The sequence below is a fragment of the Malaclemys terrapin genome, chromosome 11, assembly GCF_027887155.1.
Source record: "Malaclemys terrapin pileata isolate rMalTer1 chromosome 11, rMalTer1.hap1, whole genome shotgun sequence".
Lineage (NCBI taxonomy): Eukaryota > Metazoa > Chordata > Testudines > Emydidae > Malaclemys > Malaclemys terrapin.
In genome coordinates this window covers 66,423,932-66,568,110 of record NC_071515.1, presented here as the reverse complement: position 1 = coordinate 66,568,110, position 144,179 = coordinate 66,423,932, and the positions used below count along the sequence as shown (strand labels likewise).

The following is a 144,179-nucleotide window of genomic DNA, read 5'->3' as shown; positions in this document are numbered from 1 at the left end:
GAGCAGTGTGAAGACTCCAGCTTCACAGCTGATTGATTGGTCTAGGAAGCTCATTTAATCTGATATCACTTATCTTCAGGACTAAACAAGTGGGATGAAAAAAAAAATAAGCACACTATTAGGTGTAGGCTGGTAGCTGACAGCTACTTGCCTAAAGAAAGACCATCATGGTGAGAACAGGTTTTAATGAAGAGACGTCATTCTACTGGAAGCAAGGAGGGAGTCTGACACACCATCGTGCGGTAACAGGGGCTGGGGTGATGGTGGGAAGTGGTTCCAGCAAGCAAGTTCCATTGTCAGCATGGGCTGGATTTTCAAAGACGCTCAGCACCCACAGTTGAGGCCGGAAGAAGTCAGCCCATTGGGTGCTCTGACTGCTGGATCCTGCAGGCTTTTGAAAATCAGTCCCCAGGGTCCTTATTTAGGGTCCTAAATGTGAGCTGCGCACATTTGAAAGTCTGGCCCCAGTTCTGGGTATCGATTCCTTGAAAAACTGGCCCTGAGCTCTTCTGAAGATCTGACTCCACGGGTGAGCATGACACCTAGCACAATATGGCCTGGTTCGTGGCTGGAGCCCTTATGTTCTACTAATAAAGGAAGGAAGGAAGTCAGCAGTGTGAGTCATCATTCCCTCCCACATTCCTAGAGGGGCCAGTGAAGACTGTTTCTGCACTAGATGTCCAATCAGAGGTCTTGCTGTCTGTATTTTCCATTATCCCATTTCAAGCTGAATGGAGCAGAAACAGCCAGGGAAAAGAACGAGATTGCTCACTCAGCGCTTGATTAGCACTCCGCTTCTTGCAAACACTCAGTGCTGAGCCATTTTTTCCTTTCTGGCTAGGAAAAGGTCGCTCTGCACACATTTGCAGAAAGTGTCCTTGTCGGAGGCAGCCATGGACTTCAGTCCCTGCATGCCTAAGAGTACTCACTAGAAGGCTGATTCTGGTTGGTTTCTTGACTCTGAGGTTGTTTTCTTTAAGAGGCTCTTCGTTGCAGATCTGGGTCTCAGTTGCAGTGTGGTAAATCCAGAGTATTTCCCCTGACTCAGTGCAATTATTGTGGATTTACATCAGTGTCAGTGACATCAGGATTTGGGATCTCAGGGCTGCTGTTTGGAGACTCCGCCTCTCATTTGGAGAGTTCTGATGCCATCAGCAGGGGGCAGCCCTGATTTTTCACTTAGCCCAGTTTGTGTGTCATCTAGCGTTTACAAACCATAACTATGTGATCCAGAGTTCAGGAATATGTCGAAAGAATCCTACCTACTCCCTGGACTGTTTGAATGAGTCTGTCGGGGGGAAATCACCAGGGGAAATATGCAATCCTTTCCATAAGAGCCAATCTGCCCCCTTCTGCAGCACCTAATCTCAAATCCCATGGGTCCTAGGGGATCTGCAGGAGGCCAGAGACCAGCTGGGTCTTCGCACTAGCTCTCTGCCCCTGCTTACTAGCAGCTTGATGCCACTGGGGCTTCATAACCAGGGACTCCCTTTGAACACAGTTCCTTCCTTGCAGTAGGAGGACATTGGAAAGATAATAGAGCTCTTGGCTGTATTGCTTGCTTGGGGAATCTTTGCTGGGGCAGTGAAGGGCCAAAGTGTGTTTGCCCAGCCTGCTCCTGTGGGACCCCTCCCCTCCAGATTCCAGCCTCACAAAGCATCCTCTGTGGAACCTTAGGAAGCAGAGGACACTGCCACAGAGGCAGCCGACTCCTTGGTTTCCAGAGGGAAGAGATCCTGGGCGGTGAGGACTTATCTGCATGCAGATTCTAAGTGCAGGACCTGGCTTCGTGCTACTTTCTAGGAAAAATGTGTGCTGTTTCTTTGGTGCACTTAGCATTACAGGAGAGAGGGGTCTTTCCAATGCATCACTTAATTTACAAGGGACTTGATGCTAGATAACAGATCCAAGGCCATCTCCAGGCTATTTAAAAGACAGAATTAAATTCTCTCTGTCTAAGACACACCAGAATTCCCTTCCCTCCTTCATGCTACAGGCAACGCTTGCTGCTCACTAATTAGTGGGAACCCCACAGGTCTGCTGCTTGGAGTGGACAGTAGAACATTTTGCATATTGTGAACAGTGTCTCTAAACAAAAAACTACATGAAGAGGGCAGGTTGGCAGAAAGCAACTGAAGTGGAGAATCCAACCGTACCCAAACCCCTTTGGTTCTGCAATCTCTGTCACTAGCAATGTTTTAGCTTTTTTCATTTTAGACGGCTCTTGCTGGGAGCTCCGTTGTATATGATTATTGATGCATCGTGCGCAGGAAAATCAAGACTGTTGCCAGCATCACAGATTCAAAAATCATCAGTCAGGTTGCTGAAAAAAGTCATCAGAGTGACTTAAAAAAAAATCATGAAATTAAAAAAAAAAGGAGAAATGTTGGATTCTTTTTGTTTGCTTTCTTGGTTAGGAGAGCCTTGTAGAGTCACATTTTCAAGCTATCTTTGCACTGTGGAGGACTAGTCACTTAAAAAAAAAAAGAAAGCTGAGATTCTCATATAGTCACTTGACTCCAGGTGCTGGGGCTTTATTAAAACATCAAGTAGTGTGAGACTTGCAGAAAAAATAATCATAAGAGTTGGCATCACTAATGACCAGCTCCTCAAAGATACTTAGGTTTCAATGGGAGTTGGGTGCCTAAATCCCTTTGAGGCTCTGGGCCTGAGACACTCACCCTGCCTACATTTTCCCACTTTGGGTTTTTTTGGTCCCCATAATTTGACTGACTAGCTCAGCCATCTTGCTTGCAACATCTCTGCATGCCTATTGTACAGGTCTGATCCAAAGGCTATTGAAACTACTGGAAGTCTTTCTACTGACCTCAACGGTCAGATCAGGGTCATAGCGACATCCCAATCTCCTTCCATACGCTCCCACCGGTCATGAGCACCCCAGTTCCATGTGAACGCGTGTTACCTCCCATTCCCCTCTTTTATAATCCTGCACCAGCCTTATTGCGACATCGAAACTTGCTGACTCCCATTTGAAATACTCCACGTAAACAGTTGCGTTTAGTGGGGAAATCTATATAGACAGGACATCTCCATAATGAACAGCAAAGACTGCTGCTTAATCACGATAACATTGGCAAAAAGTCTGCTGCCTTGTGACAGATGTGGCCTGTGGCCAGCCATTGAGTGGTGTTTAATCAGATGCTGGCAATATTGCTAGCATCAATTATTCATATTACTGTAGCACCTAAGAGCTCTTAGTCAAGGCCAGGCCTCCATTGTGTTAGGTGCTGTATACTCCTCACAGAACAAAAAAGATTTTTCCTGCCTCAGAGAGTTTATAATCTAAGTCAATAGGTGTGACGCTCGAATTTTTGATCCCCTAATACAGAAGCTGCCAATATATATATCATGTGCAGTAGACAAAGCCTCAAAAATAAAGGTTAGAAGAGAAATAAAGATGAAATGCAGTTGATCTCACCTTTATTCTTGTACTTTTACTCAGTATGATAATTTATATTAAATCTTTTCAGACTTTTTTTTAATTTGAAAAATAGCCTCTTAATTGGGACAGTCAATTAATTGGGATGATGGGCCATCTGCCAGGGTGCCCCAATTAAAAGGAAATGACTGTCCTGGCTAGACAAATGGTAAACGTGTGAGCAAAGCAGTGAAAATGCAGGAGCTAAAGAGATGAGCCACACCTGGGGAGAAGCCAAATGAATTGCATGGGGGCCGCCAAGGTACTTCATGGTTTTGAAAAAAAGAGGATTGTCTCAAAGCATGAGCTAGCGTGAGTTCCACAGCTAAAGATTAAAATATAACCCAAATCAACTCCTCTGTGAAATGAACACTGGCTTGTAATATTCCTACGCACAAGCAGAAGAGATTTTGGAAGGATTTTCCACAGCTGACTGCAGAGATCAATTGTGTATTTGTATTTCAGTGGTGTTGAAAAGTTCCCACTGTTAGCAGAGCCCCATTGTGCTAGGCATTATACACACGCATAATATGAGAAAGTCTCTGCCCTGAAGACCATACAGTCTTAATAGACAAGACAGACATAGGACATGTTATGGCCATCTTCCTACAAATGGGGAACAGAGGCATAGCGAGATAAGTGACTTGCCCAAGGTCACACAGGAAGGCTGAAGTAGGGCCAGGCACTGAATCCAGATCACCTGAGTCCAAGTATATGAAACACTAGGCTGTCCTTCCTTTCTCGTGCTCCTCTACAACAGGTTTGATGCCCTTTCCTTCACCTGCACCAGCAAGAGGAGATTATGGGCCTGCACCTGTATTATGCTGTATGCCCGGATTAGCCATAGAGTTCAATGGGAGTTGAAGGTTCTCAGCACCTGGCAGGGTGGGGTCCTTAGTCACTATAATCTCTCTGCTATGGAGGAGTGAACCAACCAATTCATATATAACCACCACACCCGGAACTACTTATTGCTTTGTAAAGCATGAAAAAAATTGAATTAACATTTTTCTTGGACATGTTTTTGTGCGGTGAGGTTTTATCCAGAAATGGAAAAATGTGAAAGCCCTTTCTAGTAAACCTTCCAGCTCTGTGTGCTGAGGAAGGTTGAGTCGGTTCAAAACCACTCAGATTCTGGGGTGTTTAACTGAACATTGACTCTGGGACCTCTCCCCAGAACAGTGCAGGAGGTGGTTTTGCACAGAGACAGGCAGTATTGACGTGATACCTGAATGCTCAATATCTCCTTGTAAAACACCTGCTATGGTCAGTTCATTTTCTAGATAGTTTTCACATTACTGTTCAAGATTCTAATCTGGTAAACACATCTGCACATGCTTAACTTTACACACCTGAATAGCTCTGTGTTGCTGGCCGGCCAGGTGCCAGCTCATGCCAAGGTCCCCATGTCCCAGCTGGACACGGACTGATACCTAGCTGGAATCTGTCTGGCTCATTTGTGGGTTAATATTGATAGAACAGGCATTAGCATTATAAGAAAGCATTTAGTGTTTGGACTCTATCGAATGCCTGCATTAATCTTACTTGTAATATTTGTGTTCCATATTGCAAAGCAATATTTGAGCAGTTGTATTGTGAGCCGCTGTGACTGTATGAATCACCATACAAGAGAGGGACATTAATTAGTGTGAAGAGCTGCTCTTCTACAGAAATTTGATGCCTTTCCCAAAAGAGGAGACCCATCGATCCCAGACAAGCTAGGAGTAGATCTCACAACTGGAGAGTCCCTACATCTGGGCTGAGGAATTGTCAACAACAGGACTAAAGACTCTTCTTGTTGTTTTGCTCTCCATCCCCGAAGCTGAGTCATGCGAGTGTTTCCCTCCCATCAGCTGAGTCTGCAGCTCAGAGCCCATGGCAGGAGGGGGATAAAAACCCCAAAGCAAAAGAACTAAGGATCTCTATGCAGCTTGGACTCTGGGAGACAGATTGTTTCTAGGCATAAGCAAGAGACCCCAGCGGCTTAGCCTGGGTTAGCCCTAGGGACAAATAGGGCTCGCTAATTATAGATGCCTATGTTACCTGTTGAAACCCAAGACTAACTCATTCACGTGTCTATGTTTGCTTGATTTAACCTTGCAAATAACTCCAATTTCCTTTTTCTCTTTAATAAATCTTTGTACCGTTTACTATTGGATTGGCTGCAAGCATTGTCTTTGGTGTGAGACCTAAAATGCGATCAAGCTGGGGTAAGCCTGGTCCTTGGTTGCTGTGATTCTTGGTGTAAGGGGCCATCTATTGCAGAGATACACTCACTTGTGTGGCAAGACAGACTGGAGTACCCAAGGGGACTGTCTGTAACTCTGTTTTAAGGCTGGTAAAATGCCTGAGGAGCTTGCACTTGGCGCTGTTGATTGGTGAAACCTAAGTTCAGAATTTATAACAAATTTGGGGTTTGTGCCCTGATTTTTAACAGCCTGTCTTGACGCGTTTGCATCACAGTTGGGAACACCACAAGCACCCTCATATAAAGGAGAAAGGGCAGATGGCAGGGCATTGCTTCAGCTCTGGAACTCATTTCTCCCCCTGGTTGGGAATAATTCCCATTTAGCGCTGTACTTATATGTCCCTGCTCTCCGAGCATCTCATCATCATTAATGGATTTCATCCTCCCCACACTCCTGTGATGTAGGCAATTATTATCCATGCCGCATAGATGGAGACTTGCCCATTGTGACTTGCCCACTGTCACACAGGAATTCTGGGGCTGAGCTGGGAATTGAACCTGCAATTCCTGCAGCCCAGTCTAGTGCTCGATCTACTAGACAATTCTTTCCCCCCGTGAAGACTGCAAGGCCCGTTTTCTCACCAGCATTTTGAGGAACTGGGGAAACTCCGGTGGGCGATGGTAAAGCTCTTCCATCTGTTTTCAGAGGCTGGGTTCTGATGGATGTTAATGATTGGGGAAAGGGGGCTTCCCAGAGGAGTCTGTCTGTATAATTGTATTTTATAAATATATGAAGTAGCACCCTGAGCAATGGATAGAGGCTCCATTTGATGGAGTGTATAAATCTAAGTATTTGTGTAATTGTTTGCAGGATTGACTCCAAAATTTGTATCCCCTGTATATATTTCTACAATGAATGAAGTACTCAAGATGCTTGTCCTTTAACTCGTGTCCTAATTTCTTAATTGCATTTTCCTCTCCAATTGCTGTTTAATTTGCCCCTTTCCTTATGAAGATGACTGAAATTTTTTCATGTGCCAGAATAAAGAAGAGCATTTAGTTGGGAGGGGCGGGGGAGGAGAGGAAGAGAGGAAAAGACTGCAGTTTAAGAACTAAGAAAAGCACTGGATTAATTCTCTGCCGGCAGCTAAACTGAGAGTTCATCCCCTAATAGACCATTTCAAAGCAGTTAGATTTACTCCGTTAGACTAACCATACTGTCTGAACAATATTTTATGCATGTACTAAAATATAATAGGCTATAGAGACAACTCAGATGTCAAGAGTAGATAGTGCTGTCAAAGTAATTTGTCTTGAATAATAGACAGACTGGCATGACTTTGAAGAACTCATTCCACATTTGAATGGGTTTTTTCTTCCATTTTAAAAGCACAGACTCTTATATTTAAATCCTGTGGCACTGTATATCTCAGCACAGTGGGTACTTCGTGCATGCTATAGAAAAATTAGTTAGCATCATCAAGGTGTTTGGGAAATGTTTTGACTGCTCTCCAGTCCAGGAGCGCTCAGAACAACTGCCTTGACATTTCTGCAACAGCTGGTGCTTCAAACCCAGGTGCTGTCAGGATTGGAGATGAACAAAGTGGGTTGGCTTAAGTAACCCAGTGCCTGGAGCTCACCTTTGCCGAAGTTGGATAAAGTTCAGTGAACTTTAAAATAAATACGGTTCAGCTGCGATTTTTCAAAGTCGCCTCTGGGATTTAATGCCCAGTCCCCATTGGGCATCCAAATGGCTCAGGCAGTTTTTAAACCTTCAGATTTCATTTCCACAGGACTCTGCCCTTTGTGCTGCCAGCTGAAACTGGAAACAGAAGCGACCAAACACCCTGAGGAGGGCTATTCTCAAGGCCTAGGCCCCATTACATATTTTTAGAGGAAATAGGAGAACTGCCCAGGGGGCACCAATTTATTTAATCTTTCCTTCGACTGGAGGGTCCCACCATTCTCATAATTTCTATTTATCTCCTTCCTGTTTCCCTCTCCTTTTACCACAGCGCCTGCTAAAGTTATGTGGCTTATTCATCACTACTCCCGGCTATGCCTGAGAAGGGCACAACCAGGCCCTTTGTGATATATTTACAGCCAACCATGCATTAAACGGGTGAAGTTTTTGATCAAACTATTGAATTCACAAAGAAGCAATTAACAGAGGTACCTTACCTGCAGGATCTGACTCCACTGAACACAAAGAAACGCAATATTATTAAAATACATTGGAAAGCCACAGGAAAACGAGAAGTAACTTCCTAAATACGTCGTTTGTCACACGCCATTCTAAAAATGTTATTGTAACGGTGTTTTAAAGCTTTTATCAGCCTCCTCTTACATGGAGTTAACAAATACAAGAATACCTAAGGGATATGGGAATTCATTCTGTGAACATTATGTTATCCAGTCCTATCATTTGGCCAAATATTCTTCTGGCGTAGAAAGGCTTAACTGAGGTCCTTGTTAAGAAAGTAAATATGGGAACTTCGGAAAGGCCAGAAAAGTCGTAAGAGAATTCACTGTCTTGTATTAAAAAGGATTTTTTAAAAATCTGGCAAAATTGTATTTTGCAGAACACAGATTGGGCCGAATTCCCATTTACACGAAGGTGCCTTTACCCTACTCTGGCAGAATAAATGGACAGTGGAGTGAGGGCCCAGTACATTTACACCCACTTCAGGTCCCACTGCCAGTTTGGTGGAAAGGGGCCGTAGTGTAATTGAGAATCTGCCCCATTTTGTTGTACCAGTTCTTGCATAGGGCCCGATCCTGCAGTTGACTCTGCACTGGTAGACTCCTGTGCCCGTGCTGACCCCCCACCCCCCTTGTAGGTATATGCTGTGGTATATTGGCAACTGGTTAAAAATGACCGGCTATGTATTTAGGTGTGAGGGGTTTCCTGGTCCTGCTTGTAGGCTAGTGGCTCGGGGGAAGGCAGGTGATCTGGGTCATCTGAGTGAGTCAACAGATAGTCAGCCTGAGAAGAGCCAATTTAAAAATATGGTGGGGTGAGTTGAGTGCCTTGGGGGTCAGCCAGCTTTCGGGTTCTTGTTTGTTATCATCCTTAATATTAAGACATAAAGTAGCTTTATGTAGCAATCATCCAGCAAGAATATTTATGTTTTTATCTAACATATGTTTACAGCATATACACATAACAAATGGGACTCTGTGTGGGCTATGCATGGAGTCAATTGTAGGATCAGGGCTATAGTAATTATCAATCCTTCGTTATAAATGGACTTGGAGATAGGGATTGTTACATGGTAAATTCTATGGAGAATAAACAGATTCTTGTCCACTCCTCTGCACCATGCTCTCATTTAAGGGGCAGACAGAAGCTGGCTATGTGAATTGTGTTATGTTCACAGCATACACACACAGAGAACTTAGATAAAAATATCAAATACTCTTGCTGGAAGGTTGCAGTGTAGTACTACTTTTATTCTTAGGATTCAGAACGATAATACACAAGACTCCCAAATCAGAGTGAGACAAAGCAGGCTGCTCCCTAAAACAGAGAGGCACAACTCACCCCCACCTTAATTTAGAGACTGATGGTCCGCTAACTGACTGCTGCTAGGTTTAGCTCTCATGCTTCCCTACAGAGCCCTCTAGCCTGCAAGCAGGACCAGGAAAACCCTCTGAAATTTAGAGTGATAGTTTACAATTTTGAACACAGTTTCAATAGACCACAAATTGTAGGTATGTCTAGAGTGTAGCAAAAGGGAAAATTTATACTTCAAAATAAAGTAAATGAATTAGATAATATGTCTAACTACCTGGTTTGTGGGTGAAAATGCTGTCTTCAAGGTGGGTTTTTGCGCATGAAGATAAGTGTGTGCAAAATCATATCAATTTAGAGACTACTACTGAAATGCGACCAAATGTTTTTAAATTCATATGACAGTGGTATAGTATTTAATTAAGGGCCAGCCCCTGCAGTCCTGAACTCAGTACGTATTGCGCTTGCTCACTGCCTTAGAGGTTTAGGGATTATGGGGCTGATTTACTGTTGCCCTGTACTAGATTAGTGCAAAGTGAGTGCAAAACTCTTCTGAATCAAAATGGTAGCACCTCTGAGGATAGGACAAGAAGCAATGGGCTTAAATTGCAGCAAGGATGGTTTAGGTTGGACATTCGGAAACACTTCTTAACTGTCAGTGGTTAAGGGTAGTTAAGCCCTGGAATAAATTGCCTAGGGAGGTTGTGGAATCGCCATTATTGGAGGTTTTTAAGAACAGGTTGTTAGACAAACACCTGTCAGGATTGGTCGAGTTATTACATAGTCCTGCCTCAGCGCAGGGGACTGGACTAGCTGACCTATTGAGTTCCCTTCCAGTCCTACATTTCTATGATTTTACACCGGAGTGAGTGACTACAAAAGGTGAGGGCAATAGTGAATCAAACCCCATGCCTGGAGATCTCCAGGCACTTTATGGAAGAATGCAAGTAATAAGCATTAATATCCCTATTTCATGGATGAGTCAATTGAAGGGCAGAGTGACTTGTCCTACTGGGAGTTGGTGACAAAGCTGGGCAAAGCACCTAGGCGTCCTGATGCCCAGTCTCATGCATGAGCCACTGAGCCATTGCTTGCTGGTAAAGCACCCCTTTTCCATTGCTATTACTACCACTGACATCTGCAGCCATTTCTATGCAAGGCATGTTATTCTTATCGAATCTTGTAAGAACCCTCTCAAGACTTTGCAGTTGATAACTAAAAGAAACTCCTTTATGTTCATAATGATAAAACAAAGCATCAAGTCATTTGAGTTGATTTTACCCAAGACACTTACGGAGTTATTGCCCTCTCACAGCTGTCATGGGCTTGAAGCTTTCAAAAGCCCATTTTGTTTCTGCTCAGAGCTCTTTCATTGTCAAAGGCTCATGCTTTACTCATGGGTTTGCCTGTGGAGCTCAAAGAGGGTAAGTTACCCAGCTCTGCAAAGTTAAACAGAAAATGCTGATGGTTAATGAACGTGTCTGATTTTATGCAGCAAACGTTGCAATTTCCTTTTCCAAACCCATTCCAAATTACACTTCGCTGCTACTAACGGGGGAGTTTTAAAGGGCCTAAGGGCTTTAGGAGTGCAAATCCCATTGACTTTCAGCAGGACTAGTGCTCCTAAATACCTGGAGGAGAGATTGTCAATGATGCCAAGTCATTTAAAATGCATTGCAAAACCCACTAGATTCAGGTCCTCAGCTAGTATAAATTACTGTAGTGCCTTCAACTGAGCTACACCTACGTACAGCTCCTGAAGATCTGGCCCTGTGAATTACTACTGGAAGAAGATATGGGCCATGCTCTGTCTTTCAGGAAGGGTCTCCAAAGTTGCTTTTGAACTTTTTTCACAAAATACCTTTTGCATATTCTTTCCTGCTCTTTTTGGAGTCTTGTGTACTGAGCATGAAAAGAAAAAAACATGCACACAAAGAGATCCTAAATGCTGATTGATTTCTTGTCAACATCAGTGTGTAGCGACAGTGTTGTCTACTTCCAAATCGAGACAAAACTCCTCTCTGATTACTTAGTACAGATTACTGAGGTCAGAGCAATAATGCCTGCACAAGATTCAGGTAGGATACTAAATCTGTTTTCTGATGCAAAATTTAGGTCATTTGGATTGATTCCTAACAGAGATACAATGAGTAAAGATCTCTCAAATGGTTTTATTCTGCATGGAGATGTCAAAAAGCTGTACTTCTCTATTCAAGCACCTGGCATGTAACGATTCTCTCACAAAATCATAATCCATCAAGTTCTTCTTTCAAGAATATCAATCAATGCTAAGAACATAACTATTTTATCCTAGGAGTTCTCAATCATTTTACTTTCCACTTCATGTACATATATGGCATGGTGACATTTTAAAATTTCAGTTTGACAGGTAATCATTAGACATTTTAAAATGTCTCATTCAGTTTTTGTTGTGTCCTGTGATGACATTTGCTTACAATACTTCATATTTCATGATTATGCCAGTTCTTTTTAGCATGTAATGTACATAATGTTGAGTTATAACTCGGATCAGAATTATCTCAATTTCCTGACAATAAACTTGTCTATGGTATTGGGAAATTGAAACTAAAACTAACTTGATATCTGTTCTGGCCTTAATGAGAGGGTTTCAAAACAAAACAAAACAAAAACCCTCTCAATAGATTTTTCCTGAAATAACAAGCCAACTTCATGATGGTCCTCATAAAACTTGTGAGATGTCACCCCTTTAGATTCTTCTGAACTGCAGGAACCCCTGTCTCCTAATAATTGATGTCTCTGGTGTTTCTCCATTTTTAATCACTTTCCTCCTCAGGACAGAGGTAAGATTAAATGATACATCCACACTGCAAACTGTCTTTGGTTTTCCCAGCCTTATCACTACATGTCTCCTGCTGAGCAACTACCCCAGCTAATTGTGATGAAAGCAAAATGGAGAACTTTGTTTGAAACCTAACAATTTCCTGTTCATAAACTTATCAAGCTCCATCTTAAAGCTAGTTTGGCTGTTTGCCCCCACTGCTCCTGTTGGAAGGCTATTCCAGAACCGTATATTTCTGATTATCACCATTGCAGCAATGTTCAAAAATCAGGATAGGAGCCCCACTGAAGACAGCCTCTTCTCCAAAGAGCTTACTAGCTAAGGCCCCGATCCTGCAAACACTTATACACATGCTTAACTTGACTACTGAGAGCAGGTCCATTGAAATCAATGGGACTATTCCTGGTCAAGTTAAGGACGTGCATAAGTATTTGGAGGATCAGGGCCTAATTTAGGACAAGATGCAACCACTGAGTGTGGAAATGGTAAGGTGGAAGAAGAGCGTAATAGTAAAACATGCAGCTTCACAGGCTAGCTACATGCCTGCTGTTTATATTTGTGCACCTGTTTCCTAGTGCAATCAAGAACACATACAGCCTCTGAATTATTACATCAGGGTGGTACAAACATTTCCCCTTATCCTTGTTTAAGCCATGAAAATGTTTGCAGCAAAAGCACCTTGCCCTGTGAGCGCCTCTTACCAGCTCAGCAGGGTTGGTCTGGGCCAGTACTTGGGTTGGAGATCTCCACAGAGCACATGGACGCATTGCTTTAGCACAGTGTTTCGGATCACTGTGTTGCTAAGCTCTGGACCATTTGCTGTCATAAAAATGGCACCTCTGGTACAAAGAGGGGTGTTAACCCCTGAGGCGCAGCCAAATTCCAGCTCAGGTTAATTACACTGTGTTTACTAACGTCCTCCTCTAGTTTCAATTGGATGCTGTATTCTTCACTTCCTTTCCTAAACGGGTTGATATTATAAACAGCGGCTATGATCCTACACAGAGGAGGGCAAAGGTGACCTTTACATATCCCTTACCTACCACAGGCATATTGTGAGCTTTAAGTAAAGTGCTTGGAGACCCTGGGATACGGGATAGTGCAGAAGTGAAAAGCCTTGTTAGTCTTATTTAGAAGCTGGTTCTACAATACAGGAAATTGACTGGCTACATCTCTAGTACCCACGAGCATGCAGCTTTTTTCCCACCCACCCATCTTTTTAGCCTTCCTATAGAGCTAATAGCTACTGCCTCTTTCAGAGGGGTTGAAAATAATGCAGCTGCAGCACAAAATGATAACAGGCTAGAGGCAGGCAGCACTGAAGGGGTTAAAAAAGGAGCCCAGATCTATTACTAAAATTAGCTCTGCAATGTAGGCAAATTAAACCGTTCAGTCTTGCAAATGTATTTAGCTCAATCAATAGCCAGTACACCTTTACAGCCCAGACAAGATACTGCATGTCTGTCACCTGCCTGCACAATACACTGTAATGTAGGTGCATTGTGCTAGTCCACCTTGGGGCAAAAAAAATACAGGGCCAAATTATCTGCTGGTGTAAATTGGTGTAACTCCATTGAAATCAGAGGAGCTGTGTCAGTTTACACCAGCACCGAATTTGGCCCACAGGCACTATTTGGTCCACACTTACTAAACATTGCATAGGACACCACCCTTCACTGCACCCGTTTGTCTATGAAAGTCCATCAGTGCTGCGGATATAACTCTGTTCCATACACACTATTTCAATAGAGAATCCAGTTAAGCATCTGGCATTCCCATCTGCTCACCTGAAGTGTGCTACCCACTGTCCAATCAGTTAGAAACATGCGTGCCCCTCACCACAATGAGCAGGTGAGAAATTGTCTTTTTGCAAAGTGTCAGCATTTGTTACTGGCAAAGGCAATGAGGAACGCTTAGGGAAACTCAGCCTGCAAGGCAACTCTCGGAATGGGCTCAACGAAAGTTGTGTGCTGCATTTCATGGATTTGCTCAGACACCTGAGAGGCAGAACGTGTCCATCCACTCAACTAGCAATGATAAGTGTAAAAGGGGCAGAGGGGAGAAATTCATGGCTTGTCCACAAGGTCGCCTTGCTACATTAATTGGAAGCTAAAGGTGGCAGAGCAGCACTTGTTCACGCAAAGGTCGGAGCCAGGTGCCAAAGGTATTTTTTTCTCCTCCTGCCAGCTAGCATAATAAACATTTTGAGAGATTCAGTGTTTTATTTTTCTGATGAGCAGGGGAGCTGGATGCTTGGTGAGCGGCATCTGGCAGAGCAACACAAATGATCAGCAATTATGACATGAAACGGAGAGAGATCCTGGGAAAGAAAAACACGTGTTTGAAAAATCCATGGAAAAAGCAAAACACAGTTTGACCTGGATGTTGTATAAATGGGAATCGGCCGCACCAAGAGGAATCTGCCAATGCTGGCAGTGGGAAATTATTTTCCTGGAGATTATGCTAATCAGTTTGGTTTAGTGTCGCATAGTCTGGTTTGAGGACAAGGCACGTGTCAGAATGGAGCTTTGCTAACTGATAAGTGAAGTGGGTTTCAGTCAATGATGGATTCTACCAGCCTCAGGGAACAATAAACTGTAGCGGCATTGCATTCCCTGTAAAATGTATTTATTACAAAAACTCATCTTTTGGCACTAGTGGCTTCATCTGATTTTACTTCTGCAGTCCAGCTAGACACTTGGAGATTATGCAATGTCTATGTGAGGGGACTTGTGATGGAGGGAGACAGGTGGGATTTAGACTCCTAAGTCTTAATGCCAACTCTGACACCAGCTCCTGGGCAGGTCACGTGCAGCCACACTAGCAGATGTGGCCTCTAATTTTAGCTACCTCCATTGTTGGGTGCCCAGGTTTGGTCACTGAGCAGCAATGGGAGCTGCTCAGTGATTGCAGCTGGGGTTTTAGGTGCTTAGTGTAACCCACACCCCTCCTGGGTGTGGTGTTCTGTCCCCTCTAGTGGCAGGGAGACCACTTAGAGATTAATGGGTCTGCTACAGCCTTAGCTAAGGGCCATGTGGCTTTTAGCTCATGCATTTAGCTCCAGAGGTCCCTGGTTCGATCCCACCCACCGACAACCAGAGTTTGTCAGTGTTCCACTTAGCACTTCTCAAAGTCAGACCCGAGGTATCTCAAATCGGGGTCCCAAAATTAAAGGCCATTTTTGAAAATCTGACCCTAACCTCTTCCTCAGTTCCTGCAAACTAGAGATGATAATAACAGGGCCAGCTGTGGGGATTAACGAGTCAGGAACAGGGTTCTCTGCTGACATAATTCCATTGACTTCAGTAGATATGCATCAGGAGAGAATTTGACCCTTTGTGTTTATAAAGACTTTGAAGGTGGACACTGTTCTGTAAGCAACTAAGGAGTCCCACCATGAATTCAGTAACACATTTGCACAGACTGAAGTTTGGACTAGCCAAGCATTGCCTTGGTTAGTGACTCACCCTTTTTGTAACAGTGAGCAATGCGGAGATGGTGTATGGTTATAAATTGCCATTTGTTTTAGAGATATCTCCAAGGAGAAGATTAAATCATATGAACAGGAGAACAGTAAAAAAGCAAGTAGTTCTAATCAAAAGTGTAGATGCAGGTATAGTCCTCTTCCCAGGTCTAACCTTTTAAGAAAATCAAGAGACTGTCATGGAAAACACCTCTGATGAAAGCTATTCAAGCACAGTGCCCTGCCAGCAAAGTTTCTCTCAGAGCAGTAGCTACCAGGATTAGACTGAGGGCAGAGTTGATCTTCAGGACAGGTTAGAAATGACCCTTCATTCTTCTTGTTCCTCCGTTCCTCTGACTACATGTTCCTTGTTTAAGCTCCACTCCCCTTTGACGTGAGGACAGTTTCTGGGCTGGATCCAGCTCTCAGTGAAATGTGGCATTTTTTGGCAGTGATTTTAATGACGGCAGTTTCAGGTTCTACATGAGTGAAGCTGAGGCCTCAACTGATGGATCTCCAGTAAAGTCAATTGAGCAGATTTACAGCAGCTGAGTACCCATCCCATTACATTTTATTCTCAGTTCTTCTTGGGCTCAATCCTGGGAGTCGGGTTAATCATGTTGACACTATCAACCAATGAGATGCCTAGTTAATATCTTTCGCCATATGACACACACTCAAATCTCTTTATTTCTTACAGTAATATTTACTATAGATTGGATGAAGAGACGCAGGTCCTATTAATGATAATTATTAACAACCACCACCAACAATGAATGGTTCAACATTAATTTTACCATTGACTTCAATGGGAGCAGAAGCCACCTCAGACAGTCTTTTCATCCTTTAACGTTGACTGGTCTAAGTTTATCTATCAACTTTTCCCAATTTCTCACACCAAGTGTGAAAAAGACTAATTTCCTAAAATACGGATGAATTCGATAATCCTGCTGTTCATACAGGGGTCATAAAACTCAGTGTCCATTTTGATTTTGATAATTCACATTAAAACTGTAAAGCATGTTATAACAGTGCTGATTGTCAAAGACGCCAGCTTTCTCTACATTTCTAAAACTATCATCTAGCCAGATCAAGAGAGCACTGTATTTTCCCCAAACACAAGGGCCAGACATATGCTCTCAGTCAAGATGACCGTTAGTTTAGATTAAGAGGAGAAACAAACAAGAAAGAGCCAAAATTAAGTCTGCAGTGGAGAGTACATGGTGTATGTCGACTCTGAGTTGAGCACAGAATGGCCGCCTGCCTCTGTGGATAGCTGAGACCTGAGTGATTTATCAGCAAAATTTTAAAAAGCAAATATAGGAGATCAGCACCTAAGTCCCATAGGCGCCTTTGAAAATCTCAACCTGAAAGTTTAAAAGTGCAGATTTAAAAAGGCGAAGAAAGCAAACACCTGCTGTGCTGAAATGGTGAAGGATCCTCACAAAATAAGAGCAGAAATGCACAATTTTCCCTTCAATGGCAAAGAGAAATTCTTGAGTTCCCATTATTACCTTTACTGGATACAAGTGTTTGCCTAGTGGGCCCACATTTTGCCCTCAAGTATGTTCTTGAAACTGTCATTGAAGCCAACAGGAGCTGGATTCACATACCTGAGAGCAGAATCTGGCCAGTAGGTTGCACAGTTTTTTCATGGCAAGGGTGTCATTTCACAGGAAGCCAGCTGCAGGCATCTCAACTAAGAGCATGACTGGCCCAAGTGTCACCTAGAGTTGTCAAGTGATTAAAAAAATTAATCGCAATTAATCGCACTGTTAAGCAATAATAGAATACCATGTATTTAAATATTTTTGGATGTTTTCTATATTTTCAAATATATTGATTTCAATTACAACCCAGAATACAAAGTCTACAGTGCTCACTTTATATTTATTTTGATTACAAGAATTTGCACTGTAGAAAAACAAAAGAAATAGTATTTTTCAATTCACCGAATACAAGTACTGTAGTGCAAGCTCTTTATCATGAAACTTGAACTTACAAATGTAGAATTATGTAAAAAAACCCAAACTGCATTCAAAAATAAAACAATATAAAACTTTAGCTACAAGTCCAATCAGTCCTACTTGTTGTTCAGCCAATTGCTCAGACAAACAAGTTTGTTTATATTTGCAGGAGATAATGCTGATGAAACGCATAACAAAATCTTGAGAGTTGGCACCACTGAGATGGCAGCTGAGTCAGTTGAGGAGCACCCAGGAGGAATCAGGACCCTTTTACACCCAGCCAGCAGCTTTTGAGTTTTGGATGCATTGATGAAGGCTGATTTTGCAGACTCAGGGGCTGGGGAGAACTCTCTCTCAGCCCTGATGACTACAGCCATGAGTATTAATGCCTCCAAGCACCCACGCTTTGCAGTGATCTGATGAGCTGTGCACAGCATGTCAGAAATCAAAAGGAGAGCCTGGAAGTTTGGGCTCCTTTTGCCCAGTACCCAAGAAGGAAGTGTTCCTAGTTCAGCCCAAAGGTGCCCTGACACACAAGTATAATGGAGTAAGTCCTGCAGTTCTTACTCAGACACGATTCCCATTCACATCTGAAGTCAGAACAAGGAAAGAGCTGCATGTCTGATTTTCCACAGTCCCTCTACTACTCCGCATCCTCAAGTTTCCACTCAGAAAAAGGGAAACGGAAGGTGCAAGGTTGTAGCCTACGAGGCAGTCTTAAAGCAGTTAATTCTTTCGCTGCAGCAAAACACACACACAACCTTCTTAGCAAGCTAGCGTTCTGGGGAATTCTCCACGGAGAGAAAGTGTGCAAAATATTAATTACCTTGTCGGGTTAAAAAAAATAGATAAATCACGGCAGTCACCAGTTGAGTGTCTATGAACGTAGCAGTTCGACATACATACAAATACGGTTGGAGATGCCTGTTTATTGCCAGTCTTTAGGAAGAGAGGAACAGACTTTAAGAACCGTGATGTTCTACTCTATCATGCAGGATGTTTAATTTGCTTGAAAGTAGCCACCATGTCCAGCCTTTTCTGTTTCTGATCACTCAGCGAAATCATTTCTTCCCTCAATCCATATTATTAAGGTGTCAAAAATCAACTTTTGATTTAAAGGAGCCTGAGCCAAAGTCTATTGAAGCCAATAGGACATTTCCCACCTGACTTCAGTGAGCGTTGGATCAGGCCCAAGGGCCCCAATTAAAAAAGCAATGCTGGGCACTTGACCTCCCAAACTCCAACTGAAGTCAGTGGGAGCTGCAGGGTCTCATCAGCTCTGAAAATCCGGCCCCAGGCATCTAAAACTTCCTTATGGGTTTTTAAGGAAGGGATTTTAATTCGTGCCTTTGATGTGTTAAGAACGGGTGAAGAGAGCTGCACAACAGACACCATTTGCCGTACACAAATTTTAATCGGTCCTACAAAACCAAGGGACTCTGCTATGTATTCCTTAGCACCGCCCACTGGCACCTTATTCACGCTTTACATGTATACAGACAAAGCACTCTCACCACATCAGCCATCTACTTTCCATTGGAAGTCGGCCAGTGAGCATTGCATGCCTAACCCCTGTTGTGCCTTTGGCAATTTCCTCCGGATAACTGATGTGCTGGGTAGTTTGGCCATAGAGTATTTTTAATGCATGTAAGTTGGCTAAATAATCTTTCAGCCTTGGAAACAGTCATTCTTAAAACTAGCTCCAAGGCGAGTCATGTGGGAAGAGGGAAGTGTTTCTCCCGAAGCTATTCAACAATTTCTTCTGGTACAGCAACAGTGGCTGGGGGCATCCCTGGTGGCATTTCCACTGTCGTTGGTTAATGAGATACTGTCCCTCCATCAAGATCAGCTCTAAAATAAGGAGGAACACCACTGACAGGACTAATAAGCATCAGCTGATATTTGTCCCTTAACTGTCTAATTTTAGAGCTTTTAAAATAGAGGCAACATAGTCCAGTGCACTGGACTGGACTTTGGGAGTCCTGGGTCCTATTCCCAGACTAGCCGCTGACTCTGTGTGACTTTAGTAGAGTCACTGCTCTTCTCTGAGCCTGGATCCCATCCCACCTTTGTATGCCTTGTCTATTCAGGCTGAAAGCTCCTTAGCACAGGGACCATGTCTTACCCAAATGAAAATACGGTGCCTAGCACAGTGGGGCCTTAAGTCAGTGAGTGCAACTGTAATGAAAAGAGTGTGCAAATCCTGCATCAAGTTCTCTTTATTATCGACATAGGACAAAAGCACAACAGCTTGTTTGTTCCTGATTACAAGTTTGTCTGAATTAGACAAACATTTGACAATTCCAAATAATCACCTGTTGGGGTTCTTGTCCATGACATGTGCTTGTTACTACCTGTATCTACTATAAGATCAGACCCTATACCGGCTGGCTCTGTGGCTCGGTCAGAGATAATACATTAAAGATAAACCTCAAGAATTTGAATATTCCAAGGTTTAAGATTATTGAGAATGGACCAACGCAAAACCTCCATCTCTAATGAGGGGACATTTGCTAGATTCAGGTCCAGATCTGGGACTGGATGTCAAAATTCACCCTCAAAATTCAGTGGTTTTTGAGATGCAGAGTTATAATTTGGGGCTAAACTGTTATATACATCCAAACTGCAGAGAGATTTAAGGTTTACCTCCATTAAGAAAGTTTACACAGAGGTTATTTTATTGATGCAGATGCACAAGTGAAAACCCTTAATGTAGATGTGCTACCCTACCACAAAATGGAGTTTACACCAGCATGGCTTAAATCAGTGATTTACTAGACTGTAGATACATTGGTGCAACCATTTCTAATGTAAACAAGTCCATAGAAAGACTTGGGCTTTTTGCATAAATGAAGGAACTATATTAAGTTGTATCTGTTTCTTTTGAGGACATGGAGAAGATCTCCATCCATTTCTCCAAGCCAGGATTAGAGGATTGCCTCAGACATACAGGGTCACTTTAAGATGGATTGTAAAACATCATGTTCAGTTAATGATTTTAGAAGCCTGGCCTACTGGCTAAATGCATCACTCGTGCAACAAGCTGTCCGAGAGTCTTTCATTAGACCTTAAATAACTGCTCCTTATAGACCTTTCTTCATACATGTGATCCTCACTGGTAAGGGAGGGGAGGAGGAGACCCCTTTGAAAATTTGGACCCATAACTCAGCATTTACTTTATTATTCAGGCAGCAAGATTGGAGGAGGGAGCGGGGCAGGAGCTGGAAAGAAACAAGTCTGCTTCAAACATTTCAAAGTGAAAACAAACTTGGAAGTTTTTCACAAACCTGGGATTTCATTGTGTTTGCTATAATTGCCTTTTTGGTCATTTATTACCCTTTGCACATAACAGCGCTGTCTGAGTTGCATTTAACAACTCTTCTCCTTGGATGGCCTTGTGAATGTCTAGTTTCATGTTCTCACAGAGATGATAAATGCTGAGCAGACAAAACCTCCTGTAGTTCAGGAACGTTTACTATCAAGCTTTCATACAGCACATTTCAGCAGTAGATCTCGAATCACTCTGCAAAAGGAGATCAATATCCTCACCTCACTTCAGCCAGGCTCAGAGAGGGGAAAGTGATTTGCCCAAGGGCACTCACCAGATGAGCCAGGATCAGCACCCAGGTCTGTGCATTGGGCCAATAAGACTCTCCTCTCCACTGCATCCCAATCTCTCTCTCAATCTCTAGTGAAGAGAAGCTCTATCACAAGTTATCATCAAGCTGGAATATGACCTCTGAGAGCCATATTACCATACATGACTTTGACCACGGTTTTGAAGTCAGCACAGGCTGGGACAAATCAGGGACCAAGGCCCACCCACAGCCAGCTGACACTACCTTCAACACAAACTTGGCCCTACCTACTCTGTTTGCAGAGCCATAGTCAGCAGTGTATTAGCTAACATGAGTCCTCAAAGTCCTGTTCTTGCTGGATGTAGTTTCAAGTAAAGACAACACCTCCAGACCAGGCTAGAATGTTCTCTACCCCCCTTCCCCACTACAGCCTGCTGAGGGAGAAGGGGAATGGGCAGTGACAGATGAAGTAATGTGCCCAAATCACACAGCTGTCCATTTGACAGAGCTGGGACAAAACTCAGGGTACGGGGCTGGGCAGCAGCAGAGCAATTTTTTTTTTAAACCTTTGCCAGTTGTTTTAGAGATTGTGTTTGAGTTTGGAAGTGGGCCCAGGTGTGGGAGTGGTGGTGGCAGAGAGTTAAGCATTCATTTCCGGAACTAGTTTATCCATCCCTACTCGTCAATGCGGTATTAAGGGTAAGTGAGTGTGCGCACCTTTTCTGCGGTTCAGACTCATCATTCCCACCAGCACGAGAGAGTCACGAGTGTATTGGCGGCTGGACGGAATCTGTAATTTAGATCCTGTTGAATCAAAGATTTTAACCGACCTGTGGTCACCCAGTGCTTCATGGTTGTCTCTATGCTGAACAGCAGGGTCATTTGGAACCTCACAGGCCTCATTTCCACTTGGAAGGGGTGGGGGAGGCTGTTTAGTTAACTTGAGTTAACTCAGCTCAGTAAAATCTTCCCAAAAGTCAGGCTGTTTGTATTTTTGCAGCTCGAGCAAGAGACTAGAGCCATAGCCAGAGGGTCAGAACTCCAATCTTTCTGTTGAGGCCCCAGTTACAAGGCACTGAGGCACATGCTTAACTTAAATTTGTATATAATGGGATTTTGTGAAGCATTTTAATTTCGATGGAACTGCATCACTGGTGGAAACTGGTTTCAGCAAAGCTTTTCTGACCAGCTCTACTCAATCTCTCTTCTCTGAACCCCCTCCCGCTTGATAACATCCTGCTTGCAACGTCAACGTGGTGGCCAGATGTGATAGTATCCGATAATTACTCTCCTAGCCACTCCATGCCCATTGCTCTATTGAGCCCAGCTCCTTTACAGGCTCAAGATGTGGCACTCCAAAGACAATACCCAGGATGAGAATGTATCTGCTATTAAGTGGATACTGCATTTAAGCTTATTATAGTGCGGGGTGACTGTGGCAGTTTTTACATGAACATCACTGACCCAACCCACTGGCCAAATGGCTGTGACAAAGCCATATCGTGTGCCCTCGCTTTTTTCACAACATTAAAAATACGAGGAAACATTTTGACAGGTTTCAGAGTAGCAGCCGTGTTAGTCTGTATCCGCAAAAAGAACAGGAGTACTCGTGGCACCTTAGAGACTAACAAATTTATTAGAGCATAAGCTTTCGTGGACTACTGCCCACTTCTTCGGATGTATACAGAGTGGAATAAATATTGAGGAGATATAGATACATACATACAGAGAGCATAAACAGGTGGGAGTTGTCTTACCAACTCTGAGAGGCCAATTAAGTAAGAGAAAAAAAACTTTTGAAGTGATAATCAAGATAGCCCAGTACAGACAGTTTGATAAGAAGTGTGAGAATACTTACAAGGGGAGATAGAGTCAATGTTTGTAATGGCTCAGCCATTCCCAGTCCTTATTCAATCCTGAGTTGATTGTGTCTAGTTTGCATATCAATTCCAGCTCAGCAGTCTTGGAACCCAACTGTGTTTCTGTAAGCCATGCTTACTAGCTATGTATAAAAATTCAACAGCCTGGCTGTATACCTATCGTGTAAACCTCTGCTAGGTTCTGGTGGCTTCTGTATAGAAGACAGGGAGGTGAAATAGAGGGCTCCCAAACTATTTAAAGGGATACTACTCAATTCCTATACATTACACACAGCTTGGGACAGGAGAGAAACTGGCAGTGTTTCAGGTTTCTCATCACTAGCCCCTTGGGTTGACTATGGAGCTGTGTAGACAGGCAGAGGATTTTCATCCAGTCCTTCTGAGTCTGGAGGACAGTTGCTGCAATGGGCGGGTCTTGAGGGTGGCATGTATTGATAGGGAGCTATGCTTAGAACTTGGCCATGAGCGTGGAAGAAATACAAGTGCAAGATTTGGTCATACGAATATGTTTTTTCTGGAATTCTCTTCTGCAACCTTTACTCACAGGGTAGCGGCACTCAAGTCAGACAGTGCACACACTGCTGGTAAGCTGTTTTGGGGCTGGAAAGTGCTACATACAATTACCTCCTACAGCATTAGAGAAGAATTTAGCTTTGCTAGTACTTGAGATCCCCAATCAGCTCAAATCGCGACATTCATGATATCTCATGAGCAGACACTGACGCTCAAGAATTATAGATGGTTGGTCTGATATTATCAGCTATTCACATAAGAACTCCTATTGATTTCATTGGGAATTCTTCTCTTGGAGTGGATATAAGATCCAGAAGCCAGCTGCTATGGAGAAGGACTGGCATGGGGGGAAGAAGTATAGTGGAAATGTGTTATGCTTTGAAACCCAATCATTTTTCAATAAAAATGGTTTCAAAGAGCTGTTAAACTAATTCGTACTCTAGCACTTCACTATAGATGTGAATGGATTTGTGTGTCTTACTTTTAAAGGACCAATCTTGTTGCCACTGAAGTCAATGACAAAACTCTCAATGCCTTCAGTTGGGCAAGATCAGACCCACAATGTTCACTTAAAAAATATGAATAGATGTGTTGTCCTCCTATGTGGCTCCATGATGCTTTTGCATCTTGACCGGCTGATCAAGTCTTTAATTTAATTTAAATTCCAGCTAGTGGAATTTTTCACCATAGCATTAACCTTAGGGGTATTCTCAGTCTACAAAAATATCTTGACCCAACATAAAATCCATATTCTCTTCCAGAAGGAAATGTTGAACAGTTTGACAATATTCTTAATCTCTCAAGATATAGCCTTCCCCTCATGCCATAGGCCAGTTTGTAATAAGAACAAAGATCTGTGTGGATGTATTCTACCTTTGTTTCTTTATGATGTACTGCGACGCCTGGTACCTTTTGTGCCATCACTTGCCATTCTGGAGCAATCAGTCAACTACTTAACACTTAACAGGCAAAACATTTTAAATCCTTTATCCTATTTTTCTTTGTTAGTACTAAGAGGAGACACCAACTCATCCCTAACTGGGACTATGTTGGACTGTACTGTTTTATGAATGCAGAGAAACACCTGCTACCTGCCATTCAAGCCATGGGGAGTAATCAGTCAGCTACTCAACAATTACCAGGCAAAATGAAGCTTTTGAACTGGCAATTAGAGCATATCATTTTGGTGAATGGCTGCAATTGTCTGACAAAGCATCTAGATGACCTAAAAATAGCTTGTGTGTTTCATATACATAATCTATAAATAATCTACAGTTGATTTCTTTCATGGATTTCTAAGAAGCTCTGGCAAGTTTTATAATTAATGATCATTAGGATTTAGAAGACAAATGAGTCATTCATTAGCTCAGTATGCAGGCTAATGAGCAATAAATGTTTATGAAAGACATGATTTATTTGGTCTTTAATGTCCGTGTTACAATGGCAAGACACAAATGACCTATTTACTTGCAGCAGGCAGGGGGTGGCAAGACATTCTACAAGACCTCATGGGGCCTGATCCTGAAAACATTACAAGACACAATGTTTGTTATTGTTGAGTCACTGGCTTTGTTTTGGCTAGGAAGAGTAACCTTAGCCAACACCTGCTAGCTAAGCCTGACATTTTTCCTACTGGTTCGGTCCAAGATTTTTGTTAACATTCCATGATGTATAAGGCTAGCTATGTGCGGCATTTAGGCATACAGGACATTGCCCCCAGTTTTATTTCCTTGTCACAGCGCTGAAGACAAAAACGTTTATCTAATTGAAGGAAATACAGAACAGTACCTTTAGGTATGGAGTTCCTTTTGATACAGTCCAAACAAGTGAACCCAACCACTACAGTACGAGCTAAAAGAAATGTAAAGCTACCTCAGTGCTTCTATTACAATTGAATTTTGCATGTGCTGTCTTTCAGAGAAGCTCCCCACGCCGCTACTCTACTGCCTTATATTTAATAGTTCAGAACAAAGCTCAGAAATAATGAAAAAAGACTAGAGGGGTAAAAAAGCAGCACAGGATGTCACAACTGATCCTGAAAGGAAAGCCAAAAACCAGATCAGCTATACTGTTTTAAAAAGCCAAGAATAGGCATGGATGCTGCTACATCCTCCTCTATGGTAGTGTCAGAGCGTAGATGCTTCCTATATTGATGGAAGGGGTTTTTCCGTTGATGTAGTTAATCCACTTCTCCAAGAAGCGGTAGGTAGCTTGACAGAAGAATTCTTCCATCAACCCAGGGCCGGCTCCAGGCACCAGCTTACCAAGCAGGTGCTTGGGGCGGCCACTTCCGAGAGGGGCGGCACGTCCAGCTGTTCGGCGGCAATTCGGCGGACGGTCCCTCACTCCTGCTCGGAGCGAAGGACCTCCCGCCGAATTGCCACCGCAGATCGCGATTTTGTTTGTTTGTTTGTTTGGCTGCTTGGGGCGGCCAAAACCCTGGAGCCAGCCCTGCATCAACCTAGCTGTGTCTACAGTGGGGGTTAGGTCTACCTAATTATGTTGCACAGGGCACACATTTTTTTTCATCGCCCTGAGCAATGTAGCTAGGTTGATCTAACTTTTTAGCGCACACCAGGCCCTAGTGTCACCAGCACTTAAGTAGCTGATACTGTACTATCTTTTCAACTTAAACTACCTACCATACAATTGAGCCAGCATTTGAAAACTCTAATGGGAATAGGAGAGTTTAGTGATTCTGACTCCAGCACTGGGAGAATTTGTGGGGGAAGATTATTAATAATTTGTGTTTATTTTTTTAAGAAGTGCACCTCTTCAGTGCTTTGGGCACATGCACACTTGTTAAAACACCATTACTTAGAACCACTGTCTTCGAGACTGAGCCCTATTTGATCCTCTCCTAACCCAAAGCCATTCTCACCTGATTTCTCTTCATTTTCCAAGCCCTACCCCTTCCACCAGAAAGGAGCCTGGGAGTGCATGACCAGAAATGTAACAGATCTTGGACTTGTTGAAATGGAACACCAAGGATAGGGACCCCAGTCAAGGGCCACTTACTGAGAATGCCTTGGCTCTAGCCCCATCACTTTTATCTTGAGCATCTTGGATGATGTCAACTGCTAATATCAGTGGAGCAAAGAGGTGGCTCGTAGCTAACTAGGACCCAACCAATTCAGTTGGTCCCGAAAGGCTGTAGAGCAAAGCTATTTATTTTTTGTGGAATTGTGTGTGACTGATGCTTAATGATGGGATTGCTAGAAAGACAGACAACTCCTCCAGGATTCTAGTGGCCAGCTGATTAGATAGTAAAAATAAAGTTCACGCAGGGCTGCACCCTATCTTTCTGAATATCTGATAGACTGAGTGCATAGACTAGAGCGGAATGGGAACCTACACATGCTAGTACCTATTACTTGGTGCTGGGAGGGAAATCTATTAAAAAAGGGGGCAAGTCCATATCCTCATTGGAAGATAGACATTTTCTTCTCTCTCTTTATACAGTATTCACCTTAAAAGTACTTGCAGTAGGCCAACTCTTTCATATAGTAAGTATACGTGATGAACAAAGTCAGTATTTGCATTAAAGACGAAGTAGCAGATTTTTTTAAATCCTGACTGCTGTGCTTATGTTGTTTCTACATCAAGCTACAGTTGTGTTGCTGAATTTGAGAGAGCAAGAATTTTTGAGAAATTGGTACAGACACACACATTTGGGCCCGACAACTGACTTCCTCCATTTTAGAGTACCAGCTATGGTTCGTGTCAGGAATGTTAAGAATCCATATATCTGTCCCCAGAATATTTCCACATCTTTCTTTCAGGGCTGTCAAACTTTGATAGCTTCAATTAGCAAAAACGTAAGTGAGACTAAATATTTGTGAAATACACTGAGGGAGACAGCCTAAAACTGCCTTAAAATTAATCTAAAACAAGAGAGCGTCCCTGCAGGTGAGTGATACTTGGCATTCCTGGCCTTTGGACTAGATGGCCACTATTTTTTGTGGAGACTAGAGACAAGACTTAGGTGAGTTAGTCTCCAAACAAACCTTACCACTCTTCCACAGAGTTTCAAAAACCCATCAACATACACTCAGCATAGCAGGCAGTGCCTGAGGTTCAAGAGAATGAAGAAAGGAGTCATGAAAGCATGTCGCCTTGGTTTTTCAATACTCAAATGCCCGCAGCTTAGCATTCAGGATGTTTGAAGCCACTGCTGGCAGAAAGATTCTGGCGGGTTCACATACATTGTTCAAATCTCCTTAGGGCTGCCTACAGTTCTGGACCAATATTGGGCTTAGAGAGGGCAAAATGGGTTTTCACTCACGCCATTTCCTGCTTTGTCATAGTACAAGTAAAAAAAGACTGTACAGATTTGGGATCTTGCGTGAAAACTCCTCACCTCTGAACTTAGGGACCGGGGGGGGACGGGGGGGGGGGAAGGAATTGAGTCAAATCGGCCCTAGTTTTTGTTTTGGCAAGAGATCAAAACTAACCTTCAGACTCATCCTGCAACCCATGTGGCAGTACTTTCAGTAAGACACATATTGGCCCCCCTATCAAAGTACTCAGGCTTGTGCCTAACTTTAAGCATACGAGTAGTCTCACTGAAATCCCAAAGTCTCTCAGACCTCATTCGACAACTTTGGTCCAGCAAAGGACTTAAATATGCACAACTGAGCACGAGTAATCCCATGCCTCCAAGAAGACTGCTGACAGGGTTCAAAATATGCACCTGCTTAAGTGTGCTTTGCCAATTTGGGGCTGTAGGTCGTAAAACCTGAGAATTTATTGTTAATATAACCTGCACCGTCCTCAGACCTGGTCAATTTGGCCAGGCAAACAGATTCTCAAAAATAGTTGCTGATGTTTTAGTTAATCTTTCATCTTCAAGGAATCATACAACTCTCATCCAGAAGCAGAAAATCTGGTACATGAATAAGATAAGCAATTCGTGGCTTCATAAGAGGTCAGCGCATTCCATTTATACCATATAAGCAGCACACTCCTTACATTTAGTGTTTCCTGGCCTAACCAGTAGCAGCAAAGGCATTGCATTTTCCCTGGCTGTTTTAGAAGGAGGATGTAGCCCCTTTAATTCTAGCCTACAAGCTCTACAGAAAACGTACATATGAAAAACTCTTGCAAATAATCACATTTGTAGTCAATATGGTATCTTTCTGCAGACATGTTCTAAATCTCCTACCCAAAATAGCAGAGGATAAAGCAAGATTCTATTTTTTAATAAATGGATTGTTTGGCATTCAGAAATCTTCTTGATTCCCGTGCCCAGAATTACACTATTGTGCAGAAACGCTTTATGTGAGCTTGAAAGATTGTCTGATAAAAGATATTACCTCACCCACCCTGTCATTCTGAAAAAACTAGTGTTCTGATCACACAGTCCTCTGTTCACCACTGGACTTTCATATTTATGCCAGTGTAACTATTTGAGCAGTAGCATCACACGGGCACAGAAGTTCAGTGGTGAAACAGGTCCATAGTCTCTTTCATGCTACAAACACTTGATTTGTTCAGTCTTGGATGCCAAAAATAGGGGTAATTTTTTTTGCTTTGCTAGCAGATGCAACAGTCCCATGTAAACAGTGATGCTTTCTCAGTTCAGCTAGCAGCTCCTAGAAGATTACTGTGAATTCCCAAGTGTTAGCAGGAGTTTGTGCAGAATCATGATCTGAGTCAGGGGTCGGCAACGTTCGGCACGCGGCTCGCCAGGGTAAGCACCCTAGCGGGCCGGGCCAGTTTATTTACCTGCTGACGCGGCAGGTTCGGCCGATTGCAGCCCCCACTGGCCGCGGTTCACCGTCCCGGGCCAATGGGGGCGGTGGGAAGCGGCGCGGGCCGAGGGATGTGCTGGCCGCGGCTTCCCGACGCCCCCATTGGCTCGGGACGGCGAACCACGGCCAGTGGGGGCTGCAATCGGCCGAACCTGCCGCGTCAGCAGGTAAATAAACTGGCCCGGCCCGTCAGGGTGCTTACCCTGGCGAGCCGCGTGCCGAACGTTCCCGACCCCTGATCTAAGTATTTAGACTAAGTAGAATCCACTGTAGTTCTAAAAGATACATTTTGAAGATTATTACCATGTGACCAGAATCTAACCAGTCTGGTGCATCTGTGAAGTGTCACTGACTTCCTCTTGCCCTTTTGTACTGTTTTACAGGGACGGGCCAGAATCCCATAAAGGGATTATTTGATGTGTGTAGACCCTGCTAATGTGCTTTAATGTAGGGCTGGCACGACCTTAAAATGCACTAGAGAACTTTTATTGTGCAGCAGAAGGGTCTGCAAAGGACCAATTAATATGCCACATCTTAGTGCGCTTTAGAAATCACACCCCGGAAAGCACATCACCCTCATACCTCAGTTTATGAAGTTGGGCCTTTCAGGCTAACGTTTTCAAGGTTTGGCCTCTATCCAAATAGAAGGGGGTTTATTTCTTTTATTTGGGGATTGAGAGATTGAGCCGGAAATGAATGGGCCATTTTGAATGAGGATACCGGGGGAAAAAAACACAACCCTCATACTTTCCCTATTCTAAAAAAATGCTTTGCAACAGCTGCACAGAGAAAACAGCTGGAGGTAGACAAATGCCAGCTGGCAGCGAAATAGATCCCATTGATAGGTATAGTTGAGTGTTCCAGTGAAAATTGGTTTTGATTTGACTGAGTTATGAGCCTTTGAGAGTTGCACTTTGTTCATGCAATTAGTATGATTTGCATCATTTTCCAGCAGCCATCAGAGGTAAGCTAGCCTGCCCTGCACAGGGAGCGAGGAAAGACTCCTGCAGGGATGTGGCTCATTCTTTGTAAGTGTACATGTCAATCCAGTGAATGAAAGTGTGCACAGCCTGTTACACGCTTTAGAAAATGTACCCTAAGGGCCTGATCCAGAGTCCATCCAAGTCAATGAGAGTCTAGCAACAGGTCCTTAATGCAGAGCCCTGCCTCTTTCATTGCACGTACTTCAGGTGCACATGTTAAGCTTTGCATATTTAAGATGCAAGATTCTCCAGAGGAGCCCTGCATCACATAAGGGGTCGTTAGCCCTGTGCAGGGAGCAAACACAAAGCCTATGCACCTTGTACTGGCCCAATGCCCAGGGGCCAGTTTCAATTTCTTTGAGCATTTTTGCCTCATTTGCTGGACATGAAGTAGGTGCATAAGATGTGGGAAAGGGTTCCGTTATATGAACCCTACCCTGTCTGGCTGTGTCCTGGAATACAGAGCAGAAACTGCACCACTCCTTAGTGTGCAGAAAAGTGGCTTGTTTGTATTGGCCCTCAAAGTGCAATGGACAGGACATGCCAGAGGTGTCTAGTGTTTGTTTGATCTTTTTCTTTAAAAAGTCTACACAATTAACTACATTTGAAGAACTTGAAGGCTGCATGATCAATCACTCAGCAGTCAGGAAATGCCAGAGACGGTTTCATGCACAAACACCTCTGCCGCCTGTGCATATGATTACATACAATGAGTTATTTCAGAAAGAGTATTTTTGCTACCACTAATTTGTACCATTATGGAAAGGCTTAACATCTTGTATTAGTATTTTGTATTACAGTAGCACATAGAAGCGTCAGCCAGACTGGGGCTCCATTGTGCTAGCTGCTGTACATATATTAGGGCATTCTTTGGCCAAAGGAATTTATCATCATCTTAAACCCCAAGTTAGCCAGGCAAATTTGAGCAGGTGAATAGTCCCATTAACTTCAAGCATACACACTTTGGAATGATTTTGTGGCTTCAAGCTGGGCACATGATTTAGTACATTGCTAAACTAGGGCCTGAAAGACTTGTACACATTTGAAATTTTAGCCACAAAATCCCCTCTTTCCCACAAGTAAGATGTTGCTGAAAATTGTCTACAATATAAAAGTTTTCCTTTTGGAAAAAAAAAATTGAAAGTTTTAACTTAAGTAGTTCAATCTATTGAATTTTTATTTATTGAAAACCTGATTCAGTAAGAAAATGCACCTTTCGGTAAACAAAAATGTAATGATTTGGAAGACAATTTTGATACAAATTGGTAACAATTAAAAAAATGATTAAAGATTTTTATTGAATTTTTTTTAAAACACTGCAACAGACAGCTTCAAAATATTATGTTTTTTTGCAGAATAGTTTCCTCCATTGTCCCACATGCTTTATTTGTATAAAAATAACCTTCAAGGACTGTGATTATCTAGCATATGGCGTAGTACACAGTAATACAAAATGATCAATTTGAGTTTGCAGAAAAATGTGGAGATATATATATATTTTATTTGAAAATTAGTTTGTGATCATATAACATTATCCATATGTGCAAGGGGCAGAGTTAAACTTGCTCTCTCTGGACTTCAGCATGTCTTGACTTTAATGATACTTTGAGTGCTTACGGTTTTTAGGGTGAAATTCATTCTGGGAAGTAGACTAGAATAAGGTATATGAGCTGCTTAGGGCTTGTCTATACTTACCGGGGATCAACGTGCAGCGATCAATGCATCGGTGGTTGATTTAGTGGGTCTAGTGAAGACCTGCTAAATTGACTGCAGATCGCTCTCCTGTTGACTTCTGTACTCCACCAGATTGAGATGAGTAAGGGGAGTCGACGGGAGACGCTCTCCCATTGAGATCGCGTAGTGTGGACCCCACGGTAAGTAGATCTAAGTTACATTGACTTGAGTTATGCTATTCACCTAACTCAAATTGCGTAGCTTAGATCAACTTTTCCCTGTCGTGTAGACAAGGCCTAAGGCTCCGTTTTTAGAGATTTCCCATCTTTTGTAAGATCTCAAAATGGGGCTTGGGTGCGGTGGACCTGTGCAGGGTGGTGAATTTCACCCCTAATGTGCATTTTCAGATGGGATTTAAAGTCACTGATTCCATTTACTGCATTCCATCATTTGCTTAGGAGACCTGGAATGGGCTCCTATTTTAAACATGCTCATATCTGATTTGAATTAAATTAGAGACACAACAAGTGTCTAAGTAGTGGTAAGAGGGGAATGTTTATATTATTAATTAATCTTGAGTTTTTATTTAGCTGGGTGACTCATCCAATACAAACATTTTGCTGAAAAGAATGAGTGATTCACAAAGTGATAGAGACAAAGACAACAGGAATTGGGGCTAGAACCTCAAATGGTGTAAGTCAGCATAGCTCCATTGACTTCAGTGGGAGCTCTACATACCAAATAAACATCATGGCCAGATTCTCAGCTAGTGTAACGTTTACTCTGCACATCAGTGGGAACAGGACGGGACTCTGTGTGCAGAGTAAACATGAACGCCAGCTGAGAATCTAGCCCTTGGTGTTTATTTTGTTCATTGAGCTTGCTCCTTTTCCCATTGAAGTCAAAGGGGTTATGCTGAATTATGCAGTTGAGGATTTGATCCTGTAGACTGGAATTTGGCAGCATGGTTTTCAGAGAGTAAGGCACCCAGCTCACAGGATTTGGGCACCTTCTTGGGGGAAAACTGCCTGTCTGAAGTGCAGTAGAATTTGGCTAGAAGAGCTCACTCAGGTCAATGACAAAACTCATTGATTAAGGTACAGGACCAGGGCCTAACAGAGCCAAACTCCCATTAAAGCCAAAAAAGAGTTTCTGTCAACCAAAGACCACAGAATTTGGCTCTTAATATTTATTCTGTACACAGAATAAATCCTACTCCCATTGCTGTCAAAAGGAGAAGGGTCAGGCTCGGACTGCGTTTGCCCAATTAACAAAAAACTTTTTTTTTTTTAAAGAGACAATTTACAAAAATTACACCTACTTAAAACTTTCAGAAAGCTGATGAATATTAATCCATGGTTGGGTATTAGTGTCTCATTTCTGAAGCCAAATACCATCAAACTGGTAAACCACTTTTAACCTCACTTCCCGGTAAATTATGTTTGGTTGCCCTTTTATTCAACATGCTTTGTATACAAATGAGCAGAAACTCCCGGTAGACTCCACTGAAAGGTTAGCAGTTGCACACAGCATCTTAGATGAATGTTAGAAATCTACTCAATACAAATGAGCATTTCAGCAAAGAGCACTTATATTTGATTAATAGGGACAAATTTCACTTTGATGGGAGTACAGAAGGTACAATGGCGAAAGTGGTTGTTAATCATGGTGCCAAGGTGTCAGCAGTTAAGTATTGTGTACTTCAGCATCGTAACTATTGTTATGACATCAAAATGGGACTCTGGGATGGATGGTTTGCAATCCACATTTAATCCACATTTAAAGACAAGCACATTAATGCAGGAAAGTAATGAGGGGCTAGTCCCTCGTTTACGATCTTTCCAGTCTACAGACTGTCAAAACATCTTCTGATGAGTTGGGCAGATTTGTCACATTTCCCTCCCCTGATACTCAGTCGTTATTTAACTATTAATGTGAGTGACTTAGGATTGTCTCAGTGGGACAAATGAAAAAAGAGAGTCTCCAATGAAAGCAACGGGCATATGTTTGAAGAGACCAATAGCATGAATGTTCTTGTGGATTTTTTGGTGGAGTGGTGCTAGTGGATAAAACAAATAAATCATGAAAACAGCTGAAAAATGCCTACTTCAAAGCCCACTGAAGTCAGTAAATATTTCCATGGACTTCAGTGGGGTTTGAATCAGTCCCAAAGAAAGCAGAGGAAACAAAATGGGGGAGGGGAGAGAGTGGCTTAGGTCCTACCTTCTGGTAAGTCTCTGGAGTCAGATCTAGACTCAAACTCTTCTTGCATTCATGTGTTCTTACTAATTGGGGTTTGACTCATTTCACAAGGACTCTCTCCCTGCTTAGTTTGGGTCAAATTCATCCCCTGTAAAGGGCTAACAATACCTCTCCATCACTTAAGTCCCTCCAGTCTTAGATTCAGAGAGGGATTGGATACTGCGCAGCTACAAGAATATTTAGAATTGTAACAGTCAATGCAAACTGTTTTGGAACTGATAGAAACTTCAGGCTTCAAGCTTGAAAACTAGTGTCTAGCTACTCTGGGTTAAAATGAGAGAGTGGATTATCCACATCCACCTTCTGTGGCATTCTTACACTGGTCTCTGAAGCAGCTGGTGCTGGCTACTATCAGAAACAGGAAACTGGACTAGATGGACCACAGCTCTTATCCAAGTCTGTGGCAATTCCTACGTTCTTGTGGTGGAAGTGTCTCACGATGGCTCTCTGCACTGGTGTGAATTCCATCTTTATGCAGATATACCAGCGGAAGGATTGCTGCCAGAAGAAGCTGCATTTATCGGTAGGAGTTTTGCCCATGTAGCTACTGGCATAGCGATAGCAACAAACCCTTCCTAGTGTAGCCAAAGGCTTAGAACCGGAGCGGGGCTCCCTTATTCGGAATTATATTTTTGGCAGTTTTTGAAGCATCTTCCCCCTGTGATGAAATGTGGCTCATTGGGACGTTTCACAGCACAGATTATTTTGAAATCTCGCTCATTCAGATTGTCACAGCGTGACAGCCCTAAATTTTCTCATCTGCGAAACATCTTTTGCATTAACTCGGTAAGCCAAATTATTACCACAGACTTCCATGAATAGCATTTTGAAGCTATTTCGGCATGCTTTCTTAGTTTAGTTTTGGCAGAAGAAACGTCAGATTCTAAGGAATAAGGTGGAATAGGTTCTTTATCAGTTGCCCAATTCAGAAATAAATTTAGTTAAACAACAAACAGTTTATGCTTCCAAGGCTAATGGTTAGGGAGGCATCCATGAAGTGCAGCAGAGACATGCGTCTCCCTCTTAACAATGATGGCAGTAGAACAACAACTGAGGAGATTCCGCAAGTTGGTAGATTTACATTCTACAAGTTAGCTCTTTCTTTCCCGCCTTTTTCCACTAACATGGGAAGGGAAAAACAAAACAAACAAACAAGGGAATGATGTGAGATTTCCTGATCTGCCCTTAATTTCAAAACATCCTGGTTTGTTCACATCTGTCATCAGTAAAGTGTACTTGTCTGTCTTCCACGATATAGCCAGCCTATCCGTTACTTATTCTCCTTATGTTCTTCTGTTCCCCTTCACAGGTTGCCTCAATGAGAGTTCTAAGGGGTAGCCCTGCCCAGATACTTAGACGCCATCATCGGAATCAAGAATTGTGGACATTAGTTTCTTTGCAACTCTCAGGCTTGTATTTGGCCGTATAGTGTGTTAGGGCATGTTTACATTACAGGTGCGACAGCAGCACACGTGCAGTACTGCTGCTATGCTACTGTAGCACCGGTAGTGTAAATATTTCCTACATTGATGGAAAAAAAAATCCTTCTGTCAACATAGGTAATTCACTTCCCCAAGCAGTGTAGCTAGGTCGATGGAAGAAATCTTCCATCAACCTAGCTGGGTACACACCAGGGCTAAGGTCATCTTAACTACATGCTCAGGGGCATGAATTTTTCCGATGGGGTACTAGAGTCAATGTCAGAGCAATCTGTGGTTGATTTAGTGGGGCTTCACTAGACCCCCTAAATCGACCCCCAGTACATCGATTGCCGCAGCATCAACCCTCCGGTAAGTGTAGACAAGCCCTCAGAGTGATGTAGTTAGGTCAATCTAAATTTTAAGTATAGACCAGGCTCAGAGAACTGAGCTCAGGTTTGGGATTTGTGAAATCCTTCATTTGCACCCCGGCTTTGATACTGGGCTCTCATTAAAGCCTTTTGTTTATTATTTTACACTTTATTCAGATTGGACAGTGATACTAAACCGGCTAGTTTTACTCCGGTGTCTAGTCAGTTTTATTTCTTCATTCTGGTGCACTAGTGTGAGGTTGTAATATCTGGATTGCAAAGGCTGCAGGCAAATAAACATAAAAAGTCACTGATTTTATATTTTTAAAATCAGTCATTAAAATTTTCTATTAATATTTGATTTTGTAAAAACCTTTTTTTTTTTAAAAGTACTTACATTTTGAACTGAGTCTACTTGGAAGTGTCCCTTTAATTTTACTATGGATATTTTTGATAGGATAGTGGGAGATTCCATTCATCCCTTCCCTTTCTTAACGATTCAATTCTATTTTCTCTTTCTGCATTCGTTTCAATAACAAGCAGTTCTTTTCATCTGGATGCATTTATCCCCACCATTGTGGTTTTTAACATTTTATCACCATCCCTGCTTATTTCAGTATGCAGGTTACGTCTGTCTATATAGACACGTTTACTTGACTTCCTCCAGTGTACTTAAAATGGTGCTGCTAAAAAAGTTCTTTTTCCTGCCACTTCAACTATGCTCGGTCTGCTTCCCGACTCCTGTAGAGTCACTTAGCTGACTACTCATTGCGCAATGCATCAACTTTGAACTTCTTGTCCTGCTTTCAAGGCTCTGCATCAGCCACTACATCTCTAATGTGGCCTACTTCCATACTCCATCCACCCTCAGTGAGGCCAGCATGAATGCCTGCCTACTTCTCTTTTTCTAACCAAGCTCTGTACCGTCTTCCATACTGCTCCTGATTCTTAGGTTGCCCTTCCAAATCCTATTTGCAAAGTTTCCACTCTTGACTCATTCAAATCATTCCTAACGATTCACTTCTGCAGCATTGCCTACAAGAATCACTGCATTTACCCTTACAAAATTATACCACCAAGATGTACAAGGATCTAAATGGAGTAATTATATAATCATATATCCGTAACCCAGGGCTTCCCTTCCTCTTCCTGGTGTATATTTTATCCTCACTTGTCTATCAAGTCCATTATTCCGGCTCCTATCCAGCCAAGCATATACATAGCTTTAAGCACTTGTGTCATATGTTGAAGTCATGCTTAAAGTTGCACATGAATGGGGCTGAGTTTGAATTAGCAACCTGGTATAGGAGATGGAATCTTCTAGTTCATTCTCTTCAGGCAGTCAGGCTCCTTGTACAAATAGAGCCCATTTCTACAGCTATTAGAACTAGAGATGTAATGAAGCATTGTATGATAATTCTAACTATGATCTCGAGGTGTTTGCTCATTTTGAGCAAAAGCAAATGAGCCACAGAGTTTGCTGTAATAGTAGAGATCAGCAGTTCCGTTCTCAAAAAGAGACAGAAAATGAGGAAAAACAGGAGATGGAGAAATATAGCTCTCAAGTATGTTAACAAAACTCCTAGCCCTTGAGGTCCTTTGTTGTAAGCATCTCTAACAAATTTGCATTTGGCACGTGGACACTGACCAGCGTGTTTGAAAAAGTACTTCATTTTTAGAAGAATGCATTAAAAGAGAAGGACAATACTGAATGAGTTTTCAACTATTCTTATGTAAGCTAGGATTTTAGTAAAAAACAAAACCCACTATCCATAGACTTCCACAAGACTCAGATTCATAGACTTTAAGGTCAGAAAGGGACCACCATGATCATCTAGTCTGATCTCCTGCACACTGCAGGCCACTGAACCTCACCCACCCACTCCTGTAATAGACCCCTAACCTCTGGCTAAGTTACTGAAGTCTGCAAATCATGGTTTAAAGACTTCAAGTTACAGAGAATCCACCATTTACACTAGTTTAAATCTGCAAGCGTCCTACCCCACACTGCAGGGAAGGTGAAAACCCCCCAGGGTCTCTGCCAATCTGACCCAGGGGAAAGTTCCTTTCTGACCCCAACTATGGCAATCAGTTAGACCCTGGGCACGTGGGCAAGACCCACCAGCCAGACACCTGGGAAAGAATTCTCTGTAGTAACTAGGAGCCCTCCCCTTCTAGTGTCCCATCTCCAACTGCTGGAGATATTTGCTGCTAGCAGTCACAGATTGGCTACATGCCATTGTAGGCAGCCCCATCACACCACCCCCTCCATAAACCTATCAAGCTCAGTCTTAAAGCCAGTTAGGTTTTTTGCCCCCACTGCTCTCCTGGGCAGGCTGTTACAGAACTTCACTCCTCTGATGGTTAAAAACCTTCATCTAATTTCAAACCAAACTTGTTGATGTCTAGTTTATACATAAGACTCATGAGGTTCATAGATCCAGCTTTAAAATAGTGTTTATGGTTAGACAAGTATAAATAATTGTGCTTCTAGACAAGATAGCCCCATAAAACTGAAGTCCTTGCTTGAAGAATTTACACCTAAGGCCCTGATTTAGCAAAGCAGTTAAGCACTTGCTTAAGACACACTGAAATCAGTGGGCCTTAAGTGCTTTGCTTAAGAGGGATGGGTTTACTTGCATGTTTAGTATTAAACATGTGCTTAAGCACTTTCTGAATTAGGGCTGTCAAGCTGGGAAGAGTCACTAAGCACTAAAAAGATGAGAACCAAGATATGTCAAAAATAAGTCTTAGTGGAGTTTGATTTCCTACTAATTTTCCATATTCAGACTACATTTGCAGGACAGCTCTACAGAAATAGGGGGATGCTAGTTTCTTGCAGCTTCCAATGTACAGATAAAACAGAGCCGAGCCATACCATACTCTTCCTCTTTATAAGAAGATTACCAAGTACTCCTCAGTGGGCTAGATGGACCAGACCACCACAGAAACTGGGGATGAGGGAAGGAGGCCACAGACATAGCAGTTCTTAAAGGGGAAAAAAAAAAAAAAAAAAGGTGCGGCTATATGTATTTTGCCAACATCGACACACATTTAGTTTTAGCCTCATTGCTCCATGCTTGTGCCCAAAGTGTGTGTAAAATCCCTGACCCCCTTCAGGGAAATTCAAGTACCGGGCGGCAGGCCAAAACCTGTACCCAAACTCAGTACCTTCTTTTCCAAGGTGCTATTTCTTCTCAGACCCTGATTTGGGGCTGGCTTTAGAGTGTCCTCTCCATGGAACTGTTTTGCATGCCTTCAGAACTCCACTTTTCTTTACTGTGACCTCTCTTCCTGCTACACATAGAATGAACTGGGCCTGAATTATATAGGGCTCCCATCTCCACTCACTCCCAGCAGACTTAGCAAAGGATTCGTTCACTGGAGTCAGCTGGACCATACTCTAGTTCTAATTCCTGCGGGAGTCAAACTTGCTAACAAGAAGCAGCGGTATAACCCTAACCGGTTTGGTTTGGGGTTTTTTGTTCTTTTTTTCCCCCACTCAGTGACAGTTTACTCTGTCACAATGAGGTTAATAAAGTATCTGTGCTTCAACAAGTTTTGTGGTTGGAAAAACCATGGATCCATCTGGCTAGTACACTCCAGCTGATTGGAGGCAAAGCAGCCAGAGTGGAACAATGACTGGCAGAGTTAGTGTGTGTATGGTGGGAAAAAACAAACAACAAAAAGTTAAAATGCTATGAAGTTATGAAGTTCTCCATTTTTTTTAAACACTTCCCCCCCCTCCCCCAACATTTTGAAATTGTTGCATTTTTTTTTCTATCAAGTATTATTGTCAATGGAAGGTTTCAGTGGAAAAAAAAAAATGAAACTTGGAAAATGTTGACCAGCTCTGGAATCTGGCTTCATATCTTTAAGGTTATCTACACATTTGACTGGGAATTATTTGTTTTCTTATCTAATATCAAGAAGCAAGAACTCACCTTGAAACCTAACAGAATTGCCAGAACTCCAGCGGTCATTTGTCAGATCTACAATTCCTATTGCCTCTAGTGAGAGCTGCACAGCTAGAATCCACTGGTGATTACTCCATAAGTGGTTGGAATTTTCAGCTCATTCAGAAAAAAAAAAAGAATGGCCCAGAATCCCAGCAGGTGTAAACCGGCATGACTTCAATGGAACTGTGCTTATCTACACCTGCTAAGGCTCTGACCCAGGATATACAAAATGATCTTTTCTGTTTTCGTTTGCAATTAAAATATTTTCTCTCGCGGCTTATCCTGAATGTTCATTACATTATTCTGGTGGTTGGGATTATCTTAACCTTGGTGTTTTGCCACATTAGATAAGATTTTTTTCCCCTCTGCTAGATTTTTGCTGCTAGCTATTTTAATACCCTCAGCTGTGAAGATCTCATTTTAAAGTGAGTGAGTGTTTAGAAAGCAGGGGTCAGAAATATCAATAGATCAGTACATAAAGCTATGAAAACAAAGATTAAAGAGTGAAGTGCTTAGAGGTAGTACATGATTCCCTGTGCTTGAAGGGAAAACCATACTTGTCATCTGGTTTATAAGATCCTGTCATGTGAGCATCTTGGAACAGATCACAGATAAAGACCAGAAGACCTACAAAAGAATAGAAAAAAAAGGATCAGCAGGTGCTATGTGAAAGAAAAGCTTTAGCTTGAAGTTTGGAAATGGATCTTTCTAAAAGAAATGGTGGCACCCATCCAAACGTGCCCGCTCTGTAGAGCTGGCCCCTCCCCTCCCTATTCCAGACTGGGATGCTAAAGGTTGTGGGTAGGGGCAACTACTTAGGATTTTCAGGGGACCCTAAATCAGGAAAAAAAAACCCTCAAAGTCTGTAAAAGGATTATAACTAGATGGAGTAAAGAGGTGGCCAAGAACTAACAAACGTCACACAGGCTCTAGGATGCCGCTAATGGGAATTATTCAGAGTGATGTACAAGGGACACCTGGCTCTGAACAGCCAGTGCATTTTCAAGGAGAGGAACTGAAATTGGATTTCTTTTGAGAGTGAATTAACTGCAGAGAGCTACTCAAAGGATCAGAAAAGCCTGGCTCATAGAAGTGCTTAGACTCTGTCATTATTGGGCCAAACCCCAGAAATACCCTCAAGTGGGAGCCCAGAATTTTGCAAAGTAAAGGCTGATTTCTTCACCAACCAACTGCATATTACAGAAAGTGGATAAATGAGTTTTTAAGGGAAACTAAACCACCCTGTGATTGATTCCCTCCTGCAAGGACAGCTGTGCCTGAGAGGAGATAATCTCTCTTCTGACATGTCCCCATCTCTGTAGGATCTGACCGCTCATGAGTGGGGAGGCTGAGAGTGGTCCCCGCACTGGCCTTCCTCAGGGGAAGGCAGCTTTAAATTCTGCCCAGAGCTTCCCATGTGCCCTGCTGGTAGAGGCTCTCCAGGAGGCGGGCAGGATGCATGCCTCTCCCCACTGCTCTATTCCTGCCGTCTCCGTGATTGGTCCTGCCCACTTGGTGGGCTCTGCTGGATGCCTCCAGGCCAGAGAGAGTTGCAGCAACTTGTGCTGCTGTGCTCCTGTAGCAGGTGACTTTCTCTCAGAAGGGACCCCAACCTGGCTTCAGCCAGCAGGGGTGGGCTAGAGCTGGGGCCAAGTTTTCTACCTGGCCTCTCTATGTGCAGCCACTGTGAGATAAGTTAGGTGCTTAAATATCTAGTTTATGGGTTCAGTCAATTACTTAAGGAACTGAGTTATATTGACTGCAGGCACAAATAAACGAGGAAGCAAGTATGGAAGCCACTTGAGAAAAAAAAAAAAAAATATATATATATATATATATATAGTTGCCAATGTAGGTTAGCCCATTGCACTCCAGAAGGCTCAGCTGTTCAAAGGGGAGCTTGTAACCTAGGGAAGACAGGAAGTCTTGGAGTCACCGGGGCCTACCCAAGTTTGCCTGCTGTGGCAGTCTGCCTGGCACCTGGAGGAAGGAGCACGAGTGGCAGGAGGGAAGAGTGTGCAGAAAGTACCAGTCTGCGGCAGATGGCTACGACATTCCACTACTATTGGAACTTACAGTTGGAAAAGATAATCGCTTTAATAAAGAGACAGTTCAAGAAGAATCCAGTCTTCATTTCATTACTCAGCACATGCTACATGAAGCACCTGCAGACTCCCAACTAGCCAGCTCCCGCAGCTTTCCATTTACAGTTGATCTTTCTTGGCCTAAAACTCTAATCAAACTCTTGACCTTTCACTTTTCCACATCTCTCCTGCCGACAAAGCAAACGCTGATTGTTGGGCATGGAAGTTTTTTGTCGGCAGGAGAGCTGTCTCTTGCCAACAAACAGCAGCTACACTAAAAGCGGTGTAGTGTAGACATAGCCTTAATTTCCTCACCTCTTTGGTATTCTCTCAAGGGATAGTAGTCATTCTGGAGCCTTCTCCTTGACATAACTACAAATCCAGTGAACTGTTCTCTTTATTTAGAATTTGTAGATGATGGGTTTTTCCCCAGTGTCACGTCTTGTTGTGGCTTAGGATGTTTTTTCCACTGGACTGCTGTAAACTCCAAGCACTGTGGGGAAGGAAGAAGTGCTTCACACACATTAGCATTATCATTGTAGATTGGCCATGAAAAATACTTTCGTCGATGTGGAAGATGCAGATCCAGGAGGTGTTGAAGCAAATGTGATTGTAAAGTTATTTGCTACAGTACGGCCAACCCCAAATGTTAAAAAATCATAAATCAGGCTCACCAAAAATCAGGAGATTACATAATCTCATAATTTTAAAGCCAAAGAGTAGATTTGGTGTTCTTTTTATTTGCTTTCTGCTTTTTGAGCCTTTAGGGCAGGGGTAGTCAAGAGGCAGACGGCAGGCCAAATCCAGACCATCAGATGCTTTTGAATGGACCCCAATTTTTTTTATTATTATTATTATTTTCTCTGGAGTCTGGACCTTGCCTATACCTTGACCAAAAATAATTAGCTTCCCCTGTTTTAGGGTGCATGGGGGTGGGGGGGGGGGGGAAAGAGGAGTGTCACATTTTGAAGCTTTCTCCACAGACAAGAGCTAAAAGAAAAAGTAAGTTTCAAGAATGAAGGCTGAAATCAGCACATATCCACTTGACTCCAGGAGCTGGGGCTTTAAGGAAAACAATCATGAGAGTCATGACAAGATCATGAGCATTGGCAACACCGCTGCCATGGCAATTTTCTTCCTGAAGGGTCCCAAACCAGTTTACAAACCACAGAGCTGCAAAGGGCTGAGTGCCACCACAAGGCGCTGAGCACCCTCCCCTTCCATGGACATCCAGCGGAGTTGCAGGAGCTTAACACTCGTAGTATCAAACCCTTGAACGTATAGGGCCAGATCCTCAGCTGGTGTCAAAGGGCATTGATTTCAGTGGATCACTAAACCCACCAAAGTGGTGTGTACCTACTCTAATTAAAGGTTTTTTTAAGCTTATTATAAAAGCTACGTAGGAAGGAAGGGTGGATTGGCAGTTTATAAAAATATGCCTGTAATTGAAGTGCACTTAGCATATAATTATGACTATTTAGTTAATGTAAGCCAAGCAGCTTTACAGAAAGGTGGGTTAGAGCCAAGTTAGAAATAGAGAGGGCCAGATCCTCAACTGGCCTTAATCAGTGCAGTGCCATTGATATCAATGGAGCAACGTCAGTTTACTCCGAGCTGCGTATGTGGCCTGGAATGTGTACTCTGCTAACCACAGTCCCATATTCTGCTCTAAATTATGCCCGTGGACCCTCCATCGAAGTCAGTGGGTGCTGTACGTGCATATCTGAGCCCCACATGTTTACCAACGATTGTACTTTTTATTTTTAAATCCTCAGCGCATTCTGTCTGGTTACATCGAGTCATGTCATGCCATGCAGTGGCAGGTCACAAATGACACAAAGGAACGTAACCGCATGTGGCACTGAGTGTCTGGGAGCAACAAAAAGAAAACGTTGAAAAAGTGTTTTTTCCATATTCTAATCCAAGAGGTGGAAAGTCAGTGCCTCAAAGCACTACCAAAATAGTAGCCATCAGAACAAAAATGTCCTGTTTCCCCCCCGGCCCCCCCAGTCCTCATGCCAGGCTGCAGAATCAGAGTCTAAAGCAAAGAAACCAGCTGTCGATTTTTCTAATATTGGTGGTCTTCCCCCTGAGGAGCCTAAACAAAAGAAAACAGAAGGGCGTTTTTCCCCCATCCATCTAATAACTGCAGCAGGGGCCACGTATAGTGTAGAATCTATTTTAAAAGTCGATTAAAATAAATTGATTCTTGGAGGCCACATATTCCCCAGTCCCCTAGGCCTCGCTGCAGGAGTCTGTCTCTGTTAGATGTTATAGCTCTGTAAATTGGATCAACAATTTCTTTTATCACTATGAGCCTAACCCCGCCACTCTTAGGTATAAGAGTAATCCTCACTCATGCAAATATAGCCATTGAGACATCCACTGATCTCCTTTCCACTTGTGTGAAGACCTGCTCTTACGAGGAACTGAGTGCCTCCAGCAGAGTGCTGAGCTGTCACTGAGCTCAGCCAGAGAACCTGAGCACCTTGTAGGAGCACACCCTAAATTCAGAGCAATGACATTATAATCAAGTGAATCACAGTCTAAATAGAACCGGTGCGAGACCAGAATCAGGCCAAGTGATCACTATCAGGAATACCCAGGTGAGCAGAAGTTGCAGTAACATTATCTTCAGATAATTCACTTTTAGATCATGAACACTGGAGGAACCCAATAGCACAATTGGAGTTGTGCTGACCATTTCTCACTCCTTTTGGGCAGATCTCCACTACAAACAGCAGTGCAGCTGTAGTGCTCCTGATGAAGCCACTCTAAGCATACAGAAGAGAGCTCACCCATCTGCTTAACTCCATGTCTGCGAGAGGCCGTAGCTATGTCAGCAGGAGAGTGGATTATTCACACCCCCTGAACAACGTAATTATGCCAAAGTAATTCTGTAGTGTAGACAAGGGCTTTGATTCCAGTGGTGGCTTAAGCATCTCTCCAAGTGAGGTCCATTGTTACAAGTTCTGTCGCTCTTCTAAAATTTTAAGATGGGGTTGTCATTTCCAAGTAGTATTAGCACAAGTTAAAGAAAGTCTTGATTATTTTTGGACTTTGCTTGCAACACTAGACATTGAAAGACACCCAATGAGTTGCAGAGAGAGAGCGAGAGCGCAAGAGAGAAAAGCCCGATTCATTCAGAACCTGTTTGCACTGGCATATTGTATATGCGAGAGGCTAGTTCCATGCTCAGTGTTTGTCATATAAAACACTCTGTGCAGGGAATCGATAAAGCAGCATTGACAGTCAAGGTGCTCACCTGGGCAATGTTATGCAGACTACAATTTAATGACAGCAGTGGAGTAGTAATGAATACTACTTTACCAAGGGCTCAAATGGTGAGCCAGCCCTTGTGGTCCTTTACTCCAATACACAGACTACCTACATCTTAGATCACAGGGCAGGAGGTGGGTAGAGCAGCTACTGTAGGACTGGTACCCCCCTTCTGTGCAGCAGGGTTAGGAGTGGGCAAAACCTTGAATCCACTCCCCAATGGGGCATAGAGAGCTGGCACACATTATCCCTTCCCTGCCATAGATAGGGCAAGGAGAAGCAGGGACTAAACTGAGGCCGGGTCACAGTTCAGTCTGTGCTGTGCTCCTGGAGGAGCACAAATACTCATCGCCCTTCCTCAGGGTAGGTTACAAGGTTCCCACTGAGCCCCAAGTTCTGGTGTTTATCTTTCACAAAAGACGTTGAGACATTGAGAAGGGTTCAGCAAATAGCAGCAGGAATGATTCAAGGTCTGGAAAACGTGCTGCCCTATAGCGAGCAATTGAAGTTCCATCTATTGCATTCATCCAAGAGAAGGCTAAGAGGTGGCTGGATCGCATTCTACAAGTACCTCTGTAGGGAAGAGATTTCCGATAGTAGAAGGCTGTTTATCAGAAAAAGGCATAACAAGACCAAGGGCTAGAAGCTGACACTAGAGAAATTCAGACTAGAAAAAAGGTGTCCATGTTTAACACTGAGGGTAATTAGCAATTGGAACAACTTACCTAGGAACATGGTGGATTCTCCATTATTTGAAATCTTTAAATCAAGACTGGCTGTCTTTCTCAAAGATAAGCCATTGCTCAAACAGAAGATACAGGCTTGATACAGACCCTACTGAGTAAGGTTCTCATGTTGTACAGGAGGTCAGTCTAGGTGATCATAACATCCATTCTATTAAAGTCTGCTGCAATTTGTTTGACTAACTGTTCAGGAGATTGGGATATGATTTTTTTTTCATGTTAGCAGAAGAGACCAGACTCATTAACTTCAAATAGATGCACAGTTATGAAGCTGCTCTCAGGGGGAAGCATCTGAACCCAGTACTATCACCAGTGGCATGGGTCTGTGGGGCCAGCAGTAGAGGAACACAGGCCCTCCCTGCTCCACCAGGTTCCAACCCAGGGCCCTGTGATTGGCACATCAGATATGCAGCTTGGGGAAGACCCCACCACACATGCTTCCTGGCTTTACTGAGGCCTTTTGCCTCCAAAGTCACAGCCAAGTCTGTGTATGGACTCACCAGCTCAGGGGGTGCTTCTCAACCATGATCCAGAGGCTCCTCTCCATCAGTCACAGTCCACCATTCCCAGCCTCCAGAGGGGCCTTCAACAGCAAGGTCTGATCCAAGCAGTGGGGAACTCCCACAGCCTCTCTGCAGGAACTAACAGCACGGGGCTGCTCCCCTGCTCTGCCTATCCTGACTGAACTGGCAACTCCCTTTTGAGCTCTGCCTCCATGGTGAGCATGTCAAGCAGTACAACTGGGCAGGGATTTCTGGACCCTGAGCTGCTTATTAGCCTTGATTCCCCAGTGTGTGGCATTTACCTCCCCCCCCCCAATCACAGGGAGTAATTCAGATCTTGAATGATTTATGGCCCAATGCCTCTGCATGGAGCTTCCGTTGACTTCCATGGGATTTCCCAAGATGGAGGGCTTGCAGGGTCACTTCCTTAGTTTCACCTTATTGTATTACTGTTACCCTAACTGTAGGCCACAACTATTTAAACTGCAGCTAACCTGTTAGTATTTTATAAATTAGTAGAGATAGTCCCGGAATAGTTTAGATTTTCACCCAGCATTCCTAAAACACTGCTTAGAAGGAACACGTGTTCAGCACCTCAAAGAGTTACCCATGTGATAGGCTTGGATTTGTTTTTGTGGTTGTTGTTGAACCGTAATTAGTGTAAACCTTTATTTACATTGGAACTTAAAATTCATTTAACAGTACAAGTTCCAAACAACAAAGGAGTGGAATAGGCCTTTGTATTTCTTCTGAACTAGTTTTAACCTAGGACTCAAAAGACAGACAGCCTTTGAATAGCAATGATTATGTAGATGTATGAGTACTAAACAATCTTTGTGCATTTGGATGGATATTTCCTTTTGAACTGTAGGCACAAGTTCTTCTATTTGCCTACAAAACTCTTTCTTCATCTGGCCCTGAATCCCCCAGCAAATCCTCAAAATATCTTTGCAAATATCAAAGATATTAAGGCATTTAACTTTTTTCCTTCCTATTTAGACCTTTGGAGGCAGGTGTGACTGGAATGATTTTAAGGTTATAACTCACAGTCTGAATAAGAAATTAAAGGAAGACCATTGCAATACTGTAGCCAGTACAGTAACTAATTACTTATAGATTTTAAGTCACATTTGAAAAAAGAAATATGTATAAATCTTTTGGAGTCAGACTTTTTAAAATGCTTCTGGGGCTAAACTCAGCTGTGTCATAGCAGAATAACTGACTTCATTGGAGTTTACTACAGAGCGACACTGATGCAACTGAAAGCAGAATTTGGCTCACTGTCTAAAATGGAAAAACCTATTCAGTAGACAGTGCTGGAACTCCTTGGTCCTTTTAGTTGGTACGACCTTTTGTATGACATTATTTTCAAATATATATTGAAGCTGTAGTTTTTGGGAAAGGTTATTAAAACTAGGGGTCATAGGGACATCATAAAGGAGAAAGCTGAGACAACGTCTTGCCAAAAATCTTTCTATTGGTTAAAAAAAACTTCTGTAGAATATATGGAACACAACACATACATAATGCATATATATATATATATATATATATAGGCCTTGGTTATGCAAAGACTTATGCATGCAAGTAACTTTATGCATGAATAATTCTATTGAAACCAGAGGGGCTACTCCTATTCCTAAAGCTATTGTAACCCACACATCTCCTGGGTGTGGTACTCGGTTTCATCTAGTGGCACAGAGACCACTGAGAGATTAATGAGTCTGCAACAGACTTAGATGAGGGCCAAGTGGCTTTTAGCGCATGCAGTAGACACTCACGCATTTAGTTCCAGAGGTCCCAGGTTTGATCTTGCCAACCGAGGTCTATCAGTGTTACACTACGTCAGAGGAATCCGGGCCAAGAGATGTGGTACATCTGAAAGCCATTTTATAAGTTATAGATATGAAGCTTCTTCTTTCTCTCACGCGCCCTGTCATACCAGAGGCATAGAGCCAGCCTCACTGGGTCTACACCAACCAGGGATTGGCTGCTTAAGGGAACTAAGGCAGCTTTGCATGATCAGATCAATAAGAGGCAGCTTAATGGGGCCATTCCTTATCTACTCAGGTCATTTGGTTGACTAGTTAGATCTCACTTTTTTTTAAGCCAAGCAGTAATGGCCTGTGGATTCTTACTTCCTTCATGTGGACACAGACATCAGTATAGGATGAAAGCGGCCTTAGTGCTTTTAACTAACAGAGTGTCAAGCAATAAGCTGTTCCAGGCAATAAATGCGAACAAAGAACCGAGGTAGAGCTAACAAGGCCTATATTGCATACACCGTCAGCATCAGCGGTGGCTTCTGAAGAGGATTAGTATGAAGGAGAGTGAAAGAAACAAGATTTTGTGGACACATATTTGAGACAGATGCCTTCTTCCATTGTTACATTTATCTGAATGAGACTAGGAAAAAGTCTTTCACCCAGAACAAGTGCCTACAGAATGTAGCTGATGAGATTTTACTCAGGTTCACAATGGGAGAGTTTGGAGGAGATGGATGGAAATACAATTTGTGTATCGTACATTATCAGATGCTTTTTAACCTTTAGGCAGGCCTAGCAGGCATATTAAAATGATTACCACTCTTACTGTCTCTAGCAGGAGAAATCATAAGTACATTTGACATTTAATATTACAGTTTTAACCAACTTAAAAAAAAAAAGTTAAACAGATCACCTTTTAGCTGTGAGCCAAACGTAATTGCCCTCCTCCGCCTTTCAGAGCGGAATCATCCTGCCATAGCAAAGTTATTGATATCCCCGGATGCATTCAGCATACACCTGAGGTTGTATAAATCTGAGGGACTTGTTTTAAGGCAGTAAACATCATGCTTGTCAGAAGTGAAGATATCTTTTTTTGGGGGGGTGGGGCAGGATGAGGTCACATTTCTCAGCAATTTGGATTATATACAGATTTCATTGCTGGTACAAAAAGTGTATTATACCTGTTTAACCATAATTTAGGAACTACCTTTAATCTCCTATATATAATGTTTTAGACTTCAATGGTAATGCCAGTGCTGTGACAAATAAATACCAGTTATCAGAGGGGCCTTGTGATGCCAGAGTTTCACAAATATGGAATGCAGCCTTGCTGCAAATCCAAGCTTTCATTAGCAAGTGTTTCTAGATCATATTGGGGGGGGGAGGGGGAACCCTTGAAAATGAAAACTGAGCGCTGATGCAAGTGCTGCCTTCCTGAGCCTGCAGACTGCCTGAAACAATAGCTCAGCAACATGAAGAGTTCTATTCATGTCAACGGTTTGTTAAAACCTAGAGATGACAATTTACACGTCACCATGTTTAACATTAACTACACCTCTACCCTGAGGTAACACGACCCGATATAACACGAATTCGGATATAACACGGTAAAGCAGGGCTCCGGGGGGCAGAGGGGGTGCGGGGTGGGGCTGTGCACTCTGTCGGATCAAAGCAAGTTCGATATAACGTGGTTTCACCTATAATGCGGTAAGATTTTTTGGCTCCCGAGGACAGTGTTATATCGGGGTAGAGGTGTATTTCACTTGTGATTATATTTAGTAGTAACTCCCAGCCAGTGTGCTTAATCCACAATCTCAGACTGCCTCCCCCACTCCTTCACAACTGCAAAAAGCCCACTTGCTTTCTATTGAAGTCCCAACCCCTGCCCTGCTTCACCCCTGACAATACTCCAATGCTCAGTTTATTGAAAACTGAAAAAGTGCGGAGACAACATAAGATTGAGTGAATTTAACCTAAGCTAACATGGGGACCACTCTAGTGGCTGCATTCTTTAATTTTATATTTAATTCAATAAAACCCTATTGTGTCCTTCATTTAAATGAGGCTACCATGTCAGAGGGCTGCAGAATGCAGGTCTCTTGCTGCATAGCTTATATGTAGTACACAGAGGCTCTGTTATTAAACACTCATGATTAGAGTCAGGTGACATTTTTTCAGCATTGTAGTGATCCCTCACTCTCAAGTGGGGAGGGAGGCCACTCCGCCTCACTACAGGTGGATGGCAAGTTTCTATAGGGGAAACTCCAGCCCTCTGGGTGGGGCAGAGCCACAAACAGTCTTTAGCCTGCAGCCGCCTGGCTGGGGCAGACAGCAACAAACAGTCTAGGGGGGGAAAAAGAGCTCTGGCCATGGGCAGCAGGTGACCTGGCCATTGGGGGAGGCTAGCCCCCGGCCCCTCCCCTTATGCTCAAGGCCCAGCCCTTCACCATCTGCCCCTTCCTTCTCCCCCTCTCCCCTGCAGGAGCCCAGAGCACCCCCAAGCCCAGGCAGCCAGGAGGCAAGGCCCCAGTCCTGGTGCTCTGGGCGGTGTGGCCAGCCCCGTAGCTCCAGGCGGCAGCGTTCCTGGCCCCCATGCTCTGGGAAGCATGGCCAGCCCTGGTGCACCAGCGCTCCCGGCCCCGGGACTCCAGGCGGGGTGGCCAGCCCTGGGGCTCCAGGCGGCACAGCCCCAGCACCGGTCACCCTGACTCCCTGCGGGAGGCAGACTAGCTAGCCCCAGCTAGCTGGGGCCAACCAAGGCAGAGCACTCTGGGAAGGGAACCACAGGAGGAGGAGGCCTGGCCTGGGGCCAGAGCCACGCTAGGCTGTTTGGGAAGGCACAGCCTACCCTTGCTTACGATGCCCCACCCAGAAGGCCAGAGCCATGGGCAGGTGGTAAAGCCATAAACATTCTTTACCCCACAGCCACCTGGCTCAGGCAAACAGGAATTAACAGTCTATAGGGGAGTTCTGGCCCTCTGGGCAGGGCAGAGCACAAACAGTCTATGGCTTCATAGCCTTCTGACTTGGGGTGAGCCCACAACACAGCCCAGGCCTTCTGGCTAAAAAGGGGGGGGGGGGTTGGCCACCACCCCAGGGGTGGGGTCAATGACAAGGGGCGTAAGGAGACCCAGGGCTCTAACAGCGACACCTCTCGGTCAGCAGGGAACCCTCCCAAAACATGTTGACTCACTCTCCGGCAGCAGAACTAGACTAAAGTCTGGTTCCCCTGGTCTACTTCCTACCACAGGCTGGGTGTAGGGCTCCATAGTCTAAAGGTCTTCTGTCTCCTCAGGGTACTCAGCTGATGGCAGTCCCCACAGCTCCTTGGGGCATTCATCTGACAGCAATCCTGGCAGTACCTCAGGATATTTGTTGGGCTCCATTTCGGGACTAGTCTGGGAGCCTGCAAAGATCTCCACTCCCTGGAAGAAACACTTGCTCCCTCCTATGTCCAGTCCCCACTGGGCTCCAGGGCTCTGCTTTTATACTTCCTGTCCTGCTCTGGGACTTCTGTGCTGGGGGCGGGGCAGATTCAGCACCGCCCACCTGGGGGAGTGTAGTAGTCCCTCGCTTTCCAGTTCAGAGGGACGCCACTCCATCTCATTACAGGTGTATAATAAATTTGCTGAAAAATGCATTGTTCAGGGCACTGTTCACATTGTTCACAAATTTGCGTTGAATTCAGCAAATAGTTTCAGCCAAAAAAAACCCCCCAAAGACAAAAATTTCAAATTCATCAAATTGAGTCATTTCGAATCATTAAGTTGAATCAACAGTGAAACCATTTCGTTCAAACCAAATATTTTTTTTTCCATTTTGGTGAGAAAAACTGAAAAAAATGTCAGTTTTAGTTTGAAATTAACCAATTTTTTCCCGGTTCACCCACCAAACTGAAAAATCATTTATTCACTCAGCTGTCCTCTTCTCTAAAAGGGAAAAGGGGTGAGGGTGAAAAATATAAAGAAAAAACTTGTTGATTCACTTGCTCACCAAGCTCTCCAACAGCCCGGACTCCTTCAAGCCCACCCCCACCATCCGCTTGTTCCACCCTTGCTTCTGTGCTACTGAAGATCTCCGCAGACAGTCCCTCAAACATGCACACTTCCTTCAGCTCCAGCTGATTTTTTCCTCACTCAGTTCTGCCTGTTTCCTGGTCAAGCAGCACAACTTAGCCATCCTCATCAACTCCCCCTCTGACCTATATGGCATCATCTAATCCCCCTGTACATACCCCCTCTCTCACACTCACTTCCCTCTCTGCTCAGGATATTGCTGAAGAGAATCTCAACAAATTTCATCATGAACTACCATCTCCCAAAGCTTTCTCCTCATTCACTTTCTACCAAGTGCTGAGGTTTCTCACCTCACTTCCTCCTCTGGCCCTGCCAGCTGCCCCAGTGACCTCTGACTCCCTCCACACAAAATACTGTAGCATATAACAGAAGATGAAACACCGGTTCTAGGTAGCAGCTCTGGGAATGCCAGGCTTTTAACAGTATTCAGGTGTGCTATTTATTGGTCAGAAGTGTCATGTGAATAGCCTCATTGACTTCAGTAGGAGTACTTACTGGTCTATAGGCTGTGAGATCAGGCCCCACATCCCAGAGAAGTCAATGCAAATTAAAAAGGTCACTGTCTAGCCATGTGTTACTGACAAGCCTTAAAGATATGGAGAAGCTAGTCCGTTGGTCTTCCTCATAATACTGTGTGTGTGTGTGTGTGTGAGAGAGAGAGAAACGGGCTAGTATAGCAACTCTAACTCTAGATTTCTTTCTCGCCAAGCTCTTCTAAAATTCCAGAATAGCTTAGTTCCAGCTCATGAAACATGGTCAGGGAAGGAGATGGGGAACATCTGGAAAGATCAACACTCCGGAGGGAAAATATTCAGTTTTAATTAATTGTATCCCTTTTATCCATGACAATGTAATTGCATTCTCTTTAACTAAATCTTTTTAATTGGCACTGGGAGGAAATGATAAGCAGAGCTGTACAAGTCCTTATTAGCTATTACACAGCGGTCACACTCTCTGCTGCTTGGAGAGGCTGTGCTGCGCTACTTCAGCAGAGCTAGGGACATACAGATACAGAGTGGTGTGGTTATTTTTGGCTATGACCCTTCTGAGTGAGCAGGGGGAGCGAGGGAACGGCCTGTAGGAGACTTGAAACCTGGAACAGGTTTTCTAAATAAGCCAACCAGAAACACCTGGCCCAGGAAGGGAACTCAAGCAGCTGGGTCCTTATAATACAGCTGAAGCAGGCCTGGAAGGGAGTGCTGACTCTGGGAAGTCTGTAAGGGAGTCAGGGCCGAGCAGGGCCATGCAGCGGAACATTGACCACGCCGGTGGCCAACTTGTTTAGAATCGTGTTAAGTTATGCCAGCGAATGCTGAACTGGGTGTTTGGATAGAGAGGGGGATGTAGGTGCCAGCTAACATCTGAATCGGCCATGTGCCTTTGTTCTTACATAGAAAGCTTGTGCTGCTCCAGAACGCCTGAGAAGCCTATCTCTGATTGGTATAACAGAGGCCATAGAACTTCCCCAAAATAATTCTCAGAGCAGATCTTTTAGAAACAAAACATCCAATTTTCATTTAAAAATGATCAGTGTTGGAATTCATGATAACTCTTGGTAAATTGTTCCAAGGTTAATTATTCAAATTCTGAAAAATTATACCCTATTTCCAGTCTGAATTTGTTTAGCTTCAACTTCCAGACATTGGACCATGTTATACCTTTCCCTGCTAAACTGAAGAGCCCATTATCAAATATTTGTTCCCCAAGTAGGTACATATAGCCTGTAATCAAGTCACTTCTTAACTTTCTCTTTGTTAGACTAAAGGAGCTCAGGCTATTTGGTTTATCACTATAAGGCATGTTTTCTAATCCTGTAATCATTCTTGTGGCTCTTCGCTGAACCCTCTCCAATTTAGCAACACCCTTCTAGAATTGTGGACACCAGAAATGGACACAGTGTTCCAGCAGCAGTTGTACCAGTGCCATATAGATGTAAAAGAACCTCTTTACTGCTACTGGAGATTCCCCTGTTACTCATCCAAGGATCACATTAGCCCTTTGGGCTACATGCTCAGCTGATTATCGACCAAGATCCTCAAGTCTTTTTCGGAGTCACTGCTTCTCAGGATAGAATCTCCCATCCAGTAAGTAGGGCCTACAGTCTTTTTTTCCTAGATGTAAAAATTGACGTTTAACCATATTAAAATGCATATTGTGTCCTTGTGATCTGTTAACCACATTATCCAGATTGCGTTGAATCAGTGACCTCTTCATAACCTACCACTCCTCCAATTTTCACATTGCCGGCAAACTTTATCAGGGATGAGTTGATGTTTTCTTCCAGGTCATTGATAAAAATATTAAATAGGGGAGGGCCAAGAACTGAGCTCTGCAGAACTCCACTAGAATCACAGACTCGCTTGATGATGATTTCCTGAATGGGCTGTATTTCTAGTGAAGTCCTGCAGACCTATCAGTTAGCTATCTTTAATCCATTTAATGTGTGGGCATGTTAATTTTATGTTGTTCTAGTTTTGTTAAAATATCATGTGATGCCAAGTCAAATGCCTTACAGAAATCTAAGTATATTACATCAACACTATTACATTTATCAGCCAAACTTGTCATCTCATCCAAAAAAGATATCAGTTTGCCCAGATCTATTTTTCATAAACCCATGTTGATTGGCATTAATGGTATTGCTCTCCCTTAATTCTTTATTAATCAAATCTTGTATCAGCCACTCCATTACCTTGCTTGGGATCAATGTCAGACTAACAGGCCTATAATTATCTGGGTCTTCTCATTCACCCTTTAAAAAATACTGGCACAACATTAGCTTTCTTCGTGACTTCTGAGTGTTCCACAACTTTCTGAAAATCAGAATCAATGGTCCAGTGAGTTTCTCAGCCATCTCTTGTATGCAAGTTATCTGGACATCATGAGTTAAAAATGTCTAAGTTTTGTAGCTGCTGTTTAATATCCTTCTGGGATACTAATGGAAACAGTGTTATCATCACCATATGATATAACTACATCATCAGTTTTCCCCCAATACAGAACAGAAATATTTATGGATCACTACTGCCACTGAATTATTATTGATAATTCTACCATTCCCATCTAGTAATGGGCCAATACCATTGTTAGGAATCTTTTTGTTTCTAATATACATAACAAACCCTCCTTATTGTCCTTAACTCTGCTGGCCATAGATTTCTCCTTCTGTCCCTTTGCTTCCATCATCAATTTTCTACAGGTCCTAGTTTCTGATTTATATTTGATACTATTAACTTCCCCTTTCTTCCATTTGTTATATACTTATAGCTGCCTTCACTTCCATGCTCAACGAGGTAATATTTTTAATCAATGTGTCCCTTTTCCTTGATTATGGTTTTTTGGGCATCTAGTAAAGTGTTCTTAAACAATTCCCAATTGTCATTCACCTTTTTCTGATTAAGTTCTCCCCCCCACCTGTTTTAGTTCATCATTGTTTTCAGCTTTGTGAAATTGGCCTACTTAAATCACCAAGTGCTTTACTTTTTGATGGTTCTAAATTGAAACTTTTCCGAACTTTCCATTGTGCAAAAAATTTTGCCGTTTCAAATTTTCTTCCCAACTTGGACCAATAACAACTGTCAAAATATCGGAATTTTCCAGTGATCAGAAATTCCAATTTTCAACCAACTCTGTTTAAAACAATTTTGAAAATATTCCCTTTAGTGAAGAAGTGGAGTGTGATGAAAAGTGAATAGTGTTTTTTTTTTTTTTCTTCTTTTCTTTCCAGGACCCATGTATTGTAGATTTTATCACCAACAATTCATTACCACTGTTCGACTTTATTTGCTTCCAAAGGAGGTTGGGAGAGATGATTCAGATCTGGGGAAATTTACACAAGTGAAAATAAAGGGTGTGTGTGTCTGGGGCGGGGGGTAACAGTTCTGTCAAAGTAAAGAAAACTGCTTTGATTTGAAATCTAAACATTCCAAAAATGATTGAAAATTGCTAAGTGACCTGCAGCAGAAAGTCATGTACATAAGCAGACACCCTAAGGAAGGCAGTTTATATATTAGCACAATGACATATACTCTTTGATTACTTTTGTCAGTGATTCATTTGTATTGGTATGCTAGAGCTGACGGAGAGTACATCTTTATTCTGAATGGGTGGTGGCCCTTGAGCTCCCCCTAATGGTGGGAAGGATTGTTTTTTAAATCTAAATCACTGGTCTGGTACATGTCACACAGCCTTTCGGTTAGTTGTGTGTGGCTGTAAACACCAATTTGTTTCAAATGCCATAATCCAAATGCCATTCAAAAAATCAAATCTTTAAAACAAGGTGCCCTGAATACTGGTATAGGAAAAGATGTTTAAAGAAAGTCTTTTAAACCTGCCAACTGTTTTTTATTTTTTAAATATTTTTTTCTGCTAGCCTTGTAAATCGACAAGAGTCAACATCACCTTTGTAAACATCACCGTTGAATGGAGTCTATGATAGTCCATAGCTGATTCTGCAAGGTCCAGTAGGTGTCTACTATAAGATTTTTGTTTTTGGAAGAAGATATAGTGGGCTGATCCTGCAACTCCCAGACTGCTGGTGTCATAAATGCTATTATATATTCAACAAATTGGCCACCCCAGACAGTAAATGTCAGAGCATTTATTTAAAACAAAACAAAGTTTTGTTTTATTTCAGAAACAATTATTGATTGATTTATTCTTCATTATTAATTTTCTGAACCTAGTGCTGAATCAGAGAAAACAAATTCTTGCACTTTGGAATTAAATCAATAATCCAGCAATTTAAACCACCTTTTAGAAAGCTAAAACACATTAATTGCCTTGTTTGTACTTAAATAGCAGAAGGTATGCGGCTTTCCATCAGCCAAGCATCTGCCTCCAGATCTTTGTGCTCTGAATCCAAAGGTTTAGAATTTAGCCAACCTTCCTGCTTTTACAAAACTGGGCTAGAAATCACTGAAAGAACTTTCTATTGTGCTATATTTCTGGCACTTCCAGTCCTTGCAGGAAATAGATGAGAATAGTTTCTCTCGTGGTATTTGTACATGTTAATGTCTGGTCCTGGCAGGAAATTAGAAATGGAGAAACACAGAAGATTTGGTTCTAAGACTAGTCAAAGGCTGTGAGCTGTTTTATCTGCACCAGTTCACCCACTCCTAGTTCAGATGGAGACTCTCAGTCTCCTTTCATGTTGTTTTATACTATACATGATACCCATGTCCAAACACCTCACAATCTTGAATGTATGTATCCGCACAGCATCCCTGTGACAGAGGGAAGTCCTATCATCTCCATTTCAAAGGTGGGGAACTGAGGCAGAGAGAGATTAAATGACTTGCCTATGGTCACACAGGCATTCTGTAGAGGAGAAGGCAGGAGTTGAATCCAGGTCTCTGAGGGTATGTCCACACTGCAGCTGGGAGGCATGATTCCCAGCATGGGTAGATGGACTCACGCTTGAACTAGTGTGCTATAAATAGCAGTGAGGACACTGGCAACTGCTCTGGCTAGCCACCTGAGCTCGGGCCCAGAGGGCCAGGCAGGCTTGGACTCAGGCAGGTAGCCCAAACTGCCATCGGTGCAACAATGTCTATGCTACTATTTTTAGCCTGCTAGCTTAGGGTGACCAGATGTCCCGATTTTATAGGGACAGTCCTGATTTTGGGTCTTTTCCTTATATAGGCTCTTATTACCCCCCACCCCCGTCCCGATTTTTCACACTTGCTGTCTGATCACCCTCTGCTAGCTTGAGCTGAGCTAGGAACAGTCTGTCGACTCATGCTGGGAATCATACCTCCCAGCTGCAGTGTAGCCACACCCTTAAGTTCCAGGCTAGTGCCCGAACCACTGGACCATCACTGGTACTGCTCATGTGCCTACATCAGGAAGTGATCTTACATGATCCTAGTACTACACAGCAAGCCAGAAAACCAAATAACTTCAGCCGTTCAACTCGTTTATTCTGGATGGTGGAGTCAATAATTTCCAGTTTGCTAAAGGGCCACACCCACTTCAAAAGTTACACTCGGCAGCTGTTCACCAAGATGCAGACAGCACATCTGCAAGCTCTTCACATCACTGGTGTGGCAGTGGGAGAGAAAGCTAAACCTTTCAACGAGCGCTGGAAATATCCCCGAAGACACACAGATCATTTGAAAGTCATACTCCCGTTTCACAGGCGTGAAAGCGATCACTGAACAATTAACTGCCGTTAAGATTTTCATCCTCACAACAGGAACATGTGAACGCTGGTCTGCAGTGCAAGAGGCCAAATTCACAGCAGGCTTAACTGGAATTAATTCAGTTATATTAATGAGAGTTGGACCTAGTGAGTTTAGCCCAGTGTCTCAGCCCGAGTTTGATAAAACAGCCCATGGTGCAGTTTCATAGGGTCAGATCCTCACCAGGCTAAAATCAGCATTTATTGATTTACATTAGCCGAGGCTCTTACCCACAGACTAGTACTAGAATAGACCTTGGAGATCATTTAGCCCAACTCCCCTCCACTGCAGGTGGCTTCCTTATTGTAGGATTACTAGTCTTTTATTTATTTTTCAGTCTAGTTTTAAATATCCCAAGTGAGCAGTCTTCTTTGGGAGGCCGTTCCTGGTGAAATAGAATTATAAAGCATTCTCCTCCAGAGCTGCATGTGCAAGAGGCCAAATTCACAGCAGGCTTAACTGGATTTAATTCATCACAATTCAAGCATGCTGAGAACCTGAGACAGATGTACAGGGGTTCAGGATTAGGATTTGTGAATCCAGCCATCAGGGAGATTATTTTAGTGGATCTGAATAACACAAGTAACCCTTCAGACTAGAAATGCTGCTCAGCTAAGCACATATTACCAGTGAGGGTGAAGGGTTTTTTTCTTCTTATCATTGCCCCTAAAGATTTCTCTCTGGTTTCACTTCGAACATAAACAACTGCTAGCAGAGCACCTCACCCTCCCTGATTGAACTAACCTCGTTATCTCCACACTGATATATACCTGCCTCTGGAGATTTCCATTACTTGCATCTGAAGAAGTGAGGTTCTTACCCACGAAAGCTTATGCTCCCAGTACTTCTGTTAGTCTCAAAGGTGCCACAGGACCCTCTGTTGCTATAAACTTCATAGTATTTCGGATGACGACTCAAATATTGTAAGTCTGATCCTGACAGCTTGAAAGCAGGGTCCGTGCCTTTATGTTAGGAAGGGTTACAAAGGACAGTTCACTTCCCCGGTCGCACGGTTAAGTAGTACTTACAAAATCCGATGACGACTGTGACTCATTCAGCGTGGTCCTTTCAGTTTTCATGTACTTTGCGGCTTAGAATTGGCCTGTCCCCTGTCTGGCACTGCAGAATGTCTTGGTCATTATTTATTTATTTATTTTGACCCAGTTCATCTCAAGTTGCGTGCACAAATAGAAAGCATTCAGACAATACATGCCACTTTATTTTAACAGACAGAAATGCCCCTTGGTTAGTGTTTATAATTCCTATATGTGAGCTGAAATGACACACACCTTAGAGGAAATGGGATTAAAAACAACTGAGCAACAAAAGCCCCAGATCAGAGTAACAAAAGAATAAACATATAGTGTAAAAAATCTCACTTGCCCTGCCCATGCTGTCCTCAGCTGCCTCGTTTCTTTGTGTATCATCTATTTGCCTGATTTTGATTGTAAGACCTGTGGGGCAGGGGACAGGGCCTGTATGTGTCTGTAAAGTATTACACTGCATGTATGCTCATTTTAACCCATTCAGAACAGCTAGCAGGGAACAGGACATATGGTGTTAGCCCATCAGATGAGGCTAATATATCAGGGAATCTCACATTCTGAGGGCTCTACAAGCAGGAGTTATGGGAGTGCAAACGGACCGTTACTGAAATCAATGCTTGACAAAGCACAATACAACACAAGAACAGTGAGTGGGTTGAATTATAAACGGGCACTGGCTGCCAGATCGAGCTTGTGGACAGTCTCCGGGGGTGGGGGGGGGAGACAAGGACTGAATGGACTGAGTTTTAGCACAATGGTTACTTTCATGACAACACACCAGAAAGTGCATTAGTCACTGTTCATTTTTCTCTTGTTTAAAATATTTCAGTCCATCCAATTAGGGAGCAGAAATAGTGCCATGTGACTTGAGTGACCAACCACACACCGGGAACGATAAATAGTGACCAGCCAAAGCAAAGAAGTCACAAAAAAATGATGGCCTGAAACGAACAAACACAGTAGGTAGAGTTACACTGATTTACACCTTCAATGGACCTGGCCTCCCAACACTTGTTCAGAATACCCAGTGAATATTTATGAATAATTAATACATTAAAAAAAAATCCGAGCTCAGTGTAAGAAAGTTTTGCTAACCAAGAAAAGGGGCTAAATTCACAATGGCTATTATTCCTAACAAACAATCCAACCAGCTGTAGATTCATAGCAAGAGTATTTAAGCACACAACTAGGTTGTAATCCTTGAGGGTTAGATTTTCAAGAACACCCAAATCCTAATGGGTACTTTAGAAAGTTTTACCCTGCACTCCTGCTGCCAATAATATATATGCTTCAAGATATAATTAGAGGACTTCTGCTTTAGGTGCTTCTAACTGGAAACCAACACAAAATTCACTGTAGGGGAAAAACAGAATGGTCCCTGGGCGTTCTAAGGTGTTGCATAAGCCTGGGGAAGATAAAGGTTCATTTCTGGTCAATGGAAACTGAAAGTCAGGGTAAAAAGTGCTTACTTTTAACACAGGGGTGGGCAAACTACAGCCCGCGGGTCGGATCTGGCCCATCAGGGCTTTGGATCTGGCCCGCGGGATCTGCATCCCCACACCCCCTCCCGCATCCCAACCCCCTGCCACACCCCTCCCGCACTCCCACCCCCTGCCCTGAGCCCCTTCCTGCACACTGCACCCCCACCCACATCCCGCACCACAATTCCCTGCCCTGAGCTCCCTCCTGCACTCCACACCCCCTCCTGCACCTGAGCCCCTTCCTGCACACCACACCCCCTCCACACCCTGCACTCCCTCCTGCACCCCAACCCTCTACCCTGAGCCTCCTCCCATACTCCACACCCCCTCCTGCACTCCAACCCGCTGCCCTGAGCCCCCTCGTACACCCTGCACCCCTCCTGCACCGCAACCCCTTGCCCCGAGCAACTTCCTGCACACCGCACCCCCTCCCACACTCCCTCCCACACCTCAATCTCCTGCCCCAGCCCTACATTCATGGCCCTGCATGCAATTTCCCCACCCAGATGTGGCCCTCGGGCCAAAACGTTTGCCCAACCCTGGGCTCAGAGGAGCAGTTTGTTTTTTCCCCTTCCAGGAGACATTCACCAGTTTAGAGGTCAGATGTGAATGGAACAATCAGGTCACCAAATGCAGGGATTTAGGACTGGTCTACACTCAAGCTTTACCAGTATAACTATGTTAGTAAGAGATATGATTTCCCCTCCCCGCAACATAGTTATACCACTAAAAGCCCTAGTGGGGATGCCGTTGTAGTAGTAGAAAGGTGCTTTATATCGGTATGGGATATTTCACTTCCCAAAGCAGAATGCGCAATACTAGTATAAGCACTTTTATACCGGTATACCTGAGTCCACGCTAGGGTGGTAGGGCTGCTGTAACTTTAACAGCCTACTTAAAGCAGCAAAACTTTCCAGTGCAGACAAGGGCTTAAACAAAGTTCATGTGTAATCAGCTGTGTCATATTAACCGAATGGCAGCTCTGGTCAGAAAAAGGCAGTGTGGGGCACGTCGGCTGCATTTCAGCCACGTGACCATGATGTTAATGCGCACGGAGCTCTCCCACAGTTACATTTTGGCTCTGTCTCCACTACAGCTTAGGTTGGCATAACTGATGTCGCTCAGGGGTATGAATGAGCCCCCTCCTCCCCCCGCGAGCGACGTGAATTACACCGAAGTAAGTGCTGGTGTGGAAAGCCACCGCTGCTCATTTGGGGTGGATTAATTAAGTTGATGGGAGAGCTCTCTAACATAGCCATAGCATAATTGTAATGTTCTCTTGTGAGTAAAATAGAAACAATTGCAAAAAGTTAACTTGGGATCAAAAAGAGCTTTCTTTGGCTGCACTGGGCCCATGCCAGGGTGGACTCCCACTTTAAGAAGTGTTAGGTTAATGAAGTTCCAAAACAAAGTTACAACTGATGTTATTTCCAAGGTTGATCTGTGTCCTGGCCAGCACTGGCTGTTGCTTCCCCTTTTCAAATAGTTAGCGTCTTATACACTTTAAGGTCAGAAGTGACCATCTAGTTCTCTCCTTTGAAGTTCCTGTATTAATCAGTTTCCTTCTCTCGGGTACTACTTATTTGCCAATTTGCCACACCTTTGCCTAATTCTTCTTGAAGCAACAGACCACCTTGACACAAGGACATTATAAGTAACTGTGATTGAATTTCAACACAGTGAGCCTAGTTTTCAAATGTGGGAGACTTAGTAGGAGGTCCATATTCTGCACTGGGAGGCTGAACTTATCACGGAGACACAGAGATGGCCACTTAACTCATCCAAATGCGGTGGTTGGACATCCTGAGAGGATGCCCACATTTGAATATGGGGTTCTTACTCAACTAGAGCTGGGTGACTAATATGATAATGGATTTGCAAATGTTTTGGGCAATGGAAGTCAAGAATTCAGTTTACAGTTAACTTATGGGGTCATAGACAGTGTTTGTGAGTATTTGGAAGGCTGTTGTATAGCTGTGAAAAAGTTTGAAAATCCTGAATGTTTTGCATATTTTAGCCTGGGGATGATTAATCTAGAGATTCAGACCAAAGTGAACTATTCACTGTCTGCTGTTATTAGTCACTTGTTATTTTCTTGTTTAAACGTTCAACTGGGGAGAAGAAATAATGCATTGTGACGCAGATCAAGAACCACGGCCAATAATAGAGGTTGATACCCATAGGCTGAAATTTGTTCCCATAAACGACTAGGTATTTACTTACAATTAAGTAAGACATTCATAGAAATAAGGGTTGGTTCATGAACAATCTGAGAGTAGAAAAAAGAACTACAGCTTCAACAAATGTTAGTCACAATGAGTAACGCAACCTGCCATATACCCAACCAAGTGGCAGGGTGTAGAAAGCAGGGTGAAGTCTTGAAAGTAGAGATGGTTATTTTCCAGTCTTGATAGACAAAGGCAGTAATTATATTATTCTAAACCTGGGTCCCACTACGTAACATGACCTTTTCCCCTTTAAAAGTTTATTTGCCACCTGGAATTTAGAGGCAAAAAGGCTTCCCAGCAAAACTTTAAGTGGGATATGAAACCGATCAGTGTCAGCTTTTCAAAAGGCTGAGGAGAGGGGCATCATGCATAAAGACGGGAACTTGGGTTGAAATCTGCATAAAATGTGTTATGAACGGGGAAGTCCAGATCTGAATATTTCCTTAACTTTTAAAGATTGAGTTCTGAGGGGGCGAAAACAAGAACTAACTGCAGGAGCAGAAACAAAAATTAGATGAGCACGTGGGAAAAGCAAGAACTAAATGTTTGATTAGAAATCACCTTCTCTTCTGGGGCAGGGGAGTTTTTGCCAGCTTGCCTTTGTTTGTTAAGCTCATGCTGGATACCATCATTCAATCACATATGCCCGTCAATAAATATCTGCTGCATTTTGACAAAGGCCGGGTTCATCATTTTATCATTTTGGTTTTGTTACGCCTCTCACCCCATCTCTGCTGAGCTCTTAGGGGCAGAGACCTTGTATCAATAGTTTTCCCTGAAGCATCCACTAGAACAATATTGGTACTATATAAACAGTCAGAACTACTAGTTGTGTGACCTTCTTTGAAGACCATGAGCTTATGCCTTGAAGATAAAGTTTTAACTCTATTTTTTGGCACAGCGTTTGACTGCTACCCCACGTACCCAACACAAAGCAGGTACGACACATGTAAATGTGTACTGAGGTCTGGGCATACATGGAAAGCTGTATGCCCTGCTAAGGGCAGAAACTGAAGAGATTTACAAACGTGTACACCTCTCAGATACAATGGTGATGAGTGCAGTCCCAAAGCCCAGATACCGACCTTAATACAGGAAATCTCCATGGCCTGTGTTCTACAGAAGGTCAGACTAGACAATCACAATGCTGCCTTCTGGCCTTGCTCTGTGGAATCTCCTGAATGTGAATTCAGCCTTTGGAGAAGGAACTTTAAACTCCAGCCAGGGCCCTATAAGAGCCATTCCTTCAGGAGGTGCACTGAGCCTGTGCCTTCAGTGGGAATTGGCCGGAGTAAAAATGGAGTGAGGGTCTAAGGATCTGGCCTGATCATTTTGATGAACCTCCTTCTCCCATGTCCCATTAACAAAATCAGAAAGCGCAAGGACAAGGAGGTATCTGCCAAGGCAGCAAGCCACCGATACTGTTTGTAAACCCCTTCATTGCAAAGAGTGAGGGAGGCTTGATCCATGTGGCTTGCTATTACAAAATGATGGATGAATTAATATCACACAATACAGATTCACTGATTGCCAACGGAAGTCCTATGAGGAGCTACTTTAGTCCAAGGAGCATTATTCACCACACTGTTGAGACAGGCCAACTCCCTTAATTTATGGGGGATGTGCCACATTTGGATGGTCCACTGCTTCTAGCGCAAGTTTTAAAAATGCTTGTTGCTGATGAGGTTTCAGCCTCCTGTTTTTGATGATGCATGTGCCTTGCCTCCACTAAATCTGATCCGAGAAAGGAAACTGGATCTATCAGTCAACACTAAAGAGAAAGGAACCAGAGTAGAGACTGGAAAACATTAGCAGATTTCCTTCTCTTCATAAGGCTCATCCCTCTCTCCAGTTATCTACTCTGAGTTTGAAATGAGTTGTGTATTCTGATCACTTACCGGTGATGCTTGAGCCTACTCAAGAATCAGGGTCCAAAGAATCTTATTACATGAGTTCAGGGGACCAACTCCCCCTTGCCTCAGAAACCGCTCCTCCTCTGTGATGTGATCTCTCTCAGGGGATGCCTACACTAGAAACGTAAGTCAACCTATATTAGGTCGACTTGCAGCCACTGCAGTAATTACTGAGGTGGTGCATGTCCACACTACTCTCCTTGGGTCAATGGTGCGCGTCCTCACTAGTAGCGCTTCTACCGACCTAAGAGGGGCAGTGTGGGGAGCTGAAAGCCTGGTCTCTAAGCTCTGCTGGGAGTCCGGCTACCCCACAGGCTCCTGGAGGGCTCCTCCCCAACCCATTCCCCATCGGGAGCTGGGAGGGGAGGCCACCTGGGCTTCTTGCCCGGCTCACAGCCGGGAGCAGGGTCCAGCCACCCAGCTCTCCAGGGGCATAGGGGCAGCTAGCCTCTAGCTGCCCAGATTTCTTGTCAATTTCACAACTCCACATCACCCTAACTACACTGATATAAGCCTTATGCCTCTTGTGGAGGGGGATTTATGTCGGTGTAGTAGGGCACTTCCACTGGTGAGAGGAATGCTGTAGTGTAGACACGGACATAACTGGGTCCATGTAAACTGCCTAACCATGTAGTGTGGCCCAGTCCTTAAACTTTGTGGCAGGGCCCAGACACATTTCACTTTGTATGTGACGCTGTATTATTGCAGAGAAGAAAATTCCACAGTCCACTAAGGAAAAAAATGTAGACAGGGTTGCACAATAATATCAAAGCATAGGAAAAGGGGTTTTGGTAAACTTATTTTTTATTTTAAAGTAACATTCCTGTAAGCAAGATATATTGTACACAGCTCTGTATGGGCTACTGTTCATCCACCACATTACAATATGTAAATGTATGGTGCAGGGGTGTGTTGTGGATCCTTAAAAAGAAAGAAAGTGCACAGTACAAATAAAAATCAATGCATCAGACATGGTTCTGTATAACAGACAGTAAAGGATGGAAGCCATTATGTATCTACATATAGGACAGTTAACTCTGCAAGCTGACTTCCTGTCAGAATATTACTGTGGCTAATGCATGCTCCTGCTTTATATTGGTATATATTTCTATACTTCCATAGAGCCTTATGTCTGAGGATCTAAAAGGACTTTTGAATATGAATCAGTCTTCAGAATACTCCTGAGAGGTCAGTATCATTACCTCCATTTAATAGATTGGGAGACTGTGAAACCGAGAAACAGAGAGGTTAAGGCCCAGATCCTCAAAGATTTTCATGTGCCTAACTCCTCACTTTAAGGATCTGGGCCTTAGTGACTTGTCCATGGTCATGAAGGAGGTCCAGGGAAGAGCTAGGAAGAGTGCAGGGCATAGTCTCTTATGTCTATGCTTTAACTTCCACTATCCTTCCACTCTGTGTAGAGTACATGATTGCTGGATACCAGACCGGCCAGGTTACCTGAAGATTTACGAGTGTTTGAATGACTTGGGTATTTCATTGTTTTGTGGCAACTGGATTTCCTGGTTTACTTTTGGCCTTACTGGTTATTAAAGATTTAAGGAAAAATGACTTGCCTCATTAATGCATATTTTTAAAATAGGTAAAGAAACCAACAGTTTTACAAACACAGAAACAAAGAAGCAAGTCCCAGTCATGGACAACAGCAGCACAGGCTGTTGGAACTTATGGAATTAAGACATCTTGTGCCAGACAGCAGTGTATCGTGCCCATTTCTACACCGTCTTAGGCACATTCCACACCAGCATCTTCCATGTGGCTGCAGTTATGCTCCCCCCAGTCGCTTTTTTCACAGTCAAAAATGGAGGCTTCTGTTCCACTGCACTCCACGTCATCAAGCCAAATTGGATTAGAACCTTTTTTGGGGGTGTGTGGTTAAAAATAAAAAAAAATAAAAGTAAAATAAGTCACTGTACGGCATGGGAAACAAATATACAGTCACCCAAAGAAATCTGTAATGTGAATCACAAAGAAGATATTCTTTAGGTTTCACACTTCCCTTAGGGCTAGACTGAGCCTTAAGGCACAGCTCTATGTCAGGAGCGGGTACCTGTGTCACCCCACAAGGCGGCCTGGGAAGGAACTGTGACTGAGTCACATTTCTCCTCCCTGCTTTGCCATCGCTCCCAAGAGAAAGTAACTTATTGCAGCCTTTTAATGGGTGTAGCTGACTTCCCCTCACACGAGCTTGGCATTGTGGGCTGGTGCACTGGGGGCTGGAGTCAAAACTTAACCTATTCCCGGCCCTCCCTCCACCCATCTGCAGGCGAATGGGAACAGTGGGCCTGCAAAGGCTGCTCTTCCCAGTGCTCAGTGACCAGGGGCGGCTCTATGTGTTTTGCTGCCCCAAGCACGGCAGTCAGGCGGCTTTGGGCAGCGCGCCTGCGGGAGGTCCGCTGGTCATGCCGATTCGGTGGCATGCCTGCGGAAGGTCCGCCGGTCCCGTGGCTTCGGCGTACCCGCAGCCAAATTGCTGCCGAAGCCACGGGACCGGCGGACCTCCCGCAGGCATGCCGCCGAAAGTCGCCAGCCTGCCGCCCTCACAGCGACCAGCAGGCCGCCTCCCGCGGCTTGCTGCCCCAGGCACGCGCTTGCTGCACTGGTGCCTGGAGCCACCCCGGTCAGTGACCTGCAGTGCAGCTAACTCAGATGGCAGGAAAGGACTCTTTGTACAGGTTACATCCATTCTGGCTCACAGCAAGGAGTGAGGAAGAAGCCTCCCCTGGTGCACCTTTACCACCGTGTGTGTCCTGGTAAGAGCAGGAAAATCCTGTCTTTTGTTACCAGTGAAAAACAGCACAAGTCCCCCTCCCCCTAGGGAATACATAATGAATTCCTGAAACAAAACAAAACAAAGGAGGGGAAGGAGCTGGCCGGATTGCATTCAAAGTTGTCACCTGACATGTTGGAGGTTGTCTCTCAGCTTGAATCTCATGCACTTTGCTGCACATATTGCCCATAGTCCCTTCCAAATGGAAGGGATAACACTTACTTAAGAGGCCTTTGGGTACCCTGCTGCAGAGAATTACACTTGCCACTAATATAGGGCATAGCTAAGACAGTGCAGAGATTTAGGTTAGGTGGTTTCATCCAAACAATCTCTACTCTTTGGGTCTGCAAAACTGAGCTGGAAATTTTGCAAGAACAGACTTTCTAGTACTATTGTGGCACTTCTGCTTCCAGCTTTGGCTAGAAGTAGGAAGTGCAGGGGCACATGGAAATGAGAGATCTGAGAGGAAACAATATTAAGTGAACTTTTGTGAACTTTGGAAAAGTTGAGTGAGTTCAGGTTGTGGGTAAAACTTGAGGGTGGGTGGAGGATAGAAGGGTTTTCATTTTAATTATAATGATTCACCCCAGTGATCGTCTCCAATCAGGGATATGTGCACTAATCCCAGCAATCCTATTTTTTTTTAGAGAATTCTCTAAAAAACTTTGCTTCTGTTGACTATCCGTGTATCTGAATGGCTTGTGCCCAGTTGTCCCAGAACACTTCCATTCAACTGTTCTGTAAGTTCTTGATTGCTGGGTAATTATTCTATAGGTTATGATACTGCCCTCTCTGCTTTAGCAGAACACCCATTCGCTTCAGTAGGAGTTTTGTCTCGGTAAGAGTGGCAGGGTCTGGACCAGTGGGGACACATGGGGCAGGGTCATCCCCAGATTTGCTGCTTGGCTTATACTGAGCATGCTCATACGGACTGTGCATGCTCAGTAACACTGCTGAAGCCGGCTGCCCTGACTCCGCCCCCCGCCATCGGCAGGGATGGGTTGCCTCTGGTCTGGACCATCATAATTTCTCTTTCGGAGGCCAGTGGGGTGGGTGGGTATTTTGACAATCGGGAAATAGAAATAGCAGGGGATAAAAGGGACAAATGGAAATTCTCTGAGGCGGCATGTCTGGAAAGCCCATGCAGCTCACATGTAAATGCAAGTATCTCAGTATTCACCATCAAGAAACCATATACTTTGTACAACCTTAGACTGTGATCCTGCACTTGGAAACAATTTTAGTACTTCCTACTGTGAAGAGCAAAAATCCCGTGCAACAAGAGCGGCACCAAACAAGTGTGGCACCCTGGACTGAAAAAATTCCAGCTATCTGAATACCTGGCTGTAAGTGGCTTGGGTGCCAGGAGGCCATGAATACTGTTCCTGTAAAGGTTGAATCTTGCATTGAACACCAGCCACACTATATAAAATCACAGATCACAATTTGGGATCGGGAATGTAATTGGTGATTTGGGTGATTAGTTATTAACTTACCTGGAGATACTTTTATGGTGCGAAGTGCATGACTATATCCCAGCATTTTGCAGACCACGGTTCCATCTTTTTTGTCCCATTTATCATCACATATTGTTCCCCACTTCCCTTTGTACATAATTTCGACACGGCCCTCCTTAGCTGTTCCAACGAGCCTTATGTTGGGGTTGGAGTAGTGTTCCGCTGATGGATTATGTGGTTATGAAATAATTGCAGCAATTATACACAAAGAAAATAAGATGTTTGCATAAGAAAAAATGACAGAAGAATAGTGTTAAACCCAATAACACAAATGAATGGCCACACCTAAATGAACATGGCTACATGGAAACAGGTTGCTGTTGTAGCAAAAATCAGATCAGTTCAGGACCCTGTGGTAGATATGATGAACACAGGCATAGCTTGAGACTACTGAATCAATTTTAGGCCTGTTATTCGTACAGGTTATATGCATTATTGTGGGCTCGGGATCGTATTCTACTCCAATGGGGAGGGTTACTGCAGCTCCTCCAGGAACTAAAAACAGTGGGGTGTGATTACTGCAGTCCCTGGGACCAGTAAACAGTTCCAGAGAAGTACCACTCTCTGTGGTGGTTTGCATATACTGGTTCAGATTGTGTTCAAGAGACCCAGGAGACTGGGGTATAAAGAGACAGGCTTTTATTCTGAGGCAACAAATGGGCTTGACCATTTGTCCAAAAAGGGGGCGGCGTATCAAACCCCATGGAAGGACTGGAACATGCCGGGATGTCACGGGGGGACCACTGGTAAGCTTAATTATGCATTTAGACCTTTTATTGTTTTATACGTTGTTTCTGTACAGCTCTGAGAGAGCTGTTGGTTACCCGTAACCACTGGCACATGCTGTTCATAGCCCTTGGAGAGAAAACAAAGCACAGAAGCTGGACACTAGTCAGACCTGCTGGGATAAGCAAGGACACTGCAGGGAGGTGGGTTGCAACCGAACAACCCTGCTCAGCAGGAAGACTGAGGCAGGTCCCTGCCCAGAGATTGGTGATGGTGAAAGACCTCCTTGAGCAGACCCGGAAGGGCTCAGAGGTGCAGTTACTTCAGAAGCGTCACTGACAGCCCTGATCCTGCAAGCTCTTAAACACTTGCTTCACTTTATGCACGTGGGAGGTTCTGTTGACATCATTGGGACTATGCAAATGGTCAAAGTTAAGCATGTGTCCTGGGTATACACTGGGTTCTATATTGTACTGGTGTTACAGGGCAAGCTATGAAGATGAGATAAAGGTCTAGTACCTGGTTCACCCCTGTCACCTTTGTTCCCTGGAAGTCCTGTTCCAAATTAAAAAAAGCAATCATTAGACACACTTTCAAGGTAAAGTATAATGATTACCATTATGTCTTATACTTGTGTTGATCGAGGATGCATGCAAATGTTCAAACAAAACTCCAGCCCCCTCGCACATTTAGAATTTGAAATGTACTCCTGGAATTAAAGCCCTGATGCGGTTAAGCCCCTGGGACAGCTTTGGAACTCATGATAGCAGCATGTTAAAAGCAGCAGGAGTATTATGAACTGCAGAGTATTCGCAATGCATAACACTGGTGAAAAGGTCCTGTGATGGTGTATACACATCAGTGTGCAGAATCCAGCTATATTAAGTGGACAGTATTTTACTGGTGCTGCCATGCATATAATACGCATTTTAAATGTTAAAAAAACAGCTCCAGAGAAGACATTTTAAAAATGTTGTTTTTTAAAAATACATTTACAAACAACCTCCAACTGCTTATGTGCTTTTCAAAATATAAAAGTCCCTTTCTCTATTTTATGGTCAAATGGCCTACAGCAATTCATTTGACCAGCTCCTTGCTGTCAGGCGCTGTCTCTCACTATGTGTTTGCACAGAGCCTCGCACAATGGGGCCGCAATCTCAGTTCACATCTCCAGCCACTACTATATTACAATTTAAAAAACCCCAACAATAACAATAAATGTTCATAATTATTTGCACTTCTATAGTGCCTTCCATCCAAAGATTGCAAAATGCTTTAAGGACCTCAATGACTTAATTAAAAAAAAAAAACCTACATGAATAAAGGATTACCACCTTCCTTTTATAGATGGGGAAACTGAGGCAAAGAGAGGGAAAGGTCCAGATCCTCAAAGGTGTTTAGGCACCTAACTCCCATTGAAAGGTGGGAATTAGGCATCTAAATACCTTTGAGGATCTGGGTCTAAGTGACTTTTATCCAAAGTCAAACAAGAAGTTAGTGGCAGAGTCAGGAATAGGAGCTGGGTCTTTTGACACCACAATGCCACTTGGGCCCTCTTAAAGGGTAGTTTAGTTGGAATGCACAAAGGAATCCCAAGTGAACTTAAAAAAAAAAATCTTCCCATCCTTTTTCTTTTGCTAAAAGCACTAAATATACAACTCTTCCTTTTAAAAAAGGATAAATATATAAATGGACATACACAACCTATTTTGTAATCTAGTAGGTGTGTTTTCTGCATCATTAACCAGAGTTAGATGCAGAAGAAATCGAAAACTACCTGGCTGCATATTGGCATCTGAGTCGGGTGTGGCCTAAAGCAGATTTCAAATACGTGCCAGGAGTGAATTCAAAATCAATTCTTAACGTCCGATCCAGTCTCACTGTTCTGATTGGGGCCAAATCAATTTGAGCTCAGTGAGAGTTTTGCATGTGTAAAGCTGGCTGGATGAGGCCACTTTATATCTAGTTCATCAGCAAAGATGCAGCCACCGTCTGAGTGGTAGTGGGCAGGGACTGGTTAGTGTCACAGTGAAGTGGAGTGATGTCTCACTATAGGGCTATCTGCTCATGTTGATGTTCTGTGTCCAGGGGCGGCTCTAGGCACCAGCAAAGCAAGCACGTGCTTGGGGCAGCCCATTTGCAGGGGCGGCAGGGATCCAGCATGGGAGCTGAGAACGAACAAGGGGCCCTGGGAGCTCCTTGCCTATAGAGCCAGCCCTCGAGCAGGGAAAGAACTACACTTCCCAGCATTCCCTTGAGCACTGCCAACAGGAAAGAGGGGGAGGGAGTGAGGTAGCTGAGACCTCATGCTGCAGTGAATGGAGAGCTGCACTGGGAAGGTAGGGATACCATATTTTAACATTCAAAAAATAGGACACTCCGCGGGGAGGGAGGGTAGCCCCACCTTGCCCCTATCCACTCCCACTCCCCCCACAGAAACCCCAACCCATCCAATGCCCCCTGCTCCCTGTCCCCTGATCATCCCCTCCCGGGACTCCTGCCCCTAACTGCCCCCCAGGATCCTACCCCCATCTAAGTCTCTCTTCTCCTTGTCCCCAACCGCCCCCTCCTGAGACTTCCCCCCCTAGGACCGCATCCCCTACCTGTCCCCGACAAACCCCCGGGACTCCCATGCCTATCCAACTGCTGCCTGTCCCCTGACTGCCCCCCCCAACCCCTGACCCATTTAACACCCCCTTCTCCCTGCCCCTGACTGCCCCCCCGAACCTCCGCCCCATCCAATCTCCCAGCCCCCTTACTGTGCCACTCAGACCAGCGTGTCTGGCTCCACGCAGCGCCAGACACATTGCTGCATACATGCTGCCGTGCTCCCCCGCAGAGCCACAGCCCCCTTTCCCACCCCCCCCCCAGCACCTGCCTTCCAGATTTGAACACCTCAAAATTCAGGAGTGCTCAAGATCAGTTTGGGTGGCTGTTACTTCATTTCTCCCAAATCAAATATACTGATCCACTGTAACTTGCTGTAGAAAAAGTAGGATAAAATTGAGCAAGAAATGCTTCCCAGTGGTTATTAGGACTGGAATTGCTATTTTCAACAGCCATTGCCTTTTTTGTTTGTTTGTTTGTGTAAAAGGAAGACAGTGATATTGCATTGGCAAATTCGCCATAAAAAGAAAGAGAGGAACAAAAGAATAATAAAGGCACCTCAACTTTTCTTCATTTATGTAGGTCCGTCTTATAATATGCATCCAGATATCCTCCAGTCACACAAGCTGAAAATTGTCCCACTTTACTGCAGTTCTGTAACCATATGGGAACCAATCCTGTCTGTGTTCTGTGCACATCTAAAATTCCTGCTGAATGACCTGCCGTGGGAGCAAGTTACCAGTGACCCAGAACTGCAGCAGCAGGAGGGTGCAGGTGGGGGTGGGGTGGGGAGAGAGCACAGGGCTGGGGCAGCAGGGGGGTCCGGTGAGGAGCCCAGGGCTGGGATGGGGGGCAGACAAAATTTTTTTTGCTTGGCGCGGCAAAAAACCTAGAGCCAACCTTGTCTGTGTTGTTACTTCTGGGCCACGTAAGCTGCTGTCTCGGCCAATTTTGGGCAACTGGGGACCTCGGAGCTTCACACAAGGAGGAAAATATACTTCAGTCCTGTGCAAAGCGTGAGTTATTGATAAAAAGAAGGCTCCAACATTACTAGCTGCACTGGTGCTGGAACCACCAGAATAAATAAGGGCTGGACTGAGCCTTTACATCTTGCCCTGTGTAAACTAATAGTGTAGCTGGACTACCTCAGAAACAGCCCAGGGAGGAACTGACTCTCCTCCTCAGGCTTCCCCTTTGCTCCTTGGGTTGTGGGAGTAATCTACTTCACAGGGTGCAGGGGTTCCCCCTTTTTTGGGCCAGCTCTGCTGGCTGCCTGGGGTTTGGAACCAGGGCCCTATCAAGTCCCTGATCTCCACTCATTACCTGCCCACCTACCCTCCCTGCCCATTGCTTCCTCCCTCCTCCCCTGTATACAGAGTTATGATCTGGGAAAGGTAAGCAGGGGGGGTCACATCCCCTTATGTTGCAGGGGCCAGTTAGAATCTAGAAAGAAAGAAGGAAACAAAGATAGACAGACATTTGGCACAGAATCCCATGCTGCATCAGTGCCTTAATGTAGCATCCAAAAGAAATATCTCAACTCAGATGCAAGCAGTGAATGAAATTTTCCCTGTCATCGCTGCACTGAAATGCACTTGTCCAAAAGGCAAATTTATGAAACAAGACGACATAGATGAGTGACATTAAAAGAAAATCTGTTTGTCTCTCGTACAGAGTCACATAGGAATTGTTCAAGAACTGGGCATTATTGCCAAAATACTACCACTGCAATGCTGGTACAATTGCTGGTCCTCCAAGTTATGGGTGTCTATGGGCCAGTCTCATGATGACACCTAACTTTACTAAGCACTTTTGAAATGTTTCTTCCAGTCAGTCAATCTTTTCCTTTCCTTATTACAATTGCATCCCTTTATGTTCACTCCTTGTTGCATGCAGATAAATAGATATTGTTGAATTCTTAATTTCATATAAGTTACAGAAGAGAGGTGCATTGCAAGGTGTCTCTGCTGAAATGATACAAGGGAACAGAAATGAACTGCACTGGCAACCAGGGGGACAAAGGTGGCTGGACCAGAGAATCTGGCCTCATGACTTTAAAACCCTTTGCATAATTTTTACCAAAGTTTCCAGAAAGATGATACTATGAGGTAGCATCCAAAATTTCAGGAAGATTGGTTTCTTTGTGTGGGAACTTGGTAGTGGGGTTGAAAATCAGGTTTATTATGGAAAGCTAGCAGCAAGCTTAACCATGGAACAACTACTGCAACTTTATAATACACACACAATGCAAAACATACCAGCTAATCATCAGAAACCTTGATAGATAGTCTTACCTCTAGGTCCCATGTCTCCTTTGGATCCTTTCATTCCTGGTTCACCTTTTGGACCTTGAATGCCAAAATGCCTCCTACTTTCACTATATTGGCCTCTAAACCCTAGGTGGAAAATATCAGAGAGCTGATGCCTTTGTCAATTTCTGAAGAAAAGAGCATGACACGTATTACATGCAATCACCTTCAAAAGTCAGTGAAACATTCCACGTAAAGTACCCGATTGTGTAATCATCTATGTGCATAATTTAATACAGCAAGTGCTTTACCTGAATTTCCCTGTTCTCCCTTTGGTCCTGGAATGCCTAAAGTCATCAAAACCAAAATAAATAAGTCAACTAGATATTTTCACACTTTTAAGCTTCCTCAAACTTACATTTATAGTCAACTTTTCAATTAATGCAGATGGGAAGGCACGTTGGTTCTCCAGCTAATGGTTAATGAAGTGGATAAGGCACGTACAATATATTAAAATAAGAACTTATTAACCTAGGAAGATTGGGTTTTCAGATCCAAGTCTTAGAGGATAAGTGGACCTTTCACTGCTAACATACCTAAATTGACCCTATGTGCCAGATACACAGCTGGGGTAAGTCACAGTAGCTCCATTAATGTCAACAAAAGGAAATTGGAGTGGGTTATCTTAACCTGCTGCACTTTATGTTTTTAAGTTATATCAAAAGGTGCCTCTATGGACCCTTGGCACAGCTACATAAGTATCCTGCCATGGCAGCCTGGCAGAGCTCCATGTCCACTACTGTAGGTCCATACTCCATGAGTCCGTCATGCATGGGATTGAGCATACTGCCTCCTGGCTTGAGCTGGTCATTCATTCCCGTGCATCCCCCTATTCGAATAACTTGCGTTGCTGATGCTGAACTTGTCTTGTTTTCCTTTACCTGCTACTCCACTCTGTCCCTTTGCACCTTTAGGTCCCCTCTCTCCTGGGATTCCTGATGGTTTGTTTTTTTTTTTAATAAAAAAAAAAGCGTGCATGGGTAAAAAATACCTAGCAGGATATTATTTTACTAAATTAAAAATGCTGGTAGCTATGTGCCCTTCTCCCCTCTCTGACCAGACATGCCATTTAAACCAGGAAGTCCCCGGGCACCAACTTCTCCATTTAGACCTTAAAGTTGAACAACAACAAAAGTGAAGTACAAAGAACTATAAAGGATAAAGGAACCAAAGTAACATAACATTTCTCCAGGGGCTGATCCTCTACTGCCCCACACCTTGTGTAGTCATCTATTCCTGTGCAGAGTGAGAGCAAAGTGGGTGTAAACTGCTTCCACGTTGGAATCCTCCACTCGCTTTCACTAGTGGTATCATTTTCTAACCAACTTTGCAGAGTGGAAATGAACATACAAAGTGAAAGGCAGTGGAGAATCAGGTCCATACAGCATTTCAGTCTGAAGGATCCCAAAGCACTTTCCAAAATTTAGGTCCAATTCTGCCCTGGGATGCATACACATGGGTCACATTGACTTCAATGGGAGTGATGTGTATAGAGCCAAAAGGAGAATATGGCCCTGTAAACTCACACACAAATAAATTAGGGCTCTATGGAAATGTAATAGGATTCTATATAAATTGCTCTAAAAATCTATAGATGTTAACAGAAAAGAAGATCTTTTCTATAGACTTTCTAAGTCATCCCATAGAATTTTAGAGAAGGGATATAATTCTGCAGGATAGTTCACAAAGCCCAGAGAAAGGATAGCAGCATCTATGAGGACTTTTCCATGGGGTAAAGTACACTCCATCCATATGCACCTGCAGGGGAAATGTTCATAGACAGAAAGCATTTACCTGTGTTGCAATTTTTCCAGGGTACTATGGGACAGATTTGCCTTTCATTTACACTGAGCTAAATCAGGAACAACTCCATGGAGTTACTACAGTGTGAAACTGTTGCTAGCAGGATACTCAGTATCAGTATCTACATATCTAAATGCCATGATGAGTCAGGCCATGAAGCAGGGGAGACACCATATGAATTTAGAATTAGACAAAAGGGGCCTGATTCACTACTGCATTATTCCAGTTTGACACTGGTGTTGCCTCAGTGGAGTGAAACTGGTGTGAAAGTGGAGTAATACAATGGCGAACCAGGCCTTAGAGGATTAGAAAGGGACTTACTGGGTGAAATTCTGGAACCCGTGTAACAGACTGACAATTTCCTGCAATATCGTAAATGAATTTTATTGAATGAAGTTAAACCTTATTGAATTAGTTTTAAAATCTTTGAATTCCTTGTATTAAAAATGCAATGGTGCATGTCTTATTGTGGAATTGTATGTATTTTCATACAGCTGGGGGTAATTACACAAATTCACTCAGGTTGTAAAGAAACCCCCCCACCCCAGGAGAGATACATATACTAATTCAACCTAGATTCTCCAGGGACTGACCAACAAAGGAAGGATTTTTGAATAAATAGCCTAGTTTTAAACTGGTGCATGGCCTTTTTCCTGATCCAGCAAATGGACTGGACCCTAATCCACAGTAGGCCCCAATCTTTCGGGTAGGGTTGGAAGGACTGGCCCTGCAGAATCCATGTTAGGGTTGGGGTTAAGTCTGTTAAATGTATTAGCATGCACGTTGGTTCTTTTATTGTTTTAATGCGTTATCCCTGCAATGCGTTATCCCTTAGGAATAAAGTGCTGTGTGGTAACTTATAACTATCAACAATCATTCTGTTATCAGTCTCTGAAGAAAAAGTAAGCAGGTGTCCTTGGTCAATCTATCTGTGCTGGGAAATACACAGTGAAGGCAAGGAAGTGTGCAGCCTGGGAATACCCGAGTCAGATGGTCTCCACCCAGAAAGGCAATGCCTGGGGAACTGGAAGCCGGAGAGTGGATGCCTTTGCTGAACCATCGAGGGGAGACAGAGGTGCAGTTGCCCTGGACTGTGATTGCCTATGATATGCAGGAGGTCAGAAAAGATGGTCGTAATGGGCTCTCCTGACTTTAAAAATCTATGAAAAATATAGAACAAAAGATCCGACTTCTCCTTTCACTTACACCCATTTACAGCAGTTTTACACCCGTGTAACTCGACTGAGTTCAGTGGAATTACTCTTCAAGTCCAGTGGTGTGTGCGAGACAACAGGCCTTGAATCTGTAGCTTGCTGCGGGATTGGAGGGAGGGCAGATGTTGTGTTTATAAGACTCTTCCTTGGTAATTGGGACAAATGGACATTTCTCAGTTACAATGATGGTGGGTTTGATTTTCTTTTAAATTAGACTTTCAGGGCCAATCCACTACGGCTGTTAATTGACCTCGATTAAGTTAGAGCCGATTTACACCAGCTGTGGTCCTGCCCTTTTTTAATGAAATGCACCTTTAAGGGAGATCAGTGTCATACCAATACGAGAAACTTTTCTTTTTGACTGGCTTACCTGCCTCTCCTTTCTGTCCTGGAAGCCCTGGTGCACCCACTCTACCTACAATACAATATTGGTGTTAGCATTAGTGATATTTGTACAAATCATTAAACATGGCATCTCCCCTTTCCTCCACCAGCCCCCTGCCAGATTTGGCTTTCTGCCTTATTAACTTACCATTTAACCTGACTAACCTGCATCTCCCTTGTTTCCAGGAACACCAATTGATCCTTTGGGGCCCATCTCTCCCTTCTTACCCACTTCACCTTTACTTCCTTGAAGACCTATTTAACAATACAATGAATGTGTGTGAATCAAAGGGTTGGAGTCAAATCTGTCTCTCTCTCTCTCCCATTGGCTCTAACAGCATCAGCATCTGGCCCTGGGTCTGCCTTTCTAGATCTGACATTTCCAGTTGGTAATCAAGATACTTATGACACAATACAAAAGAATGCAACAAAATATTTCGGAAGTGATTGCAATTCCCTCCTTCCCTGTTCTGTTCCAGCATTTTCCCAAGATTCCTTGAATTGTTTAAGATCCGTTTTGCCATTTCTGAGCCAGACCCTCAGCTGGTGCAAATCAGTGGAATTCTGTTAAATAAATAGAACCCTACTGATGTACACCAGCCGAGCAGTAATGCTACATTTACAAATGTTCTGTGTATAATCATCATTCTCCGCTCATATGTACCACTTCCACTAGTTTCCACTCTCCACCCTGTTTTCGGCTCATTCTCCCTGTCCACATCTCAGACGTGGCTGATGAATACCAATGTAATGCAAGTTACACAGGTGAGAAACACTGCCTAATTCTTCTGTTTAACTTACACAAAACTCTAGCTTATATGGGGTTTAAACCACTCAGAGGCAGGCTTTTCTATCACTCTAACCAACCAAACCTGCACATGATTGTGCATTTAAATTGAATTGTATTCGTTTATACCATATAAATCCTTCTGTAAACACCACTGTTATAATCAGGGATGTGCTGATAATTTAATACCCGCTTCTTTCATTACACAGACATATCCCCAAAAGAGAATATAAAAGCTCAGAGTAATGAGTCAGCATTTCTGGAGGACCACCCTGGTTGGTGCACTGGCATAGCAAGAAACAAAATGGCACACCACAAATAAGGCAAATAACCTCCATCCATCCAATCCCTTTATAGACTGGTAACCCCATGGTCAGAGATATCTGAAAAAAGAAGAACAGGAGTACTTGTGGCACCTTAGAGACTAACAAATTTATTAGAGCATAAGTTTTCGTGGACTACAGCCCACTTCTTCCTGAGAGATATCTGAATCTTTGTGGAAACAACTCAGAGTAATAATACATTTTACACTGTAAATGGAAAAGACTTAACTAGGAAGGCATGTGAAATTATTAAAATTGCATAGGTAAAAATAAGCAAATTGTCTTACCTGTAGGCCCCCTATCCCCTTTCATTCCTGGTTCACCTTTTGGACCAGCAAGGCCCCTGTCCCCTTCACTTCCATCTTCTCCCGGTGGTCCTCTAAAACCTGGATGAAAAATACCAAACTTCTATTGCTTTGTTGCTTTGACCATCCTATGACAGACCCATTACACACACTACAAAATGCAATACCAATATAAGAGTCAAATTCTGCTCTTGTTGTAGATCCAGAGTGACTCCGAAGATGCTAATGCAGTTACTTTTGAAATAGATATCTGACACTGAGGGCCAAATTTGGGCCTCTCTGTGTAAATTCAGTACTGTCCGCTGGATTCTATTCTCATTCACTGGTTTTACTTGGGTTTATTTCTGCTAACTTCAATGGAGTTATTCCTGATTAACACAGGTGTGACCAAGAGCAAAATCCATAGTAGCAACACAATGAAGGAAATGCATTACCTTGGACTCCGCTTGTCCCCTTTGGTCCTTCTATTCCTGAAATCCCAATACGTACATAATAATAATGATGAATGGACATGAAAGGCAGATATGTTTGAGTCTATGCAATCCACCGGTATTGGGCCAGGTTCTCAGCAGGTGTAAATGGATACAGTCACTCCACTGACGTAAATGGAGCCATGCTGATTTACACTAGCTGTGAAACTGGTCCAACTATCTATGAGCCAAATCTTGCTATCCTGGCTCAAAGACCAAGGTCAGTGGGAATTTTTCCCTGAAAAGGCACTGAAATGTATAGGCAGCGAACTGCAGGATTTGTCCTGAAGTTGTACTTCATTGTTGTAAATCATGCTGCACAGCAAGGAAGACGCGGATGCTTGATGTTTAAAATGCTTGTTTGGCATAAACATAGACAAGCACCATGGATGGATGAGATGGGGGAGCAGCAGAGCGGACTTGCTGCCTGCCTGGCTGTGGGGGCCCTTACCTAGTGAGACTGGTGCGGTACCAGTGCAGAAAGGCTTGGGGTCACCAAGCCGGGGGGTAGCAGTCTCCCTGCATTCAGGAACATCTGATGTGCGTGAGCATTCTGCTCCCCAGCGAGGAGCCTTGGGGAGAAGGGAAGGATGAGGGAGAACCTGGTCAATCCATGGTTTGCCATGGTCCTAAATGGAGAACCAGGGCAGCGACCACGGGACTACAAATGTTGTGAGTGCAAAGCACAGCCTGCGGGATAATTCCTTCCCCAGCATGTACCATTTGGGCTGTGCAATAGCTCCAGGATTTAGTTCTAATGAAAGGCCACATTCCGATTTCATTTACACTAGTGAAAAATTGGGAATAAATCCATACACTTTAGTGGAGTTACTCCCAATTTATCCTAGTGTAAATGAGACCAGAATCTGGTCTGAAGACTGGGTCTCCAGGAACAGGACACACAGGACAACTGGATCGTACGTTGATTACAACATACAAATTTTAGTGTGCATCTTATAGAGCAGTGGCTGATCAAATTATGTTGTATCAGTGTGGCTCTACCAGTAGGACTGTCATCTCTGAGACAGAAAGTTAAGTTACCCTCCAGTTACGACTTATGACCCATAAAACACCATGTAAATCACTTAGATTGCTGCTGCTTGTCCTGGTTTTACCAAACTTTGTGTATTCAGTTCTTTGCTTAGCTCTTCGTTTACTTTTTAGGAGGTGCTGCTACAAATCTTTTCTTACCTGCTTCTCCCATGTCTCCCTTGGCACCTGGAGCTCCTACTCCTCCAGGTATCCCTAAAATATCAAAGGAAATATGTGGCTTGAGCATTATGTAGGATAACGTTTGTACAGTGGCTGTAAAGGTTAGTAACTCAGTATCTGGAGTTCCATCCTTTCCAGATGAACCTTTCTCCCCTTTCTGAGCACCCCCAGGGCCAGAAAGACCTCCAGCACCCTTTTCTCCAGGATTACCTTGAAATTGAATTGGCAAAAAATTAACATGGATTTTTTTGTGAAGACTGAAACCACAGCTCCCAAACCAGTAAACTAACTGAAAAACACACACAAAACCTGCAGCTACAGAAGTTCGTCACACCTACCTATTTGTTTTCTACAAGTGAATGGGGTGAAATGCAGGGAATATCAGAGGCGTTATAAAGGACAATACGCGGGATGTGTTCAGAGGTGGATTACAGTTTTGTGGGGCCCTGGGCCAGAGCAAGTGGCCTCTCCCCCGTCATCCCCCCGTGCTCCTGCCAGGGAGCAGGGTTGGGGTGCGGGGGCTTCCCCCACTCCCTGGCAGGAGCGCTGAGCGGGTGGAACAGTTGCGCAGGGTGCCCATTTTTCCGGGGGCCCCACTGGATACATTCACATTCTCAGAGTTTGCAGTGGGAAGCATGTGCTTAAAAACCGTTTCAGGTTTAAAAACAGTGGCCAAAATGTTCACATCCGAAGTGCTGAACTTTGGGTATCTCAATCCATATTTAGGCACCAAAATCATAGTGCCAATGGGAAGTCTGAGAATCAGGGAGTTTTTATTTCTATTTGTTCTGATGATGCAAGGGAGGGTTCATTTCCACAACTTACCCTTCTCTCCTTTCTCCCCAGGAAATCCAATACCTAAAATACAAATACATCCACTTTTGTTCTCCTCTGCTAACAATACATTGTTAAATATGTCTCCACCCCTCTCTGAGTTTTATGTTATTTGCTTACCCTTTGACCCCGGTTCTCCTTTGCTTCCAGCTGGTCCTCGGGGACCCATGTCTCCCTTCTCACCTTTTCCTCCTAGAAGATGGATTTGACAGCATAATGAACCAGTGTAAATTAAAGGCTGTGACTCACTGAATTGAATAACAACATTTCCATTGATTGTAATGGGACCAGGATTTGGCCATAACTAGGACCAGAACCTCAGCTGGGTGTAAGCTGACATAGCTCCATTGAGTGCAATTGAATTATGCTAATTTACATCCAATGAGAATCTGGCCTTGTGTATATTTCAGCATGTAACCAACAGGAGAAGTAAGCACTTGAAAACTTGAAATCCTTTTCACCTTGACTTCCTTTCTCCCCCTTGGCACCTGAGTTGAACAGAATAAAGCCTTCATTTCAGGCAGGCAGAGATAACTTGGCTAAGAAAAAAGGTTGCAATTATAGGCACTAGTTAGACACCAGTTTGAAGTATAAGTCTTGGGGAGATTGAGGAACAGACAGTCAATGTTAGAAAAGGGAAGCAGGGTCTCTCTTAAAATGCCATGTGAATTCATCTAGGAGAAGTAATCTTCACATCTGGGGAATTTTAGGAACATGTGCAAACCCCGCCCCCTCAAGTCAGTGGGCCCAATCCAGCTCCCACTGAAGTCAATAGATGCATTTCCATTGTCTTCAATGGGAAATGCATGAGGACCTTATTCAGCTTGTCTACTGCAAGAACAAGTGCCAGAATGTGGGGTGCAATCCTATGAAAGGCTGAGGCCCCTAGTGCCATGTGGGAGCTGCTCAGCACTTTGTAGGATCACACCTTAATCACATAGGAAAACTGGCCTGTTGTATTACTCGTTGTGGACTAGATGTAGCCTGTAGGCTCAACCCTGAGTAAAAGGTGCTGTGAAATTACTCTGCAGCTGTGGCTCCCACCCGGTTCCCATCAGTTTCTCCCCTGGTCCCATCCAGATTCAAGAAGGGAGGAGAGGGGGAGTAAGTTACTGATAAAGCTCTTGATAAAATACAACTTACTTCTCCCATCATGTCTGCCCAGCTACCCTGGCTAGTGAACAGCGGCAGGGAGGGGAGACAGAGTTGAGATTCTACTAGCTCCCAGCTTCTCCTCACCCACTTACTCAGAATGGGGAGTATCCAGAGAACAGGGACTACGCTCTGCACCCAAGCCAGACTCCCAGCAGGCCATGCAAGGGGGTGTGGGAGGAGCTTGACTTCAATGGGACCATTCACGTGCGTAAAATTATGCAAGGTAATTACATCTTTGCAGGAGTGGGGCCCAAATGACTTATTGAATAGGGCTCCAAAATCTAACTTCCGATTCTGTACAGAGCAGGGGAAGGGAGAAGGAATGAGAGAGAGGGGAAGCTGTTCATTGCCCAAATATTTACTTACCTGGAGGACCAGGCTCTCCTTTGATTCCAAGTTGCCCTGAAATGGATATTTGATGTGCATTTTTAAATGGTCAGCACTCAATCGTTGATTAAACATTATGTTAACAAATTTAGCTCTGAGTTGAAAATGTCACCCTCCCTGCAGGAAGACTAGAAGTCCTAAAGAAGCCTGAAAAAAGTCTGAGCAACATTATGTGGGTGTGCTGGGGGTAGGGTGTGCTGGTGGGGGAGGGGCTGGGTACAGGCAGCCCACGCCCATTCCAGCACAGGAAATAGAATCTAGCTGCAACGAAGTGGGACCACAAGAGGATATGCCAGCCTGGGCTCCATACTTCCACCCTATGCATAATCTTATCCAATTCTTCTTATTCTCTGGATAAATTCATGGAGGTTAAGGCCATTAATGGCTATTAGCCAGGATGGGTAAGGAATGGTGGCCCTAGCCTCTGTTTGTCAGAGGGTGGAGATGGATGGCAGGAGAGAGATCACTTGATAGCTACCTGTTAGGTTCATTCCCTCTGGGGCACCTGGCATTGGCCACTGTTGGTAGACAGGATACTGGGAGGCAGGGCAGGACTGTTATCCCCATTTTACACATGGGGAACTGACGCACACAGAGGCTAAGTGACTTGCCCAAGATCACACAGAAAGGCTGTAGCAGAGCAGAGAACTGAATCCAGGTCTCTCATGTCCTAAGGCTAGTGCCCTAACCACTGGACCATCCATAATAATGAGTCAAGTTAATGGAGCTACACCATTTACATGAGCTGAGGATCTCCCCCCACCCCTTCAACCTTAGAGAAGGAAACTGGAGTTTCCCATAGGGACCACTGAATTGTGCATTTTCTATTTAAAGAAGGCTTTGACTCTTGTACAGCACTATCAGTCTTTGAGATTATGAACAAAATATGACAGTCAAAAAGATAAGGTGAAGCAGAGAGATACCTGCAGCCAGTGTGATATTGTTCATCCTCATCAATAAATTGTGGTTGCTGACCCTAATGGTGTTGATTTCCTCTTCTAAGCTTTCGATCAATGTTTCTTCATCTTTGGTGTTCCTTCTGTAAAAGCTTCTCTCTGGAAGAGTTTCATTGTAGAAGGGGATGACCAGTTCCTCTGGTAAATGAGAGTCGTCTTCTCTTTGGATTTTGCGTATTTCCTCCTGCATGTTAAACACTGGGAAAATGGAAGGCATCAGGGAATAAATATTCTCAATCTCCTTCTATCATCCTGGGAAATTCCTGCTCTACAGGGCAATTTCTATTGACTAGCCCTGAATTCCTGTAAAACAGACACTTCTTTCTTGCACAACAGGTAGAATGTAACCTGAAACCGGGGCGTATGTACTGGGCACAGCTCAGCCATGCCTCCGCTGCTAATCTGGCTACACTGGTGTTTATACTCATGCTAGCTCAATGAGAGTACATTGAGCAGGGCAATACACCCCTAACTTAGTGCAGACAGAGCCATTGGCTCTCATTGATTTATGTAGGCATTTTTAGTACGCCCTTCATTATTGTATCCAGGTGCCACATATGCCTGGATATGTGGCCAGATATGCAACATGTCTAATGTGCAGCTGGGGGGGAAAAACAGTTTCTAATAGAGGGACCATTCATTCTTAGAGTGCTCGGGATCATCTACTGTCCTCCAAAAGTTTCTCTGAGGAACTGAAGGAAGGCGGACTTATCCTCTGCTCTTCATGGCACTCATCCCTTACCCCCCTGAAACATTGAGATCAGCTTCCTGGCATGAGGAGAGAGTGTGCACAAAACTCTCCCTACCCTGTAAACAGACTCGTTCTGTGTGTCCTCTTTCAGAACCAGCCCTGAGTGACAGATGGGCAGAACAACTGTTTATAGGAGTGATATGGATTGCTCTTGGATATTAGCTGGGTAATGCTTAAATAGTCTACCTGGCTGTCTATTTATAATGCACTGATTGTCACAGTATCTTAACTGGCTGAGCGAAGAGGGACTCTCCCAGGCAGGAAGAAAAAAAAGATATGAGAATGGTGGGAAGGAGGGGGAACTGAGGAACGGGGGACACACAAAGCACTCTGGAATGTGGGACAATGGTATGGAGGAGGGACACGTGAGAGACTCAAAGAGCCTCCTGGCATATGGCAGAGATGGAATGGGGGGCACACAGAGCCCTTGCCATGGTGGGGAAGGGGAGAATGAAGAGGAGAATGAGGAACAGTGGTATGGGGGCACACAGAGCCCCGGGCATGATGGGAAAATGGGGGACACTAGAGGGAGAGGTGGATGGGGCACACAGAGCCCCTGGCATGGGGAAGAGGGGAACATGGAGTCCCATGAAATAGAGGGGTGGAAGGGTGGCACACAGGAGCTTGCTGGGGCAGCGACTGGAGGGATGCACAGAGCCCCTGGTCTGTACAGTATGCTTAGCCTATTGAAGCATGCAGCCCTCTAGGATGGCGTATTGCAAAAGCATCAGGCGCAGATATGTTGCTAATCATTACAAGCATCTTTGGATTTCAAGGCTTGGGGTAATTACCTTTTATCGCCAATAGTCCCAGAGCTAGAGTTAGCGTCATTAAGTAGATTGCCAGTGCAGTCCAAACACAGCATGCAGAAGGCTTCTTCTTGCTTTGCGGTTCTAAAGTCCAGCAGAAACAAGACAAATTTCCTTTCAAATCGTGTTCACTGTGACATCCTCTGTTCATTTACAGCACACAAATTTCTTTGGCCAATTCCGTGCAAATAAAGTATTTGTACCATTCTTGGAAACACGTGCCTTATCTACACTTGCAGGGGCATTTGGTGCTGGGAAAAGCAAGCTGTGTGCACACTACAGTGTGTAGCTACATGCAACAGTGAAAAGCTCTGGCACCAGGGAAGTAGCAAGGAAAGGGTCTGGCAGGGGGGAGCTCCTGGAGTCTTTCTCCGCCGCCTCCCCCTGCCAGAGCCTTTCCCCACTGCAAAAACCATTCACTGTGGCGGGGGCAAGGCTCTGACAACATAAGAACATAAGGTCAGGAAGATTCCTGTAATAGAAGGCACTGTACCACAGGGTTACAGTAGGAGAACTCGGTTGGTACTAAAAGGGGAGGAAGTCCTGTGAAAGGGCTTTAATTTTAGAAGCTACAGTATTAAAAAAAACACACCACACCGAACTTTTGAAGAATTGTTCTTCAAAACAGCTATTCTGTCCCCATCTACACACACTAAAAGATCCAGAAGCACGTGATCCTGAGAGCAATTTACAAACTCTTAGTTAAACAGGAGTTTCGTGCAGTGAGTGCTAGGATTGTACAGGCTGTAAGTCCAGGCAAACTTAGAACATAAGAACGGCCATAGTGGGTCAAACCAAAGGTCCATCTAGCCCAGTAACCTGTCTTCTGACAGTGGCCAATGTCAGGTGCCCTTAATTGAGTTTAGCGAAGTGTATGATGCTGAGTCATAATGATTAAAAGGAGCATCATCTTCATTAATATTACAATAGAATTGTTTTGAGTCAGCAACAGTGTTTTTATATTCACCTGCAATTCATAAATTTACATTTTTGGTTAGCTTTTGGTGATTTGAATATCTGAAATATTTTAGGCATTGAAATTTTACACAATGGAAATGTATTTAGGTTATTTAAAAACCACCAGAATTAAAAATGATTAGTATTTGCTGGAGACTATCTCCTCAGCATTTTTGGCTGGAAGAGATGTGTCCCAGATACATCTCTTGATTAATGTTCAGATACATTTAGGAGCAAAAGTCACAGTAAAAAGGCATTGCATATGTAACGCAAATAGATCAGCTATTTTTTTCATAGATCAGCCTAAATACTTATAAATCAATTTAATTAAGCAATAAAAGTACTTTACCATATAGTTCAAATGTGGTGGTACCAGATGAAGCAAACCTAATCTTGTCTGACATTGTGAGTATTTTGGTATCATTTGAAATTCCATCTTCATTGTTACTCTTTGGATTTTCCATGGTGAATTTTTTATAGTTAACCCAGAGTCCTGTCAGATTACAGACACCGAGGAAATAAGGAACTTTCTACTTCATCTGCTGAATTTATGTCATCTGCTATGCATTCCGATTAACTTGATTTTTCTAGACTTGCAAGATACTTCTGATGTGGTAATTTGATCAGTTCCTCAAAAATCCTATAACTAAGATGTTTAGCTTCTCCCTTGTGCTTAGATTAGAACACAATCTGGATGGACCCTGCAGTTTGATCCTGCAAGGTGAACTCAATAAGAATAAACAACAAAGAGTCCTGTGGCACCTTTAAGACTAACAGATGTATTGGAGAATAAGCCTTCGTGGGTGAATGCCCACTTCATCAGATGCACTATTCAATAAGAATAGTGAATGCTCAACATCACTCAGATTTGCTTAGCACTTTGCAGCATTTGAAGCCTAAGTGGCCAGCCCATATGCAGGTAAAACTCCCACTGAAGCCAATATGATGTTTGGTTGAACACAGACTTCAGGATCAGTTCCTTAGGGACAGAAGGCTAAATGTTGAGTGTTAACACAATAGTGTAGCTTGCACTGAAATGACATTTAGTAAGTGCGCAAAATGAGCATGATTGGGGAAGGCACTAACAGGAACGTATAAGGGTATGTCTACACTGCAAATAAAAGAGGTGTTCTTACCTCGGGTTAGCTAACTCAGGTTAAAATAGCAGTGAAGACATCACAACTCACCTTTTAACTCCTTTAAGGTTAGCCTCTTGAATATAAGACTATAGAGGAGACTGGGGTTGAACGCAAGCTGCTAACCTGAGTTAAAAGCTGAGTTGCTGTGTCTCCACTGCTATTTTAAAAGGTGTGTTCCTAACTTGGGTTATTTGCAGTGTAGACATACCCTAAAACAAAGCAGGGGACCTGAAGATCACTGAGGTAGATTTCAAGTAAAAGGAGTATGTAGAGAAAGCTGGGAGGGCTGATTTCTCTTATACAGTCCTTTTAGCCCTCGTCTACACTTGCAGCGGCATGTAGGGTACATGTAGCTACACGCTGCAGTGAAAAGCAGGCTGCATCTACACTGTGGTGTGTAGCTACATGAGGTGGTGAAAGGCTCTGGAAGGGAGGAGGCAGCTCCCCCTTGCTGTCTGGCTCTGCCCTCCAACCTTCCAGATCCACCACCCAGTTGCATTTATGAGGGGTTTGTGTAGCCTTCCAGGCTGTACTTCCTTCCTTTGTGATACATTGGGGCAGGCTCTTTGCTCCTTTTCTCCCCGCCCCTCTACAATGCGGAACAGAGGGTTAATTAACATGGTGATAAAAAATGTGTCTGGCCATGAGAGCCTTATTTACAGTCACGCCCCCACCGGTGAACTGATGATAGCAGCATCAGTGTAAAACTCGTTAGTGTAGACTAGGTTGATCTGTGCTGAGAGCTAAGTTAGGTAAACAGGGCTCCTGGTTACCTACAAAAGGACAAATCTTATCGGCAAATATGAAACTGCTGAGGCATTCTGATTACTTACTGAACTTCACCCAAACCACTCCAAGGAAGTTCACATCATCTCTGCTAGGACTAATGCATTAGTACATTACTTTGTGAAAGTTTGGCCTAATGGGAGCAGCATCAGGCGTTTAAGTAATTACTTAAATAAGAAATGACAATAAGAGAAGGGCCACAGGGCACAAACGGATCTTTAGATGAAGGAGAATGCTGATCAAACCTTGCAACTGGGATGACAGTGATAGAGAAACATAATAAGAAAGTGATTTGCTAAAGGCTGCGTCTGCTGAGAATCACAAAACTCCCTATTTTTCAAATTCAAATACACCAGGTCTCATCGAATCAACATTACAAAAGTGGATCCTGAAAGCAAATGAATGGCAAATGCTTACGCCTTCCATTATTCAAGAGCATTACAACTCATTATCATCTAACAAGCTATTTAACAATATGTTTTAAAACACAAGCACACAATTAAGAAACAACTGTAAAATAGGACTAGAAGATAGCCATTCCTATAGGATTCCCAACTACCTGATGAGATTTTGCAGTACTGCTGGTCACTGATGTCTTTATTCTAGAATCCCAGTAATCAACCTATTGGTAACATTTTGCATATGGTAATTGTGGGATATGCATGAAACTATGATGCTTTCCCCCCTTTTTTAAAAATGCCATGTACTTGATCTCTACCTTTCTCAGAAGCCTGCCAGCATGGAGAGACAGCAGCCAGTTTGCTCTGAGAATTGCTGCAGCCCGTAGGGAGGAGGAACACACACTGTGCTCTCTCAGGGAACATAAGTCGAGTGGTTCTCAATCAGGGGTACATGGCTGAGGCATGTAGGCCCAAATCTGCAAGGGTATTTAGACACCTAGTTGCTGTTGAAATCACTGGAAGTTCAGTGCCTACACACATTTGAGGATGTGGGCCTTGGTCTCTCTGTGCATCAGTTCCCCAGCTGTAAAATGGAGATAACAGCCCTCCCCTACCTCACAGGGGTGTTCTGAGTAGGTGACCAGACGTCCCGATAAAATCAGGACTGTCCCAATATTTAGCTGTTTGTCCCACGTCCCAACCGATGTACGGTCGGGATGCAATTTGTCACGATATTTGGCGCCTGGCCGCCCCTGACCCTAGGAGCCAAAGGGACCTGCTGGCTTCTTCCTGGGAGCCACCCCTAGGGTGACCAGACAGCAAGTGTGAAAAATCGGGACAGGGATGGGGGGGGGGTAATAGGAGCCTATATAAGAAAAAGACCCAAAAATCGGGACTGTCTCTATAAAATCGGGACATCTGGTCACCCTAACCACCCCAGATAAGCGCCGACCAGTCCCTGCCCCAACCCTCAGGTGAGGAGGCAAGCGGCGGGCGGGGCAGCCAGGGGCAATGGGGCATGCATGGCATGGCCAGATGCACATTGGTCCACCTGGTCCTGTGCTGCCAGCGTGGCCCTTCTTGTTGGGGGCGGGCCCACACAGCTCCCCCACCAACAGTCCCCAGACCTGCTATGCCCAGTGCCCCCCCACAAACCTCCCCACAAATGCAGAGTGCCCTGAAACCACCACAACTGCCCAGAACCCCCCACACAACTCCATACTCCCTAGTTCCCCAACACACACAGATCTCCCCCTCCCCCGCAACCCAGTGCCCTTCCCCACAGCCCCCCCACCACAACTACACAGTGCCCCACACAGACCCCCTCTGCCCAGTGTCCTGACACACACAGATCTCCCCCACTGCCCAGCGCCCCCCACAGGCTCCCTACTGCCTAGCACCCCAAAACACACCAACCTCCCCCACTGCCCAGCATCCTCCACCCCATTACAGCCCAGTACCACCCACCCCCACAGACCTCACAGACACTCCCCCACACCCTGCCCCCCTCCTCTTGCCACACTCACCCACCCTGCTGAGGGGGAGGTGACTTTCAGCTGGGCTCAGCCAGCAGCGTGGCCAGGGCTGGAACTGGAAAGTCACGGGCTGGAGCCGGGGCCCTGCCAGGCGCGCCATTTCAGATTTTGGTGTGTGTGTGGGGAGGGAGGGGGGAACAACTTTAGCCGTTATTCCAAGGGCTCCTTAGGCTCCTGAAAACTCTAGGGGTTTTTTTTGTAGATGGCTTAGAAGTTAGCTGACAGGAGAATTGTATCTAATTCCTATGTAAAAAAAGAGGAGTTAATAAATATCAGATCCACTCAACTCTAATACTAACATGTTCTCATCTTGCATCAAGTCACTTAAGGAACACTGGTTAGGTTGAAACATTTAATGTACATTCTTTGTCACTAACTCTTGAATACAATTGAAACAATTGTAGAAAAATCTAGATGACTTTCTATCACTTTTTTGCAGTTCATCAAGCTTGGAATAGACCATTTAACTTTGGAAACATCCTACGAGGGCAAGGCCCCATGAGTTTATACTGCACCTGCCTGGGGCTCTAGAGGCGTTACCTCACTACAAATAATAGACTAGAAACTGACCTTAAACAGGAGTGAAACTGACACTTTCACAGTATTGCCAACCCCAAATGTGCAAAAATCCTGAGTCAGGCTCACCAAAAATCATGAGATTGGCTTTAAAATCATGAGATTATATAAAAATAACAGATTTGGGGTTCTTTTTATTTACCTTCTGCTTTTTGAGCCTTTAAGGTGCACTGGGGTCACATTTTGAAGCTTTCTCCACAGCCATGAGGACGAGAAATCTCATTTTTCTTTAAGAATGAAGGCTAAAATCATCATATATCCACTTGACTCCAGGAGCTGGGGCTTTAAGGAAAACGATCATCTTCAAGAAACTCATGACAAAATCATGAGAGTTGGCAACACTGCTTTTACTTCTGTTTAAAGGCTAGTTACTGGCCAGAAGGCTTTTTAAACACAAAACTACGGCGATTGAGTTGCAGTTCTCACAGGAGAATATTTAAAACCAAACACTAAGAAAATTCTATATTTTAAAGTTGAGAAAAAAAACAGATGTCTGAGGTATATCAGGGCCACTGCAGGCAGGAAAGGAAAATAAACAGGCCCAGGAGCTCTGGGCAGCTCTTCTTCTTGAAAGAGAGTTGGAGGGTCAAATCTTCTAGTCCTTAATCAACTAAACCTTTATTGCCATCAGTGCCTCCACTCATAGATATAAACATCACAGTGAACATGTAATAACATGTGTGGTCAATAACTGTACACTTCATACTTAAATATCTGAGCCATCTTACCCAGTTACACATCTTATATGCACTGGCTCAGGGACTGGATTTTCTGGCATATTCTCAAGAGTGCTGAGCACACAGATGGTGAAGAATGCAAATCATGACAATAATCGTCGTCGACTTTACGGACTCTGTGGATGCAGTTTCTGTTCTTTGTTCTGGAATTGTCCTGAATGCAGCTGAAACCCTAAGAAACTGAGGCATAAACACATTTGATACTTAGATGACACTTTCTCATTCCTACCTTTTCTCAAACTCAGAACAAAAAATGACAAAACAAAATGGTTTGCAGTTTACATGTAAAATTGCCCAGCAGCCATTGCTGTACAACTCAACCTGGGGCAGAACCTGCCACCCTTGGCGGTTAAGTGCTCTCCTCTCATCTGAATGTACCACAGGTAGAGTGGGAACTTCTCTATACGCTGCTAGCCCCACCCTGGGTTTGACCCCTTCTTTTCACCTACGCTCCCAAATCTCTCCCTTTTTTGAATGTAACCTAGGGTCTGTGCTATGCTGTATTTTTTCCTGAGTTCTCTCTAAAACAACCCCTCCTCCCTCTCCCCTCCACAGAGGGATTCCTCTTGTAGAACTCGGCTCTCTTAGTAGTTTCTTGGTCTATCCAAGGCCGTGATCAAGTGTCTTGATGTTTTTGGTCTTTTGGCCTTGAGATGAAAACCTTGTCTTTGTTTCTGGGACCTTGAAGTGAAAAAATTCTCTAAGTTAAAGCTTATGTTCAAATGAATGTTCTTTTCGCGGATACAGACTAACAGGGCTGCTACTCTGAAACCTCTTTTACAGGCTAAACTTCCATATCTTTAATTTAATCACCAGCCCTTTCTTAAAGGTCTTGAGAACATGACCTATGAAGGAAGGCTGAAAGAATTGGGTTTGTTTAGTTTGGAAAAGAGAAGACTGAGAGGGGACATGATAGCAGTTTTCAGGTATCTAAAAGGGTGTCATAAGGAGGAGGGAGAAAACTTGTTCACCTTAGCCTCTAAGGATAGAACAAGAAGCAATGGGCTTAAACTGCAGCAAGGGAGGTTTAGGGTGGACATTAGGAAAAAGTTCCTAACTGTCAGGGTGGTTAAACACTGGAACAAATTGCCTAGGGAGGTTGTGGAATCTCCGTCTCTGGAGATATTTAAGAGTAGGTTAGATAAATGTCTATCAGGGATGGTCTAGACAGTATTTGGTCCTGCCATGCGGGCAGGGGACTGGACTCGATGACCTCTCGAGGTCCCTTCCAGTCCTATAATCTATGAATCTATGAATCTTAATCACTCTGCTTCTGTTTGTAAACAAAACACTGACTCCCTGCCCCAGGGGCACCTCTCCTCTACAAATCTTACATTTCACACTCATGCCGTGCTGTAATTAAGAGCTCCACCTGGGAGCTTCCACACCTGTATGAAACTCTTGGGAGGGAGCTTCCGCCCTCCCCCACTAATTGGCAGCCTTGGGCCATGCGCCCATGCCCTGTGGCTTCTGCCAGGGGGCTGGAGCTGGGGCCATAAGCCCATCCCGTGGCTTGTGGTGGGAGCTGCAGAAGGGGCTGTATGCCATAGGCACTGACTCCGTGGGTGCTCCGGGGCTGGAGCACCCAGGGAGAAAAATTGGTGGGTGCTGAGCACCTACCGGCAGCTCCCCGCCCTCCTGCTCCAGCTCACCTCCACCTCCTCCGCGAGTGCGCCACACACCCTTCTCCTCCCTCCCAGCACTTGCACCGTGAAATAGCTGTTTTGTGGGGCAGGGAGGGAGGGGGGGGAACGTGGTGCACTGGGGGAAGAGGCAGGGCCGGGGCGGGGATTTGGGGAAGGGATCCAATAAGGGCAGGGAGGAGGCAGAGACTTTGGGGGGTTGGAATGGGGCAGGGCCAGGGGTGGGGAAATGGTGGAGTCAGGGCAGGGCCGGGGCGGAGGGGGCACAAGCCCCCACTGGCGCTGGAGAAAGTTGGCGCCTATGCTGTATGCCCCCCTCGCAGCTTCCTAGGGCTGTGCGTCCCCCTCCCCTATGGCTCCAGTTGCGTCCTGATATTTTACTCCTGCGATCTGGTCCCCCTAGTTGTGAGTATAAACATATTAAAGATTGTAAGATGCTCAGATACTGCAGTAATGCAAACCAGGTAAATGCCATGGATGCATAGAGACTACAATTCAACACCCCTTGTGCTTAATCCAGTATCCCCATTCACTAGCATGTGAGACTTTCGGAAGCCGGGGGCAGGCCCTGTTCCATCACTCATAAGTGCCAATTTTCTGGCAAAAGGGGTCTCTCTATGCTAGTTATATTGTTAAAGCTACTTTATAGACTATGCCATCAAAAATTTGGAAATTTCATAACATGATTCCAACAGGGCGTAAACCAAAACAAATGACAAAATCTTCCCTGAAGAATCTTTCACCCGGCTCTAATATACGTTTATATCACAGTAAGGACGAAGGAGCGATCATTTATTGGATTTGCTTCCTTAGCCTCCGCTGCACATTCACTGTAGCTGCTGGCTCCTCTCCTTCTGTGATGCTTCAGATCCTGCTGTGCTATCTCTGGCTGCACCAGTTGATTGACTTTGATTGTGCAATGGGGTTACTAAATAAGGGGAAAACATGAATGCTGAAGCAGGGTGCCCGACTGAGTGGAGGGCTTGCTAACGCAATGTGATTATTAATAGAAGAGCAGCTTCCAGCACATTGTAGGGGCAGGAGGAGGATGAGCGGCTACACCCGTGATTCCTTTCATTGATGGTAAGCAAAGGGACTCATTTGGGATGCTCACCATCTTAAATCCTTGGGTACATCCCTTCCAGAAGAACAGTAGGGCCTTAAAGACAGGGGCTCTCTCTCTCAGCACCAGCAACTGCTGCTCTTCTCCTTCACCACCTGTCACCGCTTGGACATCATTTTCCTTCCAGCCAGGGGTCAGTGTAGCCAAACAAGCAGGAAAACCTCCCTCTCAGAGGGAGCTGACAGCCTGGCTTTATCCTCGGTGGGGCATACCAACAAGGCCAGAGAAAATCCTTATACTTTGTCAGCACTTGCGTAGCTTGTCATGCCAGTGAAGTCTTACTGATCTGAACGGACTGACTCCAGGGACTTCACCCACATGACATTCTCATAAGTAAACTCGGGAAATGTGGTCTAGATGAAGCTATCGTAAGATGGGTACATAACTGGATGAAAGGTTGTACTCAAAGAATAGTTATCAATGGCTCATTGTCAGATTGGGAAAATGTATCTAGTGGGGTACTGCAGTGATCAGTCTGGTGTCCAGTACTATTCAACATTTTCATTAATGGATTCGATAATGGAGCGGAGAGGATGCTAATAAAATTTGCAGCTGACACCGAGCTGGGAGGGATGCAAGCACTTTGGAGGACAGGATTAGAATTCAAAATGTCCTAGATCAATGAAATTAATAAGATTAAATTAAATAAAGACAAGTGCAAAGTATTACGCTTATGAAACAAAATCAAATGCACAACTACAAAATGGAGAATAACTGGTTAAGTGGTAGTACAGAAAAGGACAACAAAAATGAGTAGGTGTATGGAATAACTTCCATATGAGGAGAGATTAAACAGACTGGGACTGTTCATCTTGGAAAAGAGACAACTAAGGCAGGATATGGTAGAGGTTTATAAAATTATGAATGGTGTGGAGCAAGTGAATAGGGAAGTGTTATTTATCCTTCACCTGACAAGAACCAGGGGTTGGCCAATGAAATTAATAGACAGCCAGTTGAACACAAATGTAAGGAAATACTTCTTCACACAATGCACAGACAACCTGTTGAATTCGGTGCCAGGAGATGTTGTGAAGGCTAAAAGTATAACTGGGTTCAAAAAAGAATTAGATGAGTTCATGGAGGATAGGGCCATCAATGGCTATTAGCCAATATGGTCAGGAATGCAAGCTCATGCTCTGGGTGTCCCCTAAGCCTCTGACTGACAGAAGCTGGGACTGGATGAAAGGGAATAGATTATTCCATATTTGCCTTGTTCTGTTCATTCACTCTAAAGCATCTGGCTTTGGCCACTGTTAGAAGACAGGATACTGGGCTAGATGGACCATTGGCCTGACCCGGTATGGCCGTTCTTTTGTTCTTATGTTTGTTTTCCTGCGTTTTGTTGGCTTAGTGAGGTACGGTCTTATGCTCAACTTGATGACATTTCTCTGTTTGTAACACGGTAACTTTTTAATGCCCCATCAGACCAATGCCAACATTGCAGAGAATGTTCTAGGCATCAGTAGGTGGAACCCTACCGATTTTAGGGAAAAATCAGGAAACTGGAAGAGGGGAAACATGGGATGGGGGGGAGAACAGGAGACAATGGTGTGAGGGAGGATGACATGGAATACACAGAATCCCTGGCATATGCTGGATGAGAGGGTGGGGAATACAGAGCCCTGGTCATGGAGAGCAGGAGGGGGTTGCGGGGGCGGGGGATGTCCCTGAAATAGAGAGACTTAGAAGGGTGGCACACGGGGAACTTGTGGGGGGAATGGAGGAATGCAAGGAACCCCTGGTGCCTGCAATGCGTTTGGCCTATGGAAGCAACAAAGTGTGAGCCCCTCTAGTTCAGTAATGTCTCCTGCTTCCTGATAGCAACCCCATGTCTGCATTTCCCTGTTAATGCGCTGCCTAGCTAGGCTTTGCTCTGACAACCAACACTTCTTTAAACTTCTCTAAGAAACTCGATAAGCAAGTTGCCCCCGCACTACAGCTTCCGCACAGCTTTCTGACCAAGATAATTGCATCCAGAAACCTGAAAAGCTTAAGTGTTATTTGCTTCCAGACCTTTTCAAAAGTAATACCCCGGCACTGGCTTTACAATATTACACCAGTATTCTGCTCCTCTCACCGGGAAATCTCATTCGTTTCAGTGCAATTACTCGAAGAATAAGGTGCAACTCAAGGTGAGAAATGCCAAGAAACAATGGTGATGGGCAGCACACCCTAAGGTAAGATAGCAAAGGGGGCGGAATCTGGCCTTAGTTTTATGCAAATGGTGTGCTCGGGTGCAAAAAAAAAAAAAAAAAAAAAACAGGTTTACTTTTAACTCCTTTGCCTTCTGACTTTCAACTTCCAGTCAGGATTGGGAGTGAAGGCCTATCCACACCAGAAAAGGTTTGCCACTCTAGCTATACTTGCAAACTATCCTAGTGTAATCTCAGTTTATACCAGGGGAAAAAAAAGTTCTTTTGGCAGTATGGTTTATGCTGGTTCCCTGAGCGAAATAAGCTACACACACAAAGTACTTTTATGCCAATATAATGGTGACTACACTAGAGCTTTTGCTGGTATAAAAACGGTGCAAAAAAATTCATACCCCTAAGCGACACTGCTTTATCGGCAAGGTTTCTAGTATAAACTGATCCTGAAACACAGAAGGCCATGAGAGTGGGAAACAAGAGATTTATAGAAAATAGGAGGCACATGAGAGCTGCCCGGATAACTGATTGTATGCTAATAACTTTACACCAGACTCTCAGCCTGAACTTCAATAGTGTAGCTACAAGATTGTTGATAAATTGGCTTATTTAACCTCTGATTCACCTAATCAGTGTGTTTCCTGTCTCTCTCCCTTTAAAAAAAAAACAAAAACATTTCATTATTGAAATGAGTATCAGACACATGTCCAGCCTTCAATTTTACAAACACGGGGCCTCATCCTGAAAGCACGTAAGCACATGAGTAACTGAGAGACTAAGGGCCCAACGCAATGCCCAGTGAAGTCATTGGGAGCCTGTTGAGTTCAATGGTAATGGGCATTGAATCGGGTCCTAAGTGATTCGTCCATGGTCCACAGCCAGTCACTGGCAGAGCTAGGAACACTATCAATCAGGCTCGGGGCTCCCAGTTGAACACCTCATTCACTAGACTACACTCTACTGGGTTCAGTTCTGGGTACCCCATCTCAAAAGTGATACAGCAGAAGGAGGATAGGAGTCCAGATAGGAGTGAAAGAACTCATTAAAAGCCCTGCAGAGACATTCACATGAGGGGAAACTGAAAAGACTAGACTGAATCAAACCCCTGGATCTGAACACCAGTGGGTCAGTGCTGGCCCTTGTGTTAACACAAAACACTTGGACTCAAATATCGTCAGACTCGGAGTTTTCAAAATTCAGATCCAAATTTTCCTGTTCGGGCCCATTTTTTATAACGAGGCCTGGCAATTTCCCCAGAACTGGGGAGGTGTGTCAGCAGGAGATATTTGCAGCAGGCAGGCTTTACAGCGCAATATCTTACTCCAAAGAGCGTCTCAATGCCCAAGGGAGGGGACCATTTGCATTGAATCTCCTTGGGCTGATTATGGATTGGCACCAGCCTCCCTGCTTCCCTTTGAGACCACCAGCTTTACTTTTCTCAGGGGGATAGCCATGAAATGAACACATTGCTTTGCTCATCTCTTCTTCCCCTGCCCGGGACGCAGATTCTCTTATTCCCCAAAGGGAGCCAGGAGTCAGCACGGAGTACATGAGTGGTAGCAGCAGCAGTAGGGAGAGGTGTGTGTGTGTGTGTGTGTGTGTGTGTGAGAGCGAGCCTGCCACTGCTGTGCAACCTGACAAGGCACATCCTGAAAGTCTGCGTGTGTGTATACAGGTTCCACAGCTGTGGGCAGCAGCACGCACCTGCCGACTCCCCCGGGATTCATGAAGAAGCACTTGTGCTAAAGCAATAAAAGCTCAGATGCTGGAGGGCTGACATGTCTCCTCCCTAGCTTTGGCGTGTAGAGATTGAAACCAGATTTCTTTTCTGTGGTGAGCTACGTTAATTTGTGCGCCACCAGAACCTGCTCCCCTCCAACCCATCTTTAGGCCCTGCTGCATCATGAATTCAAGGAACCACCTGCAAAGTATTTTGGAGACTCAGACCTGCTCTTTGAGGTGAATTAATGCCAGGGAGGCCCCCTCAGCCTGGTAAAACGGTCATGGTTGCTTAAGAGGGCCACCCTCAGAGAAAAAAAAAACATGCTCTGTAGAAAAGAGCTACCTCTGAAAAGCAACATTGTTCTCCAAAGATCCTATACATCATCTGGTCCCTCCCATCTGAACACACAATTGTTCTCTACACAAGTAATATCTGAGCCCAAACATTTCCCGGGTATAAAAGCCAAGTTGGAAATAGGATCATGAGATATACAAAAACATGAGCTCTATAAAAATCAGCCACATTCAAAATGGGTTCCTCTCTTCTAATGGTCTGTTAGAAACAACAATTACAGCTGGCATGATGCATCTTTTTGAGTTCAAATCCGCACACGGGAGCTCTGAGCTGGAGAGAAGTAAGCGGATCCCTAACTGTGTCTTGTTTAACTTGGCTGTTGAACTGCTGCCCCTTTGCATTTCATAAAGAAGCTCAGCAAGTTTTCCCTAAGCACTACTGCATCATTCAGGAAGGCCCGCAACTGTCAGAGTCCTAAATCAGACTCCGGATTTACACTGCTGTAACTAAGGTAAGAATCTAACACATGGTCTCCTGCTTGATGAATGGCACCACGCAGCAACTTGTCCTTTTACGGATCCTGGCCTGAAGTGCTACTCTCAAGAGCCACCAGCCTCACTTCCACATCCTCAGTGCTACTGGCAAACATTTCAACTGAACCACCGTGAATCTCTGGCCACTCCACTCCCATGTCACTTGTCTGGCGAGCAGATATGTGCATGAACAAAGTTGAAATATTTCATCCAGTGGTAAATGCTTTAAACTTCTGTATGAAGGACAGCATAAAGAACTGAGTGTGCATGGTTACTGAATGCTGGGAAGTCAAAGAACATGCTTCACACCCCACTATCTTGCAGCTTCCTGCTGTGAGCAAAAGCCAGAGCCACAATTCAAACTGGCCCCCAAATTATGCCCCTTTACCCATTTAGCAGAAATCAGATCACTCTTATGTGTATGCAACAAGCACACTCAAACAGGCTAATACTACTCTGCGTTCAGCTCTCATTCTGAACATAGCAGGTAGCTGACTTGGGACCATTTGCAACACAGGCATAGTTTAGAGCAGCGAGCTGTAACCTAAGCTGAGGACCAATCCGGAGGCTGGATTGGGGAAATGCAAGTGGCTCCCCTTCTCAGCTGCACCCACCAGATAATGGGCAAAGCTGACTGGGGCAAACTGCAGTCTATAAAGGCCACTCATCATAGGCAAGGCAGTCAGACCAGCTGCCTCTGCCTAATCCCGGGCTGCACCTCTGCAACCCCAGTACTTGCTTTGGCCTTTGGCCTTTGGCCTTTGGCAAGGGCCCGGCCCGGCCCGGCCCGGCCCGGCCCAGCCCCACTCCACTCCACTCCCAAGCAGCCAGTTCCTTTTCTCTCCACAGCTCAAGAGAGACTAACCCAGCTCCTCCCTGAGCCCTTATAACAGGGCCAGGTGTGGCCTGATTGGGGCGTGGCCCCAGCTATGGCTGCTTCCCCAATCAGCCTAGCCTTTTCCCACCAGAGCGGGGTAACTACCCAGCTACAGGGATTTATTGGATTTACAACGGACAGTTCAGCAGCTGCTTCTCAGCACTCTGTCACACATTTGAATACACCCATTTTTATTTTCTTGCTGGCCTTTCTCAACTGAATGAATTACGCTGAATCTTGCCACTAGCAGGTCAGGTAGAGAAAGTAGGGTTACCATACGTCCGGATTTTCCCGGACATGTCCGGCTTTTGGGGGCTCAAATCCCCGTCCGGGGGGAAATCCCCAAAAGCCGGGCATGTCCGGGAAAATCGGGAGGGAGGGAGGGCTCGGCCGGGGCCTCTTTGGCCGGGGCCGGTGCCGGTGCGGGGCCGGGGTCGCAGTGCCGGGCCGGGGGGCCGGGCGGGGAGCAGGGGGCGCGGTGCCGGGAGCCGGTCCGGGCTCGCGGGGCCGGGCCGCTGGGGGGTGTGCCGGGCCGCTGGGGGGGCCGCGGAGCCGGGCCGGGGGGTGCGCCGGGCCGGGAGCCGCAGGGGTGCGCCGGGCCGGGGGGCCGGTCCGGGGCCGCGGGGGTGCGCCGGGCCGCGGGGCCGCGCGGCCGCGGGGTGCGCCGGGCCGCGGGGCCGGTCCGGGGTCGCGGAGCCGCGGGGGTGCGCCGGGCCGTGGAGCCGTGGGGTGTGCTGAGCCGGGGTGCCGGGCTAGGGTCGCGGCGCCGGGCCGCGGGGGTGCGCCGGGCCGCGGGGGTGCGCCGGGCCGGGAGCCGCGGGGCCGGGGGGTGCGCTGGTCCGGGGCCGCGGGGCCGGGGGGTGCGCGGGGCCGGGAGCCGCGGGGGTGCGCCGGGCCAGTCCGGGAGCCGGTCCGGGGTCGCGGGGCCGGGGGGTGCGCCGGGCCGCCGGGGGCCGGCGGTGCTGGGCGGGCCGGGGGTGCTCGGCCGGGGGCTGGCACCCCAGGGCCCGAGCCGACCCAGGCTGGAGCCGCCAGGGCGGCCAGCCTGGGCCGCACCTCCTCCGCCCACCCCCCTTACCTGCTTCAGGCTTCCCGCGAATTAAATGTTCGCGGGAAGCAGGGGAGGGGGCGGAGACTTTGGGGCGTGGGCGGGGCGGAGGTGCGGGGCCGGGGCCCCGTGGAGTGTCCCTGCACCTTCTATAATTACATCCCTCTGTACAAAACTTGATTTCTGTGAATGGAAATAACGCCCAGCTTAAATAGAGGAACTTATGTAGAGGCCTGAAGGCTGGGACCTTCAAAAGTACCCACGGGAGGCAGGTGCCCAATACCCATTGGCTGTAATTCCCTTAGGCACCTTTGGCAAAGCAAACCTATGTTCGTTGTTGAATTGATTATAATTTAGACAGTAAGATCTCTGGGGCAGAGACCGTCTTTTTGAGCTGTGTTTGGACAGCACCTCACACAATGGGGTCCAAGGCTGCAGATTCGAGGTGCTACAGTAATCCAGTAATAAATAAATAAATAAATAAATAAAATAAAAATGTGGTTCAACACAGAGAGGCTGATCGCTTAAAAAAAATAATAATCCAAATAAAGTCCCTCTGTTCTAACAAAGAAAGCAAGACTTAAAAAGACACATTAAAGAAATAGGGGTGCTGAATCATGTTTTCATTATTGGTCAAATATTTAACTCTAGCCCCATAAAATAATAAGACCTGACTGTCATTATTTACCTTTATTAACTGGAGTCTGAGATTTGTGATTCAGTACAGCGCTCTTGATGGGATCGAGAAATCCGATACGGAAGTAGCTGCTTTATATTCACCGTTGTGTTTAAATTAACTTAGCGGGTGTAAACACCTGCACTGCACATTGTTTAACCTTTCCAAGTCATGTGCAGCCCCAAGGCTTCAGGGCCTGATCCAAAGCCCACGGATGTCAACGGGAGACTTTCCACTGTCTTCAGTGGACTTTAGATCAGTTCCTTGGTGAAGCAGATCTCCTTTAAGTGGAAGTCACCTCTTCACACGCAAACCCCAAGTGGTCTGGCTTGGTGCAGGGGACTCAGTGGGGCGGGGGGACAGAATTCACACTCTCCTGAACCTGGGGCTCCTGGCGGCTATTCCAGCCTTTTGGATAGAAGGGCAGCAGCATGCTCTCTGCATCCCTTATGTGTGAGGAGGGTGATTGGGCCACTAGATTCACATAGCTGTGGTGGTTCCTGCGGGCTCTTCCGGCCCACTACAAAGCCATCTCTACACCAGCCTATTCAGCACCATTGCATAATCCGCATTTGCAGTCTGCATGGGGTGCAAGAGGCATCTTGTTTGCACTTGCTCTGTCTACATCCCCCCCGTCAGCCCATTGCAGGATCTAAATGGTGCAGAGGGGCCAGCACCCTATGCACCACAGTGAACTCCCTGAGACAGCCAAGCATTTAAACACTGCAATCAATAGGACCACTCGTGTGCTTGAAGTTCAACATACACGCAAGTCCTGGGCTGAATCCAGGCCTAAATAAATGGAGTATCTGGATCAATGCAGTCAATTGGATAGAATGCCAAAAGCCTGACTCTTACTACTTTTGCATGCACACCCCAAATGGGTTTGCAAGGAATTCAGGGGCAGGCTGTAAGTGGGTATTAATGACCAAATTATTAGACAGACAACTATCATGTATGCCCATTATCTGCTGTTTTGTGCCTCCTTAATTATTTTAATTAAATTGCAGAGAAACCTAGCAGGCCAGTAAGCAGCTTTCACTGGTGTGTAGTTGAGGGAGTATGACCAACGCAATAGGTGTTAATCATTACAGGACTTTGGCTGCATAATGCCTTTAAATCCTGGGCTGGAAGAGTCTGCTTATGAAATCATGCTGTTCCCATTAAATATTGATTGATTTTCAATGGATAGCTTGAGATTTGCTTGGAGTGAATCTCTGCCAAGAAATGTGTAGAGATGAGAAATCAGATAATCCTGTAAGATGTGGTCCCACTTTCAGGGAAAAAAAGTGATTTTGATCTCCCTTCCCCCTTCTATAAATTAAAGCATTCACATGTTCTGTTATAATGATTGCAGACTGATGGAGTAGCCCTAGTGCAGGCAGAATAAAAAGAGAGATGTCAACATGCCAATAAATGTATGTGCCAGACATAAATATAGTCAATGTCAGACTGACTGTCTAAACACAGAGAATAAAAGAGAGACTTTCTTTCTGTATGGACAGTAAAGCCAAATCGTTCACAGGAGATATACTTCCCCCCTCTCCTTCCCCAAAAGACACCTTATGTAAGGCTCAAGTCACAAACTTAGACCCTGATCTAGATTTCAAACATTCATGCGTTCAGGGGAAGGCTGATTGAGAAATTAGATCTAGGGTTTTAGCTCAGCCCATTATAAAGATTTGCACTCAAATTTTCAAAAGTGTGCACTCATTTTGTGTACCTCGATTGCACACACAACCTGAGACACTAGATTAGAGGCCACTTAAATGCCTTAATGCCACACTTCTATAGTCACTTTTGCTGTCCATTTGCTCGAGACCAATGGTTCCCAAACTTTAACAACCTGTGAACCCCTTTCACTAAAGTGTCAAGTCTCGCGAACCCCCTCCTAAAAATGAATATATCCAGGGATTTTCTCCTTTACCTGAGTATAAATTATAAAAGTAGTGATCTTGGAAATATAAAATTTGTTTTTATAACATGCTTATTACACACTATTTATTATTAATTATTATTCATCATTACAGTATTTTATTACATTATGAAAACAGCAACACTCTTCCAAGCTCTCCCTTTCCTTTTGTAGCTTGTATCACTTTGAATAAGCCTGTTATAAGACAAGGCTCCTATGTTTCATCAAGGAGTATCAGATTTGAAACAACATGAAGGTATTTAAGAAGGCAACTTGAAGAGTTCCTCCTACACAAGCATTCAGGTCTTGAGCAGCCCAGGCAAACAACGCATGTTACAACAAAGCTTAAACTTATGGTTTTTAAAATTATTATGAAGAAAACTAGCTGCCTATTTAATTTTAAAAACAGCAAAAAATATCCACTTCCCTTTCCATTTCTTATAAGGAGTCTTGAAGTTTAAATCTCAGTGTGATAGATATGCTTGCTTTGATCTGCTTAGCTCTTGGAAGTCCAGGGGCTCTGGGCTGCTGGCCCTATGGGGTCCTATGGACAGCTCTGTCTGCCATTAGGGATTTTTTTCCCCGAGAACCCCCTGTAACATTTCGTGAACCCCCAGGGGTTCACGAACCCCAGTTTGGGAACCACTACTCTAGACAGATATCCAGTGACCCAAAACCTCCTGATGGGGATCAGTGCTGAGTCTAATCTGAAGTCTTGTCTAGGTTTGCACTGATTTAAACTGGTTTAGTTAAAACAGTGCAAACCCTTGTGTGGACCCTCTTAAAGCAGTTTTAAATTGGCTTATATCGATTTCACTTAAGTCAATAAGAAACAGGCTTCCACAGAGCTCGTGTTCTAGCTTTTATCTCTTTGGTTTACAACAGAGTACACTTTGCTTGGAAAGCACCCACAGACAACTAGTTGCTGAATAACTCACTGTAACTAAACACATCATTACAGTACCCGAGCCTACTCCTCATGTCAAGGTTCAGTTCCTCTCTTTCAGACACCTGTCCATAAATGTCCCAAATGATTTTGGGACCCAGTGTAAGTGCTCTTAAACAAAACTATATTTTACTGGCAATTTTACAGAAGCTAGGACAAAATTAATAAAATAAAAAATAAGTAGAAACAAACATGTCTAGTCAAATAGTACAACAGTGGCTCTAGGCTGGCACAGAGTTTATATTACACGATAATGAAATGTTTCTTATTAGACTGGGTTGGAAACTGTTTGTCAAAAATTGCTTTTCACTGAAATTGATACATTTAGAAAAACTTGCAGATTGACAACATTTTGTTTAGAAAAAAAATGAATCAAAGCATTTCAGTAATGTCGAAATAGCCCATTTTGACATTTTCAGAATGAAGTTTTGAGTTTTTGAAATGAAACTCGTTGGTTTTTCTTTATGTACAAACATTTTAGAAGGATGAAATCGGAACAAAATGTTTTAATTTGATCAAAACAAAATATTTTGAGTGACCCAAAACAAACAAATATTCAGAATTTGATTTTGTGGGACATTTCAATTTTTTTATTCGTTATTTTGGTTTTGTTCCATTTCAGAATGACCGGTTTTTCAGAATCAGAGCATTTCTCACAAAATGGCAAACCCAGTGTCCCGCTCACCTCTGCTTAATATATCAGGGAAAAAAAGTTGCCTATTATTTGCCCAATCTAATGTGACCTGTTTGTGCCTGGCAGCTATTCTATGGATGTATCAAAGAATCGGTGCCCCGCTGTAAATAGAGATGTTGTAGAGACAGGCCGTGGCAGTTAAGTCTCAATTAGCATTTGGCATTACCTCAGCTATATTCAACACATAACTATCTTTTTCCTTTTGCAAACCCGTTTTTTATCATTCAGAAGCAAACTCAATTATAATTCTTCCCAGGCCAGACATGAGATCATTTTCTCTTCCCCTCTCATCAATGTCCATCAGCCACTCTTTTGTTTCTCTAATGATTCCCAATCAATGTGCTGGAAACAGGCCTGGACGTAGGGCCTGGGAACTTGCCAGCAGGCAGCACTTGAAGGCTACTTGCCAATAGAAAGATTTAGTCCAATAACAAGAGGAGAAATATCAGGTGACATCAAAAACCTGGAGCAGCTTGGTCTTGTTAGTCATTTGCTCACTCTCCCATTGTCCCGTTCTTCCTCCCCCAGACAAAGGGCTCTGATATGCCATCAAGCTGCTGTCCTGAGCTGGAGGCAAGATGGAGAAGCAACACCCTGTGAAGGCATAAGGACTCCAGCTGCTGCTCCTCCTTTTAAGGGGATGCAGCATGTGCTGTCCTGTCTACATGCTGGCCGGTGCAGCACAGAGGAGGTAGGACAATATTTACACCTTTTCCCCACCCCTGCATGTCTCTTCTTTGCCCAGGATCAGTCTGAAAGAGGAGCATGTCACCCGCCTGTCCTTGCGCTCAGGACACAATAGTGTCCTATCCCGGGTTGTTACTGAGCAGCCATGATAAGGCTGAGAGTGCTGTGTGGGGAGCATGGTGCCATTTGCACTGGCCCTGATACTTGCCCACAGTATTCGCATGTTACCTGGCTAATCCACACCGTGTTGCTTTTTATCTTTGGGGCGGTTCTACTGTTGGATAAATCCTGGCCTCAATGAACATCCTATGCAGTTGGCTTGTGTGTTGGGGAATTCCTTAGGGGCCAGCGGGAGAAGGAATCCAGACCGAAAAAGGTTTAAAAGTTGCTAAAATTCCCCAATCTGGCTTATCTGTTCAGTCTCCCTAAACCGCTGCCTTTCCCTGAGAGATTCAAAACCATCATGGCTTCTTCAGTCAAACCCTCCTTGTTACAGGCCCTGAATCTCACCCAGCCAGGGAACAGAAATGATATCATGTGATGTACATGGCCAGTCACAACTAAGCAGCTCATCTTATATTACAGGTCTCAGGTATCTGAAAACTCACGGGGAACTGTTTCTCAACAATTATTGGATTAAAAACACGCTCCCAAAACCTTCAAATAACAGCTTGCTATCGGCTTGAGGGTATTCCGTGAGCTGAAAAAGAGGCTGAATTCACTGAATAAATGATTCACTGCAATTGACACACTAAACGCTAGTAACAACTTTCAGCCCCTGTGGACCACTTGGGCTGGTTTTGAAATGACCAGCTCGAGGTAAAAGGCTTCAGGCCCCCTGAACTATCCAGTCCCATAATTTTCTATCATATAAATCAAAGAGCTGTAAAATCACAAGTTAATAATTCTCTGTAAAATCTGTAAGCCTGGGAAGGAAGGTGCTATTCATCAGTCTAGGACGGTTTGCGGAGCATTGTATCTCTACGGCATGAAAAAGACACAGTGTCACAATGGGCCTGGTCAGTGCCGTGATGTTTGTGTGGAGATGTTGCAGGTGTGCAGTGATGTTGCACTGTGTATGTGCAGGCCTTTTAGGGTGACCAGACAGCAAGTGTGAAAAATCGGGACAGGGGGTAGGGGGTAATAGGAGCCTATATAAGACAAAGACCCAAAAATCGGGACTGTCCCTATAAAAATCGGGACATCTGGTCACCCTAGGGCCTTTAGAACACACATCCTGTCTCTTACAGCGTGTTTATACAGTCTCTAGTACAAAGCTCGGACCCTACTTGAGGACTGTGGATGCTATGCTACTGCAATGCAATAACACCAATACTGATTAGCAGAGAGCTTATCAAACTGAAGTGATTTCCTCAGAGAAACGTAAATAAAAGCAGGACTGGGGGTAAAGACACCCTTACAGTCTGGTCAAATGTAGCTATCATATAGATTCTTTCCCAGCATGGATGCGGCACAATAAATAATATGGAGTTAATAAAATAAAGGCTGAAAATAGGATTAGAGTGGCATTTGAAAGGAAATATGCTTTCCGGGCTACATTTCCCACTGTAGTGTGGGGGAGTTATCCACATAAATCCTATTAATGCTGACTGCATTTGTCAGATAACTCCATGCTTGGTTCTTAGAAAATCTACCTCCTGGTGTCTTTTTTACTTTAAGAAAATTAAAGGTTTCGAAATGTTTTCTAGTGAAGTGCATTTACAAGGAAAGCACATCGAGTCAGACTCAGTTGTAGAAGCTTAATTTTAGTGGAGGCTGCATATGCATTTATTTATCTAATTTATTGTAGATGTAATAAAAGTCCATATAGAAGCTCTGAGCATTTTAATGATAATTAAACTTATAATACCAACGATAACCACGCAGCAGACATAAATACTACTATACAGATAAATGAACCCCACTAGCAAACAGCAGTCAATAAGCCAATTTACCTCAGACAGCCGATTAATCAAAATGGAGAAGCCCTTTAGCCTCCATCCTTCACAGGAACATACCCTCATCCTTCTCCAAAAGCCTGGGTCAAAGAATTTTACAGCATTCCTGGAAGGTCAAGTGTGGACTATTTTGGATGCAGCGGGTAGAATGTTCTAGAGCCTACAGTTGTCACAGAGAACCCCCCCATGGCAGCCCTGGTCTCTTTGATAACAAGGGAGATCTACCTAGAGCGCCTCCGCTGGCTACTGTGGCAGTATGTCATGGGAAGAGAGTTGGTCTCTAAGGCAGGCAGGACCCAGGTCATTTAGGACTTTATGACCAACCAACACATCCATGAAAACTGTTCCTTCTCTGCAGCAATACACAGTATTTGTGGGGATTGGGGAGAGCTCCGTTAAAGTGTCTTTAAGTTTCCCGAGTCAATAAACTTTACAGGCTGGCTTTGTAGCCGCATGGCAAAGAAAACCCAGCCCTTGCCGCTGACATTAGTTCCAGCATTTCACACCACACGAGTGAGTGCATAGTAAAGCAATAAAGAAGAAACTGCTGTATGTGATGTTTCATTTTGGGGTGGCTGGGGATAGTAATAAACCAGTCACAGGTGAATGCTTTCATCTCCTAAGCGATCTATAAATAGAATGCCATGTAGGGCAAACTTTCTTTATTGATGCTGATTGTCACTTTTCTATCACATTCTTAAAATAAAAAAAGTTACCACTTTACCAGTGTGAAAATGTGCATTGCTTTGCTGCTTCTGCCCAACGGTTACCCCTATTATCTTTGGTGACTTCAAACTGACTGGACATCTGTGGTCTGATTAAGTAGCTGCTCTATGTGACTGCAATGTAATTCCATTCTCTTCTCTAGCAAAATGCTGCCGCGTAGATAAACAACTTGACTAACGCGGGGTAACAATTGTGAGCTGTTGAGTCAGGATGAAAATTACTGACAACAGTGAATTTGTCCACAAATATACTAAATGACAAATCATTTCAATGCGCATCTTAGGCATTTTCTTTTCTTCCGCTTTTAGGGCCCAATCCTGCGAGCCCTTTGCTCCCATTCAGCCCCCCTCTGGAGATGATCTGTATCTCAACTCATGGGCCCTTGAACTCCCACTCAGCAAAGCACTTAAACACATGCTTAATTTTATGCACTTTAGTAATCCCATCCCTAGTCTGCAAAGCACTAAAGCACAGTGTTTATGTGGCACTGAAGTCAGTTAAGCCAATTAAGATTAAGCACGTGCTGAAGGGTTTTGCTGAATCGGGATGGGATTACTCAATGCTTAAATTTAGCTACATACTCAAGTGCTCTGCTGAATGGGGGCGTTGGTGCAGTTAGGGCCTGATCCTGCACCACTGAAGTCAGCAGCAGAGCTCCTGTTGACTTCAGGGATGCAGGATCTGTGCCGTAGTGCTTTCACCAGCCTATCCGAAATCTTGGAAGGGTGGGTGGAGTCCATCACAGGCCCACTCCTTCAAATGTGGGAGGGCCACAAAGCCATGAACCAGCTAAACAAGGGGTCAACCAGTGATAAAACAGAAATGGGATCCAAGGTGTGAAACAAGGGAATGCATTGGGGACACTGAGCAGAGAACCCCGGACACTGGTCACTGCTCTGCTAAGGAGCCCAAAGAATCCATGGATGCTGCCTGGAGGACCTCTGCCTGGAGACATGGAATGACCCCAGAACAGACAATGGCTCCACCATAGCAGAAAACCTCCCTGTTGAGTTTCCTCCTCAGAGGAGATATGCAAGAGAGGGAGGAGACAGGGTGTCCTTCACCTCCTGGAGCACAAGGCAGGGGAGACAAGAGGTGGGCAGTCCCACCAGCCACAGTCGAGGAGGTCACCCAGCGACACCTGTCAGGAATTAGGGCCTGCAGCAGAGTCAGTCTCTGGGCAACCCAACAAGCACAGCTGCCCTGAAGTAAGCTGCCTGATTGGCTATGTCATCTGATTGGTGGGAAGAGTCAGCAGACCAGCTCTTAAGTCCACCAGCAGCACCTCAGCAGCTATTCAAAGCATTTGCCCACAGCTGCAATAGCTCCCGCCTTGTTCCAGCCTTGCCCCTACCTCATACCTGACTCCAGGTAACCCGGCTCTGACCCTCAGCTCTGATTCCTGGCTTCAGTTCTGGCATCACCCTCTGACTCTAGTTCTGACCCTGGGCTCTGATTCTTGGCTGCTGACTCCTGTTGTAACCATTGGGCCTGACTCCTGCTCTGACCAGTAGGCTTGACTCCTGTACAAGCCACTAGGCATGACCTCCTTACCTTAGTCAGGCAGCAATACCAGCTGGGACCAACCTCCTGAGCATTGAGGGGTCTCTCCCGGCCCAGGAAAACGTGGATTTGCAGCAGGGTTTCAGCCAGGGCCAGCTCCAGGCACCAGCCAACCAAGCACGTGCTTGGGGCGGCACCTGGGAAGGGGCAGCCAATCTTGGGCTGGGGGGGGCACTCGGGGTTTTTTTTTGGTTCGGTGGGGCAGCGCTCGAGGTTTTTTGTTTGTCTGTTTTTGTTTCAGCGGCATGGCACGGGGAGGAAGGGGGCTTCTGTGGTGTGGCACTGGGAGGGGCGGGGGTTGGCGCGGCGCAGCGCTTGGGGTTTGGGCGCCCCGGCGCGGTGGCGGCGCAGTGCTTGGGGGGGCAGGGGTTTCGGTGGCCCGACCCAGCGCGGCGCTTGGGGGAGGGGGGGCGGGGGTTTGGGCAGCGCGGCGCTCGGGGTTTGGGCGGTGTGGCGCTCGGGGTTTGGGCAGCGCAGTGCTTGGGGGGGGCAGGGGGTTCAGTGGCCCGACCCGGAGCGGCACTCGGGGGAGGGGCAGGGGTTTCGGCAGCGCAGCGCTCGGGGGGGGGGGGAGGTGTTACGGCGAGATAGTGCTCTTTATTTTTGCCTGGGGCTGCAAAAAAGTTAGAGCCGGCCCTGGTTTCAGAGAGGACAAGTTTCCAGGTCCTGAGGATGTCCCAGTAGAAGATAAGCAGCTCAGAGGAGACCTCTCTGGTGGACATAAAACAGTTGCCAGTCACAGTGGAGCCCTCGGAGGAAGGCGTGGCAGCAGGTTCCATGCCGGACTAGGAGTAGGGCAAGCACCTTAATGATGTCACCAGTTTGACAGCCCTTGAGGCTGAAGTCTCTTATTTTATCCACAGGGCAGGTACCGCAAAGGCAGCAATTAATGCTGTTCTGCAAACCTACACAATCTTTGGATAATATCCCAACTCATCGCTGAGCCAGGATACCGTCCAGGCATCTACAAGTCTGTGCTCTGGGAGTCCATCCAGGGAGGTTGTCAAGCACATCTGTACTCCAGTAGACCATCCCCAGAGGAAAGGCAGCAGAAGGGAATTGCTATGAGGGAAAGCCAGGGAAGTCCCTGTGTTCTCTGATCCCATTCCTGGAGTAAGGGCAGCAATGGCAGGTCAATCACCTCTGTTTGTGGCCAACCAAGATGAGCCTGAGCTCCATAGCGAGGGCAGCCTTTTCCTCATAGAGGCATCCAGGGTGAAAAATATGCTCCAAAAACTCATCCCTGAAGCACAAGCAGCAACATGCAACTAGCTGCATGAAAGCAACCAGCTCGAAGAGCATGTGTTCCAGGAGTCCACCCTGCAGTGCAGGTGGTAAAAGGAGGATGGCCACATCTCCATACACTCAGCCATGAGGAACCCAAGTCTCCAAGCGATAGGGAAGTGGTCTGTAAAGAAGCCCAGACTTGGAGCCTGGGAAGCAGAAAGAGACAAATGCTGAGTGATACCTGGGGGAGGGGAGGTCATAGAGTTTAAGGTCAGAAGGGACCAACAGATCATCTAGTCTGATCTCCTGCATATCATAGGCCACCAACCAGCAACCACACACTAAACTCAACAACTGAAATTAAACCAAAGTATTACAGCCCACAAGAGGCCAGACTATTATGTGCTGCAGGCAGAGAATAGGAGGGACTGAGGTGCACCAGTGCCCAAAGCCCCCATAAAAGCAGGGAATTTAAGTAAAATATACCTTGATAATCCTGGCAAGAAACCTGCACCCCCTGCTGCAGCGGAAGGCAAAACCCCTACCAGGTCACTGGCAATCTGACCTGGGGAAAATTCCTTCCCCCCCTGAGTGTGTCAGCAAGAGGTGAACACAGGAGAATAGGAGTTGCCTTACAAATTACAGTGGTCCATCTAGTCCAGCATCCTCTATCAGACAATGGCTGGTAACAGATGCTTCAGCAGAAGAAGCAAGAAACTGCAGTGATCAACACCTAGAAAAGATTTCCTTCCAGCCCCCAGCAGTCAGTGGTTGGCTTATGACCTGAAGAATGAAGGTTTATAACCCTTATTCAAAATTAAAATAATACATTATTCTAGCTAATGTAAGTGTGGGATGTTCTCATTATAATGTCTACATCTTTTTTGAATCCTACTAATCTTCAGTAATATCCAGTGGCAGTAAGTTTCTTAGGTCAATTACATGCTGGGTAAAAAGTGTATCCTTTTATTTGGCTTGAATGTATTGCCTTTCCGTTTCTTTGGATGTCCCCTTATTTGTGTTTCATGGAGAAGCAGGAGTACGTGATTCACTTTCTCTCTACCATTCATTACTTTGTGTAGCTCTATCATGTCTTCTCTATTCATCGCCACTCTCAACTACCAGCCTCTTCCTTTTAATTCTCTCCTTGATAGGGCATGGGAGTTAGGTAATTTTGAGGATCTGGGCTTTCAGGCCTCCACTATGCGTGCCTCCGTAACTTATAAAACCTTTAACCATACAGTTGCTGGGGAGAAAGGTAGATGGAGAAAAAGACTGAGGCAAAAGAGAGAAGAAGGTAGAGAGAGGAAGAAGGGAAGGAGGAGTAAAAAGGGGAGGGATAGCTCAGTGGTTTGAGCATTGGCCTGCTAAACCCAGCGTTGTGAGTTCAATCCTTCAGGGGGCCACTTAGGGATCTGGGGCAAAAATCAGTACTTGGTCCTGCTAGTGAAGGCAGGGGGCTGGACTCAATGACCTTTCAAGGTCCCTTCTAGTTCTATGAGATAGGTATAGCTCAATATATTACCTAAGAAAGGGAAGATAAGTGAAAACAGGGGATGGGAAGAAAGACTGGGATGAGGCCAACAGGAGATAATGTGAATGAGTGGGGCAGGTGACAGGAGAGGGGTGGGACTGGGCCAGGGTATCTTCTTTTTGCCTTCCTGGGATATTGTTATTTATTTACTTAGAGGGAGTCCATTGAAAGAGATAGCAGCTTCTCCCTGAAAGTCCTGTTCCCAGGGAAGGAGTCAAATACACAGCTTCCTATCCTAAAATACCCAGTTGAATGAAAGCAGCAGTGGCAAAGCAGTATTCGCCACACTGCCCACCATCATGTCTCACCCCTGAACTGGAGGGATCATCTCTGAGGGAGGAGAAAAAGGCTCTGTGCTCATTCAGTCCTTCATCTCTCTGCTGGGACTGTCAACTGTGCACATCACTTGTTGAATGGCATCCTCGGACAATGGAATGGGCCGTTGGATGTCAGCGGAGAGCTGTATGGAGATATTCGTTGGCCAATGGTGTCATAGTGTATATGAGCAATGACATACTTGACAAATATAGATGAGAACTCCCAAAGAACTTGCGGAGCTCCCTGAAATTGAGCCCATGTGCTGCTTGGTTCACCTAGCAGGCCATCAGCACGAGCACTCTATAAAAACATGTACTAAGTGTGTCACCAAACCTACCTTACACTGTGAGGGCATGAGCTGCTGATTGCCAGCCACCGAGGGCCTGATTTCCTGCTGTGGAGTTACTCCCTCCTGTGCACAGGGGACATGCAGGTTTGCATTGTACTCCTGTTTGGCATGCAGTCTGTTCGGGTGTGGATGGCTGCACAAGGTGCAAAGCAGTGGGGAGGGAGTGGCTGAGCTTACAGACAGTGGGGCTGCTCCCCCAGCACCCTTTTGTTCACTTTCAGAGCCCAGTCCATTGACTCGGGGGAAGAGGGGGAGGGAGGAATCAGGCTGTGGGGCTAAAAACAGCAGTGTAGATGTTTCCGCTCAGGCTGGAGCCTGGGCTCCAAGAACCTCCCTCCTCACTGGCTTTCGGAGCTCAAGCTCCAGCCCGAGCAGGAACATCTCCACTGCTATTTGTAGTCCCGCAGCCTGGGCCCCATGAGCCCAAGTCAATTGACTCAGGCTCGGACACTCCGTGCCGCAGATTTTTCTTTGCAGTGTGGACGTCCGGTCAGAACTAGGGCATGGTACACTAGAGAGTGTATGCCGACATCAGCTGTAGTGCAGACATGGCCCTTTATTCTTACTAGAACTACACGCTCGCACAAGGGGATGTGGTGGTGGGTTTTACCCCTATGTGGACTACGTCGATCTTGGGTCCAGGTGTCGGGGGAGAAGCAATTAAGCCTACTAATGATTCTGGGATCATTAGCAGCTAGAGACAAATGAAAACAGCTCCTCTGTGCCTCATGGACCAGAGATTCATTTAACAAGCTGCCTGACATATAGCATTGTAATTGCTCCATCTTGTGGTACAGTACTAGATGGCTGCCAACATTTTTATGGCTGACTTAGAACAACGCTTCCTCAGCTCTCGTCCCCTAACGCCCCTACTCTACTTGCGCTACATTGATGACATCTTCATCATCTGGACCCATGGAAAAGAAGCCCTTGAGGAATTTCACCATGATTTCAATAATTTCCATCCCACCATCAACCTCAGCCTAGATCAATCCACACAAGCGGTCCATTTCCTGGACACTACTGTGCTAATAAGCGATGGTCACATAAATACCACCCTATACCGGAAACCTACTGACCGCTACACTTACCTACATGCCTCCAGCTTCCATCCAGGACACACCACACGATCCATTGTCTACAGCCAAGCTCTAAGATATAACCGCGTTTGCTCCAATCCCTCAGATAGAGACAAGCACCTACAAGATCTCTATCAAGCATTCTTAAAACTACAAAACCCACCTGCTGAAGTGAAAAAACAGATTGACAGAGCCAGACGAGTACCCAGAAGTCACCTCCTACAAGACAGGCCCAACAAAGAAAATAACAGAACACCACTAGCTGTCACCTTCAACCACTAGCTGTCACCTTCAGCCCCCAACTAAAACCTCTCCAGCGCATCATCAGAGATCTACAACCTATCCTGAAAGATGATCCTTTACTCTCACAGATCTTGGGAGACAGACCTGTCCTCGCTTACAGACAACCCCCCAACCTAAAGCAAATACTCACCAGCAACCACACATCACTGAACAAAACCACTGACCCAGGAACCTATCCTTGTAACAAAGCCCGATGCCAACTCTGTCCACATATCTATTCAAGTGACATCATCATAGGACCTAATCACATCAGCCATACCATCAGGGGCTCGTTCACCTGCATATCTACCAATGTGATATATGCCATCATGTGCCAGCAATGCCCCTCTGCCATGTACATTGGCCAAACCGGACAGTCTCTCCGCAAAAGAATTAATGGACACAAATCTGACATCAGGAATCATAATACTCAAAAACCAGTGGGAGAACACTTTAACCTGTCTGGTCATTCAATGACAGACCTGCGGGTGGCTATATTACAACAGAAAAAGTTCAAAAACAGACTCCAACGAGAGACTGCTGAGCTGGAATTGATATGCAAACTAGACACAATCAACTCAGGATTGAATAAGGACTGGGAATGGCTGAGCCATTACAAACATTGAATCTATCACCCCTTGTAAGTATTCTCACACTTCTTATCAAACTGTCTGTACTGGGCTAGCTTGATTATCACTTCAAAAGTTTTTTTTCTCTTACTTAATTGGCCTCTCAGAGTTGGTAAGACAACTCCCACCTGTTTATGCTCTCTGTATGTGTGTATATATATCTCCTCAATATTTATTCCACTCTGTGTGCATCCGAAGAAGTGGGCTGTAGTCCACGAAAGCTTATGCTCTAATAAATTTGTTAGTCTCTAAGGTGCCACAAGTACTCCTGTTCTTTTTGTGGATACAGACTAACACAGCTGCTACTCTGAAACCTGAGTACTAGATGGCTGTTTACCTGTAGCTATACATAGAGGGGATCGAACCACACAGTTTGGATCTGGATGTCAAACCTCCCCAGTCCACATACCCAAAGTTTAGGGATACTTAGAACTAGTGCTTTGGTTTGGGCTCATCTCTAGTCACAGCTAGATTTTTCATTGCAAGCAGGCCTGTGCAGATATGTCCTGGCTTTTCTTTCAGATAGACATTGGCAGGAACTGAAAAAGCCCAGCATGGGCATGTTGACGCCTACCATGTTCCTATGATGCTCTGGTAAGTTTTAATACAGAAAAGTTTACCCCTGAAGTTGTGATACCACAATAGAATTTTTCTATGCTGCAACCTTCATACAAAGTCAGTGACATCACTTAACTAGCCAAAAATACCTGCCAAATTATATCCTTTGTGGCTGCTATTGGGACGCATTCTGAGGATGGCCAATCAAGGTGGCAAATGCCATTATTACAGAAATCATATTTTGCAGGTAAAATATGTAGCAGTTAGTGCTGTGCGTAGCCCCTGGTTTTTGGAAGTGCCAAAAGTTTTCTGAGCCTATCCATTAGAAAACCCTTCCAATTAAGTTCTCGGTGTTCTCAGTAATTAAGTGTCTCTCTCTCTAGGTGAAAGAGCGAGACTTCTCTGTATGGAAAAACTGGTCAGAAATAAAAATGCATTTTCTGAAGGTGAAAACCTGGAGATCATTTTTAATCTTCATCTGTGAAATATCACTGCTCAAATCCACAGGGCAAATGGAACAGTAAACAAAGCCTAAGTCCCTTCTTTCAAGGGGCCCAGTCCTGCAAAGTGATGATTCATTCCCATTGGTTTCAATGGAAGTTGAAGGGGTCCAATACCACACAGGTTTGGGCCCAAAGCATTCAGGCAAACAAATATAAGGGAATAATACATTTGCCTCAACCTCGGACTCTTAAATCAACTTTGTTGTGCTGGGATGGAATGGGTTTAACGTTCATTCTTTTAGGAAAGTTGGCATTAAAAACTGACCATACAGCTTTGCACATTGTTAAATACAAACCTGTATTTAAATACAAACCTTTTGTCAGTGTCCGGCTCCACTGAGCATAATGGAGCCACACTGATTTACACCAGCAGACGATCAGACCCTGATAATCCAGACTTTGGCTCTGTCATCATCAACTCTATTTCCAGCTATCTTATTCTTCTAAGGCTTGACACCACCAAGCTCCCAGAAATGATTCACAGCAACGTACATCAAGTAAAGCTGTCAGTGGCTTTAACTAGGAGACACCAGACCTACAGTTGCGTTCTCCCTGGTTCTTTTCGCTTGTATGAAGCTGTGAAGTTAATCAAGTAATGAAGCTTATTCATAATCATTTTCAGCAGGAAACCATGACTAGGAGAAGCAGGTTGTGCAGCCTCCTTCTTCCCTTCTCTTCCTGTGGCTCAGCAGTAGACCCGTTAACGCAGTGACAATCTGTAGGTGCACTCTTCAAAAGTTACTTGCTCAGGCACTTACTTCGCCCCATACTGATTAGCTGATGTGAAACAGAGGCCTCAACAATGCTGGGGAAGAACAGCAACACAGAACACTGGATGGATATTTCATATGGAAGCCAAAGAGGATACCTCAAAAAGGAATTAAAGCGGGACACGTTCAACTGCAAAGCAATAATGGGGTAAGTCATTCCTTCTGATTACTGGTGGCATTGAGTAAGAACTAGTTGGCATTTCTGTGCATTACGAATCCTGTCTTCAAAGCATTTCTATCTCTACTGCCTAATGAGCTAAATGACTGATACAGCTGTCTAGTTGGTTCACTAACCTGGTTAAGTGTTGGGTTTAGAATGTAATTCCCAAAGAAGATATGCTAAAGATTCTTCCAGTAGTAGTAGTATCATCTGAGTCTTGCCATTCCCAAGGACTCTGTGGCATGTTAGACCAATAGCTGTTCATGCTCAGGAGCCAAGGTAAGGATTGTCTATGGATGGGCAAACTGGGTTCCCCTAAATTTCAAACTCACTCAAATCCTGCGAGGTTTGATATTTTTTACTTAGACATTATTGGGGTCATGTTCTACTTAGGTGAGATTGTGAAATGAAGGAGAAGAGAATGGGGAGAAGGAAAAATCTCCATGCGGATACTCTTATTCCAGCAGAAGAGGGTCTTTCTATGGTTTAATTTGCATCACTTGGGAAGGGGTTCAGCCAAGACCTATATATAACTACGTAGACACAACTTTAGTCTGAGAGTTTTGTAGAATCCTGAATTCCATAAGTTTCTTCCATCCCTAGATTTAACCCATCCAGCTTACTAGATAGAAAAGTTTCCTCCATAATATTAAACAGAACCTGCATGCTACTTCTGTGTCCCTTTCTGAGGGCCTTTTCATGGATGGCATGAAGGTGAGGTGTCATGAACATTGATGATGTTGTAGCAGGGCACACACACAGCTGGAGATATTCAGTACATGGGGTCCAAGAGTCTGACCTCTTCTTGTCTGTTCATTATTGATTTTGTGACCGGTTGACTGGCATAATTCTGAGCTACACTTTGGTAGGCTGTACGTAAGCAGGTCGTACCGCTGCTATGCTGTGAATAATATGAATTATTGTTCTCTGGCATCTCCAGAGACCACAGCACTAGTAGAATGAGCTCTCTCTGGACTGTAGGCCCAGCAAAGAGACTCACCCAAATTCCCCTGGAACCTCATTCTGTCCAGGGCTGTCTGCAGAGATTCTAACAAGCAGCCAGATACAGACGAGGAAGTCAAGTTGAAGCACAACTTCCCGAAGAGACTTTTGTCAATGTTTTCCCCACTTGTCACTGGTTAGTAAGCCACTCAGAAAGGATCCTGACTAGAAGGAAAGAGTGAGCGGGAGTGTTTGTGTTGACAGAGTACAGCTGTTCCATCTGAAAAGAGGTTGGAGGAGACGGAACGAGCTGAATGGGGCTCACAAGGTTGAAATAAAGGATTTCCCCAAAGGATTTAAACACAGACCTTCTAACTAGTTGGTAGCAAATTGTGACTTGGCTGCCTTGCTCAAGGGAATACAATACCACAGTGATAGCCAGGGACAATTGTACTAGGGCCCCCAAAATGTCTAACATCCGTGTAAATAATGTCACGGTATCGCTAAAAGAAATAAATTTGACTGATGAATACAAGTAAAGAGATGATTATTAGAAGGCAGAAGTAGAGCAGTGTTTGCCTTTAACAAGCAAGATCTGAGGGAGGTCACATGTGCATTGCGTGAAATGGGATGGCGCTGCTACCTGCTGCATTAAAGTGGAACAGCCGTGAAAAGACCGACAAAGGCACTTCTATCATGCGGTATCTAGGGTTATATTGTAGCATTACTAGCAAGTTAGAAGCAGTTACAGCAGTTGCGGAAATGGAGCAATGTTTTAAAGTCCCCCCGCTGATGCTGATACTGACACTGCAAACATAATATGAAGAAGAAAAATATGTTGGCTATAAACCTAGGTAAGGAACTACACACAGCAGGTAGCCTAAATAGGCCAGGATAGAGATCAACTCTCCCCTGAAAGTGCGACTAATAAATATGAAGTTACTGCAGTGAGGCATAGTGCTTATGCAGAATTTCAAATTCAGACTGAGATCCAGCTGAGAGATGAAATGTTTTTTAACATACATGTCACCCAAACACTGAACAATGGAAGGACAATGAGAAATATAACAGGCTAGAATGTTTGCTCTTCAAACACAAAGGAAGACACATGCCGTCTCTGAAAGAATGCTTTAAAAAGCAAAGGGCATGAGATATTTTGGTCCGTCCTAGAATGAGAGTTCCTACAAGAGACATGATAGCTAATTGTGAGGTTAGAGTTCTGTTCCCACCCCCTCTTTTGGTACAGGTTAATAACTGCCTCTGCTTTTAGTTGGGACCTTGTAAATGAATGAGTATTTCACTGTCAATTTTGCGTGAATAAAGACAAAATAATAAATTAAGAGGGAGATACAGAAAGCATCTTTAGTTTGGGCCTAAATTTAGCTACATGTGGAAATATTCACCCAAACCTACTACTTGTCCTGTTCTCTGATCAGTGTCAGAGCGCAACATGATGACCTCAGAGAAGAAAAGCATACACAGACAGTCCACACCTGTAGAGGGAGACCTGCCCACATTTATCCTTAGTGTTGCAGTTACACCAGGGATTAATTTGCCCTGATGTGTCAAAAGCTTCCATTAGCATTTGGGGTTACATCACCTTGCAGTCCAGCACAAAGTGATTACTTGTCTTAGGAGACAATCACTTGTTAGTGAAATTGCAATTCCTTTGGATACCAGTTAAAGTTGACCAACAATTTTTCCTGTTCCCAAATAAACACAAAAATTTATCAATATTCTTCTTAACTACTCACAGATGGATCCCTTAGGTACCAACTTCCACTTCTGCTGAAATACATCTGTTCTCCCACCCCAAGGAATGCTGTTGTTCCATTCTTAATATATCACGGACAGTCATCAGTCAACTTTAGTGGTTCATCTAGAAACATATATAAAAAAACCAGCCTTTGAGTTAATGGGATGGTTCATTCCAGTTGACAAAACAAAACAATAGACTGATTCCATAGGTTTAACAGGCAACACTACAATGTTTCATTTGGTCTTTTACAGTTCATCAGCCTTTAAAACATTTAGTGGTTGTAATGGAAAAAGTATTTGTTGTATTGTAAGGATGAGCCACTGTAGAAAATCCACTACTTAGTGGATTTTCTACCATCTACTTGTATATTCCAAAATGTAACAATACATAAAGCTACTTCAAGGAAAGCAATATAAAGCATTAATGCGGATACAGCAGGTAAGATTTGGATCTGAAAGGCTGGACACCATCTGTAAAGGGTGCGCACCTTCAATGAAAGGCCTTGGGACAGATTTCTTCATCTGCTGACACGTTCATGTGAAAAAGCTATAGTCATATTTTGGACAATGCTTTTGCAGTCAAAGACAAGGAGCTGATGGCTACTTGAAGAGACTCAGCTCAGCATGGTGCCTAATCAACTAGCAAAACATTGTTCGGTGCACCTGGGAAACTATTTTTTAAAATCTGTAATACCTTATCTAATCCTGGATGAGTGATGGAGCATTCTATGGTCCAAAGTCATGGAAAATTTAGCTACAGAGCCATTTCAGTGATCTCAGCTTACATCCTGTTTTTACACCCAGATTTTAAGAATATACATGACAAGTTGGACAATCATTTGTTAGGCTGTTCTGAGGCTCTCTCGGAGTTTGTGGGACCCTTGCCATAGCGCATTATATGTCTTTACACAGGCAGTCTCCATAAAAACTGTAAGCACCATGTCTTTTGCCATAAATCTTTCCTCATCGTCAGCAATGAAGCAGTCACATTTCATCCCACCTGTTGAAAAGTTGGTGCCAAGAAAGTTATTAGCCAGTGGGAAAGGAAGACGAAGTAGCTACCAGCAAGACAGTCTGAGCTGGTGTGAATACATGGGAAACCCATTAAAAAAAACCACTTGGTGTCAAAATACATGTAACAGAATTCTCTGTGCAATGTGAAGGCAATCCCATGTTAGACAATGAACTACAGCAAACAGCATTGCCAGCTCAGATACCATAGTGATGGGGGTTGAATAATTTAAAGAGGATAGAACAGAATAAATCCTCATGGGACTGATTCTGCCACCCTTACTCACTCTGAGTAGCACCGCTGTCCACTAAAGTAAAAGTATCTCAGACTTATTCACCTTGAGTAGTAATTTACTCCATGACTTGTCCCAACGGATTGACTCACGGAACAAAGTCCTACTGAGCATGAATGAGTGCTAGTATGGGGCCCAGTGTGACTAAAGGTGGCCAAATCAAACCCTAAACTAGCACTATTAGATGTTGGGCCAGTTCACCATTTTTATTTTCGTAGCTGTTGTTTGCCTTCCATTTTGGTCCCCTGTTCTTGTTGACTAGTTGGCGAGGTTTTTTTGAGCTAAGGCAGGGAAAATAGTGGCAGGAAAAGAGTCACATAATATGGGTAATCTGCCCAGCAATGGGAAACTATAAAGGAACGGTGTGCCCAGCACCAAATGCTGTCCACCCCAGTGGCAGCCATGCTTGCTATATCATCAAGAGAGAAGAGGAGAAGACTTCACTTACCTGCCCTGCTATCATCATGTTCCTGCCTCCATTGATCCTGTGTGGTGTCCCTCCTGACCCTGTGTGAAGTTCCAAGTGGTCCTTGTCATTGTCATTTTCCAGTGGTGGTCTGTGTTCCAGTTGTGATCCGTGGTCTGTGGTGTTACCTGTCCAGCGTGTCTCTGCAGAGATGGTGATGTACTCATTTAATTTCTCTTTATCCACTTATTTGTTCTGGGGTCCTGGATTACTGCCAATATTAGGGTGTGAACTACCGAGTGGTTTTATGGTTCTGTGGTTTGTTTAATAAAATACCTTGTTTGCTTATTCTATACCTGCCTTTCCATTGCATTATTGGGATAAAGAAATCACCATTGGTGATAGATACATTCGGGAAAAAGACCCGTGGGAGGGAGGGGTCCTTTATAAATATTGCCTCCGAGGGTTAAATTACTGTCTAGTAGTTTTTCCAATCAACATAGACATTTGTTTATATTTTAAAAAAATATTGTTTCATTTAAAGGAACACAATCCTCTACTTCTGAAAAATTGTAAAGCCCCATCTTTCTTTATTACCATCTCTAAGTCTAACATTTCTCTCCCTGTTAATTGATTTTTTTGATGGATCAAAGGTTAAAAATACCCTTTTGTCCTCCATGTGGCAATGTTTACTTGCTTTTCCAAGGCTGCCACTGTTTGTCACTGATGGCTTCTGTTGGCTCAGTTCTCTGGCTGTGCAGCCCTGTCCTCAAGTGAGCCATGAGGAAACCGCTGGGGGAAGTTAATTCCTGGTGCTCACACATGGGATCATGTTCTTGACCTCACCAATGCACCAAGATGTTGTGTGTGTGTGTCAACTATTCTAGAATGCAAGAAGCAATCTCTAAGGAAATCTGCCTTACACTAAAACACACTGAAAAGGCCGTTCCCACCAACATCAAGTTGGAGATATCGTCATTCTTCAGGTTCATGTACAGGGAAATTAGGACTTTTACTCACTTCCTAGCCACAAAAGTATATGGGAGCCAATTTGTCTGATGCAGCAACCACATCTAAAAGGGCAAAAGTATCATGAGAAGAGCAAAAGACAAACTGACTTTCATAAAGCTGCTGTAGTATAAGGAATCCTAATAAAAAGAGGCGAGTGTAATAGTTTGCTTGCAGTACCTAAAGGGAACCACAAGATGTCGCTGGAAACCAGCATTTGAAAGCAAGCCGTTAACAACCCAAGGAAAAGCAACTGCAACATGGGTCATTTCAGCTTGTAATGAGTTCTGGGTGCCCCAGTCACAGATGTGCCTTACTGTGGGTATAAATTTAAAGGGCCAAATTCCCTGCTAGTGTAAACTGGTACTGCTTCATTGAAACCAACAGAACTATGACAATTTATGCCTGCTGAGAATTCGGTCCAAAAGATTCTTTACCTGGCTGCTGAGGTTTGTATGCTCCATGGATCCACAAAGGGATTTAGGCAGTACTACGATCCACAAAATCCCCACACAGCTAACACTTAACCCTGCAAGGGCCTCAACTCGCTGGGCACCAAAATATTTGCAGTAAAACTCCCCTAGGCCCTTAAGTTTCTGCCTCTGGGCACGCACAGACAGGTGCCCAGACAGCTATCTCAGCCCAGAAGGATCCTCAAACGGAGGGAAGATAGATGGGCCAATGCCTATCTTGTCTCCAGGGCCTGAGCACACAAAACAACTAGAGGGGGCCCACCTGATAACTCGGCTTGGGAGAATTAGATTGTTACTGATAAATGTAAGTAAGTGTCAATTTCACTGGACACACACAAACCAAAGAAAATATATTTCCAGTGATAATTAAAATGTATGGATGAAGTAAGAAAAATGCCGCTTGAGAACTTAGCAGAGTTTGATTTAAGGATATTTACTGTGTATATTTTGTCATGTGATGATGACAAATTGTGTTTTAATGTGTATAAAGCTTTCATTTTTTGAATAGTATCAGAGGGGTAGCCGTGTTAGTCTGGATCTGTAAAAAAGCAACAGAGAGTCCTGTGGCACCTTTAAGACTAACAGATGTATTGGAGCATAAGCTTTCGTGGGTGAATGCCCACTTCATCAGATGCACGTTGGATGCATCCAATGAAGTGGGCATTCACCCACGAAAGTTTATGCTCCAATACATCTGTTAGTCTTAAAGGTGCCACAGGACTCTGTTGCTTTTTTGAATAAACATCTACTGTCATTAATTACTGACTGAGCCCTGCATAATTTCCAGCAACTGTGAACATTTAAATGGATAAAAATAAAAAAGGGCTTAAAAACAAAACATTGACATTATCCATCAACACTAAAAACAAAACAACAACCACCACCACCAAATTCTGCCAAGCCTACTTATAACCCTTAGCCTAGGGGACTCACCCAGGATGTGGGAGACCCCAGTTTTATTCCCCCTTCTGTCTGACAAGGAGAAAGGATTTGAACTCCTCTCAGGTGAGGGTCCTGAAACATTGGACTATAGCATCATTATTACTCTCTCTGGCCTAGTTAATCTTTATTTAATACACAATGGAACATCTTCAACAGAGGAGATTCTCACATCAAATAACCCACATCTCAGTGGTTAGGGCACTCGCCTAAGAGGAAAGGAACCCCTCTGCAAATCCCTTCTCATCAGTCAGAGAAAGGATTGAACTGACATCTCCAATACCCTGAAAGAATTCCCCAACCACTAGCTGCTGCCTCCTCTGCTGGTGTGTGTGAAGTTAGGAAGGCACCATTCTCGTGAGAAACGGAGGGGAGGGATAGCTTAGTGGTTTGAGCATTGGCCTGCTAAACCTAGGGTTGTGAGCTCAATCCTTGAGGGGGCCACTTAGGGATCTAGGGCAAAATCAGTACTTGGTCCTGCTAGTGAAGGCAGGGGGCTGGACTCAATGACCTTTCAAGGTCCCTTCCAGCTCTAGGAGATAGGATATCTCCATTAATTATTATTATAAATGGTTTAAGCCATCTGACTCCAGGAGATGTAGGCAGGCTGGCCTAATAGTCAGAGCAGGAGTTAGGGCTAGTGGGCAGAGCAGGCATCCAGGATGGGCCATGAAGCTAAGGATCAGCACCAGAGTCAACTGCCAGTTACTCGAGCCAGGGGTCAAGCCCAGAAACTGATGATTGGAGGCCAGGTATAAGGGAAGGGCAGGAACTGGAGGAGAGGCAAGGATCAAGTATGGAGCAAGAGCAAAAGCAGGGGCGAGGCTGACACAAGCAGAATCTAATACAGCCGCAACAGGAAATCAGAATCACCTTGCTGCTCCACAAATGTCCTATGCCTCTTTCTGGCTTAAAGAGCATAGTTGGACCAATCAGTGGAGCCGGGTGATCCTCCAATCAGAGTTCCCATAGGTGGTGCCTTGGCTGAGGCTATAGTCTTACTAGTTTCCCAGCCCCCCAAATTTTAGCAGACACTGTGTGGAGGATGTGGCTCTCTGGAGACTCCCAGGCCTGGGTTCAAGACCTGAACTATCACAAAAGGCTCCTGGCTACAGCTCATAAGCAGAAAAAGCCCCAAACTCTCTGAGGTGAGTGGGGCGGAGGATAAACCTCTCCCATTAGCTAGCTTAGGCAACTCCCTGCCAAGTATGCTGGCTTTTGTACATCCCAATCTCAGGTGCCTATTGCACACCAAACCTAGGCACCTAACGCAGGCTTTCTGGATTCCAGTGATTTAATAGGTGCCTAAAAGTTAGGTAGTGTGATGGTGGGGATTGCAACACCTACTCCCTTTTGTGGATGTGGGCCCCGGATCTTTGACAGGCAAATTAACAAAGAGACTCAGTAAATCAATAGCCGAATAGCCTTGGCACCTAAACCATTAATAGCAGCTGTGTTCTTTAAAAGAAAATGAATTAGTACTAAATGCACACTTTAAAAATTAGATGACCAAAAGGGCCAAATTTTTCTGTCACTTACCCCAGGGCAATGCCATTGGGCTGACACACGTGAGGTCACCCCATGTTTACATCAGTAAATTTTAGCCACCAGATTTCAGGGAGGGCCTTCCACATAGGACTTGCACAGAAGACGAAAATGTGAGAAATGTGTAAATGTCTTGCAGGTCACTGCCAACGGTTAGAGGGGACGAGTAGCTGTTCAGGTACATACAGGAGGCATATGGGCCATGACTTCCCCTGTCCCTCCAGGTAGTTAAAGATGGTGCTCGTAGGTTCCTAAGAACATCTTTTACATGAAGACAATGGGACTATGCCCAGCAGGACAGAGCCCACAGTCTTCCAATATTGTGCTCAATTCCATAATTCTGCCTGTTCGGTGATACTAATGTTGTTACAACTGTTCTTTCTTACTTACAACCTTCTGCCAGTCCAGCTCCACCACAACTCCCAGGCTGGCCCTATTTCTCTCTCTGACAGCGGGGCCAGAAGAAGATGCAACAGCTTCATACCAGCAACCACCCACCCTTCAACAGTGGAACGCTAATGGGAGGGTAACGTGTGGTGTCTCCATTGTAGCAGCATAGGATCCTGCTCAGGCATAGGTGGCAGGAACGGTGGAAGGAAGCTCTCTACATTTGTCTAATCAAAATATTAAGACAACAGGGCTACTTTTAGGAGAAAGGCAGATCATGGGGAGGAGTGTGTCTTAATTGGGCCAAATCCTCAGCTGGTGTAAATCATCATATCTCTATTGCAATCAGTGGAGCTACACCAATTTGCATCAATAGAGCAAATGGCCTAATGGGCAAATGAATTGTTCTTTCTCCCACAGCATCACACTGGTGAAATGTTTTCTGGTAAAGGAAGTTCTGAGGGGAAAATGTTTGTATTGATAAACCAATAGGAGAATGTGAGCGATTGGGGCGGCACAAGCTGCCAGAACAAATTGCGGTGAGGGGACTTGAAGCCCCTTGCTGGTTAATGTGGTCAATAAAGGGACAATCTCAGGGTTACTGAGCTTTAGAAGAACGTCTGCCTTACAGTGAAGGCAAATAAGCCATGCACTAGATCAATAAATAACCAAATAGGGGTCACATGGCTTTGTGAGGTTACACACACACACACACACATGCGTTGGCTTGTTTAGGATGACAAAAAGTCACAGACATGGATTTTCTGCACCAGAAATTAGAGCTGGAATCATCTCTGTCAGTGCAAAAGCGAAAGAAGAAAGACTTGCCAGAACCCCAAAACCGAATCTGGCCCTGTAAGAGCTTGTCTGCACTGTGCTGCAGCATGGACTAGAGGGATGTGAATTGCAGGGGGTGTGAATTTCAAACAGGACTACGTTAGGTGTTAGAAAGTCGACTCTAGGTAAAGTGGTGGTGGAGGTTTCCAAGGCAATTAGGCATGTCGTTTACCCCAAGGTGGCAGGCATAAAAGATATTCCTGAAGTAATTCATGGCTTTGAGAGAATGAGGTTTCCAAACGGTGCTGGGGCCACGGATGGGTCTTGTTTGTCCTCTGCAAAGAGCACATGAAAACTCCAAAGGGCTCTACTCCACTGCTATGCGGGTCTTCGTGGACCACACTGGGAAAGTTCACGATACCAGAGATTTTCATTGTTTGGGCGTCTGCATTCATGGAAGGCTGGGACACTATTCCCACCAAATGCTATTGTCATCAATGGAGTTACTGTCCCACTGTTATCCTGGGGGACCCCCATAAGTCCCCCCACCTTGATTTATGAATCCTGGTTTCAGAGGCCCTGGCAAAAGATGGTTTAATTATACTCTCAGCTGGTTGCTAAATATACTTTTGGCAGATTGAAATCCCATTGGAGATCTTTACAGACCTGTTTGAGTTCCAGGATCATCAACACTGTGCATACAACTGTGGCTTGCTAAGCTCTTCACAATCTTTGTGAAGCCAGAAGTGAACCATTTCTCCCTGACTAGATCTATGACAGGTAGGGGTCGCTGAATCAGTACGCTGAGTTAGAAAGTCCGCCTAGCACTGCTGGAGCTGGATGCACCCAGGCAGCAGAAGTCAGTGATGCTTTGTGCTCCCACATTATGGACTTGCATGGCCCAAGGGAAGAGGGGGAATAGTTCTTTATGATGTGCTTGTGGGGTGGGGGGTGGGGTTTCAGTGCTGGGGAATTGGTGGGAGGTTGGTTGCCATGCAATGTGCTTATGAATGACATGAGCACTTCTCAGTTTTTTTCTGCTGAGCTCTGTCCACCTCCCTTGGCCCCCATTCCTGTTCCATGAACCATGAAGCAAATGCCTGCTCCTGCCCTGAAACCCCATCCTTAAGCTGTTCAGCCAGCCTGAGCCTTTCCTTGCCTCTTACCATGCCTTTACTCTAGCTGTAAGTCCCTCTGTCTTTGGTACTGAGCCTGTTTGCTGGCACTCTCCAGAACTTCAACCATTAGGTCATCACAGAAACACTTCCTCTTGGAATGGTCTGTGGCAGTATATGTTGGCCCAGGTTTCTGCTGCAATGTGGGCGAGCTGTGGAGGTACTGCAGCCCATAGAAGTCGACAGGCCTGAAATATGACAAGACACAGAGGGTTATTGTCTCAAATAGCTCAGTGCAGGAGCACAGAAAAAATCCTGGTGTAATTTCAGATAACATGTTATTTTTCCAAACTGAACTTTAGTCTATTGTGAGAGGGATACTTCAGACCACAGAAAATCCCTAGACAAAGTCGGGTTAATCGCAATGAAAGAAGTGCAGAGACAATGGTAAGTTAAAAAGTCAACGCTGTTTTTTGTTTTCTAAACATTGCAGAACTCTTTGGGTTGGGGATAAGGGGAGTGCCATCAAGAGCGGTGCTGCAAAAGCTTTTTCTATCATTTTAGGCCTTCCATGTTTTGGAGGCCAACGCTGTTTTTGTGGTGCCTGAGGGAGATGTTATTCCAAGCTGCTGGTGGGAAACCCGCAGTGTACGCAGACAAAGCATTCAAATGTATAGGGACTGAACAGCACATCTATGAGTTGCGTGGGCTGGTCAGCTACCGAGGTCCCTGAAATGTGACTACCAAACTGGAGTTCCTGCTTCAGGAAAAGTTTGCACCTATCGGCATGCAGAATTGGGTCAGAATTCAGGAGGGAATCAACAGGATGATGCATTAGTTTACTCATGGCTTAATGCAAACACACAGAACTCCACAGCCAGCCTCCTTCCTCCCCATTCTCTCCTGCCACATTTCTGGAAAAAAAAATCAAATTCAGTCGAATTTGGCACCCATGATTTTGTCACCTATGGACTGCAAGGACTACCTTTAACTGAAGTGAACTAGATTTGTAAAGGCAAAGTATTTCCTCCCCCCCTCCCCTTCTCCAATCAGTTCACTGTTTCCAGATGGCTCGTTACACCTGTGAGTGGTTACAGAGTGGCGTACTTACAGGCCTGGCAATGTCAGGTTATTATTTTTAAGAAATAGGACTGCCCGAGCAAAAAATCTGTGCCTGCTTGAGTCAAACTTTACTTTCAAGGAGTTTTTATTATTTACATTTCCCAGTCGCTATTTTGAAAGGCACCTGGTAGGGGGTGACGAGGTGAGGGAGCCATGCCCCCTGGTGGCATACAATCCACCATTCGTAGCTGCACACTGGGAGCTGGAGCTTCTAATAACGTTTGCATTGGTTCATAGAATGGAAATCCCACCCTCACTGTATTAATAAATATTAACATGGAGCCAGAAACGTACTGGTCTCAGGGGCAGCTTCTGTCCCTTCCATGTTTGCTGCAGGCAGTTCCTTGGAGACGGGGAGGGTGGTGGGGGAGGGTATCAAACAACTCCACTGAGTATGGCCCAGGGTGTGCTGCTTCTCCAAAGTCTCCTCTAGGACTGGTTTCAGCAACAGAGTCACTTCAATGTCCTGACTCAGCACCTGCTGTTAGCTCCCATCATGCCCCATGCTGGATGCTGGGGCCAGCAGGTCACCATCCTGGCTGACCAGGTCAACATGCAGCACCATTGGCTCTGCACTTGGTGCGGTGCCCAGCACCCAGTCAGACTCTTCATAAAACAGGCATGATATTGGCGAGTTGCCTGAGGTGCAGATCAGGTTCCTGGTTTTCCTATACTCATTCTTCAGCCGCTTAATCCACTCCCTGCACTGGTCAGTAGTGGAGTAAATTAGCAACACCGCCAGCTTCTTTGCTGTTTGCTGGCATGCATGGTTATTCCTGGTACTCTGTTTTTCTGGCCTTGCACCAGAGGTTTACCCAAATCTGGCTGTGCGCCCATGACCATGAAGCAGTGTTACTTTGCAAAGGACTCTTTGGTTCAGGCCCCCTTGCAAACACAGCAGGCTCTCTGACGGTGTTCAGAAGACAATGGAAGGGTTAAATGTTGTCTCAATGAGCTGCTGCACCACACCAAGGGGGGCTGCTTCCATTTCCCTGAAGTCAACTGGAGATTCTTCTGATAGAGAGGACAAAGAAAGTTGGCCCATGGGATTGTTGGACTTTGGCAGACTCCCAGGACCTGAGTGGGGATTGAGGGGGCAGGGGAAGCTGAGTGTACACTGCAAAGCAATAGGGCTCAAACCCTCCAACCCCTCAGGGTCCAAGCCAGAGTCTGAGAGATTTGTGTGTAGACAGAAGGTGGGTTTGGGCTGACGCTTAAGTCTGAACCCAGTCTTACATTGCAGTGTAGACATAAGATGCCAGGCACAACCTACTACCCATACAAAGAACCTTGGAGGTCACAAGGAGGAGATCATCATTCTATTCTTCTCTTTTTTAAACCACAAGATCATGAGTAGCTCATGAGGGAAATCTTTGCCTTCTCAAAAGGAACCATCTTTAAATAGTTATTTTGGTTTTGGATTTGGGGCCTGATCCAAAGCCCACTCATAGACTCATAGACTCATAGACTTTAAGGTCAGAAGGGACCATTATGATCATCTAGTCTGACCCCCTGCATGCTGCAGGCCATAAAACCGTCCCTACCCCTTCCCTGGACTCTGCTGTTGAAGTCCCCAATCCTGTTTTAGGTGACTTCAATCGGCAGAGACCCTCCTGCTAGAGATCCCTGCCCCATGCTGCGGAGGAAGGCGAAAAACCTCCAGAGGCTCGGCCAATCTGCCCTGGAGGAAAATTCCTTCCCGACCCCAAAAATGGCGATCAGTCAGACCCCGAGCATATAGGCAAGAGTCACCAGCCTGACCCCTGTCAGCCATTATACGATTTACCTACCATTGTTTGGTTTTCCTTGACTACTATGTTTTACCATTAAACCATTCCCTCCATAAATTTATCTAACTTAATCTTAAAACCAGACAGGTCCGTCGCCCCCACCGTTTCCCTCAGAAGGCCGTTCCAATATTTCACCCCTCTGACGGTCAAAAACCTTCGTCTAATTTCAAGCCTGAACTTCCCCACGGCCAGTTTATATCCATTCGTTCTCGTATCCACATTAGTACTAAGCTGGAATAATTCTTCTCCCTCCCTTGTATTAATCCCTCTAATATATTTAAAGATAGCAATCATATCCCCCCTCAGCCTTCGCTTTGTCAGACTAAACAACCCAAGCTCCTCTAGTCTCTTTTCATACGACAGGTTTTCCATTCCTCTGATCATCCTAGTGGCCCTTCTCTGCACCCGTTCCAGTTTGAGTTCATCTTTTTTAAACATGGGAGACCAGAACTGCACACAGTACTCCAAGTGAGGTCTCACCAGCGCCTTGTACAACGGGAGCAGGACCTCCTTATCCCTACTAGATATACCTCGCCTAATGCATCCCAAGACAGCATTGGCTTTTTTCACCGCCACGTCGCATTGTCGACTCATAGTCATCCTGCGGTCTACGAGGACCCCTAGGTCCTTCTCCTCTTCCGTTACTTCTAACCAATGCGTCCCCATCTTGTAACTAAAATTGTTATTAGTCATCCCCAAATGCATTACCTTACACTTTTTACTATTAAATTTCATCCTATTTCTGATACTCCAATTCACAAGCTCATTCAAGTCTCCCTGCAGGATATCCCTATCCTCCTCCGAATTTACAACGCCTCCCACCTTCGTATCATCCGCAAACTTTATCAGCCCACTCCTGCAATCGGTCCCGAGGTCAGTTATAAATAGATTAAATAAAATGGGTCCCAAAACCGAACCTTGAGGCACTCCACTAGTAACCTCCCTCCAACCCGATAGTTCACCCTTTAATACGACCCGCTGCATTCTCCCCATTAACCAATTCCTTATCCACCTCTGGATTTTCATATCGATCCCCATGTTTTTCAGTTTAACCAATAGTTCCTCATGGGGTACTGTATCAAACGCTTTACTGAAATCCAGGTATATTAGGTCCACCGCATTTCCCTTATCTAATAAGTCCGTTACTTTCTCAAAGAAGGAGATCAGATTCGTTTGGCACGATCTGCCCTTCGTAAAACCATGTTGTAATTTATCGCAATTGCCACTAACCTCCAGGTCCTCAACTAGTTTCTCTTTCAGAATTTTCTCTAACACCTTGCACACTACAGATGTTAAACTAACAGGCCTGTAGTTACCCGGATCACTTTTTTTCCCTTTCTTGAAAATAGGAACCACATTAGCTATTCTCCAGTCTAACGGGACCACCCCCGAATTTACAGATTCATTAAATATTATCGCTAACGGGCCTGCTATTTCCCGCGCCAATTCCTTCAATATTCTCGGATGAAGATCGTCCGGTCCTCCCGACTTAGCCCCATTAAGGCAATCAAGTTTTGTTTCTACCTCGAATACGGTAATCCCCCATCCCGAATGCCCCTCTGTAGTGGTGCTAGTATCCCTAATACCTTCATTGGCCTCATTAAACACCGATGCAAAATATTCATTGAGATATTGCGCCATGCCTAGATTGTCTTTAATCTCCTCTCCGGCAATAGTCTTCAGCGGTCCCACTTCTTCTTTCTTTGCTTTCTTCCTATTTATGTGGCTGTAAAACCTCTTACTATTGCTTTTAATTCCCCTCGCTAGGTCCAACTCTACACGGCCTTTGGCCTTTCTCACTCTATCTCTACATTCTCGGACTTCACTAAGGTAAGTTTCTTTACTAATCCCTCCCCTCTTCCACTCTTTGTACGCTTTCTGTTTTTTCCTAATCACCCCTTTGAGTCGGTCGCTCATCCAGCTCGGTCTAAATCTCCTGCTTTGTAATCTTTTTCCCTTTTTTGGAATGCAGGCCTCCGACAGCTCATGCATCTTTAACTTGAAGTAATCCCAGGCTTCTTCTGCCTTTAGATCCCTTAATACGTTTGCCCAATCCACTTCCCTTACCAGTCCCCTTAATTTGTTAAAATTGGCCTTTTTAAAATTATAAACCCTAGTCTTTGACTTAATTCTGTTACTCCTCCCATGTATTTTAAACCGAATTAGCTCATGATCACTGGAGCCCAAATTGTCCCCCACTAGCACTTCCTCAACGAGGTCCTCACTGCTTACCAGAATCAAATCTAAAGTGGCCTCCCCCCTCGTCGGTTCAGCTACCACTTGATGAAGGAATTGATCAGCAAGCACATCTAGGAACATCTGAGCCCTATTATTACTACTAGCGTTTGTGCCCCAATCTATATCCGGGAAGTTAAAGTCCCCCATAATTACACAGTTTCTATTAGTAATTACTTCTCTAAACACATTAAATAGTTCCTTATCCATATCCTGGGTCGATCCCGGCGGTCTATAGCACACTCCAAGCACTATCCCCGGAGAGGCTCTAGTAGTCCTTTTACCCAGTGTGAGTATTGCCCAGACGGACTCTGTGTTATCTAATCCATCCACTATTATTTCTTTACAGCTTATTTCACTGTTGACATACAATGCCACCCCCCCACCTTTACCTTTGTTCCGGTCTTTCCTAAACAGCGTATACCCCTCCATACCTGTGTTCCAGTCGTGACCGTCATTCCACCACGTTTCTGTTATTCCTACGATATCCGGTTTCAGCTCTTGGACCAAGAGCTCCAATTCCTCCATTTTATTACCTAGGCTTCTCGCATTGGTGTATAAACACCCTAATGTATGTCGTTTAGCCTGTCTCCCATTAGTAGCACTATATGTTGCGGGCCTCCTTGCGCCCGTCCCCCCTGTCCTTCCTATGTCCAATCTCGTCTCCCCGGCTATGTCTCCTCTCATTTTACTCACCTTTTCCATACTGGAATCTGGCGTGGAGATTAACTGTGCATCTCCCAACCTTCTCCCCAAACTTCCTAGTTTAAAGCTCTTTTGATAAGATGAGCCAGCCTCCCTCCCAGAAGTCTATTTCCTTCCCTACTCAGGTGAAGCCCATCCCGCGAGAACAGGTGTCTGTCCCCAAAAGCCTCCCAGTGGCCATACATCCCAAAGCCCTCCTTATAGCACCACTCCCTTAGCCAAGTATTTATTCTCACAATCCTATCAGCCCTTTGCTGCCCTTCCCTCGGAACGGGCAGAATCCCACTAAAGATCATCTGAGCCTCTATCTCCTTGAGCGTCTTCCCCAGCCTGGCATAATCTCCCTTGATTCTCTCTAACGAGAACCTAGCCGTGTCATTCGTTCCTACATGAAGGATTATCAAGGGGTTCTTACCTGCTCCTTTTAGGATCCTTTTCAACCGCAGGTCCACATCGCGTATCTTTGCGCCCGGGAGACAGCACACCCTTCTGTTCTCCGGGTCCGCCCTGGTCACAGGCCTGTCCAATCTCCTCAGTAATGAGTCTCCAATTACATACACCTGCCTTCGCCTGGCAACAGTGCCATCTAGTAATCTAGTCTCTAATCCCTCTAGTCCTGACCTGAGCCTGTTCCTATCTTCCCTAATGCTCCCCCTTATGCCTTCCTGAATCCTCCCGGAGCCCAGAATTGGTGCTGTCTCCATCAACTCCTCCCCTCTCTCTCTCGGACTAGCCGCTCTTCTCTTCTTCCTCACTCTCCCACCTTCAGCCGCCACCTGCTGCCCCTCCACCTCGCTATCCAAACACTCGAACCTATTCCTGAGTTCTATTCCCCCCTCACTGGCCCTTCTTTTCCTTGGCCTGCTTCTGACAGTCACATGGTTCCACCTCCCATGCTCTCCCCCTTCCATTCCCCTATCACCCTCCTCTGCCTCTACCTGCGCTGCAGGGCATTCTCCTTCAGCCCCTCCTTGCCTGTCCTCCATCAGCTGCTCAAACCCCCGCCTAAACTCCACCAGGGTATCTACCTGCATCTCTAGCCCCTTAATCTTTTCCTCCAGTAACACTATCAGGCGACACTTCATACACACATACCTGTGTTCCGGCTCCCCTGCTAGGACCATATACATACCACAGCTTCCACATGCAGCCATCTGCATTCTGTCTGCTGCTGCTGCTTGGCTCATGCCTGCTGGGCTCCCTGCCCACGGTGCCTGTGGACTCAGAGCACACACCACACCTTGCCCTCCTGCCTCCCCCCTTACCTCCCCCTGCAAACTCCCTCTCAAACTCCCCTGTTAGCCGCCCTGTTTGCTGCCTCTGTGCCGCTGCCTGGGTGGGCGGCCGCTTTTATGGGCCCCCTAATCAGCCAAGCCCCGCCCCCTGCTCAGGCCTCGGCGTCCGTCCCAGCACCCAGCCCCTGCCGGCCCCTACAAACCAAAACAAACAAACACACAAGAACACCCAGGAACACCCAGGACAGATGCAAATACAGGTACCTTCTCCTCCAATGAGAACTCCCTCTCAAACTCCCCTGTTAGCCGCCCTGTTTGCTGCCTCCGGTGCCGCTGCTCGCAGCTGTGCCGCTGCCTGGGTGGGCGGCCGCTTTTATGGGCCCCCTAATCAGCCAAGCCCCGCCCCCTGCTCAGGCCTCGGCGTCCGTCCCAGCACCCAGCCCCTGCCGGCCCCTACAAACCAAAACAAACAAACACACAAGAACACCCAGGAACACCCAGGACAGATGCAAATACAGGTACCTTCTCCTCCAATGAGAACTCCCTCTCAAACTCCCCTGTTAGCCGCCCTGTTTGCTGCCTCTGTGCCGCTGCCTGGGTGGGCGGCCGCTTTTATGGGCCCCCTAATCAGCCAAGCCCCGCCCCCTGCTCAGGCCTCGGCGTCCGTCCCAGCACCCAGCCCCTGCCGGCCCCTACAAACCAAAACAAACAAACACACAAGAACACCCAGGAACACCCAGGACAGATGCAAATACAGGTACCTTCTCCTCCAATGAGAACTCCCTCTCAAACTCCCCTGTTAGCCGCCCTGTTTGCTGCCTCCGGTGCCGCTGCTCGCAGCTGTGCCGCTGCCTGGGTGGGCGGCCGCTTTTATGGGCCCCCTAATCAGCCAAGCCCCGCCCCCTGCTCAGGCCTCGGCGTCCGTCCCAGCACCCAGCCCCTGCCGGCCCCTACAAACCAAAACAAACAAACACACAAGAACACCCAGGAACACCCAGGACAGATGCAAATACAGGTACCTTCTCCTCCAATGAGAACTCCCTCTCAAACTCCCCTGTTAGCCGCCCTGTTTGCTGCCTCCGGTGCCGCTGCTCGCAGCTGTGCCGCTGCCTGGGTGGGCGGCCGCTTTTATGGGCCCCCTAATCAGCCAAGCCCCGCCCCCTGCTCAGGCCTCGGCGTCCGTCCCAGCACCCAGCCCCTGCCGGCCCCTACAAACCAAAACAAACAAACACACAAGAACACCCAGGAACACCCAGGACAGATGCAAATACAGGTACCTTCTCCTCCAATGAGAACTCCCTCTCAAACTCCCCTGTTAGCCGCCCTGTTTGCTGCCTCCGGTGCCGCTGCTCGCAGCTGTGCCGCTGCCTGGGTGGGCGGCCGCTTTTATGGGCCCCCTAATCAGCCAAGCCCCGCCCCCTGCTCAGGCCTCGGCGTCCGTCCCAGCACCCAGCCCCTGCCGGCCCCTACAAACCAAAACAAACAAACACACAAGAACACCCAGGAACACCCAGGACAGATGCAAATACAGGTACCTTCTCCTCCAATGAGAACTCCCTCTCAAACTCCCCTGTTAGCCGCCCTGTTTGCTGCCTCTGTGCCGCTGCCTGGGTGGGCGGCCGCTTTTATGGGCCCCCTAATCAGCCAAGCCCCGCCCCCTGCTCAGGCCTCGGCGTCCGTCCCAGCACCCAGCCCCTGCCGGCCCCTACAAACCAAAACAAACAAACACACAAGAACACCCAGGAACACCCAGGACAGATGCAAATACAGGTACCTTCTCCTCCAATGAGAACTCCCTCTCAAACTCCCCTGTTAGCCGCCCTGTTTGCTGCCTCCGGTGCCGCTGCTCGCAGCTGTGCCGCTGCCTGGGTGGGCGGCCGCTTTTATGGGCCCCCTAATCAGCCAAGCCCCGCCCCCTGCTCAGGCCTCGGCGTCCGTCCCAGCACCCAGCCCCTGCCGGCCCCTACAAACCAAAACAAACAAACACACAAGAACACCCAGGAACACCCAGGACAGATGCAAATACAGGTACCTTCTCCTCCAATGAGAACTCCCTCTCAAACTCCCCTGTTAGCCGCCCTGTTTGCTGCCTCCGGTGCCGCTGCTCGCAGCTGTGCCGCTGCCTGGGTGGGCGGCCGCTTTTATGGGCCCCCTAATCAGCCAAGCCCCGCCCCCTGCTCAGGCCTCGGCGTCCGTCCCAGCACCCAGCCCCTGCCGGCCCCTACAAACCAAAACAAACAAACACACAAGAACACCCAGGAACACCCAGGACAGATGCAAATACAGGTACCTTCTCCTCCAATGAGAACTCCCTCTCAAACTCCCCTGTTAGCCGCCCTGTTTGCTGCCTCCGGTGCCGCTGCTCGCAGCTGTGCCGCTGCCTGGGTGGGCGGCCGCTTTTATGGGCCCCCTAATCAGCCAAGCCCCGCCCCCTGCTCAGGCCTCGGCGTCCGTCCCAGCACCCAGCCCCTGCCGGCCCCTACAAACCAAAACAAACAAACACACAAGAACACCCAGGAACACCCAGGACAGATGCAAATACAGGTACCTTCTCCTCCAATGAGAACTCCCTCTCAAACTCCCCTGTTAGCCGCCCTGTTTGCTGCCTCCGGTGCCGCTGCTCGCAGCTGTGCCGCTGCCTGGGTGGGCGGCCGCTTTTATGGGCTCCCTAATCAGCCAAGCCCCGCCCCCTGCTCAGGCCTCGGCGTCCGTCCCAGCACCCAGCCCCTGCCGGCCCCTACAAACCAAAACAAACAAACACACAAGAACACCCAGGAACACCCAGGACAGATGCAAATACAGGTACCTTCTCCTCCAATGAGAACTCCCTCTCAAACTCCCCTGTTAGCCGCCCTGTTTGCTGCCTCCGGTGCCGCTGCTCGCCACTGACGTACACTGGAACCTTTCAACTGTCTTGAACGGGCTTTTTACACAGAGACAGGAACCTATTGACTCATTTTGGACCTGATGCAAACTCAGTCAGGGAACCTTTCTGTTTACTTCAATAGGCTTTGGATCTTAATTCCTACACAACAGGGAAAAGTGCTATCAGCCAATATTTTCAAAAGTGATTAGTGAGTTGGGCTTGTCTCCATTTTTAAGCACCCAGTTTAAGACATCTTGGGTTGCAGAAAGTGCTCAGCACCCACTCTTTAAGATGTCTCAAGTTGGAATGATGGAAACCCCCCAAATCACTAGTCACTTTAGATAATCTTGGCCCACAGCGTCAGAGCCTAGCACTAATACACTTTTACTGCCTCCAAAAGCCAATATTATTTTAGGCCCTGTCAAAGTAAAGTGAGCTAGACCTGAAAACTGAAACAGATTCAAAGAACGTATGTATTAGTTTTATTGGACCAAGTGAAAACTAAGAAGAGAGGTGTGTCCTGTTTTATATTTAAGAGATGCATCGCCCGCTCTCACTCATATTATTTCATTTACTTACACTCAGGGTACATCTACACTACAGGGGGGAGTCGATTTAAGATACGCAAATTCAGCTACGTGAATAGCGTAGCTGCATTCGACGTATCGCAGCCGACTTACCCCGTTGTGAGGACGGCGGCAAAATCGACTTCTGTGGCTTTCTGTCGGCGGCGCTTACTACCACCTCCGCTGGTGGAGTAAGAGCGCCGATTCGGGGATCGATTGTCGCGTCCTGACGGGACGCGATAAATCGATCCCCGAGAGGTCGATTTCTACCCGCCGATTCAGGCGGGTAGTATAGACCTAGCCTCAGAAGAATTTTAAAATAATACTATGGAAAACTGTAAGAGAACACGGAGGTTTATTCCATAATGTCTTGATGGAAACAGGCTCTGTAGCATCTCTCACATGTTGGTCAGTGATGTCACTCTTTTTAGTCCAGAAATTAGCTCCATTCCACCCACATGTCCTAGAAACAAAGAGCTTGAAACACGGGCTAGACAAAGAATTATTTGCGCTAAAGGAATGAATCCCACAGCACACTAGCAGTTTCCTGCATGAATCATTTTTTGTGTCCCTCATTTTGGGTCTTTGCCACACCTTGTAGCTCACATTTGCGCCTAGCTGGGCTGAGAGGTGATCTGTAAGGAAGACTGAAAGCCAGGTAGAAGAAACAGTTCCAAACTACAACAACTTCTCCCATGTTCAGGGCTCCATCCAAAGTGCCAGGGATGGTAAAACTCGGAATGTGAAATCTCCCGAGTGAAAAGGATTTAGTCAACCCCATATTCATGAAATATTGAGAGCTAATTATATGTGCATCGGAAACCTCTGGGGAAGGGAGATGGAGGCCTTTCATTAGACAGTAACTGGAACTTTTTCATCATTTGTCTAGCTCAGGAATGTGATGTTGTTAGCCTGGTGAGGGACTCTCCATTTGGCTTCAGGGCTGGGAGTGCTAGTTCCATTTTCCTATGGCATACCTTGGAAATAGCCCTCAGCTTTAGCATGTATCTTAAAAGTGCTGGATAGCCCTCTCCGCCTCCCTTCACAAGCGATTGTCAATGAAAAAAAAATATATATAGCATGCACAACATGACATGGACAACAATATTGTGAAGTCATTCTCCAGTCCAGAAAATATTCCAGCTGGCCTTCCCCACCTGCCCTCCCCTCCATAAATCAATCAATCCGGATTCAACCTCTTTCTCTTTGGTGTCTTGGCTCCAGAAGCCAGCCTCTCTCCCAAGAGGTTTCTGTCAACTTCAGATTCATGGTTGTTGTTATTTATTTATTTATTTATTTTACAGCCCTGCGGACTCCTTCTGCAGCCAAGCTGAGTGCATTTCGCTCCCCCGCTCCACTCAGACAGGGCCCAGAGCTCGGCAAAGAGTCGAGTTGGAGACTATTTCGGATCAGGGTCAATTTTCAGATCTCAAACCCCCTTCTGCGGTGGTTTTCTTTTAAATAAGGAAGGGGCTGTTTTAAATAGTTCAAAGGCATTTTAAAAGGCGCTTCCGTGGACAAAACCTCCCAGCAAATCTCCTGCCTTTCATAACTGTGCGGTCACTTTGGATCCCGGAAGGCCTCCCCGCCGCAGGATTCCTAAACAAAGAATGCCTTGAAGAAGGACGAATAGATACAATCCAGGATTATTTGTTACTGAACAAAACCTCCAGGCCTGAGCTCTGCACTCTATGTCTCTATAACCCACTGCCGTTCAGGAGCGCTGGGACAATTTGTAGGTGGGGGAGCTGAGAGCCCTTGAACCAAACTGAAAATCCGGTAGATAATGGAAACCACTTAGAGCCCGGGGGTGAAGCAGCACCCCCAGTTCCAGCACCTAGGCTCCCCTTGGAATCAAAGGGGATTCTGCTATTGGCTGGACTGGGAGCAGGATGAGGTGCTCTGGGGTTTGACCTGAAAGGCCTGGCCAGCAGGATCGGGTTCTCCAGGCCAGACCGGGTACTGCAGAGGAGTGTAACCTTTGCCCGCTGTCCCGTGGCAGGGGGTGTCTGCGCTCGGGAGGCGAGGTGGTCCGGCGGGCAGCCAGAGTTGAGCTCACCCGGACCCGGGCCGCCCGCCTGGCCCGTCGCCTCGGTCTGTGTAAAAGGCAAAAGCAGGAGGAGGTGCCGAGCGCCCCAGCGTGGCCCAGCGCCTCGAGCCTGCAGGTCCTGGGGCAGCCGGGGCTGATCTCAGCCCCCCCGGAGCCTGAGCCAAGCCTTAAGGCCGTCACCGACAAGGCTCCCTTTGGCTCGGGCCTCTGCTGCCCTCCGCAGCTGGCTCTGGGGCAGTAGGGGCAGGCTGAGGGTGGGGTGGGGACTACCTGTGCGCTGCGGACTTACGCTGAAGTCCTAAGGGCCGCTGGGTCTGGCCCTGCTGTAGGAAGGGAAGGAGACTCTTTCGGTCACCGGGCTCCCCCCATCTCGACCCACTGACTGAATCCTGGTCTCTGCTGGTGCAAACGGCACCGTCAGCACGCATTAGGATCACGTGCCCAGGCAATCAGAGCATATTGGGAACAGGACAGTATTTTTTTTTAAATGATGATCTCGTTGGTTACAGAGTTGATATATCAGTTCTTCAAAGCCAGGCGCAGGAAAACGAGCCAGTGACTTTCCCAGTTACAGTGGCAGAAACCACGGTAACCTCTTTCCCCCTCCATCCACCCTCACTCCCTCTTTCTCCCCCCCCCACCGACGCTCCCCCACCCCCCTCTATAAGGTACCTGGCTCGGCTGGGTGGGGGATTCCTAAGTAGGTATCTGGAAAACGCGGGCTCCTTTCCCGTCTTCAGAAACTTTAGACAGGAGGGGATTCCTTTCTATCTCCCCTGAGCCGAGGTGCGGACAAATCCCGCAACACTAGGACCGCTTTTCTGAACATCGATTTAATCTCTCACTTACATGCCGCTATACACATGTGTCCCGAGACAAAGCTAGGCGCTCCAGCACCTAGAAGAGGGCAGAAACGTGTGCTTTGAAAGAGCTGAGTAAATGAACAAGCTTAGCCCAGGGACACAAGCCCTGCAGGGACATAAGCCCCCACAGACCACAAGAGATCCCATTGCTTTTAAGATTGCTTTCCACATTTCTAGCCATTCTTCTTTTAATGTTTCGAGGCTACTTTACTTTGCTCTTAAACACGAAATTAACCACCTGCATTCTTGATGAGTAACTCCGAGAACAAGAAAATTCTAAAGAGGCAAAACAACCAAGCATTACTCACTTTTGTCTGCTCGGTCTAATGAGAGACTGATTTGCTTTAGTATTCTTCACCAGCACAGAAACAATAGTTATTTAGAAGTAAGATCTTCCTCAGCATGTCTGCGCAGTTTCAAAATCAGCTCCATCTTTCCTTTTTGGACTCCTTTTCTTTTATCCCCAGCACATGGTTAACTTGCAAAGTATCTTTAAATTCAGACTGCAACCCCCCCCCCGCCCTTTCTTCCGCAGTACCGACGACGCAAATGCACTGCCCTTAACAGAGGAATAACTTAAAGTGGGTATTTTACGGAGTAAACAAACTCTTCAACTAATTTTAAAAATAATGGTGGGTGGTGGCAGAAATGCGCTTCCCGTCCCATTACAGTTTCCACCATCGTAATAATTTGAATCCTTTCAACATTCAGTGTCAATCGTTGCATAAAGAAGTTGCCTTTTACAGTAAATCTTTTCTCTGGTGACAGGGAGTTGATGAATTCCCCCAAAACTATATTTTCCAGAGTTTTCTTGGGCATAGCTATTTTTGTCCTGCTTCCTTGTCTTAGAAGTAGCATGAAATGTGTCGTTATCTAGAGTGTTCTATTAATCTATTATCTGTCTTTATCTTCTCATCTTATCTATGGTTTATCTATCCTAGTCATATCTAGCTACCCGTATCTCTCTGTGTGTTCGAAATGACTTCCAGTTATTAAATTTTCATAATTGCTTGTCTAGTTATCTGTGATCTGTTCTATAGCTAATAAGTGAATATGAATGGAAGGATTTCGAAACCGAAGGAATATGCGGATGTGTTTGTGCTTGTCAATATTATAGAGGGAACTTTGTAAACACTGAGAAGTATCTGTCTCTGTAAAACGATCTGAAATTTGACTGTCCGACACATATATCTCTATATACTGCACAGTCAATGAGCATGGCTGTACCACCACTCCAGGTGGAAAAAGTGACCCAGTGGTATTAAGCCCCATTGTCCACTAAAGGTCACTTTTTCAGTCCAAGGAGCAACAGTTTCCCGCTACAAAGTAAGCTCTAAGTCTAGGCAATATGTATCCAAGGCTTCTAGCAGGCTGAGTCCAATATAACCGAAACTGCCTGTCCTGCATGGCTAAGAAAAAAGCTGCCCTCTGGTAGCTCTAGAGAAGACAGGGAATCGATCTTCAGACCCAGAGAAGAGAAGATGCGGTCCAAGATGCGGTGTGCGCATAGAGAAGTAGAGCAAACCTGTTCACACTAGCATCCAGGTTCGGACTAGTTTGTGAGCGATAGCACCAAACT

The 144,179-nt window shown here is 45.1% G+C and overlaps 1 protein-coding gene across 1 annotated transcript; it reads right to left on the bottom strand.

Annotated features, from left to right (window-relative positions):
• Nucleotides 1-65,905: 65,905 nt before the first annotated feature.
• On the bottom strand, nucleotides 65,906-121,245 carry MARCO (macrophage receptor with collagenous structure). The gene is made up of 16 exons (XM_054044372.1): nucleotides 121,211-121,245; nucleotides 86,404-86,505; nucleotides 84,829-85,059; nucleotides 83,885-83,920; nucleotides 82,484-82,555; nucleotides 82,355-82,387; nucleotides 81,509-81,562; nucleotides 80,282-80,317; nucleotides 79,830-79,928; nucleotides 78,598-78,687; nucleotides 78,419-78,463; nucleotides 75,283-75,318; nucleotides 75,017-75,118; nucleotides 70,635-70,670; nucleotides 69,369-69,551; nucleotides 65,906-66,958 (listed from the first exon to the last, which is right to left on the bottom strand). Exons 2-16 carry the CDS (start codon nucleotides 86,441-86,443, stop codon nucleotides 66,828-66,830), a joined length of 1,224 nt encoding a protein of 407 aa, XP_053900347.1. The 5' UTR covers nucleotides 86,444-86,505; nucleotides 121,211-121,245; the 3' UTR covers nucleotides 65,906-66,827.
• Nucleotides 121,246-144,179: the final 22,934 nt, after the last annotated feature.

Coding starts and splice junctions, on each gene's coding strand:
- MARCO (XM_054044372.1), bottom strand. CDS start 86,443: ATGACGCTAACTCTAGCTCTGGGACTATTGGCGATAAAAG. Junction 78,688..79,829: donor AGGGGATAGGGGGCCTACAG/GTAAGACAATTT, acceptor ATTGTTAAATAG/GTCTTCAAGGAAGTAAAGGT. Junction 69,552..70,634: donor AGGTGACAGGGGTGAACCAG/GTACTAGACCTT, acceptor ATAATCCATCAG/CGGAACACTACTCCAACCCC.